The sequence below is a fragment of the Anser anser genome (assembly GCF_964211835.1).
Source record: "Anser anser genome assembly, chromosome: 2".
NCBI classification, from domain to species: Eukaryota; Metazoa; Chordata; class Aves; order Anseriformes; family Anatidae; genus Anser; species Anser anser.
In genome coordinates this window covers 48,385,186-48,529,364 of record NC_139721.1, presented here as the reverse complement: position 1 = coordinate 48,529,364, position 144,179 = coordinate 48,385,186, and the positions used below count along the sequence as shown (strand labels likewise).

Below are 144,179 nucleotides of genomic sequence, written 5' to 3'. Positions count from 1 at the left end.
ATACTATATGCAACTGTAGGATTTTATTTCAAGTGAGATTCAACCTGTTCCTCTGGACTGAACATGACTACTATGCGTGTGTTTCAAAAACATTCAAAATGCCAGTCAATTATTTGTATCTTTATGATTTCATCTGTATTTTGAGTGCATCTAACACAAACTAAGAGGAGAGTTTCTTATACAGTATCTTCTCAAAGAAATCTTATTCGTATGCACCAAACCACTCTGTGAACCACAGCAATACACTCTAAAAGTGGACAAGTGGACATTCTTGTAAAAATATGTTTATTGCTTTGAATCAAAACCCTTGTATACAGACAAACTCATCTCATCTGACATTCTTTCTTCTGACTTTGTAGGAAGCCATCTGGACACTACGCATCCAACTAACTGGACCACCAAAACAGAGTGTAAAAGTATATCCCAGTGCAAAAGTCATTTGATTCTTTCCCAATCTCTTCTACTGTTTCTCCAAGCACCTTCTGTATGGCTTTGTCTGCCATAAGCTACTGGACTAGGCAGACATTCACCCTGAGCCTGTCAGAATGATCTTATACAGTATTCTGATACCTCCAGCAGCATAAAGAGTAGTCAAATATTAATACATACCTACACATTGAAGACAATTCCAGCAATCTACTTCTTTACTACTGGATATTGTACGCAATGCTAACTAGTAGTATCCACAGGAAATTGTGATTGACATCAGCAAGAACTGGATAAACCTGGGTGGAAAATTGGAGCCCTAAATTTGACACAGTGTCCTGGGAATTATATTTCATATTGAGAATCCACCATAAGAAACACTTTAAATCTCCTAAAATCTGATCATGATGGAGGTGAAAAGCAGCTGAATTATGTATTATTAATGTATACTAACTCATCATTAGTTTAATTAGTGAACTAGATAAGATTGTCTGGTTTTGTAATCAATCCTATGAAAGTAAGCAAAAGTACTTTGTGTAAGACTAGATGGTCGTAAGACTAGGTGGTTATCATAAGCACTGTATCTTTCACCTTTGAAGTTTCTGAGAGTGAATAACTTAATTTTTGATCTTTTTTTTTTTCCCCATTTAGTACTCAACCACTGGACAGCATCTAGAGAAATGCAAAACAAAAATATAAAATGTTTTTGTGCCAGGGTAAAAATCAATCACAGTGATTTTTTGCTTTATTTCAGATGAGAAGATACATGAACACAGTCCTTGAAAAACCTGCTGAGCTTTAAGGCATGTCCTAAGCAATTTCTTTTCTTGGTTTGCCCCTGCCCATGGAGAGGATGTTTATAAGCCGATACCATCACTTTGCAAAACCCTTCCCCTCATCAAAATCTATGATACTGATCTTTGTAAGTTTCTCTCAACAATGTCAGCACTGTCAGTACATCTCTATTGCAATTTTCTTGAACTTTGCGAATAATATCCATTTATGAACCTTCAAGGTCAGAAAAAGCCAGGCGAGTTATACACACATTTTTTACTTTGTTCTTTTTTGCAAATCAATGTATGAATATCTGAAGTATTTCTTGGAAGATAAACAAGCTAACTTTGTCACACAGTCCAGGATGTTTTAAAACAAATCTAGTTTTTGTTTTATTCCTACTCAGAAAAAGCTTTTGTTTTCCCTCTTTGGAAAGAAAAGAAGTATGATAAGGAAGAAACTGAGTATATATTTTTAGACAATATGGTACAAGTTTTAAATGTTGGGGTTTTGTATATGGGAGATACACAGAGTTTCTTCACAAAAGATAAAAACTTAGTAGTGACACTTCTGCAAAGACTTTAACAGGAAAGTAACAGGTGCCTGAATGCATAAGAAGACAATATTGCTGAAGGGTGATACTAGAAAAATAACAATCTAGAAATGAGAAATACATTTTAAATTATGATTAGTTACATAATGAGAAAGATTGTCATGAAGTAGGGAAACTTACATTACAGGGACTGACAATGTCCAGCAAAGTCTGAAATGTTTCTTTAACACTACCCACCTCAATTATTGGTTCTTGCTTTTCATAATGTGTCTTGCAATGTGGTAATTTCTGAAAGTCATCCATGCCAAGGCCAAGTGATTACAGTAAGGTCTCAGTTTTCATTAAAAAGAAAGATTTAATTTACAGTTACAGAGGAAGCCTTGATGTGCACACCACGCATTTTCTAAGTTTAATATTAAATACATGCAAGAATCAGGTTTTTATTATGATTATTATTGTATTATTTACATATTTCAAGATTTAAAGACTCATTGCATCTCTAGAGAGAGGACTCTTTGATGGTTTCTGAACACTCATGTAGACAACTGCCATTTTCCACTGAAAACAAAAATATAGCTACCCAAGCCTCTTAGAAGATCCTGATTTTGTCAATCTTTGCAGTTTTCTGGCATATACAGCATCTACTGGCAGGACTAAACTGCCTCTCACATCTTACTGCAGTGCTTGTCTAGGAAAAAAACAATCCTTTTTTTTTTCCACAATGACCTTGTTGTGAACACAAGCAAAAATATATCTGTATTTAGTATTGTGTGAATTTGACATCTTATAACTCCTGTCCTTTATGTCATGTGCAGCAACCACTGTGCAGTGGGCAGGGTCGTGGACCTGGAAGCAGGATACTTGGTAAGTACCGATGGAGTGATCCTGGGCAAATTTATTTATCTCTCTGCATGTTTTGTTTCTTTCTCAAAGCTGTGGGCTTGTCGGGGCAGGACCTGTCGCTGAGTGTGGTGTTGTTCCTTGCTTCCTGCAAAGGATCTCTGATCTTCCTCAAATATTTAAGTCAAGCTAGTAATGTGTATAATAAATATTAACAGGAACATATTCTCTTCTTCTCATCCATTTATGGCCCCCTTTACAATTTAATTATCAACGCCAAATGTTTAAAGTCATTAGAGACTTTTATTACTAATTTATGTCTGTAAATCAAAACTGGGCAATTTTAGAGTCTATTATCTCTAAATGAAAGTAAGTACTCAGCATAGTCTACCTTAAAAATGACAGTATCTCAATGGCTTTTTCCAGTGCAGAGCTGCCCTACTCTAACTGCAAACACTAAAAATACACCAAAACCAAACCAACCAACCAAACAAACATAGAAAAACGATTATTACGTAATTTATTCTTACTTATCCATACAAGAAAGCTGCCAGATTACATAGAGAGGGAAGAAACATGGAGATCTGTTAATGTGACTTTGACTTTGCCCTAGAGAGTGCCTGGTATGACGCTGGGGCTGTGTGCTCCACCCTGGTTCCTGTGTGTCCTTGCAGCGTGTGCACATGGTCTGGTGGCATGGATGGAGGCTTGAGTCCACATGGCATCTGCTCCTCATGCTCCTGCTGCACCCACTTCCAATGCCATAATAAGAGCACTTACAGATATCATGGGGAACGACATGAGAGATCATAACAAACGGGCTTTTCCAACTTGTGGAGCTCAGCACATTATGTGCCTGAGCATCTCCTGGAACAGCAAAATGCTCTGCAGGGTCTCACACACCACTGTCTATAAAAAGGATATATTCTCTTGCCCTTTGCATGGTGGCATCTTGACAACTGCTCTGGCAGCTACCCTTGAGACGCTGATGCTGACCAGCTATGGCAGCCATAAGGGCAAAATAATAAAGACCTGACTGACTTGTACACTCTTAACACAAATGAGACCTCCATGAATTAAACAGAAGTTTTGTTTGCAGAAGAACAGGGAAAGGGATTCTTTGCTCTCCAAGTCAAACAATGAAAACAAATTTGAAGAGAAGGAAATTGTATCATTCTAATATTACTTACTGAAGATGTAGGCTAGCTCAGGAACAAATAAAAGCTTCCCCAAAACAGTTGTTTTATATTTATAGTATACTTTTCATTCTAGAGAATGAGAGCACAATAACCTAATAAAGAAACCCTGCAAACAGTAATATCTTTTTTCCCAAAACTAAAGGAAGCCATCAGATGTACCCACCGATTAATAATTACAGCAACAGAGAATGATTTAGGACTAGAGGCTTTTTTTCCTTTTTTTTTTTTTTTGGGGGGGGTGGGGGAGGGTGGCACTGTAGGGTGAATTTAGGGTCAGGGAAAATGTAATTTCCCCAACTGGAACTTGGCCAGGGCACATCTCTTACCCTTTGCTTGTGCTGCACCAAGTAAAAAGGAAAAAACAAAGATGAAACTGATTAAATTCTTTGCAATAACTGGTATTCTAATACAATAAATCACTTCATAACAGACAGAACTGTGGTTTGTTTGCACCACATCACTTCTTATTTTCCACCTACAATCTGAGTACCTTAACACATCTCCTTTCTCTTACACAGGGTTTGGCCATGATAGGAATCCTAGTGAAATCCAGAAAAAAATCTCAGTGACCTAGTGGGCTTTGGATAGCAGAGTGATTCCATCTGATACCAATATTTCATAGATATTGAAAACATAGATCATTTATTTTGATGACTTTGCAGAGATTCCATTGTAAGGACCTAGCAGATAATAAACAATAATTCCTTTATGTTAGTTACAAAAGATGTTTCACAGTTGAACATACATCAAAGTCCGTTGCTGAGGGCATTATATATAATATGCTAAATCTTTAACAGATGGGCTATAGAAGAAGCTGAATAAGTCCATGATTAGTGTTGTGCCTCTATTGCTCTACAAAACTTCCAGATGCCATCATGTTGTTAATAATCTGGGGATCTCTCTTCACCATATTGGACCCACTTGTCAGCTCTCCCCAATTAGCAAGGATAGCTCCAAGGTAGGAGCACAATTCCTAGGGCAGTGGTTTTCAACATTTTTCAATTTGTGGACCCTTAAGGATTTGTCACTAGAGACATGGATCTCTGCACAGCAAATGAGAATCTACTGGCAGTGGGCACACTGCTTTTGCTTACCTTTTGTGGTCCCCATGGTCATAGTGTTGGAACCCACAGGAGTCTGCAAGCACACCAGATGGAAAAAGACTGTCTTAGGATAACGTGTTTCTCATAAAGAGGTTTATGTTTTTCTTGAGTCTTGGTAGCTGAAACTTGTGATTTTCTGCCACATATAAGCAGTCACCAGTCCTAAAAAATCAAATCCTGTGAATAAAGCAAAGCAAGCCCTCTCAAAATGTTTGGGAATAACATATTCAAGTAATAAGTTGTGCTTTTTTTCTTTTCGCTTGACCACAGGAAATGTATAGCTTCATTTAATATTTTGAAAACATCTTCAGAGCATTCATGAATTCAAAGTGGAATAAATACAAGTACCTCAGCAGAACTGCCATTTAAATCAAATTAACTTTACTAATTAGGGGAAAAAAAGAACGCATCTCAGTATCAGGCATAATTTGTGCTTATAGAACTTCACACTTCAGGTGATATACTCTGCCTGAGAGATAGCTAAGAGAGCAATGTACCCATCAAAATGGGAAATCAACCATGGCTACTAAATTTTTCAATTCGCAAAGATTAAGAAAAAAATCTGATTTGCCTAGAGGAATTTTAAGTCTTTAGAAGAAACCAAAGTCATTATATTCAAATGAGTGAGTATATAGTTAGCCATTGATATCAAAATGATTTCTTGTTGGGTAGCTGGAAATAATGGATGGAAATGTGCTTGTCATCACACAGTACCTGAGCACGCACGTTTATTTCACATTTGGCTAGACTCTCAGGTTTCTTATTTTTTGACAGTTGAGACCACACAGTGGCTTATCCGATGACAGGAGCAAACTTCCAAGCATCAGATCATGTGGGAAGAGCCACACTGCTCAGACACAACCAGAGGCCCCTGCCACCTGGCCGTGTCTCAAGTACATCCACATCTGCAGGGGGCTTTCCAGCCCTCCTCTCGCTCAGGGGCATCATGTGCAAAGTGCAATCAGTTGGCATCTCACGGCAACCTCCCAAGGCATTGCATTGTGTCACAGAGGCAGAGAGAGGCTGTTGGTGCTGCGTGTATACAAGAGATATAGGAGTAGGCATAGGAAAGCATGTGTGAGACTTGCTTTCAGTACTTGGGACTTTATGGGTTTTATGGCTGTGTGATAGCATAATGATGCTGTAAATCATGCATAAAGGGCCTCTAGGGAATTTACCTTATGTACAGGATTTTGCAGGCAGGGTAAAGACATTTCCACCACTCTCTGGCATATGCAACAAGAGAAAACAGAAGAGGAAGCATAGCTGGTAAGCCATTGCCTGTGGCTGTCATTGTTCAAACGAGTTCTCAAGACGAAAATTTGCCAAGGAACTCCAGTAGCCTGAGAATATGGTGCAAAGACAGCTTAAAGTCATCATTAGCTTCCCTTCTCATTCTGTCCTTGGTTGCTGTACTGAGTCCAGGAAAGGAGAATTAAGGAATCTCTTCCTCCATAAATGTGAGCTGATAATGATTTGTCCATGAGGTTAAACAGCACAGAAAATAGTGGTCAATATTGGATGGTCGTACCTTAAAAGTGCAAAGGCCATTTGTACATTCTGGTCCGCCATGGAGGGAGTTACAGCACCATCAATAATTGATTCATAAACTGGGCCTACTTATTCCCAAATGCTACAATAATACGTAGTGAGGCTGAACTCTGGATACTCAAAATCCTTTCTTTAGCTTGCAGTTGTTTCGCTCTGAAATGCAGCTGATTTTTATTTTTAATTCTGATGTTCTGCCCCTATATTACCCAAAATCAAATTGTGACCTTTGATATTAATACATCATGCTGATAAAATTTAAGTTTTTTTTTAACAGACGTGACACTTGAGCTTGGCACAGAATTTTAGCTAACGATGCCTTTTTGGGGGAGAGCAAAAGAGCTGAGAGTTGGTTACTTACCCAGCCATCCATCATTTTGATAGTGAGACCTGGCCTAAGTCTTTCTTCTTCAAGACATTAATTTTCCACCTCCTCTTCCTTGCTTGGAGCAGGACTGATCCTGCTCTTGTGGAAGTCGATGGCAAAAATCCCACTAATTTCAGTGGATTAGTTCCAGTATCTCAATTTACATGTGATTAACAGTAATTTTGTCTACTCAGTGCCTAAAAAATTCATAATCAAATTTACAATAAGCTGTGCACTGATTTTGTAGGGATCCCAGCTTATTTTATAGGCTTCTAATTTCAACATTTATCACTTTTGGTTCTAGCCCAATACGCAATCATCTGACCACGGAATGTGTTCTTAAAAGCTTCCCACAAAGTTGCTGGATTTGTAGCTGATGGAATGTTAATTTGCAGAATTTCTTTAATACTGAAGTGCAGGCAGAATTGTTCTGCTCAACAGACAGACATTCATCCTCCAAGCATTTACCATATTGAAAGCCTTTTTGTACTTTATCTGCATTAGCTGAAGTGAACGCAGAGCAATTCACAGCGATGGGATGAGTTCTAGGAACAGGGGGGCAGGTGTGGAGCCCGGTTTTAAAGGACATGAAGTTGTCCTTGCAAAAAACATGCATGCTTAAAATGTGAGGAGATCTCTGTGGGTTAATCTAAAACCACCCACGAGGTGTCTGTGTGGAATGGCCACGTGGCCATTTTGAGCCAGCCTAGGCCAAGCGGTCCATCGGCCATGTTACGGTTGTCACCTACCCCACTGGCAGATGGGGGATGCTCTCCGTGGGAGGTTCCTGTTTGTAGCTGAAGTAGACCCTGAAAATGTTCAACCAGAAGCCATATAGACCAGGCCTGATCTTGCAAGGTGCCCGGCACACATGGGTGCTGCTGTGAGCCACTTCCTCACTGATCCTGCCAGTAGTGGACGATTAACAGCACTTCAAAGGATAAAATCACAAGGGGGTGATTTATAAAATATGACTGACTCCGTTACTCATTAAAATGAGGGACTAATTGCAGTGGTTCTACTCCAGTCAGATAGTGCCTGAGCAGGTGTTGCATGTGCTTCCCCAGAGAGCTCAGGCATTGCACCTGTAAAAGGACTGCCGTCCCAGTGTTGCATCCCTCTGGATTTATTCACTGGGAAAGATCACTAACAAGTGTTCAGCATCCTTTAGGGTATGGCTCTTCAGAGTGGTTTGTCTTTTCAGAAAGCCGACTTCCATCATGCTATGACAGACTGCTTTCTTTTATTGCTCCATACATGATTTAGGCATAAGTTTCCACAAGTGAAAGGCCACCGTGTAAGGATCAGTGCTCAACTATTTTATTAAAGCCCTATCATGTTAACACATCAAGGGGATTCATTTGTAACCTGGACCTCCACCTCAAGTTAGGAATTTTGGCTTTTCCAAGCCTGCCCTCTTCCTTCTTCCCAAGCACTATTCTCTGCCAGCAGCCCTCTGAGCTACTGTTCCCAAGATGCACCATGGAAACAGCGAGAAACTTTCCAAATGGCATTTTTTTGCATATGCTTGCCTGGCTAAATACATTATTTGATACTTATTCTTTAATTTATGGTCGTGAAAAAAATATACCAAGCCCTGCACAGCCGAGCTCATTGCTGTGACTCTTTCTGATCGCTTTATCAAATGGAACCCTTTCTTTAAGCTGTTAGCTAAATGTCGCGTGAAGTTCTGAGAACAAATTGTGCTGCTTTGGGACATTAACTTCACATTAATTTGGCTAATCACTTCTACTTGATAGAAGTTTGTTTGAAAAACAGGATACTTGGGCTGCAGTGAAACCTGTGCAAAGTCACTTAATAACAGCCATCATCTCTGGTAGTGGGCAGTGAAATCTCAGGATGGGCAAATGTGGAGTTAAGTGTGAAAACACCCAGGGAGCATGTTTTTCTGGGTGGTTGTGTGTAACAGAATGGAGATAGGGATCAGAAGGAATTAGGAAAAAAAAAAAAAAAAAAACAGATTCAACAGAAAGAAATTAAAGCTTCAGTTAGGCTTAACCCTCACTTGCCTGTTTAATTCTGCCCATAGACAAAAACATGTGGTATTGCCAAATTTTATCATCAGCTCCACGACACTTGTCTGCTTTCTTGCAGCCCCAGCCCCTGAAGTCAGAAGACTCATGTGAGGCTGCTCCCTTATTCTCTGCCTTCCTCCTCTCCAGCAAATCCTAATACTTGCAGGAAATACCTTAGAAGTTCTGACTCCTGGTGGCTCCAGAACCAGAAGGCATAAAGTACGTTCTACTTTTTATATGCTGTGATTTTAATGCCAATTGATGACTAATAAGTACCTGATGCATGATTTCTGAGCACCAAGGATTATCAGTGTTGAATGTGGTTTTCCTCTTCACCCAAGAGGGCAGCTGAGCAGGGGCACCAGCAGCTGGGAAGATTTATGTATGCAACCAGGCACCTTCCGTGCATCTTACCTGGAAGGATATAATGACAGTAAAGCCTATCAGTGGAAGAGGACTATGAGCATGAAGAAGGAGAAATCTGCCTGCAGAAGGGAACGGATCTCCAGGAAGCGTGAGAATGGCAGGCAACACCACCTTGCTCTGCTCCCCTGGCAAAGTATGGGCAGCATGAACAGGAAAGGAAACGCCAGCAAGGTTTCTGCTGAGGTGAAGGCATCCGCCCTGCTCCTGTTCTTAGCTCTGAAGCTTGCTAAACCATATTTCCTAATAGGAAAGATGCTATGTGGCATGGTGGATGTACCCCAGGGTACAACAATGAAGGGCTCTGGACAAACCCAACTAAGTAAATGATCTGCTCAGGAGCACCACCAACTGGGACAGCCTGTAAAAGAAAAGAGACAGCCACAGGGAAAAACAAAATCAAGGGACTATGAGTGACTCTGTCCTCCTGGCAGAAGGCAGCCAAGACAGTCCAGCAGGCTGGAGGCAAAAGAATCCTCTTCCCTGCCCTTCCTCTGGACATGAAAAGCAGCCAGGGCACCCAGTGCTCTTCTCCGTGGTGACAGGCAGGAGGTAAGCCAGGGAGGAGCTGTGTCCTTCCCGCATTGGATGTTAGATGAAACTGTAGAGACTGAACTCCAAGGCAAGTGAGCCAAGTTCAAAGCATTTTTAGAAGTGTGAGGCAATAGAGAAATTCAGCTTCAGCTTGTTTTGTTCTTACCGATCGCACTTTCAAGGCCTGCGATGAAGATCCTCAACCACTGTGCCAGGGGTTTGGCACTTTTTGTCCCCAGAAACCTCCTTTGCCCACCCTTACATGTTTTGCCCCGAAAAGCCTCTACTTGTGGTTGCTTTGGATTTGTCCTGACTCAGCAGTCCTCCCCACAGAGAAAAAGGCAGATGTCTGGTACCCAGTTTGGAGTGAGCCAGGCCAGGCCACTGCATGAAGCAGGAGCTGGCATCCAGAGCACAGCCAAGACTAGTCAGCATCTATGGAGTGCCATCGAGCATCTACGGAGTGTCATCCAGCATCTTTTAGAAGTGCCAGGGCTAGGCTCAGGCATGTGATTAACATATGCTAATGGCTCATTATAATATGCAAATGACACACTAGGTCAGAACTGCATGCCCATTCAAACTAATGAACTGTGCACTTTTTTTTTTAAGTGGCACTAGTAATTGGGTGCATCATTTTTCTGTCGCTGCTAGGCAGAGAATAAGGAAGCCATCTGTAATGACAGGCCGATGTGTGTAGCAATCCCGTTGAGAAGTAAAGGAAAGGACTGCTAATTTCCAAGTGTCCAGCAGGGAACCAGTATACATGCCTCCAGTCACCACCATCACAATTCTTAGTATCTGAGCATGTAATTATATGGTCATATTTTTAGAAGGGATCAGCATTTAAGATAACTGTTGAAAACTCCTAGCCAGAGCAGCATGCAGAGATCTGCCTGAGCACCTACTGCCTGAAATGCAGAACACCTGGGTTTCGAAAATGCAGCTGCATGTGACCTTGCCACAATGAAGAAAATATTAATACCTCATTTGTGGGGTCTACTCTTCCTTTTTAAAGACAAATTCTCCTGTAGAGTTATGCCACTCTCTCTTGAAGCAGACTGGCACCCAGCTCAGTATCATCCACTAAAAATGGATAGACTATGAAGACTTACTAAAACTGATTTATTTCAGCCCTCACAATCGGATTATTTATTTATTCTCTCTGGTAATTAAAGTCCTTGCTTGGAACCTGTATCAAGAATTAATTAATAATCAAAGAATGATTCAAATACCAATTCATATAGTTTAAAAAAAAAAAACTCAGATACATATTGCAAAGGGATATGATTATTCTTTTATTCCAATTTTAGATATGAAGACAAAGGACGGAAACAATCTGTGCTAAATGTCACATTGTAGACAGTCACCAGAGCTCAGAACAGAATCGAAATCGCCTGAGTCTCTGTCTCTCCAGCAGATTTTACCCACAATAGCACTAGAAGTATGGTAGAGCAACGTGCTTGGACTCCAAAGCGGACTGTACAAGGCAGATCTTTACACAACTCAGGTTCAGTGCAGTATCAATGTAGGATATCCCAGACTCAAGCCTAAGCAGGTAACTCACCACAACATTGCACCACACCACATTGACTTGCTTATTCAGGCTTTTGATAGCTTACAAATCTCTGCAGCAGGTTATGTTTTCTGGTATAGGCATACCTCAACCTTATTAAAGCATCCAATCCCATAGTATTGTCACTTTGGAGATTAGCTCTTTGATGCAGTGATTTTCAGATTCTTCTAGTTTGTAATCTCTCTTGTGCAAATTACCTATTTACATAAAGTCACTTGTGTCCAATCTTTGTTCTTTTCCATCTTTCCTGTGCTGGGATGGCGTTGTGGGGACACAGCCACGCTATAATGCCTTCTCTAATATAACCAATTCAGAAAACTCATTAAAAATGTCTATTAATCCTAATTCATCCACTCACATTGCTATTCTGACAGTGAAGGTATTTCCCTTCCGGCAATTTTATGAAGTGCGAGTAAGATAGCAGCTCTGAGCTTCAGTGCGCATAAGGAGCCCTAGAACTTAAGAAGTGCTCACCGTCATCACTAACTTCAGTAGCTTGATTGCTTAGAGTCCCCTCATGGGTGGATAGGTCAATAATGAGGCATGATGACAAGACAAAAATATATATATATATATATATATTTTTTGACAAAACTGACTCAATGTTTAAAGCCTGGAGTAGCATTCAAGCATTCCCAGACAACTCCATCAGAGGATGTCCAGCAGACAGCAGTGAGTAGAAAGGGCAACAACTTAACTGCTGTGATTTACTAAATGAAAACAGGGGCGTGTAACTGTGAGGAAACCCAGCAAATCTGATAGCAATCTGCAGATGGAAGTGTTAAACTCTTTGCATATGGCTCTTGCTTTTGATGTCAATAGATATATCAAAGAGATCAGGATATGGCCAGAGACTCTCTGTTCAATATCTCTGGACACAGAGTTCTGGTATTAGCGTTATAAAAAATGTCTCATGTTCCCAAAACCCAAATACATAATTTTTGAATGATATTATGTGTTTGCAGCTGGCAGTGAAGTGTGATATAGTGTTAATGTCTTCCTGCAAATGTTAGATGAATAGCTATCAAAACTCTATTGTCTGTATTGGCATTCATATAGCATAGTCTAAAAACACTTCAATCTCTCTCACTAAACTAGAGGTTTTACTATTTTTCACATCATTTGAATTTTTATTACATCTAAATAATAAAATCCATTATTAGGATCAATCTAAATCCACAGTATTTGCAATTTTAGGATTTTCTCCACAGTTTTGGCTCCACTTTCTAGAATCTAAGCCTTCACTATACAGAAGTGAACTTTCTCCTGCCCTTCTGGTTGCAAAGGTATCTTGGCAACATTTAAATGCTGTACCTCTCCAATATATGGCTTAGTGCTGAGCACAGAAGGATTGAATTCAAACTTGTAAGCCACATTCCATTTATAAAATGGGGTCTAATAAAAAACGCTTGTTTGGCTGCAGATAAGGTAGTCATGCTAGCAATTATGTTTCAAACTCTTTAGAACATTTGTAGGGCTTATTTAAGAGAAAATGAATAGAAAATGAATGTGATAGATGCATTATTTTCCAGTTGCAATGAATTTGAATAATATGTGATAATGTATATAAAAATAATTGCCGCTCTTAATCACAGGTTTTGCTTCAGCAATGTCTGCTTAAATGACCCTAAGTCGTAGAGTGCTTTTTAGTGTCTCTTCCCATTTCTTAAAAATTGAATTGCTCTTGCTAAATGAGTGGTGGCTGTCTCTATTCCCTCCCCACAGACCACAGAGGATGAGAAAGGAAATATTATCTTGTTTCTATTTCAGAGCCATCAGCTAGCTTTAGAAATCTTTTTTGCTATCTACCTACGAGATGCCCTTTTCAGAGAGACTGTGCTGCACCTGTCTGGGTGTAAGAGCCAGGCTGAGGTATGATAAACCTTTAAATTGTGTCCCACTCACACAATTCACCAAGAACGGCTTGGGAGATGCAAGGGAACATTCTGCCCCGGGGTGAAAACTACCCTGCCACCTCACCAGCAGGGATCAGAGGGGCAAAGTCAATTATCCACAGTGGTGCCAAGTGGAAACTCTTCATGGCCACAAGGCCTTTGACATTCAGACCCAAATCTTGTATGACTTCAGCAGCTTCCAGTGCGAGCAGAAGCAGCTGGAGAAAAAGACATGAGATACAGAAGCTGAGGTTTTGTGGGATCTTTTAAGGAATGAAGGGGGCTGCAGGGCAAGTGGAAGCTCCCTCTCACTGAAGATGCTACATGACAGAGGCATCCCCATCTCCGCAAGGATGCAGCTGAGCTAAGTGACTTGGGGCTGGACACCATGCCAGGCTGGGTTTGTGCAGCAGGAGAAAGAGGCCAAAAGCTCCCATGGACCTCCTGAGAACCCACACCTGACAAGAGCCCTGGAACCAAAAGGGATGGTTTCTCCAAAGACAATACAGTCCAAAATTATAGACAGCACCGTGCAAAGATATTTAAACTCATGAGGCTGGATACTGGCAGCAGTTTGGCCACACTGGTAGCTGACAAATTTAGTTGTGGCTTACCTGGGTTAAATTTTGCTTTGCTGCAGGACTATAAGCACATTAATCACTGTAGTCCAGGGTCTTTGTGTAGCCACCATGGTCCTGAGTGGAAAAGACCTCCTCCCAAACACCCATCAGTGCTCACCCACCCTTCAAAGTCCCAAGTCCAGTGGCACTCAGGGGCTTTCAAGTTGCCTTATGGTCTTTTGAAAAGCTTTGTCTTGCACTCTCACAAAAACATTCAGTTTTCACTTAAGTACGGTAAGTAAAGATTAAATCAGATTTTGGGTCCTCCATGTGGGCAGAGAGGAAAGCCAGAGGTCCGGTCTCCATGTGCCAGAGCTGCAGGGCTTGCCGTGCAACAAGCTACACTTGGGGCCTTCACAAAGGCAGTCCCAGAAGGTCTGCGGAAAGCCTGGAGGCCTGGCAGACCCTGTTCATCCATAGTGTTGGCTTCATCCCAGACTATTACTCTTGGCAGTAAAGTGTGCTGTGTATTTTAATGGGGAGCTTTATTTGTTGAAAGGATTAAACTTCTGTAAAATATTTGAAAAATCAAATCTTAATTCAAATAGTCAGGATTCAATGGCAGCAATACTGCATATATTCAATGCCGTGAACTTTGAAAGGCCTTTTAGGTCCACAAAGACTGCAGACCTGCAGTTTACTATTTTTATTTGCAGAGGTTTCTAAGGACTGTTAAGTCAGTATAAGATGCCACAACAAAATAATACAAAGAGAACCAGTAACCCACAGAGCTTGCAAGTTGGAGCATCGGCAACATTTAATAACCAAATAAACACACAAATGGTTAGGGAGACAACTGATCAAAGACAGGAGAGTCCCATAAATCAATAATTACGGAGGTATCAAAGTTCGCAGCAGGCTGCTACTCCCGCCAATCCAGGCTTGTCATGATTCATTCCAGAGAAGCAGGGTCAATTTTACATGCCATGTTTATCACTGATTTAGCATGACTTACGTATTAAAAGGGTTTTTGTATCATCTGCTGTGGCTGCAGTTAACTGAGAGGTGGCATGCAACCTTCAGACCTACAAAATAGAAAAAATACAGGTTTCCACTAGATATAAAGTGCAAATTATCCTTTCTGTGTATTAAGGGAAACTAAGTTACTCTTAGCTGCATTTTCTAAAGTTATGTTGCATGGGCCAAAATCCGAGAATATGTTAGAATACTGATATATCAGAGGTGGCTGGATACATCAATGTCACTGACATTTTTAATATTTATGGCAGAATGTTGGGGCACACACTTAAACTGGGGGAATTACACAGACCGTTTGTTTTCTGGGAAAAGCTGTGACGGTATCCATTTGCCTTTTCCTGTTACGGGGTTTGCAGTGTGTGCGAATTCTGAGCAAATACGGTTTGGACAGGTTAGATGCTTCTTTGTTTTACTCTATGACTCTGGGAAAAAGCCAGGTGATAAATACATGGACTAATCATGGTTCTTACCATCCGTACGAAGTTTGTTTCATTTTTCCCTCTTTACTGATTAAATCCCATCAGATTATCCCTGTCAGTCAAGGCTTATGTGAACTAGTGATCCAGTCAGCCTCAGGCTATGTAAAGTAGCCTTTTGGCCCAGCCTGACTTTGGTTGTATTGTGTTACCTGGGATATTCTCCAACCAAGAGAGAATTGCAGAGCTATTGAGAAGTGGCACATTGGCTCATCCCACCACGGCAGACTGCTTCCTGAGAAGCTAGCAGTTCTAGCCACGCTGAAAGTGAAATTTTAATACGGCCTTGGCAGCGCTCCCTTGGCATGTCCCCAGATTTACACTAGTATAACCAAGATCAGCGCCTGTGCCAGCGTCTGTATTGTATTAAAGATAAATTGGACAAGATGTGTTCGTATCTGAACCAAACCCAGCAAATCAAAAACGAACTTAACAAAGCACCATCAGATGGTCTGACTCATCCTCTTTTGATAGATCCTCACAAAATATGGCTGTTCCAGAAGTGCTAATGTGAACTTTTATTAAAAGATGACACTGTGAAATAGGTTGGTGGGGGGAAGGAGGTACGGGATGAACAGGATGGGACTTGACAAAAAGGAGTTTTCCTTGTGACTGGATCAGCCTCGTGAATCCCATCCCATCTAAATGGAAATAGATGAGCTATCTCACCTTCCTTCATTGCCATACACAGAACAAAACCACTGCGCAGGCAGAACACCATAAGCATGCACAGTAGGTAGATACCAGACTATTATTTCTTGTTCAAAATACCAAAGTGCACCAGTTTAACTGAAAGAACTAGGACATGATATGAAACAGGCATGAGCTAAAGCACAGAACAGGAGGAATGGCTGGAGCCTACCCCCTCCTACTTCCAAAAAAGCTGCCTAATCATTAGCCTGGGGAGTCATGCTTTCACTCTCCCTCTCTCCTTCTCTCAGTGAATTCAAACCATTTTTCTGCACAGTGGTGCAGCTTCATGAGGAGTGGTAAAGTGTTCCCAGAAAAAAAAAAAAACCTATAGTCTAATGACTAGAAGTGTGTTTGAATTCTTTCCAGCAAGGATAGGAACGGAATGTGGATTTCCTACTTGCTAACCCCTTTGGCTGATGCAAGATAGAAATGTTGGTGGTTGCTTTTCCAGAAGAGTTTTAAAAGAAAGTGAATCCTTCTGAGAGTTTTCTGAGGAACTTAGTCTAGTCAGGCTATGCTGGGCATGCTCTGAGAGCATCTCCAGAGCCCCTCAAGGGGCTGCCATACCCTGCTGTTTGTTCATTACTGTGGAGGAAGGGGTCCAGCAGCCAAACTATTTTCAAGCCCTGTTGGGCTGCAGAGATGGTAGTTAATAGGAAGAAGATGTGAGCATAACATTAGAGGGGGAGTTCATTTTCTGTCTTCAGAACTGCACAAAATCTGGTAAAGAGGAAGTCACAGCTCTGCTGCCATACGCCACAATGGCTTATTTACTTGCATACTTACCAAGTATTCAGCCAAGTCACTTGAACAGCAGTATTCGTCACCTGTCTTATTTGTATACCTGTATGTCTTCTGTACAGGCCGTGACCTGACTCCTGGGAACACACCATCCCTGTAGGACGTAGCCTCTCCCATGGCATGCCCTAGCTCTCACAGACTTGAAGCCCAGGAGTAGCAGCCAGAGTCGGACCGTGCCGTGCTTCAAACCATTCCCATACGGAGGCTGACGGGTGCACGAGACCCACAGTGGAGGTGGGCACAATGTATATGAGCCACAGGTTAGATCAAATGCAGCCAAGAGAAGTCGAAGGATCAATCTCGCATGGTCTCATATAGGATAACCTACTTCTCAAATGCTGTGACAGCCATGCCAGTAAAGCCAATGTCCATTTAGGGCTTGAACTCAGGATGCTGAATGTGAGACTGTTCCCAGGTGAACTCTGTCAGCTCTTTATCAGTAAAGTCAAGGAAAGCAAGACCATATGTAACACAATAACGCATGAGAAGACCTTTGTAATGGGGTCATTAAGATCAACCTGAGAGCGCATTCACAAATATCATGACAACATTGTGGATGCTAAGTGCTATCTAAAAAACGCACTCCTGTCTAAGTGCTAGTATTAGACATGGTGCATTCTTGTCAAATACTGTTTGGTCCAGTAATTGAAAAGGATCATTAAACATTTACTGAAAGTCAAACTGGAAACACATGGATGAACGGAGTTGTACTTGAACACCCTGTAGCTGTCACTGATACTACAAATTAAGTGGCAGCATGTCACAGGTTTCCAAGAGGAGAGGCAGCCTCCACCCGATGGCTCCCCACACAGAACTAAGGAAGGCTACAACAGAGGGGGACACGTACATGCGTGATCAATCTCCGTGCACCTGCCTCAGAGTGCCAGCCATCAAGTTGGAGCAAAACATTGGCATTTGCACTTGCACTCCATTGACGAGATACACCTACAGATTTATTGTGCATGAATATTTGATATGACAACAGATTTGATACCAAGTAGGCAGAGTTTGAATTATTTAATTGTTTTCCTAGCGTATTTTATTTTTATTATTCAATGAGTGCTGACTTTATGATTGGAGCTGGACGGCCATGAAGTAAACCTTAACTCCAACATGCTCTTGGGCTGAACTAGTAAAGTCCTTCACTGCTTTGAAGAATTTCAGCATCCACTAAATTCTGACCCTCTGCATGATACTCTCCCAACACAGTCTTTGGGATTAACCTGACCACCACCAAAACTACATCCTTGCATTGTGATGGCCTTCTGGCAAAACAAGGCCGTGGGTCAGCCTCAAACCCAGGACCATGGTCAAATTCTACAAAGTCCTTTCTCCCCATTTCTCTCCAACACTTTCTCTGCAGCAGACAGAACTTTTATCAAGATCTGATGTCACAAATTTAAGACATGAAAACAACACAAAGACAAAATTAAAATGTTTGTGATCCATTATGCAGAAGGAGCATATTCTACATGAAAATATTATTTACATGAGTTTTCTATTCTAAAACTTGATTTTATATTCAAGGTCTAAGGTCTCTATGGACGTCGAAAAACACTTTGAGACTCTGAGGCTTTGAAATGCTGAATTGCCTTGTATAAGATAAAATCGATATTTTGAAAAAAAGAAAAAAAAAAGTAAAGTGGAAATTAATGTTCTTGTAATAGGTGAGTAGCTTTTACACAATTATTTCATGGTGACAGACTTGGTTTTGATGTAGCTTAATTAGCAGAATATAAATTATATATGTTTTTTTAAAGATGTGCATATGTATATTACAAGATTTTTTTTTTATTTCATTGTGGAGCAAACCATTTGATGTGGCTCTGCAAAAAGCTCTAATACACATCAAAAAGCAATCAACAAACTCTTTGAGTACATCAAGCAGGATAATTTAGATGGTTTTTAATCATGATTATGAAAATATAATTAGGTGGTTTCATGTTGGTTGGTGAGTGCGTAGGGAAAAGTGATTCTCCAAACAGAAAAAATATGGATAATATTACCCAGGAGCCATGAAACAACCACACACACATGCATACACAAACCAAACAACAACAACAACAAAAAACTGCTGGCCTGCTTCTCTAGTAGATCAGCAGGTAACACGTTTAAATAGAATGTCATTTCCTTTAGGATGCCAGGAAGATTCTTATTTAACACCCAGAACTACACAGAAGTAGCTTTGGAAAAATGCCCCTTTTGAACGTGCTAGAAATCATTAGTCTGCGATTTAATAAAATAAAATCCTCTTTTCAGAATTTAGGCAACGAGCAGAAGATGCACTTTGGGTATAATCAAACAAGACTTTTATTGAAGGAAATGGAGGTATTGCTGAGAATGCTTTAACTCTGTCTGGGCCTCAAGTACTAGAGCCAATGCCTTGTGCATGTGTGCAGTCCTCAGAGGAAGACAGCTCTAGATGGTTTCAACCACCTTAAGTGTCCTGCTGTTGTCCTATCCCAAGGAAGGCTGCCTAAAGAACCCTCACTTATGAGGACTTTCAGTCTTTTTTTGTGCTGATCATGACTGCTGTTTCCAAATAACTTACTTTTCTGAAACACAATGCTGTATGCCATGACGCTTCACATCTTTGTATGACAATTACTTAAATATTTGAAGTGTCATTATCGAGTCCTTTCCTTTTACGTACTAACACCATATTTTGGTTGTCTGTGAACACCGATCCAATGTTTTCACTAACCAGAGGTCTGTCTCCTGGCTGGGTGTATGTAATTTATAAGCCCATAGTGCATGCCTACCTGCCTGTAATACTCATGCTGATGCTCCTGTGTTGTGGTCTTCACTCACCTGTCTGGTTCTAACAAATCAAGGTCACTACAATTAACTTGCCAATATATTAAAGAACAGGCCTTTTTCAGAAAGTAGATTTTTTTTTTTTTTTGCTATAGTGAAAACTGCTTGTTTTGTCCTTTCTCTTTTCCCTTTCTCCTCACTGGGTCCTATTTCATGGAGGGCTTTATCTCTTGCTCTGAGGGAGTGATTATCACTGCAGTGATAACTGGAGATATCTCAATAATCTCCTCCAATCTCATGTGGATCCCTAGCAAATAATCTCTCTCCACTTCATACCAAAGGCTAGATCTGTTTTCAGTGACTTAGTGGAATTGCATTTCATATAGTTTTAAGGATAAAAGAATTACTTAAAGTTCTTTTTAAGCATTTTGATCACTTTATTTTTTTAATGTAGGTAAATAGTTTTGATACAAACCTTATAGAGTTACGTGCTGAGGAGGTGAGAAGAAAAAAAAATGCAAGTTGGTGGAAAATGCCTGGAAGTGTTTTATTGTGGTTTTGGTTGGTTGAGTGGGTGGGTTTTGTTTGTTTGTTTTGTCAGCTAAGCAAAAATCACCTGTGTGCCCTCAGATACTGAGGAAAGAGAGGCAGGAGCAGGAGAGGCAGGTACTGACACCAGACCCAACAGTTTTTCTCGGCGCAGATTGTGAACAAAACAGCTGGGGGGTTATATACTTGTAGGTGTATGTGTGAGGGAATGAAAAATAATGAGCAAAGAAACAACACAGAGAAAGCCACCTGCTAGAGTAATAAGCAGGTGTGGCACACCTATAGCATGTGGCACAGAGGCTGATGAAGAAAATATCTAAAGTGCCTGTTGAAAAAACGTTAGGATTGTTTGTACGTAGCAACGATGAGATAAAAGCTTTCCCCAAATTTGTAGGCTTAATGTCTAATGGTTAAATCTGTGATAAATTATTTGGCTGACTAATAAATATTTGTCTTCTCTGTAGTTAGCCGCACAATTTTTAGTTGGCACTGTTAATGTAGAGAACATACCCTTCATACTGAATTTAGATACTTGAATGGCTACTAAGCGTTTTAGGCTTAAAAATTTTACACAGTTGGGACTTTTTAGATTATAAACTGATACTGTTAGAGATCAGATTTTTTTAATCTTTCACGTTTGCCTTTTCAATAAACTTTGCCTGATTGTATGTTCAGTTTTTATGAAATTTCTGGTGCCTAAATTTACTGTTTGGACAGCTTCTTAGATGATGGTACAGTTTTTAAAACATGACACTGTGATCTGATTTTTTCAGTTCTTATGTACTATTTATACATTGCTCAAGGGTGAAACCAAAATATAGTTCTTCTTAGCCAAATGCTCACTAAACAGAGATACATTTCCAAACAAGAAAACACTTTGTTTGCTCCTGCCTTGCCATAATTTGGCTTCACATGCATCCTCTAAACAAATAATCAAGACCATTCCAAAAGAAATTCTGGGTTCTCATCATCCTCTTCCCTTCTTAACTCAACTAAGCCAGCAAGGCACAGATTTTGGCTAACTATTCAGACCTTGGGGAGAAAAATATTAGCTGGCATCAAAGCCTGGACTGCACAAAATAGGCCTTCTTATCAAGAGTTAGAGAGAAGAACTATTGCTCTCTACCCGGGAGGCTGGGTTCCATGCATTCCCACGTGCTGGCACAGGTAGTGATGCCTCCTTTCCTTTGGAGGACTGCTACAAACTCTGGCCTGATCCTGTTACTGCTGAAGCAAAAGGGAGTTCTGTTGTTGACTTCAAGGAGACCAGAAGCAGGCCCTCTGCTAGCAAATCTCTTCTTTATAGTCCTTTCCAGATACTAAATAAAACTGTGTTTAGCAGTAATTTGGATGCCAGCAAGCTGGCCCGGTTTGTCATGAAATTCAAAGATACCCAACCACGTGATGTTTATTAGGATACGATTAAACTATCTTCTTCACAGTCCAATGTGCAATTTCCTTTCCAATAAAAATATAAGCTTGCCGTATGTGCAAACAATTTTAGCATTTCTGTTTTTATGCTATCTTACTGACAAGAAACTCCCAGCTGTTATAATTTGTCTCATCCTTCTCTCTCTTGTAGAACCAGCCTTTGTTCCTTTTTGCAGTGCCAGGGACTTGCTGAGCTCCACCTGATGTGATTTGTCCAGGCATTAATAATGCATCTTCAAGATGCAAGATGCATGAATTCCTCCAGTAACAGATCCGCCGGCAGGCTGCTGCACTGCATTGTGCTGCTTTCTGGAGATGGGGGAGGCAAGAGGGCCGCGCGGGCATGCACACGTGTGCACGCAAAGGTCACAAGGCTTGGGAACGAGTGATGTCCTGTTATTATAAGGGGGTCACTGCATCCTCACGCTGAGGTCAGGCTGAGGATAATGAATATTACAGGAACCGTACCTCCAGCAGGAAGGCCCTTACACGCCACCCAACAAATCCCAGTGGAAAGGCCTAAGATGACAGCCACTTTAGGCAATCCAGCAAGCAGAGCCTGAGCTGGTGCGTGCCCCACCGCCTTCCCTAAACATCACAAAACCAAATTAACTTTGCTCCCAGACTCCCCCCACCACCCGTCTGCGAGCATCTGAGGCTCGACCGCACTCTTGGAGGATGTAAGGTGCTCGCCAAGCGTGCTGTGGAGGGGAGAGCTCACCCCGGAGATCACCACCATAAACAAGGCCGCCGCCGATGGTGGTGGTGAGCCCTGAGAGCTGCCCTTGATGCCAGCCCCCACCTCTCCACGTTTCCTTCCCTGCACGGCTTGTGACGGGTTCTCCCGCCCTCCTAGCCCCCCAATCCTTAAAAAAAAAAAAAAAAAAAAAAGAAATCAGAATAAAATTATTATATTTTTTTCAAATCTCCTTTAATCGATACGATCGCTCGCAGGGCCGCGGCTCGGCTCTGCCGGCGTCGCCATGGCAACGGCTGTCGGCTCTCGGTGCGAGGACGCCCCGCGGCCCCGGCCCCGGCCCCGGCGGCCTCCCCCGCTGCCCGGGCCGGGCTGGGACCTCCGAGGCGACGGCCCCGGCCCGGCCCCGTGGTGCCGGTGTCCCCCCGCGGCTTCACCCCGCCGCCATCGGGGCTGGGGCCGGCAGGGCGGTGCGGGGAGCAGGGCGTGAAGCACCGCCTGTAATTATCGGCGAGGCTCCCGGGACGGGCAGTTGCTGCTGTTAATGATCCGCCAGGCTGCAGGCCCGAGGCAAAGCCCTGGGTCCTCAGCAGCTTTTGCTGGTCCTTTACTGCCCACAACCATGTGCTGGCGGCCGTTACAGCCCAGGCCCTTTCCTAGAGGAAAGCACGTCAGCGGGAAAAGGAAAAGCCTATACGAAATGCTTTTTTTGATATATATTTCTGTACTCGGGAGTGTACATGCACCAGTATGAGTACACCAGTGCAGGGTTTTCCAAACAACGTGTCCCCAAGCAATGTTTCCAATCCCCAATGTTGGGATCCGGACCGAGAGGCTGTCCCCTTCTGCAGGCCTTGGCAGTCAGCCAGAGGATCACCAAGCAGCTCAGAATGGATGCACTTAGTACCAGTACCCAGCCCACGCTGACATTTTAAAAATGCACAGTGTTTGCCATTAAAAGTAGCTGATGCCCATGCAGGCAAGCCGGGCAGACCTATTTAAGCGCTGTTTGCAATCAGCGGTGACCTCAGATTAATGGTCTTCAGTCTGGTCTGCTGAGAATGACAGAGTTTCTTGTTGGAATTAAGCTTCCCTGTCTTAGAAAGTCTTTTAAACGCCTCAGGAAAAATATACGGCGTCTTTTCGCATTCATCTGGCCATACAGCGTTTCTCAAATAACATTACTCTGTGGTTTGTTTGTTTTTTAAAGCTTAGCATAGCGTTCCCCCATGCTGTCATTTGGGAAGAACAGAGAAAATTATTAAGATGTGTCTAAGACCAGAGAGAGATTGACAGATCGGTAAATAATAGGAGGGAGAGGAGGAAAGTAGCTCTGAGGATCAGTTTTAAGAATTCAGTGAAGACAAAAATTAAACAAAAACCCACACACATTTAATTGTACAATAATTTCACTCATTTAATCCACGCCGAACTTTATAGAATTCTTTCTTGTTTCACTGAGAATATTTCTGTTCATTTCAACAGGTATTCTTGTTTATTTATGTATTTATTTATTTATTTTGCATACACATGTAGAAGAAAATACACTGAAATTAAATTCACATATCTGTGAACTTTGTTTACAGCAAGCCTTCAGACTGTCTACAGAAGTCATCTTGAAATCACTTTATATTTTTGAATACTATTCACCTACAGATCAGAAAGAATAGACTGGGATTCAAATGATCCATTGCACATAAACTAAACAGTGAATTACAACTCACAAAAACTGATACACCATCTAGTCTGTAAGCAATACATAGGCTGAAATATATTCACATGAACAAGTCACAGAAGAATTTATACAGTGAATAAAATTAACAGAAATTAAAATGTGGTCGTTGATCAACCACAATCAGGAAAGAGAGCTAAATTCAACAAATCAGCTGTTTGCAACTAATAGTTTCCCTAGGTCTCATGATAGATGTGGGTAAATGTTGACTTTCTAATTATGACAACAGAACCAAAGAGAGTGTTGAGAAATCAAAATTAACTAGTGCCTTTCCTGAATTAGTGTCAGAATCTATCAGTACACGTCTAGATCATGGCTGTGAAACATCCTGAGTTCAGAGGAAGGGCTTTCTTCGATGCGTGGTTTATTACAGGGGAAGAGAGTTAAACTTTCTTTCGTGATATAGAGGAAAAAAACTGTTCTTATTTGATGGCTGAGTTTTGATAAATTGAAAAAGGGTCTCTTACACCTTGGGAGATTTCAGGTGATCTTACGACCTGTGTAACTTACTGTGTCTTGAAGAGACAAATGCACATTGCTCCTGTGAGTGGAGTGGTGAGGCAGCCTTGTAGGTCCTCCGACCTGCTGTGGGAAGGGAAACCTTCCACCAGGCTTTTTAGTTTGAAGAGAATTTCTATGGATGCCAAGGAGTGTTTCATTCATCTGCTGTGCACTGGCTTGCCCACAAGGAAGTTTTACGTATGGAAATCTAGATATACTAAGAGCAAAATGTGGTTTGGCAATCTGTCCTGTTCAACATGATTTTGTTGTTGTTGCTCTGAGAAGCTAGGAAGGAGGCGGCTGTTTTCCTCATGGTAATTCTGGCAATATTTGCTTTGAAAATATTCCAGCATCAGCATGCTTTGAAAAAGGGCTTTAACAGTTGGTGAAAGGATGATGGAAAGTGCTTTGTGATGTTACTATGCCACATACAGTACTATTTAAGAACAAATTTCTATTGTATATAAATAGGACATTATGAGATAATGTCATTTTACAATCTCAAATCTCAAAAATTTTGCACAAATCACTAAACAAAGTACAACCTAAGATGGAAAAGGCTGAATATTTTAATTTGGTGTTTTTGTAAAATATTCATTTTGACTTCAGTTCTCATAAAACTTCAGTAGCCCAGATTTACTGGCAGTTCATTTATGCAGAATGGTTTGACAGTTGTGTCACTTTCTTTCCAAAAGCAGCTTCCATAGTGATAATTCAATAAAGTTCTTCCATTGTCAACAGTTCTGACTTTAACAAATTAGCATTTTCCAGAGCAGGGAGGAAGTGTTTAGCATTTCTTTTACACACTGGTCATGTACATACAAACTGGAGGTCCAGCTTACACCCGGAGGTGGACAGGATTCCTGTAACTTGCATCATAGGAGACCTTGGGCCAGCTCCAGTGAGTCCTTTCTGGTCCACTCCAGGATGCTTCTTAGAGTTGCCAAAAGTGTGTTGCCTCCCATGGACTTTTGTGGTCCTTGTTTCACTGAGTGGTGGTCTCAGTTATCATTGTGACCTACAAATTGTTTCTCAGCTCTTTCTTGTGCTAAATAAACCTCATGCTCTCTTATTTAGGAGGTGTGATTAAAAATCCTCAGCCAACAACACTGCAGAATCTATTCTTTGGGAGAGGTGAGCTCCAGGGGAAGGACTCTGCAGAGCACTAGAAAGGGGCAGCCCGACAGCGGCCCCACTGAAGTGGCAACATAGCACTGACCTAGACTCGTAGCAGGTCCTTTGACCAGAGGGTCTGGAGTATTAATGGGCAATTTCAAGGCTGTAAATGCTGCCTTTCCTTGCATACTTCTCAAAGAGTTAGACATAGCCGCAACTAAAATCAGCAATCTATAACGCTGCCGTGGCGGCCCCAGCCTACAAGCCATTGTTCAAGCGTAACCCCATGAAAGCCGAGACGAGAGGAGGCACAGCGCCTTGCCTCCGGATGCTGTGGTATTGATAGTCCCGGGAGCGAGCGGGAGGGTAAGCAGCGATAAACTCAAAAACATCAGGAGCTGAGCAGAACACCTGATTACAACAGCCCGCGCCAGGTCCCGGCGGTAGCGAAGTCGATGCACTCAGGCAAGGTGATGCAGGTCACCATTGCCGGGGAAGCGAGGGGAAGATAAGAAAGTGAGAAGAGAAGAGCAGCTCTGCTTGCTACCCGGGCCCGTCGGGCAGATAAACCGCATGCACGCATGCGGCTGGGAGAGCCCGGCTGGCCCCGGCAGAGGTGGTCCCTCACCATCCCTGAGGCAGCCCTGGCCACAGAGGAGTGTCTGACCAGCGAGGAAGCAGCTGGCCTTAGCAGGCAAAAAATAAAAATTAAAAAAAAAAAAAAAACAAAAAACAGAGCCTGAGGCGGCAGCAGCAGAAGAGATAGGAAAGAAGTGGTCTGAGAGCTGTTTACGCAGAGACACCACTTCCGACCCTTTCCCCAAGCCGAAAATGCAATCTATTTGTGTAGGTGTATGCGTATTTAGCAAACTTGACATTTTATCATCAGAAGTTATGGAGCTTTAGTGTTTGCTTAACTGTTCTCTTTTATAAATATTAATAGGCATGCTGTCTTTTATATATACAGAGTTTCATAACAACGGAGTCGATCCCGGCTTTGCAAACTCCTAGTCATCTATTTGCCTCAGGTAAGTAATTTATTTGATAGGCAAGAATATTCAGGCTTGCTTTCTCAACATTTATGGAAAAAATGGGGAGAATTGGGGGCTTGCCCAGGTAAACCTGCAGTATTTCAAGCAACTTGCAATATTTCAGTATTCCAATAAACTCCTGAAGGTTTCTCAGTTATATTTTTTACCTAGTAGTGTAGCTTGATATGGTATTGTACATAATTTAGACTATTTGCTCGATAACATAGAATATCATACTACAATATGTACAAAGGAAGCAATGGCAACAGCTTATGCTAACTATTCAGTACTTTACTCAGTTGTGCCATGTGCTGTGTGAGTTTTTTAATCACTTAACTATTAGATGGAAGGATAGTAGGGTTAATTCCTCGTTTCTCCCTTCCTTCTAATCTTCATTGCAGGTATATACAGCAGTGTTCTACTTAGAGACTGAGAAAACCCTTTGTTTGTGGATCCAAACAGAATATACTGACACAGAAGCCAAACACTGCCAAGGATGATAAAAGAGTTTCTGGCGACACAGAGAAGTAGAACTTTAGAAATCCACTATAAGGTAGTTTTTTATATCAATATCTTTAGCGCCTCCAGAATTATCCAGGATTTTTAGATCACAAGTCTGGACTTGGGCGCCTGCAGGTAGGTAGCATCAGGCCAGTACTAAGTATGTGAACTTTTTTGTCTATCTAACCACAAAATACTTTTGAAAGGGGCATCGATACAACTCCATGGCTTTGGCCATGAAGCTGACTTAATAGCTTCTTCCATGCCAGAGGCCATTTGTTTCTAGGCCAAAATTCATCATCTCTGAAGTCATGACAGTACCACTGCCATGCTTTGAACTGGTTCACTAGAATTAAGTCTCTACTTAAAAGAAGAAAAAAAAAAAAAAAAGAGTTTTAATCTGGTTTTGCTGCCAAAGCCAATTTATTGCATAACTGAATCCTTGGTCCCTTCAATCATTAAGCTGCTAGTGAAAAAGTTATTCGTTATCCCTGAAATAATGTTTGCCGGCAGCCTTTTCGGAAATGTGTACCACATCATCCTACTGTCTGTAGCCTCGGATCAGCAAGGCAGTCAAGCGTGTGCTTACCTTTAGGTATGTACTTAGTCCCCTTAACTTGCTGCTTTCACAGCAGGTTAGAAAGGCTAAGCACATACTTAAAGATAGGCATACACTTACCTTTCCCCTTCTTTATTATAGCACTTGTAACCTGTAAAGAACTCTAACAGTAGCCAAATTCCTGTTTCTATTAATTCTGAAAAGAAGCACAAATATTTACCTAAAATATTAATTTGTTTGTCATATCTTATCTTTGGAATAATTACTTTAATTAAAGGAATTTATAAAAACTAACATTACACCTACATGCCTTAGAAGTTAACATGTGAGAATAATGGCATGTAGAGTGGCTGATTTATTAGCCTTAAAATATGTACTTGGAACTAAACAGGTGAAATTTTAAGTTGGGAAACAATTCATTTGAATATTACGTTTTATAAATTAGACTTGGATGAGTTGTGTTTACACATAGAAAGGGAATACACAATCTGATTATCATTAAATATATTTTTCAAGTTTATATTCTGTAAAATAAAATAAAATGTATAAAGAATGCCATTTTACTGCTTCTTGATGGCCATTTTTAGATCGCATTGACCTTTGATAAGGACAAAATTAACAAAACATAACCATGATCTTTAATACCATATGTATACTAATACTAATTCTATATACTATACATTTTCATGCCTGACCCCAGTTGCCACTAGTGCTACTACCCTGTTTCTACACGCATCAAATGAGTCAATCTCCGGTGTTTCCCTCCTCCCCTCTCCCCCCAGAAAACTTTTTCAATCTGTCTCCAGTGCCTTGCAGTCAGGTGAAGTCTTCATTGACCTCTTCATAGCCGGCTCTACCCTCCTTAACCTGTGAACAACTTCAGACATTGCTCCCTTAACTATTTCTTGAAATCTTATTTTCCTTTAGCTTCTCTGACACTTTCTGCCTGTCCTCCTACCTCTGTGATTTCTTTTTTGGTATATCATAGTGCTTTGTGATCACTACTGACCATTTTATCCAATACTGCCTCACTGGTTACTTTGACTCCCTGCCAGCATCTATCAGTTCACTCCTGGCTGGTAAGTATATTGCAAACACCTGGAAAGAACCATCTTTATTTTCCACGTTGATAGAACACTGAGTACTGCTCTTAATACTCAGAAATCCAGGTTAATGTCTGGCTGCTGGGACACAGGAAATACCTGAAACTAAGAATATGTTTTACTCTTTGATTTGTTTAAACAATTGGTAAGAGAATGGCAACGTATTTTTTACATATTGTGGGAACAAAAATGTTTTGTTTTTTTTCTGCACCAGAATTGGTAACATAAGCACAGGAAGTACCAGGCATGCTGCTTCCTGGGATTGCACAGCGTATGGGGGGGAAGACAAGTACTAGATTGATATTCAATGGAAAAACATTGACTGGATGTATGTGACCAGATGGCTAAAAAGCCATTAAAAACAGTAAGAAGGTAGCAAAAGATAAGATGAACAAAGGGGGGAATTAAAGATTGATAACATTTGTAAGAAACTAGTAAACAAGCATCAGGTAGTTTGTGAACCTGTAGTATTCATCCAATGAGGAACCAGGGAAGAGAGTGTCAGGAAACAGAGCATAAAAGGCGTGAAAATTGTATCCACAATCGCTCTCCTGTTTGTGAGATGCCCGCCATTGCAATTGCAAATAAAATGTTACATCAGTGAGACCCTTGCCTGAGTCTGCATTATTGGTTAACGAGTGTTTCTCACAATATGGTTATTTCATGTCAACTTCACGACATTGTCTTATCTAATGTGATTACACAGCAAAATAAACAATGCCAAATCATGACTTCTATGTGGGGAAGTCTAGTCTTTTAGACTAGAAATCTGGCATGCCAGCCAAAAGCATACATAATTTAAAAAGCACTTTGAATGCTGCCAGAAAAATTGTGTGAAATATGTGTGAGCTTGAAGAGCAGAAACTACGCAAAGGTTAAGTTGCATAAGAAAATCTTTCTCTCAACTGTGATCCTATTAGAAAATAAAGGCCTTTTTTTTCTCTCCTACATACATGCATGTCAGTGATGTGTACAGCGCACAGACCAGAAACACGTATTTATTTGTGTCCCTGCCTGTTTGGAAAAGCACACAATTTCATACTGAAGGAAATACAATTATGTACTCTCGATGTGAATGCTTTCTTATATCAGGTTCAAAGTTAGTAAAGAATATTGCATAGTCATTAGTGTTTGATTCTAATACACTCAGCCAAACACCTTCAGTCCTTTCTGCCCTGGTCATTAATTCTAATAGCAATGGGAAAGCAGGAAAAAGATACACGTCACGGCATGAAACAAAAATCCTAAGATGAAGAATGATTTAATGTTTAAATCAAACCTCCTTTATATTATGTTAGGGAGTTTGAGATGTGCTTTTTTAATCTTATCTTCCAGGATATTTTTTTTTCCACAGGAAAACTTCCCCATAAATTCACAAAATGTTCTGGCGCTTGGTATGGTTTTACACCCTGAGAATTTATTATTCATGAAATAGGTCTTTTGAAGTACAATTTCTAAGTATTGATGTTTTATCTTTAAACAGCGAACATGAGCATTGGCTTAAAGGCCCACTGACAATCGCTCAGGAATAGCTCAACTGCTCCTGTCTAGGCAAGGTCTTCCCCACACAGAGAACCTTTTGTAAATATTAGTTACTAGAATTACAGCACTAATACATGTGGTTAATAATTATCACAATGTGCCAAAACTGCACAGTTTGCTCCCTGATTACAATATTAAATTGCTATTGAGCTGTGGTATTTGCTTCAGGCAATACTACTGAGAAGCCTCCAAAGACTTTGGTTGGCCTCCCTGCACAAGAATGGGAAATGTGTGCCTGCACAGAAAGCAGAGGCAGCACTGGGGTTTGCCAGAAAACAAACAAAACTCAGACAATAGAAGGAAAGTTTTATCAGAGCTGAAGTGTCCTTCCACTTGGGAACTGTCATCTCGTGAAAAGAAAACACACACACACGGTCAATTACAGCTTCTGTGGCAGACCATTACCATGGGCCTAGTGATTCAAGCTGTTCATGGAGGCTCTGAGAGCTTTGTTTTAGCTGCTTTTGATGACATCTAAAAAGGAGCTAAGCCACTTCAGAAGAGTTCAGAGGTTCCTCCTGACATGTTTGCACATCTCTGTCGATGAATGGTATTTTCTCCTGTTACTTTTGCCCATTGCCCTGCAGACTGAATAGCCACTACCTGAGAGCAGAGTTGTGGATAACGGAGATGAGCCACTATTGCTGGTACCATTTTTCATCTTGGTAGTGCCTTACAAATTCATGGTGAGCCTAAACCCAAACCCCAATCCTCAGCTTCAGATCTGAATTCTTTATCTTTCTAAGCTAATGAACCAAACTTCCCAGTTGAAGAGTCTCCATTTAACAGTGTGAAAACTAGAAATGACTCCGGTTGTCTCCTTAGACTTCAGGCGTTTGGCCTGATACCAGCATTCAGACAAGCTCAAGGAAGGGTCTGAGAGGTGCAGTGATGTCTGAGCCCAGAACAAGTCCTAGATTAGGGTTTCTGCTTGAGGATGAAAGCTGGAAAATGAGTCTGCAATGCATGGTAATTAATGCTCAGTAATCTGGTACGCAGATGTAACCCCATTTGATGGGAGGAGGTGTGACAGATCTACTGGGAGCAGAGTTTCAGTTTCAGGGTTTGTTCCTTCTTTCCCTGTGATCAAATCCAACTTCTCTGATTTTTCTAAAGTGAATGCCTTTAATGTTTGGTGAAGCACTGAGGAGTACCATAGTCAGAAGAGGGATTGCAGGTACTAGGATATTAGTAAGAGTAGCTAACGAATGTGGTTTGCAGATACGGATTCCAGTCATTGCACATACAAAAGCTGTTGAAAGAGAGCATGCAGGCTTTCGGCTCTTATTCTAAAGCAAAGCCAGGTGTTTGCACTTGGAAAGTGCAGGTGTGAGTTTATGTACTGGAGTTTATCAGGCCGAGGCAGAAACCATATCCCTTATGAGATCATGTGCCATTGTCCTGCTTCTGCATCATTAAGGCATGCTGTTCATATAGGCTCTGGGAGTTACTCTTGCGATCAGTACGCTGGGTTTTCTAACTCATTTTGTTTGTGAGCTTTATGGTCTCCTTAACAGAGCTATGTGAGTTACATGGGGCAAGGCTTCCATCTTCTTTCAGAAAACATATGTTGAATTGAAATAGTAATAATACTGTAACCCCTAGAATAGGAACCAAAGAAGAGGGGGCATGCGTTTGCTGGCTGCTTGACTAAAGATGTGTGTAGGTACCTCAGCTGAATTGAGTATTTCATTTCAGTGTTTGCAACTTACCTCAGACACTTCCTCAGAGAAGATACTAGTGCTAACTTGTGCTTTTTATTTATGAACTTGCCGAACTGCACAGTGTGTGCATCAGGTCTCAGCCGTCAGGCTTATACTGTGAGCCTCTTGTCCAGAATGAAATGTCATTCTTAAATTAAATCACAAAGGTGTTAAAAAGAAAAAGGGAATGAAAAATTTGTCTCCAGACTGTTCTCAGGATTCTTCTGAAACCAAGAACATAAAATCAAATAGAAAGAAACTGTTGTGCCATTAAATCTATCCTGCTTGTTTCCTAGTACGTATTTTATGGGACATTGTAGCGCCTGATTTTAAATGTCCCTAGCAAAGACTGTACCTATGGGTTCTTTTGGATCATGCACCAACCTCAGATTAAGGTAGCCAGACGCTGCTTTTCCTGCCGGTTCTGTTCTGCCAGGCATTGCTGAGATATTTTATATCCTGTCAACAACCCCTCTTCAAGAATAACCCGAGAAAGCAAGTAGGCTATTACACAAGTAGCAAGGGTCTGCTCTCTTTCTTCCAGTTTCTTCTGTATGACAGCTAACACAGAAAAAGATCAAGGCTTGTCGTAGAAAACAAAAAGCAAAGAACTACCCGGTGCTATGTGTTACATTGGCAGGTACGATTAATTATTTATGCAGTACCGTTGGTACAGCAGCAGACAGGTCAGGTTCCCGATTACGCTGTCTGTGGGCATTTTGCTGATGCATGTCAGCACCGTTCCTGGTCGAGTATTATGGCCACATTCTGCCGCTGAGTCCGTCTGTCTTTTATTTGTGAATTACCACTTAAAGAAAAGGCATACAGCTGGCAGGAGAGTGTCATCTCATGCAGTATAAATGTCTTGTTAATTCCTGATAGTGCAATAATTTTGATCCGATCGCGCTGCAGCCTTTATTCTGGATAAAACTGACTGGATTTGAAAATGTAATATAAGACCTGGAATAACGTGTATTAGTGCATATTATTCACATGGCAAAAACAGAAGTCTAGAATCTGTAAAAGGCTAAAATTAAGAGAAAGAGTGAAGCTAGGTTGATATTATTTTGAGGCTCGTATAAAAGTTGTACTAATTTTCTTCTCAGCATTTCTAATAAATCTCCCTGTCCCACTGACTTCCAGAGAGGTTTAGAGAAGAGTTTCTCATCTGCGCAGGGCTGTACCTTTGAAATTCACCTCCTGTACTTCACAGGCAACCCGCTATCACTGCCAGCCTGGGCTGAGGTGAGCTATGACTTCCCTATCTGCTCCTCCTAGCGAAGATTTGCCATCGGTGCTGACAAGCCAGTAGCAGCCTCGCTAGTTGTAAGTAACATTTCTCCTCGCTGACAAAATATCCCATCAGCCCGTATCAGTCTGGAGAGCGCGTCTCTGCCAAAAAGCCCCGCGTCATAGCCACGAGTCACAGTGTGAAAACCCTACCATCAGGGCACCAGTCAAAATTTATTCGCAGGCTGGCCTCACATGTTAACTCATCACCAAACTAAACTCCGCTGAAAGGCTGGAGCGTGTATTCACAGAGGGTGGAAATTGGTTCCTCTGGGAAAGCTTCAAAGTCATTTCAGCCATTAAACTGTGGCTGGATGTATCATAAGTACAGGAGAGGTCGAGGCACTGCCTGCGAACCACGGGGACTTGGTGAAGAAGTTCCTGTGAAATTGGCAGCGCGATTGTGTATTCTGTTTCAGTCCGGCTCTGCAGCAGGAGCGAGTCGCGTCTGTACATGAGACTCATTATGCTCCCTCTGTTTAACATACCAATTACTTTCTGTATTTACCATGTTTAGAGCGACTTCATGTCAAAAATTAATAACGCTAAAATAAAGAGCAGCGCTGCTGTGTGCTGAAGGGGAAGCAAAGCAGGCTAATAGAATGGGTAATAGAGAAGGAAGGTGGATTTGCAGCTGTGGGGATTGCATCCAGATGAATTTCACGGCGTGCTGTGGCGGGGGTCCCACCGAGGCCCATGTGCTCTTTAAGGCGTACTTCAGACAGCGATAAGTGTATCTTGAGAGGTCGCAGCGCCTAAGTAATTTCACCCTGTAAGCAGTGTAAACAAGCAGCGGTGTCAGTCATCCCCTCCATGAGCTTCGCTCCAAATTTCTTGCTTGTGTGTTGGTATTGTACAGAAATGTTTCGGGGGAAAAGTGATTAAGCTTGGAGGACAAGAAGACAGGTAAACATTTTTGTCTTTTTTAACAGACCTTTGTAGAACCTTGGGCAAGTGAGGAAACCTTAATTCATCCCTGCTGGTCGTAGGCATACCTCTACAACAGCAGCAGGTCTCTGATCCTCCTTTTCAAGTCTCAAGTCCACAAAGGATTTTACCCAGATTCCCCAGGGAGTCTGACAACTCCAGTGCATTAACCCTTTCTTTAAAATTTTGAGTGCAGCACCTGCCTGGTAATTGGGCTTGATATGCTCAGTCTCTAGTGGACAGTGTGCCATCACGCGCTGAGGAGTGCTTCCTTACTCACGTTAATCATGATATACAACAGACTGTGCAGCCTCCTGATGGGAGGTGACAGGAAAAGGACCATACTGATCAATGGCATTGCAAGAGTTGTCATTAGTGGAGATCATGAAAACAGCTATGATATTTATAAACAAAACAGATGGAAAAAAAATGTTTTCATTAAGAGAAAGCCTCTTTATGGCTCAACCTCAACAAGCCATGCAAGACCTCAACAAGCAACTAGTATTCAGCTTGTATACAGGCATACACCGTTACTTTATTTCAGTATGTCTCCAGTTTCAGCAGGATACCTTCTCTAGGCTGGCATGAGAAAGATCCTGGTTTCTTCATCACTTCACTCGCAATCATCATTGATTCATTATGGGACACTGTGTGGGAGAGGAAGGGGGAAAGCTCTGAATCTATTTGTTTTGCTAGGCTGAAGGAGTATTAAAAATGGGATTTTCACAGTGTCTTTCAATAAGCAACTGGTTGGTTATAGTGTACACCTTCATGCACATCCTTCAGGTTGGAGAGATTCAAATTCTTCTAAAAGACAGCTGGGTACACACTTCTTAGTCTGCCTTCTTTCCACTTAGTGTTTTTTCAGTACAGACCCAGTACTGCCAAAAGGAAGAAGGAGTCCAGCAGCATGATGGCAAAGGACAGGGTGAGTGCGATTCTCTCTGCTTGCTGACCTTGCTCAGACATTCAGGCTCCCTCAGGCAGCAAGTCCGGGTACAGATAGACAAAACTAATTCTGCCTCTTGGCACAAGTGGCGTGATCCTCGATGCAGGGCCTCTTTGTGCAAAGCCTGACCAAGGATCTCTAAGTTTGCCTCAGACTACCCCTACTGTCTTATACCTTGCGTGTTCCTGGGGGAGCAGACTCGCAGGCTGGATATAGCCCTTCTCGCACCAGCAGTAATGGATGGTGTTTTAACATTTTCCTGTTTTTCTTGCTTTGGAAAGCTAATCCATACCTAAGCAAACAAGCTGTTCTTACAGTAAAAACACACTCAGTGCTGAGAGTTTGCCTTGCATGTTTGCCTTCTTGTAAAAGATGGTCTCCATTAAGAAATCCATATCTGATAGTCCATTCTATAAAGGCTTATGAGATGCTTCATGTGAATAGACTTTCTTAGGGCCAAATCCTGAGCTCTTTGCTTGCTTCTTTTCCATTTAATCTCCTGCTCCCTTTAGTGGAAGTTTGCTTTTCACTGATTTCTGCTATTAATCCGTCATTTCTTTTCCAAACTCAGCCATGCTCTGAAGGCAAGGCGAGGTTCATTCCTTCTAATGCATCACTCACAGGTAATGAAATCTCTGCCTGCAAAAATATGCAAGAATTATTACCGTGCAAACACTCCTCTTCTCTTGTACAAGAAGAAATTCCACTCATGCCAACACTAAAGGGTAAAACAGGAGAGATCCAGGAACACTTGTTAACAATCAGCATGTGCACTGACTGGCCTGGTAACTGATAAGGAGTACAGAGTTTTATTAATAATACAATAAAGAGGAACCGGCTTACTTGTCTTGAAGCCAGTTAGTTTTTCAGGACTAGAAACCATAAACTTTTTAGTTTTGAACGCAGGCAGCAATGATTCTCAATACACAACAGGAGCAGATCTGCTGAGTAAGAAGGTACCATTTTTATAACACTGCTTTCGGAACGAGACAGACATCAATCTTTTACTCTTAAACAAGCTCAGTGTTATTCTTCCAACAGAAAGGTCAAAAATACATGGTATGAAATCTAAATCACTCTGCTGCACTCTGCTTGGACTGGATGTAGTGCTATTTGCCTCTCACTGACTGTGTGAAAGGAATATGTCAGGTTTAAATGCCCTCCCGAAAGCCTCCTTCTCAAGTTACAGTGAGCGATGGGGTCCTGGAACTAGCAAACAGAGACTGGAGTCATTCTTACTGTGGCTAGGAAGCACTAACGTGCACACCAGACTCATGCCCAGCTGCTGTGTGCAGCAGCCATGGAAGACACTTTGCAATACTTTGTGTGCTGACCTCCACCATGAAGAATTGGAGGAATAAATCCAATAACTTGAATATCTGTTGGTTTTTTTTTGTTACAATTAAAGTACCACGATTTTTCTTAAGTGTTTTGTAAGCTCAAGACACATCAAAACACATTCAACAGAAAGGGAGCCAGAGGTGCCAGCACTAATGCCCAGGTGAAAGGAGCAGTCAGTCTGTATTTGTGCTTGGTGGCAACACGGGGCTATTGGAGGTTTGTGCTGAGGCACTGCAGGTCTTTTCTTGCTCTTGGATATGATCCCCGAGGCCAGTCCTTCCAGGGTTTGCCTCGCAGGGGTTCTCTAGAGTCAGTCAGAAATTTCTTGATGTTACAGGCCAATTGTCAAAGCAAACTTTCTGATTAAAGGGGGATCTTTTTTGTGTCATGGTGAAAAATAGTCCAGCCAGTGAGAGCATCACTTGGGCCAGAAGACACCATTCCTGCACTCTTTTAATCAGAGTCGGAATTGTCATTCATCCCAAGTGAATGTTTCAGTTGTTTGTGGTGTACAGCAGGTCAGTTAAGGAAACATCAAACGTTTTTACAGGATCATAACAGCCATTTCTCTGTGTGCTCTTAATTTCTGCTCTCCAAGACACGCACTAAAACTATCCACACCAGAAATTACGCCACAAAACCTAGCTTCTTGCTGTAATTACAGGATTCGGTTAATAGCAGTAATTTGTAACTGCTCAAAGTTATGAATAACTCAATAATTTCAGGGCAGCTCATTGCCTGGACCTGTAGAAACCTCCTTCTTTGAATTCTAATAGATATTTTAAAGCAATCTCATCACTTGCCAGCGGCTTAGCAAAATTTATATACCACTGAATGGAAGAGTAGAGAGTTCAGAGCATCACATAAGAAAACCAAGGATGTGACTATTTGGGATTCAAGAAAAAAGACAAATCTCACACCGAAGGTCTGGTAAATTACTCAGGGACAAATAACATCCTACTGATTAGCAGTGTCCCGTAATTTGCATAGGTCATATCAGGAATGTACAACCGACTTCATGTAACTCAAGGTAATCAAAGAGTCTGAATCTGGAATCTGTCTCCAGCAAGTAATGTGCACCTTCCTATGTGATAATTGTACAACTCGAGGCCATCTACAAAATACAAACAGAATAATTAATATCTCCCTCATAACATAAAACGGTGGGATGGACTAATGTTGTTTGATCTCCTTGAGTCTTCTCCTTGTAATAAGCTCTTATTTTGTATTGCATTATGCATAGTATATTCACTCACGTCTCACCATTGTACTGTTTTCCACCAACACAATGAAAATCTTGGCCCCCTTTTACATGAACCCACACCACATATTGCCAGAAGTAGCTTACATCTAACCTGAGGCCAATAGCTGCTGGGAAGTAATTAGTTGTAGTGCTGCTATAATCCCTTAGTAAATGTAAGCGTAACTCCTATTTGTGCTGAAGGTGAAATGTTTGTGGTAACAAATGCCCTTTTCTCTGAATAAAAATGTATTTACTTTTAATCAATCAGGGACTCATTATCAGTGTTGTCTTCATCTCCCTAAACCTTGGCCTTTTGTGTATGATTCCAGCATCGGAGGAGAGTGTCTGCAGGTTATTAAGAGAATGTTGCAAAATAACTCTAATGACCTGAATCAGCTAGGGACACATGGTCAGAAATTACGAGGCAGTCTTCTTATCTCCTGGCACCTCCAGGCTCTCACCAGACCCTTGCAGTCCTCGAAGCAGGAGGAGGAGGCCAACGTTGCCCCTACGATTTAATCAGTGGGTACGTTCCTACACTGCATGAAGGGCAGCCTCCAAAGGGGGAGAGGGATCACAAGGGAAGTGCTGTGCTTTGCAGCTGAGGACTGGGAGATGTAGACTCTCAAGGGGGAAATGGAGAAGTGGCTGCTTAATTTAGGGAGTGGAGCTGGATGAGGAGGAGGGGGATGGCTAGGTGAGCTCTGTGGGAGCTCGTGAGAGCCCAAGCCATGCGGCGCAGGGGTCTGGGCTGGCCAGGGGCTGCACAGCACTTGTAGGGCTGCATTCCTCAGCCGTGCTGAGTCCATAGCTTATCACCACCATGCAGGGGGACGGGGAGCCACCGGCTGGCCTCTCCCCACAAGGCAACCTTCATCCTGTCCCTCACAAAGGCAAAGCATCCAGAGCAGGGTTGAAGGTCTTGGCCGTAAAGATTTGTTGCTTTTAAAGGCTGAGGAGGGAACTCCGGGAGTCTGTTGCCATGACCTAGGGCAGTTACTTTGTTATTTCCAGCTTCCCCAGTACACTCCTCTTGGCCAGCCCTAGAAATGAAGGTTCCAGGTCTCAGTAAGTAACTTCCCAGTGGGAGCCCTGCAGCGTGGTCAGGTAGAGGGGTTTTCCAATAGGTTTTCCAGGACATGCATGGGGAAGGAGGAGGGTCCTGCGCAGGAAAGAGCATGAGCAATGCTCTGCCTCACTCACCTTTACAGTCCCCATGGTCAGCCCCAAAATGGGGCAAAACAAAAGCGCATACTCCAACAGGTACGTCATCAGGGATGTGCGAGTATTGCAAGAAATGAGAGGGAAATCATTGTGGCAATCTACCAGGAAAAAAAAAATTAAAGGGTTCTCAGACTATGTGGCTTCTTCAGCCCAGTGCAGAATAGCCCATTCTCCTGCATGTTTAGTTGGCTTGGTCATTTCTCCCTCCTTGTTCTTTGGTGTCCTACCCACAGCAGCAAGGGAGTGACTAATGTTGCTGGAAGTGGCGCTGACTTCAGGTATGGCTGCAGTACCTGAAATTACTTTAGTAATTTGGTTTTAATTTTTTAATATGTTGAGATGTTGACATCGATTTTGAAACATTAAAGCCAATGAGAAAGAGAAAATCTTAATAGAAAGCTCAACCTAAAGAGGAACTACTCAGAATTGGTGTCCTATCCCTACAGAGTTAATCTGTTATCACTTGACCTCCAAGTAAGGCTTTCATAGACAGATGAAATGGCAGCACACCTCATCTGTTTGGTGGGGAAGGAGCATGGTTGTGGTAAAAAGTACATGTATTGCGGGAGGAAATTCTGATTCTGAACACATGCAGTTAGCTTTTGATACAAAAATCCACCAGTACAGACTGTGATCTGGACTCCATTATTACCTGCTTTAAAGATCTCTTTCTATAACATCAGCAACGCTGAATCAAGCCAGCATATTTGACTTACAAGAACAGCGTTTGCAAAGGGTGAATTGTGACAAAAATTGTCTTCTTCCTTGTTTCTTTGTACAGTGCAGATCAAGTGATACACTCTCAGCAGTAATGCAGCCTGATCATTACTGAGCACTCTCCCTGGCATGCCTATGAGCAAACTTTCTATTGTTTCAATTAGATGATCTTGGGCATTCAGGGAATTTAATACTGATGGAGCTCAGCTCCTAAAATCCTAGAAATTAGAGCCTGAGAGAACCTAGGGAATCATCTTTTCCATCCCCTGACAATGCAGATTATTTTCTACAGTATTTTTACTGTGTTTTTTTCCAGTCTATTTTTAATGATTCTAGCAACGGGGTTTCCATCGTTTTTCCTGGGGGACTATTCCACATTCTAATAGATCTCACTGTTAGGAAAATTTTCCTGATATTCAGTCTAAATTTTCCTTTGCTCAATTTCATCCCATTACTCCTAGATATGCCCAGTAGAGGCGGGTGAAAACTGAAAGTGAGTAGGCAAACCTGACACATTATGTGTGCTCAGAGCCAATTTACAGCAGCGGGTAAAGTGATAGAGTCAATTTGCAGCATTCTGTAAGTGACAGAGAGGGTCTTAGGGCATGCACTCTCTGAAAATGGTTCTGAATCTTGATGAAAACCCCAAAGTATAGAAAAATATCCAGAAGCTGTAATGACTTTATATTTTTTACAACATTCAAGCTGAACACAACAAGAATCCTCTATGAAGAGATAACAGGTAGGGCACCTTGTTTATGGTATTGCTGCCAATAAAACTTAAATTTATACAGGCATCTGAACAGCACACTTTTCACCAAATGCTGCAAATTGTCATTTACTTTTACATGCTAGTCAGAATTAAAATACAGTTTACATTTCTTGAGCTATTACCCACTAGATAATGGATAATGAAACCCATAGCTGAAAATTGTATTTATATTGTAAATGTTCTTGTGTAGGTAACTATATTTCTGTTTAATTTTCTGATATCTTACTAATAAACTTCCTAAATCCCCTTAAGTCCCCTCTGTATACACACACATTGCTCTTTCTTCATTTCTTCCTTTTTTCCTTTCCATCTTTTTATGCACTGTTATGGGCATACCTCTGTTTCCTTTCTTACTACTAATTCCTTTTCCTGCCAGACAGCCAATCCTGCCACCACATTGCTAATCTCTTCAGACCATTTACTTATTTTCTTTCCTTATTCTGTATGACGATCATATTTCTCATCCTTCTGTTCACTGCCATGTATCTCTTTATTCTTGGACATACACGTACCATTTCTATCCCATCACCTTATAGTACCAAAAAATTGTTTTACATCCTACTCCTTGTTTATATTCTTCCTTATACTCACCTCTTCCCCAGTGCCTTGTACTGACACTCCCCCAAGACCTATCTGCATCAGCTTTCAGCCGGTATTTGTGTCTGATGGAAACTGTAATGTTCTCAGGTATGGACGGTGCCTCCCTTTATATTGGTTGTGGAAGACGACAGCCAGCCAGTGAAGTAATTCACAGTGGCAAGTGATACAGTCACTGCAGTAGGAAAGGGCTATGATTTTAACAGCAATCCAACCTCCCTTAAAACTGTAAAAAGTTTAGCAGACAAAAGAAAACTCAAATATTATGTTAATCTTATAGTGATATGAGAAATTCCACAAGGAGGTGACCAGAATTGTATCCAGATGCCTAGGTAGGGATTGAACCTGGCAAATTACAAAAAGCAGGAACATGATCTACACACAACAAAGTGAGTACATCTGGAAGAAACGAAGTCACAGACACTGGAATTGCTGGCTGAGCCACAGTGCATTACTGCAAATTCTGCACAGGGGGAGGAATTCAGCAATTGGGACAGGCAAGGAAAAAAGGGGGTTGTGAGACATTACAAGGAGATGCCGGTTCCTATAAGGAGCCACAGTGTGACAGGGCAAGGAGCCAAAGGTATTTCTGGGGCTGGTGGGAAGTGACTCCACATGTCACTTTTTCCCCACCTGCATTTAATCACATAAACTACCTTATCTCCAACCCAGACTGTTTCACAGTTTTTTAGCATTTTTGTTAGCTGGAACTCAAGAAATGTGTTTTGAGCAAAACCCAAACCCTGTACATCACTGAAGATCTGTTAAATTAAGGTGTTGTCTCTTCCTGTAACAAACTGCCATAGTTAGTGGCTGAGCCAGGTATCAACTCCTGTAGGGGACATCTGCTCTTAAAATTTGCTTCTCACCGCAGTCCTCTAAAGCTCTCTGTGTGCCCTACCAGTACTGCCCTTTGGGTTTTCCTCGCCCAGGGGCGAGGAGTTTAGCAGCACTTACAATTAGCGGTACACTTCTTCTGCAGCTGTCGACGTACAGGACAGGCACCAATCTTTAACTGCGTTTAGGAATCAGAAGAAAGTGTTGTACCAACATCAGCTGTCTTCATTGTTCCCTAGGGGCCATGCACAACCTTATCTCTGCACTCCTTTCATCTTATTTCCCTCATTGATCCCATATTTCTCCTACTCTGCTGACTGCAGTACTCCCCGTGACCCCTTCCTCCACTCCGCTTTCTGCCTCCTTTCATGCCGTTTTGAGTTAGCTTTTCCCCTCTCCTTCATGCGCGTCTTGCCCTAAAGCCCACGGGAGTGCTATCCTGATCTTCTCACCACTTGTGTTCCCAAGCCCTCTTTCTTCTCGACATTGATTGTAATTTGCTTTGTTCTGTTAACTCATAAGCTCTTTTGGCCAACAATCTTGACTCCTTGTTTCTTTTGCCAGCTGTCAGATATCTTGCTGGCTAGTTGATGAAACGGTGTGTCTACGCGGTGTTAGGTACTGAGCTTAAGTTTGTTTGTTGTCCTTCATTTAAGATATCTATTAGATAAGGTTACCGCATCTCTCCTTGGAAATACAGGACATATAGGAGGGTTAACCCCCTAGATAAAGAGGATTTGTTGAGGTAGAGCTCTGTGCTGAAGAGACAGAGTGCAAGGAGAAAGACAAAGCAGCAATCTGAACAGAGCTCATGTGTAGTCCTCACAGCTTTGCTGTGGCTCTGCTTTAAAAAAAAAGGCCTCTCCCCTGGTCGCTGTTTTATGTGGGGACCCAAAACATGCTGACATTTGGGAAAGATTTTGAAACAGTTGTGAAAAACAAAATGCACTTCCCCAATAAACCTGCCATATACTTGCCTACTTCGTTCTTTCTCTGCCAGCCACTACTTCCTGAGCATTTCCCATTTGCTGTGTCTGTAACTCTCTGGCATGGCATACCTACCTCTATATGGGAGCAGAGCAACTGTCTTAAGGTATTTTTGCCTTCAGTGTGAAGATCTGCAACCTTCTCACAAGCCCTAAGGGAAGGCTTATACGGGAATTTTTTGGACAGGTTGCTAGCAGGAAGAGCTGTGGGCAAGAAATCTGTGCATGATAACACTTCTCCTAAGAAAGCAGAAATTCACATGCTGTTTTAAATTAGCAGAATTGTATCAGAAGTATTTCCTCATCAATTTCTCTTTCTAATTGGGCTAACCTGATAAGGTCACAAACAAAACCCTGGTGTCAACTCTGGGACCTCGTTCAAGCAGGGAAATTTGAGCTGGTATTCTTGAACCAGCAACAAATCTGCTCTCAGAAAACAAAGCTAGCTAAGAGAAATTAAAACAAGGCCAGAAGGCACTAAAACAGGAGTTGGAAACTTTACAAAAGGAATTACAACAGCATCTGGAGGTTTCCCAGGAATGGCTGAAGTGATTTGCAGGCAGAGGTGAACTCTCTGTTGGAGTAATGACTGCAAAATGTCCTAACGGACTGAGAAGGCCAGCTGCAAAACTGAGTTGGTAAGCCCCCAGAAATGGCAGCCATACTGCCATAGATCCTTCAGGGTTGGGAGACACCAGCTGGGAACCCACTAGCAGGGATGAAGAGGAGCAAGGACTCACTGGCTACATTTCAGCCGCAGGAAGAAATCTTTGGTTACAGACCCATTGTGGTAGCCAGCCACCTGGACATTCAGTTGGGCCAAGCAAAGAACTTAGGAAAAACATTTACTGCAGTTGATTTGCTTGACTGGCAAGTCACAGAGTCCTGTGGAAGAGGCTGAGCTTTCACAGGTCAGATAGAATCATAGAATCACAGAATGGTTTGGGTTGGAAGGGACCTTAAAGACCACCCAGTTCCAACCCCCTGCCATGGGCAGGGACACCTCCCACCAGACCAGGTTGGCCAAAGCCCCATCCAGCCTGGCCTTGAGCACCTCCAGGGATGGGGCATCCACAGCTTCTCTGGGCAGCCTGTGCCAGTGCCTCACTGCCCTCATAGTAAAGAATTTCTTCCTTATATGTAATCTAAACCTACCCTCATTTAGTTTAAGGCCATTACCTTGTCCTATCACTACACTCCCTAACAAAGAGATCTTCTCCTGCTTTCTTGTAGGCCCCCTTTAGGTACTGGAAATAACACAAATACCTAATATCTTTTAGCAGAAACTCAACTGGAGATTTACTTTACTAAATATAAATTCATGGATTGAATGAAAGTTGGTGAAGATGGAAAAGTTCTAGCAACAAGCTTGAATAGCCATGCCCTGAGTGTCATGGATTAGATTTACCAAAAAGAGATTTCATGCAAACTATTGCCTCTTGACTAGAACCATCTATAAATCTGAATCAATCCAGACACAACTAACAGCCAGAATAGAAAGAGGAAAAATGAAAAGAGAAAATCCCATCTGAACTACAAGAAAATCTAGAGAAACTTGTTTCTGGCATGTGTAGATGTGAGTGAGGGTTTAAAGGATAAACTGGCGATGGATCAATTCAAGGGTGCTCAACTTGACCTAAGCTTTCACACTGAGGTCAGTGAATAGCAGCCAGAGATACCCCAAGAGGTCTCTGGAGTTTGCAAAGAAAACTGTGAATCCCCCATTGCATCCAAGGACCAAAGGAGAAAGTAGTTTCTGGTGACAGGGATGAAAGACAGTTGCCACAAGTTCTCTACGAGCAGTTCTGTATCAGGGAAGTAGGATACAAATCTGCACCACAATGTTATTGGAAAATAATAGTGAAAAATTTGGCCCAGTAAAATAAAATTGAGAATAATGTCAACTTAATTTGAAAACTTGCACTGTGAAAAGAAGGGTTATTATGAATATAAGGCTGCCCTGGGCAGACCATCATTATCTCCCAGATAACTCCTCTTTCTGCTCAGGGAATGGAAGGACACCAAATTGAACAGTCAAAACTCAGGGACGTATAACAGGACCAGCACTCCATTTTTATTTCAGTCTGGACAGCTAACAACAAGAACAGGGATTTTGGCGACTGAACATGTAATAGAGTCAGTGAAATGTGAAGGAATTGTAGATGTTGCTTCAAACCTTATATTTATTAAACTAGACAAGTAAGAAAGACTAGGGATTTGGAAGATCCAAAATGAACTTCCTAATTGATTTCAAATATAGAGAATGTCTGGGGAATGTGAACACATCTGCAAACTGGGAAAATAGGTTCTGCAACAGGAGGACTTCTGTAATGTGAACAAGACTATGAGTAACTGAGGTAACAGATGAGTTAATAAGTGAGTTAGAGTTTATCATACCTAGTAACAACAGGAAGGGTATATTGAAAATGTTGTCTTTGGAAATAAGCTGTCCTGTTTCTGAGCACAGAAACCATTACAATAGCAATGCATTCTGCTGTCTTTCCTACAACGGCAAAGTGAGGAGACCGGCAGAAATCTGTTTTATGACCCAAAATCTTGGTGAAACTTTACCTAGCAAAGTTCTTGTAAATTTGTTCTGGGACCAAGTCCCTGTTTTATGTTGTTGAGCAGAAGACACTGTAAGTAAAAAAAGAATAAGAAGGCAAGCTTGCAAAATTTGAATTAGTGGATTGAATAAGTCATAAGACACAAGAAATTTGAGACAGTGTGGAAGTTACCTATGCATCATGTTCTCATAGAGGCAGAAGTTTTATATGACTCCTCTTGTACAGCTGTGGACTTGCGAATAGCACCAAAACCACTCCATAAACTTGATGAGAACAGAAATCTGAATAAAAATATACCCTTCACCTGGAAGGATCATTTAATACCTTCTGATATTAAGATCAGAGACATATGGTCTTAATTCCCACTGGTATGTCTCTGCTGGGTGGTGACCATTCCTTCAGTTCCTGCAGCACACTGCTCCTCAACATCTCCAGTGTTGCTTTCAGGCCAACAGTATGTCAAGTGAGTCTCCGTGGAGTCACTCGAATCTCTGGCTGTGACAAAAATCAAATGGTGGAGGACTTCTGAAGTTTTCACTGCCAACTTGTACTGGGACTTAGCCTTGCCTCAACTGTTGTCATCTCCTGTAAGACAGCTCTGGAAGTTCCCCATCTACTGATTACACATGCAGCCGTAGGAAGGTGTGATTCATGGTTTGTGGCCTACTGTGCTAGTCACTGCTTCTTTTGTAGGCTACCACTACTGAGAATTTCTTTATACTGGGAAAAGGAGAGTGGCTTCATCTGGGGGAGAGTATACACCCAAAAGGAAAATAAAGCATCATTCAGGGAAAATATGGGGATACTGGAAATTCAGTGATTCATTACAGATAACCTTCTATTGGCAGCTGGCCAAAACAAATCAGACAGTTAGAATGGCTGGCAATGTGAAATTAGTTTAATAGGAAGAGTTTAAAAATGCAGGAAGACTGAAGTTTGCTTTAATTTTGCTCTGTTAAAATGTGAATAAACTGTATCTTGACTTTGACTGAAATAAAGTAGCACTGTTTCAGTGGACTGAGCTGAGGGAAAGAACATACCTCAGGTTAAACCTATTTAAGGCCAGTATGACTAACTATCAACCTTTAAGATAACTGTAGGGGGTAGGTACGTACCTCTACATGGTAGAAACCATATGTTTTCACCAACTGCAAAAAGAAAAGGTGACACGGAAAAGAAGTATTTTGGTGTTTTGCAAAAAACATGGGTGTGGGTGTGAAATACACAAATCAATGTGAAAGGAAAACAGAGGCATCAGCCACTTTGGAAGAACTCACTTATGACCTGAGAGCAGCAGAAACTACACAAAGGTGCAAAGGACCTTCAAGCAATGAAACTACCTGTCTCTGGATCCTTCCTGCATCAAGCAAGCAGGATTTGGTACGTTTCTGTAAATAAACAAAATTTTATTACATACATCATCTCCATCAGCAGCTACCCCTCCTAGATGGAATAATGCAGACTTTTGGCTACATGCTCACATTAAAAGTGGTTAGACAGCTGTCCACCTTCATGGTGAGATGCAGTACAGTAAAGAGATGGGACTTAGGATCCATGGTAACAGGTCCATGTTTTCTAGCAGAGAACTTAAATACAAAGATACAGATTCAACAGAATCTTTTGCCACAGTTCTGAAAATTTTCTTCCATGAGTTAATTAAAAGTTTGGCTCACAGGAGATTAATCCAGATTTAAACACATTTTTTTCTAGTTGCAGAATCTAGAGAGCAATATGTTAGAGAAAAGTCCCAGACATTACAAGTGAGCTAGGAGAACAGGGCGAATATTCTTTATCTATAAAGAGAGAGAGGTTTGTGATAAGAAAAACATTATGATCAGACACACTTCACACTGAGTGGCTGAGGCAAATTGAACAACTGGAGCAGCACCTGATGCGGCTTGTTTTCTTTGCTGTTAGGTTGCTGGGTTTGTTCTTTGTGTTAAAGTTTTGGATGATATCTACATAGTTTTAAAAAGGCTTCCCTGATGTCACACCTATTTATTCCTTTATTTTGCAGGCAGTCTACTGAGAGCAAGATCTGATCCACAACAGAGGATCCTTTGAGTTGTAGTGTTTACCATGCTATCTCAAGCCCTAACCACTTCATTCTTTGTAATTTGATTATTTGGTCACACCCTGGAATGCAAAGTATTACTCTGATGTATTTGTATAAACCGAGCCTCTTCAAATACAGTAAGTAGCTGAATGATGTATGTTAATGACATGCTCTCAATAATTTTTATAATGCGAGATCTCAGCCCAGATTTAATGTTTAATATCCCTGGGATTCACATTGAAATTATTACACACATTATGTATTCCATTCCTTGGACTTAGAATTAATTTCAAAACAGAACAAAAGTGCATCCTATTTGTTTTCTTGAGGGAGTTTGCATCAGTAACAGTCTATTTATTCTGGAGTTTCTGAAGTTAGAAATACCTTTTCCCTTTGCTATCTTTGATCTATCCTGACAAACTGTGCAGAACATTTCATTTCTGTGTCTTGCCTCAGTTATGTCATTTCCTCATTCACTTAAAAAATATTTATTCTATCAAAATTTACCTCCCTAAATAAAGGACACAAGTTGTTACAAAACAGTCTCATAGAATCTTTGACATAAAGCTGCCTGCCAAAAATAAACAGAAAAGAAAAATAGCTGCTTCTCTAGATCCTCTTTATGGAAGACTGCAAAGAAGAATTCATAATCTGCATTGCTTTGATCGATCATTCAATCTTTGTATTGGTGATGTTTCTAATACAGGGGCTTAGCCTCTGGAATGACTCCAAACAGGATGGAACAAAGCAGCTAAACCTGTGTTAGGTTGTGATCTGAGTACTCTCAGGCAATAAATCTTTAATTTGCAAGACTGCCAACTATCTCAAAATTAGAATTAAAGGAACATTTAGCATTAGTGATGTTCTCAGTGTTGCCAGCAATTGCTTTCCTAGACATTTTTTTGAAAGTCTAGGTCTTACTTGGAAGCATGCTTCCAAGATACCCACTAAACCCACCCTTTCTTTCACCTCTCTCTCAAAAATCAAGCCTAAAAGGTGGCAGGAAGATGTAGAAGAGGAAAAGGAGTTAAAGCTCCCATGTATTTTAGTCCCATCAGACAGGAGGATTTGTTCTCTCTGGGCTCATATCCATCCTTCTGTCCCTCAGCAGGTCTTTAATTTTACCAGTGCAGAAAGAAAACCCCGGTGTCAGCGAGTCTGCTTAGGAAAAGGGAGCTTCCCGTCCAGCACGAGGACAGCATAGTGGTGATGCTATTGGGCTGTGTGAGGGCAGAACGATCCCCTGCTGTGGCTGGGGGAGGATTACTAGCTTAAGCCCCAGGTGTGTACAGTTGCTTGGCCGCACAGTCCTCCTAGGCTGGCGCCACAGAAGGTTTCCCACCTTATTTCTCCCTTGGGCATGCTAAAGCCTTCGTGCACATAGCCCACAGGTACATGATTCCCAGATTTCCCCTTTCTGCACAGCGTGTCCCTGTGCCCAGGTGGGCTTGGCTCAGCTGGGACGTTGACCCAGTCCCACGTATTTGACGGCAAGTGCCTCAGAGCAGCTTATTCTCCCCACCTCCGACGGATGCTCCAGTAGGTACAGCTCCGGCGTCACACCAAGCAGTGTGAGCAGAGGAAATAACGCCTCCTCTCATCTAATGGCTCCATGAAGTTTTCGTATTAAGCAGAGCAGGAACTGAAACATCCCAACTGAGTGCCCTAATCCCCCTGCCATGCCTCCGTACTTACTCTCCCTGGCTACTTAATTCTCTCTTATAAAATGGAGCTGCTTCACTGGAGAGAAATTGGGAACAATCCCCCACAGTCCCTGCCCTGTTAGTTATGGCATTCCCCCATGAGATGTAAGCTTCAAGCTTTTTCCAGTACAGAAGTGAACCAAGGTCTCCTACAGCCTGACTGAATGATACAGCCGCTGAGATGCTTCTCCTTACCATGAAATGAAGCACATCTCCAAAGGACTGTGTTCCTGCCAATGTGCCTTTCCATATGCAATTACCTTCTCCCCCCTCCTCTGCTTTGGGATGGGTAAGAGGTGGGAATTTGGCCCTGAATGAAAGATTATTAGCTTCTCTCTCAGCAAGGGAAAAGACAGGGACATACAATAAGAATATTAATTTTAATGAGAAACTCAGACTGGCAAGAGAACTTTATTGGCAGAAGTGAAATTAGCTTTTCTACATAAACAGTTAGTGGTGTCAAGGGACTAGTCATTCATTGCCCAGAAGGAAAAAAACAAAACAAAACACAAGAGTCTTTAAGGGTCCTTACTCTCAAGAATGCTCTTCGCTGTTAAATGCAGAGAGGATTTGCTTTGTACTTCAGCAAAAATCAAGTATGAAAGATATCATCCCTTTCCAGTGTTCTGAAGCAGTAAATATCCAGCAGGAAACAAGTACTTCAAGCTTCTCTCTTGACCCCTTCCCCTTCTTCCACACAGACATGTGCTCACACTCTCCACATATTTATTTTTTTTAAAGCTGTTTCCAAAGTTGGAAGGCATGTTAAGTGAAAAAATCCTTGTGTTCATAATCTCACCCAGAACTGTTTCTGCTTTGGGCCATCCTTGCAGGAGTCACCTTCCCTGATCCTGCCTTTCCTCGTTCCCCCTCCCTCTTGCCCCCTGATCTGGGTTACTGGACTGCTAGGGTTAGACTGGCCAGTTCTGTTGGACGTGTGACACCCATCCTTTTTTCCCCATTTCCGCCCTTCTCATTCCCCTGAGCTATCCCAGAAGGGGCCACCAGGTGACAAAGGTCCCCACTAGGTGACATCCTGTCGTTAATTCACTGGAAGTCCAAATAAAATAAATAAACTGTCTTTGTTTTTGGACTTCCAGTGAATTCCATTCACTTCCGTTCACTGGAAGTCCAAAAACAAAGTTTAATGCCATTTTACCATTCATGCTAGGACAGTCTCAGTCTACTAGGGCGGAAGCTAGCCAAGGAGCCTACCCTGCAGCTTTCCTCTCTGTGTCTGGTAGTCGGATGGGATTTAACCCACAGGGTAAGAAACCATGGAAGAACTGTGTTACACAGATTATACAGACTCCCAGAAGGAATCTTTTGTCTTGCTCACACCTGATATTGTACAGAAAAATAACATTTTATGTTGGAGAACTAGGATGCAGCCAGTCTGCCACAAAAGGTGTTATTTAGTGGCAGTGATCCTATTTTACACTTGAGAGTAGGGCCAAAAAGAAAATACCCACTAGGGCATACTTCTTCACAGAAACTGGCGGCACCTGATAATGTCTTTTTTCCTCCCATAGCACAATGAGAAGCAAATGTGTGCAGATCCTCTGTTTCTGCCTCCTCACTGGCCAGAAATGATTGTGTGGAAAGAGCATGACACTGCCATAGCTGGCATCCCTCTACTTCCCCGCTCATGGCAAACTGCTTTCCTTAACTGAGCGATTTCTGCAGGTTTTATTTAGAAACACCATTGTATCTCACTGGACAGGGGCTTAAGTAACCCAAGCTATGAAGAGAAATAAGACATTCAAAATCTGTGTTTTAGTGGTAGATGAGGAAACACACGTCCAGAGTGAGAGAGAAAACACATTTGGCCTTCGTGACCCATTGCATTATGCAGCCAGGAGTCAGCACACAATAAAATTTCTTTCATTGTAATTATGAACAGCCACCCAGTCTAAACACTATTGCCTTGCCATAGTCCTTCCGTGCAGCCAGACTTTGCTTTTCGCTCAGCTGCCGCGAGTATTTTGCGGGACTCACTCTGCGTAGTGACTCTGAAGCAAGTACTGACTCTAAAAGCAGCACTGGAGGCACTGAAACAGACCCTGTCACCCTGCCACATGCCCACTCAGCCTCTGCCAGCAGCCAGCAAAGCCGTGTTGGTGAGAGCACACAGGTTGAAGCTACTGCTGGTAGGAGGCAAAAGATAAAAAGGGCAAAATAACCCCTCCTAGACCCTGTAGCTGTAGCTCCAAGTAGCAGCAAGTCCAATGGACCCCACTGCTGAGGAGTTTCCCCTTCCTTCACCCCAAACCCTCACTGGTTTCTCCCTCCAGGCCCAAGCAGCAGGGCAGGTATATCTGGGAGGCTAGGGTCTGCCTCGGTGGTGTCAATACGCATGGAGAAACATTTATACTGACTAAAAATGGCCTTAGCACATCCATTGGCTCATTAGAACATGCTTTGTCAATGGAAGGGGATTGCATATGATTAAACATTCACATTGGTGTTTTTTTTGTTTGTTTGTTTTTTTTCCTGAGGATAAAGAGCAAATTGAGCCCACTCACGCTTTGCCGCCATGTCCTGATAATTCTGAACACGCTCCGTTTACATATAACTTTGCTCATCCTTTTTCACATCTTGAATTCAGGATACAAATCTGTCTTGGAATATACTCTGCTTTAATTAAAAAAATACAGACAAGAGTCAGAGCCATCTGTATTTCATACCATACTTTGTAATGTCTCAATATCACAAACTCCAAGGAGTAACACTATACATTAATGGGAACATGTGTCATATCTTCTTGCTCTTTATGACTTACGGGCTATCTATATTATCCCCATGTCTCCAAATCTCTGAAAACAAGTGTAAATAGTAATTCTTATTAACTGCAGAGACACCTGCACTGATATGGACAAATCTGGTCAACAGCAGGTTCCCCTGCTGTTTTACTAAGCCAGCAACATGCTCCTGTCTCTGGCAGATGCTCCTGTTTCGTATCAGTTCTAAGCAGATACCAACTTTATGCACTTTTTGAAATTCCTTTCAGGAACCAGTGTCCTTCTGGCTACCAAGGGCCTTTTGCTGCAACAAAGCAATGAAGAGATCAGGAAGGTACCAGGAGACTGAATTTTGGTCCTCAAAATTACTGGCAGCTTTTGTAATCTTTCCGTATCCCTTCTGCCAGGGATTAGCAGCAGCGAGAAGGATAGGTTTACTGGGGAAGTCTTGTAAAATAAACAAACATTACCAGTCGAAGCATCCACCCATTAAACACCAGTGAAATTACCAGTTTAAGCACCTAGGATTGTTAAACACCTTTCCTGGGCGCACTAATAGGTAATATTTCTTCTTGAAAACTCTGGATATTTATGTGAAGCAGGAACAGTGTTAGGAAGACGAGTAACATAGCATCAACTTGGGAAAACACAGCAATAAACAAATCCAAATGAATGATAAGTGGAGCGCGTGCCCCAGTGGTTTTTGACTATCCCTGTAGTCCACGGAAACATGGGTCTGAAGGGACCCCATGGGCTCTGCAGTGCAAACCCAGGTGATGGCAGGCAACAACTTTATGTAATTCCCTTCTTAAAATGAGGAAACTCCATCTTAAAACTTCCCAGGGTTCTGCCCCATTATTTTTTTCTACCAGACGCCTGTCCCTAACCATGGTGCTGGCGGTTTGCCCCATGCGTGTCCTGGAAGGAGCTATCTCCCTTGCAGAGAGAGGGTGCTGCTGTCCCCACATCCTTCCCAGGAACCAGCCATTTTCAAAATCCTGCAGTTATTAGGAGAGAAACAGAGGTGAGGATCCAGCATCCTATCATATAAGCATCATATGAGGGCAAGTCCTCAAAAATTTAGAAATTTCTGTCTTTGATTCAGTGGGACATTTTCCTTCCTGTAGCAATTGCTGGAAGAAGAGGCAACTGGGTTTATGAGCGATTTTAAACCTTTTTTTCCCAGAGATGCTGAAGGGGACAGCCAAGAGCTGCACGCCACGTACTGAAATACCTGAGCAGCTTTGTGCAGGCAGGCACAGCTCTGCATGTGTGGCCCAGCTGGGGGCTGGGGGCCCGTTGACACCGAATCCTGCAGCCAGGGGGGTTCTGCCTCTAAACCACCGTGATTAAATTGCAGCATGGCATTGCAAGTAAATGCAGTGGATGAAGGGGAAGTGTAGCTTGTGGAGCTATGTAGAGCTTTCCTTTGTTCAGAAGGAAGAAAGGATCCTATATAGATATATAGACTGGCTACCTCTGCACCTTAAATAGAAGTACAGTCTGATATACTAAACTGGAGTATATAAGAGGCAGGATAGCAAATTCAGAGTGCACATAAAAATGAATACGAGCAGTGAAATTAAAAGGCAGCATTTTTAGAATTGTTAATTGTATGGTAATTGGAAGTCAAAGCAAGGTCTATTTAAAAATCCAGGATGTCTATTAGGAGTCTGCAGACCAACAGCACGTCAACAAAAATTAGAAAAGGAGGCCAGATTTTAATTGTAAATGGGATACTAATCATCAGCAGCTCAGTTTCCCAAGTGTCAGTCAGAGATGGTTGCTTGACATTTTACATTTTACTCTTCCCCTTAACAAAAGCTCACCAATTGCTGGTATATTGGCAGGTTCCTAATAACTGCTAACTACTACACATTTAACCAGCTAGCAGAAGTACCCATTTGGATAAAAGCCCAAAGCCTCACCTATAAGTGCCTACATCCTGATTTTGTAACTAGAGATGTGAATACAGCAATCAGTTGTTCCGTGGTAAAGGAGTCAGCACTACATGTGATTATTACTATTCATTTTTCCTGCACTCCAGCTTTGCTGAAACACAGGCCAAAGGACTGTCTTTGTAGTATTTCTCAGGAAACATTGCAGTTAAACACTGAGGCTAATGTGTGCAGTTATCTGAGAGGCAGATATTAACAGTTTCCTGATACCTTTCTTGCGTACACAGGTAATGTACAGCACATCGTGCTGGGGTCACTTGTAGGGGTTTTCACTTGTTCCTTGGGACAATGCTTGGGGCACACCAAGCATATCTCCCTGGAGAATTAGCCTGAAGTATCTAGTACACTCTCAACGTGAGTACACACATTTCTAGCTGAGAAATTTAGCTCTGAGTAGAATTTTCAACCAGATGAAGATTATCTACAAATGGAGGTAATTTCACAAGGCAAGCTCCCTGCTGGAGCCGAGATAAATTTGTCGAGTCCCACCATCAGAGCTTAGTGCACAAGTAACTCTTTGCCTCCTGGAGGAGGTAGGATGGCATCAAGTACTTCTTTGTGCAGAGAAGCATAGACAGAAATGTCATTTACAGGAGCCTTGTCCTTTTAAAGTCACTTACCGTTATTTGGCCCACTAGCAATGGGAGGAAACCTTCCCAGTGCTGAGTGCCAGGTAGGCAATTAATGCAGTCATTTCTTCTTCATTGCTGCTCTTCAGCACTGGAGAAGCTGAAGACTTCAGCTCTCCTCAGAGGATGAGGGCTGGTACAGCAACCCCACTCATTATGACTGACTCTCAAAAAAACCTGTGTGTCAGCTAAGCTTGGGCATCCATCCTGCAGGCACTCCAGCCACCGTCAGCCTGCATTTTAGAGGCAATACGGATAATGATAATGCCTTACAGTGCAAAGTTTCACACAGCTCCCAGGGTCTCCAAACCAGCACGATAAATCTCTGCTAAGGATTTTACCAAAAATATTTAAATAGCTAGTGTTTTGTTTTGTTTTTTTCTAAGATGACCTTACAGGTATCTCATGTACAGCCTGGGGTAAGCACTCTGGGAGGGTTTGTCGGGAAACATTCATTCATTTCAATTCCAATTGGCTCTGTAAAGCCATCTGGCTATGTATATACCATTATCCTATACCCATCACCATGGTATCTAAGTGCCCTCTTCATGTCCCTGTTTATATTCATTATTCACGAACCTTTGTGCAAACAGGATTTTGTTCCCCGTGAAGGTTTGGAGAACGACTGCTCTTCATACAAATGGCCACATTCATATGTTAACGCGGGCGTCTGTGCACAACAAAATATTCATTATAAGGCCGTCTGCTATGTATCATTCATTATTCTTCCATTTCAAATGTTTCCCCATATCTAGTCAAGAGACTTCAGTGACCGCTCACTCAGCACAAATAGGAGGAGTGATCAACTCGCGGAGACCCCCTGCAATCACAAGCACTCTCTTATGATAACACCTAACACATCTAAGTCCTGGTCCTTCGTGGCCATTTCCAAATACCATCCTAGTGCTGCCACAGCAGATATCTGAGTTGTCTTATGAATAAGCAGAAAACTGAGAAAAAAAGTTCACATTCCCCAAGGAAGTGGTTCAAAATATGAGAGAGAACCAATTTTGCTTCTAACTGGGGCTTTTCTGTATGCTTGAGGTGCTTCTGGTTTGTCATTCCATGTCCATCTTCTTCATCAAGGGAAGCCCAAGGAAGAGAATACATCTTTGGATAAAGGTCATGAAGCACATACTTTGGATTCAAGGAATTTAGATGCTATTTTCCAAACAGAAGGACTGGAGCCAAGTCTTTACCTGGGCACTAAAATAGGAGATTTTGTCTGCATAATTGCAAGTATCCTGCATCTTCTAAATCAAATGTATGGGATCTTCTCTGCCATCAGAACATTTGTGGATAAAGCACCTATTTAGGAATGCAAATATTGGCTTTGAACATTATTTTTTTTCTCCCATTTGCAAATCCTGTCTGAAGTAAAATCCTAGAAATTGACTACACGATCAAGGCATACAATCTAACGTGTAAACAGTACAAAATCTTCAACTAAACACCCAGGAATGAATGAGTGCCAATGTAAAAAAAGTAATAAAGAACAAAAGAGCCCTCATGAACACTTAAGCTTAAGATAAGACCTGTGGCATCCTACTCAGTCATACTCCACCTCAATCCATATCATTGCAAAAAATTAGGTGCAATGAAAGTTTGCAGTCACATTTGTCAAACGTGCAATAGGATTTGACGTCACTCAGGGAACCTGATGCACTTAAATACAGGAGAAAACAGTTTATCACTATGAATAGCCTGCATAAAGTCAGATCAGAGAGGAGGAACAGCAAGATGCAGTAAGAGACAGCTGAAAATTGGTTTGGACACTTTTCCTTACAGTATATAAACTTACTGCCACCTGTTTGCTTAGTAGTAAGCAGAATCTATGAATTAGTTTAAAAGGTGACTTTCAAATAATATTTAGCAGGAGCAGATGTTGTGGAGAGAACGCTTAAATCTTTCAGAGTTATTATCTTTCCTGAGCGAGGATGTTGCATGGCCTCCACAGCCATCCAGAGTGGCAAGTGCTTCCCAGCATGCTCAGAGAGAGCTGACACACTGAACTAATCTTTAATTTATTGATGTACTACTTCACTGAGAGATGTAGTATATCAATAAATGGCTTTAGTTAAGAAGCGAAGGTCTAAGAAGCAGTGGTAGGAGCTTGCAAAAGTACATCAAAGCTTACAGAAAATAAAATCAAGAGCTTCTGGGAGAAAATTGATGTCTAGGAAGGACAGAAAGAACAAACAAACAGCACAAACTTTTAAGTAAGAGTTTTGTACAAGACAACATTGCTGGACATCTTAAACATGTATTTTGCAGGCTTTCACATGCTTCTCAGTTGTCCAGCGGCTTATAAAAAAATTATTATGGAATAAATAACAGCAGTCAACAGTAGAAAAAAAAAAAAAAGTAGCCCAAAGATGAAATTGGAAATCACCGTCCTATTTGGGGCAATACAGTCTGGTAAGAGATGGCTTTTTTGAGATGTTATACTCCAAATCACTTAACCTGCTACTGCAGTTGGCAGCACTTGGAGACTTGTTTGGCTTGACAATAAGCTCAGCAGACGGGGAAGGGAATAAAAGCAAATCTGAGTTCACACAACGTAGGGGACAGTATTTGTGGTCTTTTTTTTTTTTTTAGCTCCTATCATTTCTTTTCTCCACAAACAATTGAAAATACAAGATGTGTATATTCACAACAGCTGCAGAAGGCAGTACCTACCTGCATACAGCCGATGCATTCTGATCTTCCACATGGGTGAGCATTGCAGCTCCCTTCCCATGCCTGGTCCGTGGAGGAGGTGTGTTGCCACATGCCCCATCCCCAGTCCCACTCCGTCGGTAGGTGTTAGCTGGCTCAGCAGAGCTCCTGGGACCAGGTCCCTCCATCCACTGTTCTGCATTACCCTGAAGGACATGGAGAACCAGGGAAGTCCGGTGGCACTGGGCAGCAGGAGGAGGACCTGGAGCCATGGCAGGTCCCTCACACAGCACAGTGTAAGTGGAGGTGTGAATCAGGCAGTACATCCTCTGTGACACAGCATGAAGGATCTCCCTCCTCTAATGGTTTTTATAACATTGTTCCTTAAATCAACATCTGCAGGTGACATTCCTTGAATAACCCCTCACCCAGGTTGGATAACACATGTGGCACTGAGCGGTGGCTAGTTCAGCATGACAACTTTCTCCCCATTGCCACCACAAGGTCCCAAGTGCTCTCTCCAAAAGATCCCTTCCCACCCTGGGGAGAGGAGCTGTTGCAAGAAGGTGATTCAGGGAGATTCCCTAGCCAGAGACAGTAAAGACATGATAAAAGCTAAAGCATTAACTGTCTCGGGATTAACCAGAGCTGCTGCTAATAACATTGCATGGAGAGCCACTGGAGATCAAGGGAAAAGTTGTCACAGCTGAGGAGATGATCCAGGCCTCTTGAGAAGGCAGGACCTACTCCTTGCTCCTGGGTAAAAAAATATAGAATAGAAATGTGGGGGAAGAGCTCTCACCCCATGGGAAACTGCTACTTCTACAACCTTGACACATTCCTGCAGAACACAAAGGTTTTGTCAGATTTCCCTGCTGAAAGAAGGCATGTCTCCCAAAAGCTTTTGGGTGTCATCCCATCTCCCTGCCGGTCTTCACCTGCACAACCCTGAAACTTGTGGGAGACTCAGACAGGACAGAGAAGCTGTGGGCATCCGTCGCTGGCACCCTGCAGCAGGGAGCCAAGTGTGCCATGGGAGATGGGACACCCATCACCAGAGGAGTGGCCAGCAGGTGGAGGGAGGTGACTGTCCCCCTCTGCTCTGCCCTTGTGAGCCCCCACCTGGAGTGCTCCATCCAGGTCTGGGGCCCCCAGCACAAGAAGCATGTGGGGCTGTTAGAGAGGGTCCAGAGGAGGGCCACAAAGTTGATTAGAGTTGACTAGAGCACCTCTCCTGTGAAGAAAGGCAGAGAGAGCTGGTGATGTTTGGCCTAGAGAAGAGAAGGCTTGGAGAGCAACTTTTTGCTCAGTCAGATAATGACAGGACAAGGGGAAATGGTTTTAAACTACAAGAGAGGAGTTTTAGCTTAGAAGTTAGGAGGAAATTCATTACTATGAGGGTGGTGAGGCACTGGCACAGGCTGCCCAGAGAAGCTGTGCATGCCCCATCCCTGGAGGCGTTCAAGGCCAGGCTGGATGGGGCTTTGGGCAACCTGGCCTGGTGGGAGGTGTCTCTGCCCATGGCAGGGGGTGCAGAACTAGATGATCTTTGAGGGCCCTTCCATCCCAAGTTGTTCTATTCAATGTTTGTAGATATCCTCAACCTTCAGGGACCACAGTGGAGGATACCAAATGTACAGAACATGTGCCCCCATGCCACACATGTCTGTGCTTTCCATTAGCCCCGGTTCAGTGTGTCGAGACACTGAGATGGTTTCCAGAGGCAATCCAAACTCCCCATACAGCCAGATAGCAGAGACACACTTCACAGTTTCATGCATAATGCTAATCAGTGATGAGATGTTTAATTTAGCCAAAAGAAAAATAAAAAATAGTGGTACCTCTTATCCTGTTATAGCTTCCCTTCCCTACTTCAGTGTCCTCTAAATGTTCTTCCAATTTCCCTTCCTTCCCTTGAGCTCTTCCCCTGACGTGGCACTTTTCCCCCAGCCCATGCCAGCTGGAGGATGCTCAGTGGGTTCTTCTGGACTCCCTGGAGCTCCGGCTCTCTCTCTCCATCTTCTTCTTCCTCTTCTTCTTCCTCTTCTTCTTCTTCTTCTTCCTCTTCTTCTTCCTCTTCTTCTTCTTCTTCTTCTTCTTCTTCTTCTTCTTCTTCTTCTTTTTCTTCTTCTTCTTCTTCTTCTTCCTCTTTCTTCTTCTTCTTCTTCTTCTTCTTCTTCTTCTTCTTCTTCCTCTTTCTTCTTCTTCTTCTTCTTCTTCTTCTTCTTCTTCTTCTTCTTCTTCTTCTTCTTCTTCTTCTTCCTCTTTCTTCTTCTTCTTCTTCTTCTTCTTCTTCTTCTTCTTCTTCTTCTTCTTCTTCTTCTTCTTCTTCTTCCTCTTTCTTCTTCTTCTTCTTCCTCTTTCTTCTTCTTCTTCTTCTTCTTCTTCTTCTTCTTCTTCTTCTTTCTTCTTCTTCTTCTTCTTCTTCTTCCTTTTTTTTTTTTTTTTCCTTCAAAAGAGCTAACGCGACTGTCAGCTAAGGAAGTGAGACGTATCCCTGTTAACAGCTGCTCCTTAAAAACTTGCAAAATTGGCAAGTCCTGCAAAAGTTGGTGTAGGTTGTTCGCCCAGGGGTTGCAGCTCTGGAGGAAGCCCTAGCCCTGTCTTTTCTCACTCTGATGATTTCTTGAACTGGAGTGAAAAATCCTTTGCTACATTCATTTTTTATGCCAGACGCATCTTCGCTGATGCAAATCACTTATGCCCCAACGCATTGTTTTACATTCAAAAACGCAAAGGCACTCATTTACTGCAGGTTTCACCTGTGCACTGCCTGTGTTAATGTTGCAAATTCATTTAACACGTAGCTCTTAATGTCACAGGCACTCCCTAGCATTTTAGGTAGGACATCCAGATCAGACCTGAGGATGCTCAGTCATGCACTCGCCTGACTACAGAGGTCTTTGCTGTCTCAGGCTTTCAGACACGTTTTGGTATTGCTGCCCAGGCTTTCACTTTAAATCAGTCCAACAGTTACAGATTTCTACAATGTCTTTGCAGTTTCAAAGCTTCCTCTTGAATTTCATACTCAGGTGAAGCTGCCAGTGAAAACAATGAGCCGTTTGCTGGAGTAATGAGCATAAAATTGGAGCCGAGGTCAGTAAAAATTATTGCAGGAGAAAGGCTGCGATAGCTGAGTATACGCAGCACCCCTGTTAGCTCCCTGTCAAAAGACTAAACCTTTCATTCCATAGATCTTTTTATAAACCCCCCTAGCTTACAATTTTCTCTATAAAACAACCGTGGATTTAATTTGGCTTTTAAAGAACAGAAGGAAAGGAAACACCCAGTACCTGATCCATGTCTGAAAGGTAAAGAGGGAATTTTATATAAAACAGAGCAAGTCAGAACTTTTTCTATTTCAGGTTTTATTGGGGCTCTGATTTCAAGTCGGAGAGTATTTCAGAGAATCTCATATTCTGCTGTTTTTTTTTTTTTTTTCTAATGATATATTTTTAATCCTAGATTTCACCAGTAGTCAGTCACTCCTTCTCTCCCTTGCTGCCCACCCCTGACTTACTGTCAGTATTTCTGGCTGACTCTATTCACAGCCCTCCCTTGCTACGCTCCACGTCTGCGCTGAGATTTCTCCCTACAGCCACAAAGCCAAAAGCCTTAATATAACCTGGAAGCCAAGCAAAGTCGGCTGCGAGAGGCTGAATGAGAGAGAAAAAAAGCACGGACTGTGCGCACTGAGCACTTCTCAGGTATTTATAGTTGGAGTGCTAGCCATAGGAAGAGTAAAAATTCACTTGAAAATAATGTACTTTTTAAAATTTTTGTAATCTATATATATATACATATTTAATTATGCTAGATCTGTTGTTCCTATGAACCATTATGAAGGTGGGCTGAGCAAAAGGTTCTTATTTTTTGTTCTGAAGACTAAGCCTGGTCTAGATGGGCTTTTCAGGAGTGTTGGTAGCTGACTGGAGACCCAGCATGGCTGTCAGAAACACCACAGAAATTAAACCTGAAAAAACAAAAGTAACATGCTTCTAGTCAGGGGGTTTAAAGTTTTTCATTACTATCTCCTTACCATAATTGAAGTACCCAAAATTGGTTTGGAGAAAAGATCTCTTTGTTATTCAGCATCTAAATTCAAATCTGATAAATCTGATTGTTCCAAAGCATATACCTTTAGTCAGCCGAGATGATTTCCAGTGAAAATGGGGAAGATATTTATTCGTGCCCTTACAAATCAAGTGGAATAAAAGACAAATATTAAGAAAAAGTAGAATTTCACGTGTTATTTCATTATGCCTATAGTTCATGCAACCCCTTTTTTCCCCATACTCTAGGGCACTCTCTAGGATGCCGTTTGCCGCACTTTTAGGAGAGGACACATAAAAATTAGTCAATTTTATTTTTTTTGCAAAAGGCCTAGAGGCAAATAATGCAGTCTTCCCCTCATCAGTAGTAATAATGATAACAATTAATATTAATAATGATTCAGAACAACTGTCTAGCAGAAATGTCTACTGTAAGAAACAGAGGAAGCCATGCTCACTTTAAGGATCTATGAAAGACCTCTGCTAAAAGCTGGTGGAAATCTGACTTATGAGTCTCAAAAAAAAAAAAAAAGGAACTTTTTTATCACTGATAATGTTTTCCCAGTAGCTGGAAGACAGGCTGAATAGGCTGCAGATTTATGTACAGCTAATCTAACCAAGTAATAAATGTCCATACTCGAAAGGTGTATACTAAATAGGGCAGGGATCCAAACGACATACAAAAGGTCCGTATCAGAGAAGGTGGTAGGAGCTTTCCCACAAGTTCTTTGCTTTCAGCTGAGTTTTGGGAGGAAATGAGGCTCCCACAATCACGCTGTCTGTCAGTCAGTCCTCCCGTAATAATTCTCCAACCCATTAGCGAGTTTCAGACAAATTTGAAAAGAGCAATAGAAGTCTCAAAGATATTAAGTTCCTACAAGTTTCATAAAAAAATGAACAGATGGATAGAGGAGAAAAACCATGATTAGTGCTTCTGTGGAGGGGAAGGGTCTCTGCTGCCTGTCCGCAGCCTCCTGGCTGGGCACCTCGGTCTGGCCTCAGCCCCCAGCTGCCCCCCAGCTGGCCAGAAGCAATGCAGGGCAGCAAGCAGAGGTAGGTGCGAAGCAGTTGGAAGGCAGCTTTCAGCCACTGTGCTGCCCATGGAGCTCCTTGTTCCTGCCCTGATTCAGCTGCTCGGAGAAGTTGCTCTTCCTGCAACAGCAGGGTTCGCTCATCTTCCCTGGGGGTGAAGGAGGAGAGGTACGGATGCCAGTCTGCTTGCCTTTGGAAATTTTGCTTGCCATGTCCAAGACTTGTCTTTTTTCTTCCAGTCTTGTTCAGCTAAATTCATTCATTCAGTCTTGGCTTTGGTCAAACTGCAATAGCATTTTTCAGTGAATGAAGTGGATTCCACCAAAAATCTCTCTGACTGTTCTTGTGATTCTCAATATTTCAATTGGAATTCTATAAAACAATGTTTTTTTCCCTAAACTTTTCAAAGCCACCAGGAAAAACAGCCAGGATGTCCAAAGCAGACATGCAAGAGGGAGCTAGGGAAATCCCATTAAAGAATTCATTAATAATTTATACGTAGAATATTTTCTTGCGGAGGCAGATTAATCTTCAATTCCTTGCAGGAGGAGCACAATTCTGCAGAACGATGAGAACGTTTAGGTGTCTTCATTGAAAAATGCAAAGGGCAGAATGCAAGTGCCTCACCCTAGTGGGTTTGATTAAGAAGTGGAAGGGAATTGGAACTGTTTTTCAGAAGACAGCTATTCAATATGTCTTAGGCTAACAGTTTGCCGTTCCAAAGGAAGTCTTGGGAGAAAGGAGGGGAGGCAGAAAGACCAACAGCAGAGGTACCGGCAGCAACAGGCTCCTTCCGTCTCGCTGACAGTTTTGGCAAAGCAGAAGACCTACTGGGGTTAGGATGTCATCAGCTATTTAAGCGGTTTTTGCTTATTTATTTATCCATTTATTTATTTATTTATTTATTTATTTATTTATGCATTCTGAAGGGGGCAAACCACACTGCTTCACTGTTGACAGCAGGATCCACTTTTCTAAAAAGAGTCTAGGCAAATTTTCATGTCCCCACAGCCCAAGCTGACAATTAATGGGATCTGCATGCATAAATTCTTTTCCTCATTCCCCGTTCAGATTCTTATCCCTTCCCTCGAGAAATACAATTGCTGAGAGGTAAGTATTATGTAGTGTTTTCTTTCCAGGGAAGAGAAAAGAAATATTCTGACATCCCAGCTGACTGGCATTGCCTGGCCTCTCACTGACCTCACTGCAATTGCATACCCACTGTTTAGACAAACAAAGCCACCTTTCGAAATAGGACTGCTTAAACACTGTGCTTGGGGAAGATGATGGGGAAGGGAAGCACTACCTCTTAGGCTTTAACATTTTAACAACTCGACAAAATGGAGAGGAGAGACAAAGTTCTTCGAATGTCTTAGTCTGAGTTTTCTCTCCATTGCCAACATCCTTTCTACTATTCTTTCACAAATTTCTCATTGTGCTGCTCCAGGACTGAGATCAAAACCAGGGAAACAGGGGACTTCTTTAGCTGTTGCCCATTTGATCACTTCAAGAAAGTACAGGGGAAACTCTCAAGATTAGTAGATAATATTTTCCATAATGAAGTTTGAAAAATCACATGCCTTTAGAAAACCTCTGGGCAGGTAGAGCACGTGGACCAAGCTGTTCAGACAGCAAAAGACAAATACCTTTGGAGCTCCTTTGTTCACCGCGACTCCGTCAGAACGAATTTAGTTCTCCGGGTCTTGATGCTGTTTTTGCTCTCTTCCATTAGTGACAGACTGGCATTCCCCAACTGTCTATTTCTGAAGTCCTTTTCCAGAGAAGGCAATACGAATACCTCCAGGTTTGTCATACCTTTGACACGTTCCCAACCTTCCCTTTTCGCACACCCCCAGGCCCCCTCTTGGGTAGCCAGGGACAAAGTGAGACACAAGCACTGGGTCTGCAGATGCCCAGGAAATAGTTTCTATAGCAACAGTAACTACATTAAAGCATTCTCAACTTTTTTTCCTACTCATCACAATTGAAGATTTCATATAGATACCAAACAGGCAAATGCTATTTCCTTTACAGAGAATTCGGACCTGCTCTCATCAAAACCAGCTTTGTGGTGAGAAGTCTGCTTTTCCGTGCGGCTGTAGGTGTGGGGTTTGCCTACTGATGCCAGCCACCAGCACAGCAGAACAGCTGGCCCCGCGTCTGACTACTGCTAGGACCAGGCTCCTCTGCGATGGTGGATGCCGAGGGTGGCACCACGTTGAGGCCCCACTGCAAGCAGTGCTGCCAAATAGGCTGGAGCAGCTGTGAGAGGGCTTGGTATGCTGCTGCCTGCTCTGTCGTCTCTCCCCTTCTCTGAAAACCTAAATCCCCGTGTATCTCAGGAGGTGGGACAGCTATTTTTGTCACACGCAAATGTTCTCCGGTAATGCTAAAGGGTGTGTGAAGAAATATTAAAGGTAATAAAAAGGATATAACCGTGAGTAAAGGGAATAAAACTACAAAAAGGAAAAGTAACACTGAAAAGAAAAAAAAAAAGTCAGGGGAAAAGCTTCCCAAAAGTGAGATCTAATAGGCCATGAAAGTCTCCCAAAGGGAAAGGGTAGAAGCCGTATCACTTGGGACATTCAGAAGAAGACGTGATAAAAGAGCAATAAATATGCAGCTGAGAACAAAGCGGTGCAGCTAAGGGAGAGAGAGGCTAGGATGACCCAGGAGATCTATTCCACCTTTAGGAGCTCTGGCTCACCTGCATTTGGCTTTTAAAGAACTCACCTGACGTGCAAGTGTCCCCTACTGTAGCCTGAGACTTTGTCGGGGAGAGGGTTTGTGTAACTTAACACCTTGTATTTCCTTGCCATTGGTTCTGATTTAAATGCTGCATTGTTCCAACTGCTTAGTAGCTGTGTGATGTATGACAGACTAATAAGCACAAAATAATACAAAAATGAGTATTTTATGTGGCATCTTCCTCCCTCAAAGTCTTGCAGATGTTTGGGTCCCAGTGATATTTCTTAGAGGATGGCGCTTGCAACTGCTATAATTAAGCAATACTGTGCCATTAAGTCACTCGAGAGGAAATTAGGAACTAAACTAGCGCTGTGTGCCCAAGAAGCCAAAATTGTGAGCTGAGATCTTTATTCAGTGCATGAAAGTCTGCCTTTTTCTAGTTTACTTTAAAAGAGGTGTTATTCCTATTACACACCGTCAGAGGATGTAAAAAGTGAGTTAAATCTGTATTCAATGTTTATTTTACATGTAAATTGGGATCTTAAATTGTGGAAAAAATATGTTTTTGTCAACAGTGTTTTCTGTTTTGGTATTACTGTATTAGTTTTTAATGGGCAGCAGAAATGTGCTGATTTGGAGGCTTTCCAGGGGTTTGGCAGTATTCCACTGCGTCAGCACTGAGTAAAAAAGATGTTATTCCTCCTTCTTGTTACAATAAGAACCAGATAAAGGTAATGTCACTTCTCTGAGTCGCCCTGGCAAAAATCCATCTACAGAGAGGCAGTTTGACCAAAACAACCACGGTATAGATGTGGAAATGATACGTGATAGGACATGAACTCCCAGTAACCTGTTTGGGACAATGATACTGGCACTGCTTATACAAATCGGCTTCAGCAGCAAATAACCCAGCGGGGTCAGGAGTGTCGTATCTAATGGAGAAAACGACTGTCTCCCAGACAACACCGAATGATTAGATCTTGGATAATCCACGGTCACAAGAGCCTGACATCAGAGGACCTGCTAGCCCGTATGGAGATTTACAAAGCAGAGGAAAGCTTTTCTGATTGTTTTCTTCAAGGCTTATTTTAAGACGCACAAGGTAGCCCTTCTTCATAAAGCTCTGTTTGGGCACTCTCTTCTGCTTGCTACCAGCAGTTCCACATCTCTGGTAGAGGAACATCATCTCAGTTATTCACTACCTGTATTCGGCAGCCTCCATACAACTTCTCAGTTGGGTCTTTGACTTTGCATCTGTGACCGTCCCCCAAAGAACCGCAGCATTTACCTTAAGCACCAGAAAGTCTTTGTAGACCGCAACATGTCAAAAGTCCTTTCCAGGTGATGTGCTTTTACTCAGCTGCATATAGGAGCACCAGCAAGATACTGATGTACGTTTTCCATTTAGTTCTTGGACTGATCTTTCTGCACTTAAATTGCCACTTCAACAAATTGCTCTTCTCACTGGTCTTGACATATGTCTCCCCGATCTTCCGCTGGGCTACAGTTTGGCAGCTTCTGTAGATGCAGCTATCTATTCTTCTGGTTTCCAGGTCCACAGACACTCTTCTTTCCTCTCTAACTACCTGCCTTGACCGAACAGGATTTACATAAAGGGGAAGCTATCCATTTGTCAGTGTATACAAGTAAATAAATATGTCTACCTTTTAGTCACAATGCCTTTCTTCATGCTCACAAGGTCACTCATGAATAAGCCAAAAGAAGTCATCAATGTGCCACCTCCCTGCCACACCACTCTTGAGGTAAGATTTCAAGATTGGCCTTTCTAGAGTGATCTACCTCACTCTGCAGTGGTTGAACCCACAAACATTCAGAGTAACCAGTCTCTCTATGCTTATTCTGCCCTGTTTTTCCTCACTGGGAAGTGGCACTATAATTTTGATGTGTTACACTGGCATATCAGCACACTCAGTCATACAATCGTGTCCCTTTTGTAGTTGGAAAAGTAAGGCAAAGCATCAGAGGTGGAAGGCGAAGGCCTGAGCCTATCTCCAACTGGTAGTCCTATGGGCTGTCCAGCCCTCTCCTCCTAGAAGGATCATTCATTTCTCCAGAAGGAAACACGTCTTTGTGGGTTATACATAGTGTACAGCGGGACACAAAATACTCCGTTATTTGGCAAAGTCAAATTAATCACACCAGTTATGGGGATGCCAGGCACTGCTCAAAGAGTTTTGAAAGGCGAGAATCTGCTTTGTCTCATACAAAGTCTCCACATAATGGGGGAAAAAAAATCCTGTTTGTCAGCTGCTTCCTTGATTATGTTCAATAAGAGTACACAGGGCTGGTTTTATTTTCACTTGGCAATTTCAGTGTTGCTATGACTTCACTAATCTCCAGTCCATAAATCATTTGAGTAAACAATACACTAGCAAGCTCAAATCCAGAGGAAATTTCTCCAAGGCAAGTTTTTCATCTTTCTGCTTTTCAAGAGAGAACTCAGGAGACTCCTCCTACATGGGATGTCACCATGAGGAAAAACTCCTGACATTCCTGAGGTTTAGCTTTAAATCATATCATTAGGCACAGGTATTAAAGTGAATAGAGAATAGGACAGTATGGTCAGCTGAATTTTTTTTTCTCTCAGAGTTCTTCTCCCTCTTGACCCTTACATGAGGATCCTTCCGTTGACTAGAGGGTCTCTGTTTCTCTTCCCACTTCAAAACCCTTCCTCCTAGCAACAGAAAAATTATCGACGAGTGGAGACTTTCAAGGCAGCCCATAGCCGTGCTCCCTTGAATGTCAAAAGGGGTTGGTCTCACAGCTACAAATCAAATGTCATTTTACTTAATAATGTATTTCGTAGCAGTCTATATCTCGTCCGAGTTGTTTAGTTGCACATCTATCCTTTGAGTTTTCTCTACAGCTGCAATCCAGTGCAAATAACCCTGGGATAGGGGAAATGTGCATCAGCTTTATAACACAACCTAAAAAATAATCCCACTGGGAAAAACACTTTATAGGAATCAGAGGCAGAAAAAGCAACATGCAGAGATGCACGTACATGAGCAGGTACTCAGTTGGTCTAAGTCTCTATTGCCTTGTATTCTGCCTGTAACACAGTGCAGAATGCATGCAAAACACACAGAAAACCATGAAAGATCCAGAAAGGAGCATTCACACCATTGCCCACTTTGTGCAAATGTCAGTAACTACACCATGTGAAAAGCAGAAACAAACGGTGAAACCAACTATTTTGTTCATGAGGGGGCTACAAAACAAGGTAACTCTGGGATATAATCAGAATTTTTTAAATCTCTTTTGCAGGCTGGGAATGCAGCTTTTATGTGCCAGCCTTTGGGAACTCCTCACCTGGATGCACCAATGGTGCAATGGGCTGATTAAAGAAGCCTGACGTGGGAGCCTTGCAATCGTCTTCTGCTGGATTGTGTATTTTTCTTTACAATCAAAGTACTTTCTTAATAGCTGACATGCAAATTGACAAGGGAAAGACCTGATGTGTAGGGATCCGTGCTTAGGTATGACTTGGGTGTATTGTGTGATGACAGCCAGAAACTTAATTCCCTTAGCATTTAGTTTACCCATCTGTAAAATGGTGCTCTTATTTTCCTCATAGTCAGTAGTGAAGAAGCCTAAGGAGCTCTTGACACATTTCCTTTCTGCTAACAGAGACTAAATAGCTTTTATTTCTAGAGTAAGCACTTTGTCCTTCACTTTTTTTACTCAGTCCTTTCAGTGGAAAAAATATCTCAGGGTTATCATCATGCCAGGATCAGTGTTTTCTTTCAGACTACTGGCTTTCCTAATTCTCTTCCATTAAAGGGTCTACCCTGATTTTTCCTGGCTGCGTGTTGCCTTGTCAGTGCAGCAGGAGACAGATGCTGAGGCAGTATATGAGAGGTTTTGTTTTCTCCTCATCTACCTGCATGCATGGCTCAATTTCCTTCATTCTCGGCTCTTGGCTCTCTTCATCATTGCTCCAGGCTCACCACTCACAGGAGCCAGAGAGGCTTTCTGGCCTGTCAGTTTTTGAGAGAGTTTGCTCAGACGTATCCTTGGGAGAGTCTTCACTTCCTTCTAATAACAGTAAGAAATCCCCAGTACAGAGCAATTTAAAGGATGGTAAGAGGGTGGAGACCCGCAACACAGAAGTCCTCGTGCAGAAAAGGAAGCCCCAAGACACAAATCTCTGTTAGGCGTATTTCCCTTTTGCTTCTACTTTCCTTCTGTCACATGAGATGATCTGCCAGAAAATATTTCTTCAACTATCTTCAAATGTTCATCTTCTTTTTGACTACCCCAAGGGCAAAGTCAGTCCTTGTTTTATTATCACCTTTTTTTCGCAGAGGCAATGTAGAGCAATCTCCAAATAAAAGCCCCATTGTTTCATCCCCAGTTGCCAAAGAAGCGTTTTACAAAGGTGAACGGGCCACGAGGGTCCCATCGTGGAGCTAGGCTAAGTGACCTGCCTGAGGCCATGCAACAGGTTGTAGCAGAGCTCACACTCACCCTGTGACTCCTCATCTGCCACGCTGGGAAGTGCTATTCAGTCTGTACATTCAGCAAGCACAAACAAGCAGGAAGGTGGCACTCACCAGGCCACCTTCAGTAATTCCCCTACAAAAGTACCCAATGGATCTTCAGGAGAAATTCTCTTTAACAAATGTGAAACTGTCCAGAATGAGCTGCTTGTTCTGATTTTTAGAAAGAGATTATACTGATATTTTTGTCCCTTGATGCCATCATCTCGTTTCTCTGAAGACATCACCTGTTTTCCATATGGGATGGTTTTTGTTGTGGAAACCTGATGCAGCTAGGCTTAAACAGGTGTTGTGCACAGCCTCTCTCAGGGAGTCAAAGGATGTTTGCAGGATGGTGATACTTGGACCTTATGAGCACCAGACAAGCTAAAGGAGAAATGACGTTTTCAATAAAAATGCTGAATGTTATCATTTCCTTCTGGTATTATCTCCCCTTCTCTTTGAAATGGTTCCCTGCAGACTCCTAGTCTTCTTTTCACCTGCTTCCCTCAATCCTCTGGCTCCCTCCCTTCAAAACAAACTATCAAAAAACAGTTTAAAAGCAAATGAAAATTTATCGAGTACCAAAAAAACAAAAAGTCAGACATATGAAAATATTTATTTCTATAATTAAAGTAGGATGTGATTCTTCTTCCCTAAAAGCCTTCTACTGGATGGAATTTTATTGCTTGAATATTTGGGGGGCATCACAAGAACCGTTCATTCATAAAACATACCCACCTGTTGGGGTGACATATTTTTAAGTTAAAATATGGAGGAGAGGGTGTCTTAAAAAACAAACAAACAAAACCAACCAAACAAAAAAACACATTATTTTTAATATTTACTTTCTAATTGGAAACTATGGTAAACTGAAACTTGTTTAAAGATGATTTTAAAGAAAAAGTTTGCAAAATTTGAAACAAAACAAAACAAAACAAAACACTTGTAAAGATCTTCCTTAAAAATAAATCTTTCTGGTTAATCAGTATGACTGACAACAGTGTGTACAAGTGAAAGGGTTGTTACATGTTTGGTACAATTGAGTCTTAGACATATTGCTGCTCACCATTTATAATGCCACTTGTAGTTTGTGTTCCTCTTGTCTACAACTGTTTGGAGCATGCAAGGATTTATTACACTCAAGATGTTCTCAAGAAGACGCCTGGTCTGAGCAGCTCAAGAACTAAGACCCTGAACCTTCCACTACCAAAAAGCTACACCTACTAGCAGCTGTACTCGCTCCTACAATGATGAGTACTTGCATGGAAATCAGCAAAGCTGCACAGAATAATCAGCTGTGGAGGGAGCGGTGGCCTCCTACAAGGGCGGTGGAGGTGGTCACCCCAGAGTGACCGACAGCCACCACCCCTGCTGTTTGCCAGGGCCAAGGATCCCATCCCATCCCATCCCATCCCATCCCATCCCATCCCATCCCATCCCATCCCATCCCATCCCATCCCGTACCAGTGAGCAGGTCCCAGGGCAGCAAGGGAAGAAAATAACAGAAACTAAGGAAGGAAATGTTGTATTGGACAATTAAGCACCAGTTTTTAAAGCAAAGCAAATGTCGTATAATCACCACCTAATTTAGATATTTGTGCAGTTGATTGAAAATATGCAAAGAAAGCAGCATTATTTAAAATTATTTTTAAATGTTTGGAATTTATTAGTTGTCTATGGAAAAAAGATAATTAAGGATTCTAAATATAATTAATGTGCTGAGTTATAAAAAGCCCTGCTTAGGTTAGGGGTTTTCCAGCAGTTAGCAAGATGGTTGACACTGTAATGACAATTTTACATTTAAAGATGTTTGCAGATCACATAAATATGTATTGAAAAATAATTTCACAGTGGGTGCATAAGGAATATACCTCAGTCTTCATTTTAGAACTGTTGTACATGAACAAGTAAGTACAGGGAAGAAATGAGGCCATGGCAGAGAAGAAAGCACAGAATGTAACGTGACGTGGACTTCCCTTGTCTTTGGCACGTGCAGAATACCTGCTGGAGCAAGCAAGGTGAGATGTCTATTTCTGGATGTCTTAAATGTTGATTTTTCAGCTAAAAGTTGGCATACAAACAGTGCAAATGAAGGAGAGAAGGGTTTAAAACAACGGGGGGGGGGAAACGTTTGTTTTTTTTAAAAAAATAAATAAATAAATACAATTTCAATTATTTTTTTTTAAGTATAATATAATGGCTACTGGGATAGTCTTTTCACTTTGATTCTCTGGAGAGAATCTAACTCTGGATTTTTGATCACTCAGGGTTTACAGCCCTAGAGGCAGGGAAGCATCTTCTAACAACGGGGTGTCCAATTTAGCAGCAGGTCCAAGCAAAATGGCAGAAGACTTCCTGCAAAATGTGACTTCTGTTTGGTCCCACATATATCCTGTACTATCCATCACAATAAATGTGTGGTTTGCAGACTCTCTGCAAAGTTTACCTGTGTGTTCAAACCCAAGAGGAAACATGATGGGGAGGAGGTGGTGCTCTGTGAAGGTCCCAGCACCCAGGGAATCTGCCCGAGGAGTGGTCTTGGCACCCAGACACGGTCTGTTAAATGTTCAGAGGGGAAAGTCAGCCCAGACTCCATAATGGACAGCATCAAAACACCACACCATCCAGGCACCAGGCATCATGGACCTTCTGGAAGGCTCTGAAGCTCAGCTGAAGGACCACTATGATCTAAAAGGCTTTAGGTAGGTCTTCTAAATCATCTGCTGGCAAAAAATAACACTTAGAAGACAATCTTTAAAAAGCCAAATGAATCAGAAGCCTGAAAACTGAATGGAAGGGTCAAACTTCTCTGGCTAGGAGCCTAAGATTAAGCATAAAGAGACTTCAGCGCTCACTGATTTCCAGCAGGTTATAGCCATCTTAGTCTGTGCCACATTGTAAACTGACATTTAACATTTAAACTATCAAAACATAGAGTTTGCAATCAGGTACAGTGATACACAATACTTCACCCATCAGGAGGACTAGGCTTGCCAGATTCTCCCTGCACTGTGTTACTTGGTCTTTGTTTGAATAGGATGATCAGTGGTCCTCAGGAAAAATAAATTCAGACTGTACAAGAGAAAGCAAAGTGCAGATAGCAAACTGAAGTCTGTAGAAGGAAATTCATTCTTCTCTAAAGGTATAAATGATAGTATTGTAAATAATGCTTCTGTATATCAGGTCAGGTAGATTTTAAAAAAAAATAAAAAATTCTGTGTGGATCAGAACTGTTGCATTTTGTTTTAGTTTTTGTCATTTTTGTCTTAGGATCCTTACTGTATCCTTGCAGCTGCCTGGCTGGATGCTGTACCTGGAGAGACTCCCTTACACTTAAGATAACCACTTAGCCTCCTGGAGAACAAGAGCAGTCAGGGCGAGACTTGTGTAACCCCAACAAACTGAAATCAATCCCTCCAGTAATGGCTTTCCCAACTCTTTGCTTTTGATTTTCTCCAAGCCAAGGAGCTTGTCTGAAGCCAAAGAAACAGGATATGATCCACAGTTCCACTCCATTTCATTGCTCTCTCTGAAACTAAAAATTTGTCTAGAATTCACAGTTGCTTTTTGAAAGTCAGCTTTCCTTTCCTTTTTTTTTTTTTTTTTTTTTTTTTGTGCTTTAAAAATGAATTTGAAGCTGTGACTTTACTTAGGCTTTAAACAAACTTTAGACTCCTTGATGCTCTGTGTTCAGTTTGAATGAACACACTCTAAAGTAATGAGGACAGAAAGTTCTTTGATGTTTTCCACAGACCTCTGAGACTTAAACAATGCCACAGACTGTTTATAGCACAGACCTCCATTGATTATGGCAGCGTTCAGTGCCTACGATCTGCTGTCAAGTACTGTTACTCCACTCCCTGTTGTAGGGTATCTTGACCTTGCATGGGATAAGGACAGAAGAACATCTGACCTCCCAAAATGAGGTGAATGTTGCGGGCATTTATCACTCAGCCTATGCAAATGGCCTCACGATCCCAGAGGGAAAAACAGGCTGAGGTGTAAGCAAACACAGAGCTGATGCTGGAGAGCTCACTGCCACCTTCCTTCTCAAGGAGCCATTTTCCCTTCATTACAAGCAGGCTCTTTCATGAAGACCATGCTTACCTGCCTCTCTGAATATTAGGATACTCACAACATGACAGCACATCCCTGGAATATTACTACTTGTAGCGGAAGATCACTCTGTGGAAAGAAGGAAGATAAAACTCCCAGACATATGTTGCCAGGTTTTAGGGTATTAATGGGAAAGAAGAGACCTGCTGAGGGATTTGTGTTACTCAGCCTATCCTCCAGCTGAAGTCTTACTTTAATGTAGGGTCTCTGCATTTGGCAGAGAATATTATTTTTCCAGAGAGCTTCTCTCCCACTAGAATCTCCTAAGATTCTGGTTTGGGGAGATTCAAGAGATGGCCACATATCTCAGGGGGCCAGCACTGCCGTGCCCCTGAGGAAGGCCTCAGCTGCCCAGGGGAGCATGAGGCAGACAAACAGCCAGGGCACAGCAAGCAGCTGCTGGCTCTGACAAGGGTCTCCTCTCCCCTGGCATGTCCCCATCACCTAGGAAGGCCCAAACGTTGTTCCACGAGCAGAAGATGGCTGTCTTGCCTTGCTCTTCAGGCGGGGATTATGTGGTGAGATGCCGTCACCAGCAGAGCAAGCCCAGCCGCCCTGCTCAGGGGAGGGACAGGAGCTGTGAATGCATTCCTCAATCTGGATGTGCCTTCTTTCCCACAAGAGCCAGAGGAGCGTGTGTGCCAAGGAGAGCGCAAATGGGCACAGACAGGACCCTGCCAGTCCCCCTCCCACATATGTACACACTTGGCTGCTTTGCTTTTCCTGAGCTGGTGTTGCCACAAATTTTCTTACTGCAAGGGAGATCTGAGCGTACTCAGTTTTTCCATACTCCTCTGGCTTGGCTCTCCCTCTTATCTCAGCTACAGCGCTGTTTCCTCTCCTAGGTCTGATCAGACTAAAAATAACTCATAGAAAAATCACAACTCCAATCAGAAACAAAACAAATTATTGTAACTTTTCAGAGCAGCTGTTCTGCTCTGCCTGTAAACCCAAACGATAGGAGAAACATGATGCACTGAGCTGAAACAAAAACCTTGGGAAATGGGGAGGGAAACTCTGTACTGCCAAGGAAAGGATGGCAGACACACCTCCACCATGGCTGGGGCTGGGACACCTGTGTTTTGACACCGTACTGTATTGGGTTTACGTGGCAAGGGTTTGGTAGCAGAGGGGCTGCGGGGGTGGCCTCTGGGAGCAGAGCCCAGCAGCTGCCCCATGTCAGATCAGAGATAGCTCCAAAAAGGACCTGCTGCTGGTCGGGGCCAAGACAGTGAGTGAGGCTGGTTGGGCCTCTGGGAGAGCAGATTGAAAAAAAAAAAAAAAAGCTGGACAACAGCAGCTGGGAGAGAGGAGTGAGAACCAGCTCTGTAGTGCAGCAGGAGGGCAGGAGGTGCTCCAGGCAGGCAGCAGCAGTTCCCCTGCGGCCTGTGGAGAGGCCCCTGGTGGAGCAGGCTGTCCCCCTGCAGCCCATGGGTCCCACACGGAGCAGATCTCCACGCTGCAGCCCGTGGAGGAGCCCCCGGTGGAGCAGGTGGATGTGGCCTGGAGGAGGCTGCGGCCCATGGAGAGCCCCCGCAGGAGCAGGCCCCGGGCCGGAGCTGCAGCCCGTGGAGAGGAGCCCACGCAGGAGCAGGGGGTCTGGGGGGAGCTGCCGCCCGTGGGGGACCCGTGCTGGAGCAGTTTGCTCCTGGGGGATGGACCCCGTGGTACGGAGCCGTGTGGGAGCAGTTCTTGAAGAGCTGCTGCCTGTGGGCAGCCCCCGCAGGCTCAGTTCGGGAAGGACGGCATCCCGTGGGAGGGACCCCACGGGGAGCAGGGGCAGAGGAGGGAGCGGTGGAGACGAAGTGTTAGAGGCTGACCGCAGCCCCCATTCCCTGTTTCCCTGTGCCGCTTGGGGGGAGGAGGTGGAAGAAGGTGGATGGGGGAAGGTGTTTTTAGTTTGCTTGTAGTTTCTCACTGCTCTAGTGTGCTCATGACAGGCAATAAAGTATATTAATCTCTCTATGCTGAGTCTGTTTTGCCCGTAACAATAATATCTCAACCCTTGAGCCCTTTCCATCGTATATTCTCCCCCATGTCCTTTGGGGAGGGGGAGTGAGAGATAGTTGTGGTGGAGTTCAGCTGCCCAGCTGGGTAAAACCACCACAGGTACATAAGTCCTGGGCTTCGAAACCTGTCTAGATCCACCCCAGGCAGGGGTCAGACGCCTCCAGATGGAGAGGGAAGCCATGAATAAGGCAGAGGCCAACTCCTGGAAGGAGCTTCCCTCTTCTGTGCTTGTTTCTGTCAAAAGGGAATGATTAAGATGACTATAAATGATATTAATGTTGTCCTCAAGAAGTCACAAGGAACTCTGCTCCGAGCCAGACTGCTGTTCCCCTGGAATGCAGAAACGTGCCTGTTTGTTTCCCAAACAGTAATTTACCACAGACAAACACAGAGCAAAAGGAAACATGCGGTGCTGGATGGTGTTCGAGGGAGCACAAGAGCTGGGATGTGTGACCAAAGCAGAAAGCCCTCAGACAGCCTCACTTCCCGAGCTGCGTTCGCTAGGCGGCAGTGTGCAACCCGGGGCGTTTGTCATCATTACAGGGGTGGTGAGGTTCAGGAGAGTCACAACAAAATACTCAGTTTAGAAACAATTTTGTTCCCATATCAGATTAGCCGTATTTCCCTTCTGTCATTGCCGTTTACAAGGATATTGACATATAAACCAATGTTTGTTTGGTTGAGCTCATTTTCTTTTCCTACCTATTTCCCCTCTGAAATCACGAGGTGAACTATTTGCAGAAACAATATTGTTTGATAAATATTCTCCTTTTTCCTTTTCACAAATTATCTGAGAACAGACATTGATTTTTTATTACTTCGTTCATTATCTAAAGTATTTGTCAAATTGTTTACAATAATATTCCAAACCATGCATTGCTACCAAGTGGCCTGTCACAGCTATCGTTAACAATTTTGACATAGTGATTTACTTTCTGGAGCTGAATCTTGAATAATTCTTCGTGTCATTTCTAAATCCCTAAGACACTGTTAATTTACTTTGCAGAAGCATCTTCGGTTCCCTGCCATGCATCAGGATGTCACTGTGCTAGGTGCTGCACAAACGCAGCTCAGAAAAAATCTTATTCCAATACACAGTCTAAGTCTAGGAACCAAGAGGTATCACCAGAAATGCCCGAGTACAGAAAGAGGCATATGGGTACGACAGACACCAGTTTAGCAGGCAAGCAGTCAAAAAGTTGTCAAGTATTTTGTAGGCAGCACAGCAAAGAAGAGTTCTAAGCAGAGACCAGAAAAACAATGAGGTATTTTCCATAAAAAAATTAACTTTTGGTTTCTCCATTTATCTGATAATAAAGGTCCCCTATATTACTTAGTATTGCTTGTGTTCTTTCCAGACCTCTCAGGTTAGCTGCATGAACAACTTTGGTATTAAAACATCTAGAAGAACAGTACTGGGACAGGTATTTATGACCTCCACTACCACTTTTTCTAATTACATTTTCAGAGTAAAAGAGATCCCAAGAAGAATCACAGCAAATATGAGAAAATCTACTTTATCAACCTTTACTTTAAAAGAGAGTTTTTTAAGTTCAGACAGGAAACATTCCCATTTTTAAGACTGTAATATCAAGGCACTTCCTGTCCAAAGAGGAAACAGTCTGAATAAAGGAACAGGGAAAGTCTACACGTATGAAGAATTTTCCCCATAATTTTCCACAAGGAGCTCACATCTCTTTAAAACCCATAATCACTATTTCAATATATAAAATTGACCTTCAGCAGAACCAGGCCAGGGCATACCATATGCGACTGCTGGGATTATATAATGGGAAAATTCTCATTGATTTTTATAAAGCATCAGATCCCAGAGATTTTAAAATTAGGCACTGAGGTTGACCCAGTTTGGGTGGAAAAAGCTCGCCGAATCCCAGGGAAGAACACAGCCCAGGGAGAAGTCTCAGGAGGTACAGTTATTTTTAACCTTTCAGACCTGCATGACAAAGAATGAATTCTGAAAACTCTGAGTAGAAAAGAGGTATTTAGTCTCAAAATTTTAGAATTCTCTCCCCTCCTCCCCCAGATCTTGACCCCAGCAGAAAACTTGCATGACAAACTTTTTTTTTGGATTAAGAACAAATTTTGGAGTAGACTAAAGCTGCCATTTCACTCTTCCCTCCACAGGTGTGCAAGATGAAAATAAAATAAATTTTCAGGACATGATTCAACCAAAAATTAGAATTTTGAAGGCCAGAATACCAAGACTGAAAGGATTTTCATTTTGGCTGGAATCAAGAAAGTTAAACTTGTAACCAACCTAAAGCATGGCATACATGAAGTGTTTAAATGAAGTGGTGCATTATGCTCACAGCTAGCGTTTGAAAACTGGTCTAAGAAACGCTGCAGTTTTCCAGTGATTAAGTATGCCTCATTAGATGATTCAAACAAAATTTGATCTGGACAAGTATTCTGTTGAAATTGTAATTGAATTTTCTTTCAACCTAGTGCAGGTTTCAACCCTTCTTATAAATGTGACAGGACCATTAGCTGAATACATTTTATTGTATGTGCTGGACAGCATTTCAGATACAAATTTGTTTATTTCTAGTGGAGTAATATTAAACAGGCATTTGTTTCAAATCAGGTGGGGATGAGATGCTTGTATTGGTATCTGATCTTATCATACAAGTGCGTATATTTTTAGCTGCTCTGAAATAGGAAGAGGGCCGAGCACACATTAGGTAGACAATCTAGTTACACAGTTCTTGCCATTTATGGATTACAATCCTCACTGCTGCTCCAGCTTCATTACACCATGTAAAAGGGCTAGACTAGGGCTCCAGCATTCTCCCTCCTTTCCTTCATCGGTAAGAACGGAAAGATGGGAAAAGCAAGGAATAGGAGAGGTGGAACATCTTGAAGCTTGTTTCTGAAGACCCCTCTAAGACCCCAGGGACACACAGGATGGGTCCTTGCTTAAAAGAAAAATGAAATAAAATCCAAACCAAATTTTATTTTCCTGTTAAAGCCAGGTTAAATTCCTGATTGTGTTCAAGTCTTGGCACAAACAAGAAGGCAGCGTGCACTGTGGTACTGGCAGGAGGTGGTAATGCCTTAAGCTGGCATCGCCAGTGAGGACACGGGCAGTTTCTCAGATGAAAATCATCAGCCTCACAGCCATATTTTGTTAACAGAGTTGAACATTTCTCATTCATTGCAAGCTGGTTCCATTTGAGTCCTCCTTCCCTTTTGTAGGGGAAGAAAAATTATTCTTAAATCAGTGCCATAGATTTTTTTTCATAACCTTCCCTAGCTCTTACAAATGTTTCCATTTTTACCTACAAATTTTAGTGATGCCACCTTTGCCCAAAAGTGCGAGGTGGAAACCTCTCCTGTTGATCCTCAGTCATCTGCCATTAGAGAGAGGAAACAAAGCACACGACTGCAGAGAGGAGCTTGGGCAAACTTCATTCTAAGGCAAGAAAGAATCAGGTTTCATTGATCTACAACTTGACATTCAGTTCCTGCAACTGAATAGAAAAAAGGCATTTATAACCTATTAAAAACCCAAGGATGATTTTAGTCTTTTTTTTTTCCCTCATGTTGGAGAAATCCAGCTTTCAGAATAGCCTGGGAGTTGTGAATAAAGAAGAACTTTGCTATGTTTATTTAGAGAACCTAACCCCTCGGAGCCAGCATTTTCACTAATGCATTTTACATTAGCGGGCTGCATCAGGAAATCCTGACTTTTGGTGCCAGGGGGGTAATTAATATCAGATCATGTTTGCAAAATGGTTGTGTTTATGTGGGAATGAGGACTGAGCTCTAACTGTCAGGGTTTGAAGTGCTCAACTTTCCTATGGAGCTTCAACTACTTTCTGGAGAGTGGGATGCTGAAATTAAAGTACGAGGTCTCGCTGGCATAGTAGAGCTGCCGCTGCTGAAAGGAATCACGGGCTTTAGGTTTAGGAACAGAATCCTACAAGGAGTGTCTGAAATGGTCTTCTTAAAAACTTCAGGAGGGTGTAGATAATGTAGAAATGGTTCTTTTGATCTTGGCTTTGGATGTTTGAGGGAGTTCCAAAATACGTGTAATGTAGTCAAGCCAGGGACCATTTCCAAGTCCCTGCGCTTAGGCAAGATTCACCTGTGGTGCAAAGTTACTTTTTCAGCACACCTCGGAAGATGTGCTCGCTTTTGTGTATGCACTGGTTAGCAAGGTCAAGGACAGGTAAGTAACTCTGAAAGCCAGCTCCTGCTCAGGTGCCGTGGAGGGACTGCTCTGCCTCCCCCAGCACGGGCACTGCCTGCAGCTCCAGCCTAGAGGGCTCCTGCTCAGCTGAAGGTGGTGCATGGATATCCTGAACATTCAGTCATCTTCACTGGGGTCTCAGCACCAAAAAGAGAAACAAGCCTTAGGAGATGGTGGTGCTTAAGAACAGCCCATTAAGTAGAGAATTTGGATTCTCATCTCCCCCGAAGCTACAGTTTCTCAACACCAATTGGGAACTTTACACTGGTGCTTCGTGAGGTCAAAAAACACTCAGAAGTATGGGCCCCATGGAATCATAAAATCCTAAATTTGTGTAGGCAAAGTTTGAAAACAAAACAATGTTTTCTGAAGTTAAAAATAGATAATAGTAAAGCTGAATAGCAGCAGCTACTAATGTTCCAAATGAGCTTCACCTACAGGTTTCCCAGGCTCTAAAAGCATCCATTTCAGTGGGCTGTGGCAGCTGGCAGGTCCTCTCTAAGACCTTGTATTTACTCCCTTCCCATCAGACCCTTTGCTGGAAGTTCGTGGCTCCCTTGGTGGTAGTGGGGATTAAAAGTAAAGGTGTAATCTGTGTTAGAGCTGATATATGTTTGGTACTGTAATGAGCCAATATACTATTATGGATCTTGTGGTCAGCTCACTGCATTTGATAAATATAATCGATGAAAGTTATTCCCCACTGACATCCACCCATCATCATCTCTTCCCCCTCACCCCTTGCCAGTGGGCTTTCGGGAATAATTATCCCCACCAAGAGCCTACTTCTAATGTGCCCACTGCCTTTCCTCCTGCCATGAATTGGTCTGGTACAGGCACTAAGATAACAAATCTGGACTGTATCGTTATTATCGCTGTTATTTTACTAGTTCTTTGATCCTAAAATAGGGTTAGCAATCTAATCGTGTGCCGTAACTATGGGAAAATGTATGTACCTAATGCATTGTTCCTTGTCAGATATTTGCATAACTGATTATACCGAAGTCTGGGAGTAATGTCCTAAGCTTGAATACTCCTCAGCAACATAACTTACAGCTTTTGTTTTCTGTGAAGTAACGGACCACCTCTTCCTTTTCTTCTTCTACCAATATCTCTGGATACTTATATTTCTTTTTGTTTGTTACCTTGAGTTTATTTCAATGTTTTAGCATCCTTTTAAGCTTAATCCTAATAATTAAACCTTTCAGTTCACTTCCTCTTTTGTTTGGAGGCACTGATAAACATTTGAACCTCCACACTGATAACTTGTACTTCTACCTGTAGTAGAATTGCTTTAAGGACTTGCAAATTCTCCTGAACTCTCTTTTTCTGCAGACCTTTTTTTCCCCATGCCATGTCTCCTCTTCATCCTCTGAGACCACCGAATTTGTCTTTGTGTAAATTTGCTGTTTGTTAGGCTTCCTGAGGAAAAGTGAACTTCCATAAATTTCAACCTAATTTGACAAATTTCACCAAATTCTGAGAGGGTCATTTCAAGATATTACATTTCTACACAGATCATGAAACAACCCTACTATGACAATATACTTCAATCCAGGAAAGGATGAATTGAAACTGAATTCCATTTTGAAATGGGAAAAAAGTTAGAGCTCAACACTTGTTAGGCATCAGAGAATCCAAACATAAATTTACTGACACTACTATGCAAAAAAAGAGCAACATTGGCTCTGCTGTTCAAAAAATTACTTGCTTCTCTCTTTCCTTTTCTAAGAGTGGACTCTTATCACCTCATGATCTCTTACTCAAGAGATGATTCCTCTTCACTTGTGAGAATGAACACAGAAGACCTTCTCCATTTGGCTGCTTTCCCCATACCTCCCATATCAAAACTCTCCTAAGAACCCACCTGCACGTTGCTGCATTCACTTCCCAAGAGACGCTTGCATAGATACAATTCCTCATTACCATCAACACCTGCATTTCAGATTATTCAGCCTGGTTAGTCGCAGAATGCCCCAGTGCACCTCAAGCAGATCTAATCTGAAGTCTAGAGCAAACTCTCGCCACAATGACAGCATTTGCTCTCTTCCCATTTATTACTGCCACAGATTCACAATTGGTCTATTTTCTGCATACCTCAGGGAAGATGTACTGGCTAATTCACTGACATGCTTGTCCTTCCTGAAGAAGTTCTGCATATATTAATACTCAAGCCTTGTAAATAAATGTAAGCATCTTTCTGTAAAAACAGTTGTAATTTTGATCATATGCTAAGCATCTTTCTGTATATCCCTCTATTTATTGCATGTACACACAGACATCTGGAATTTTAAGCAGAGCCTTCCCATACCAATAGAGAAGGTGGTCTCAAACACATACCAAAGGAGGAACTACAGATGATCTTAACGGGGGCAGCTCCGCAAAGAACTGCTATCATCACAGGCATCTTCCAGCAACTCCACCAGCAATTATACCTTTGCATCCATACCAAGTTTCAAGGTGAGTCTTGCCTGCTGCTCTTCAAGAAGATGAGCATGGCCGAAAATTGAGACATCATGGCTTACAAAAAAAACAACAAAAAAAAACAGGAAAGATGACCGATGTGGTTCCATGATGAGAAAGAGCAACAGCAACAAAGGAAAGAGCTTCTTATTGTTCACCTAAATATACAATTTGTATGCACGACTAACAACATAATATTGGGTAGTCTACATTTACTGTTATTTGACCCACATGCTGCAAAGATGCCAATACATGGCCAGCTTGACACATACAGCAGCATTCAGCAACAACTCAGTGGAAACACAGGCAGCCCAACAAAAGGTGCTTCACCCCACCAGCTCACTTCAAAAACTGCTACAAAGTGGTAGTGCAGATGTACTGCCAATTGCTCATTCAATGGTGACCAGCTGCCAATGTCATTAAAATAATTATAATAGGGGAGACTATCAAGAAAACTTAGTTGCCAGGTCACTATCATCATGCTTGGCCCATGGACCTCAGGTCTACCATGTCCTAAACTGATAAAGCAGCTGAATTCATTCACCTCCGTGTTCCTTACTCGCTCCTCAGCAGAGTGGGTCTCTCATACCATCCCGGCTTTCTGCCTTCCTGCCCGGAGAGCAGGAAAACACAAAATAATGCAGAATAGAAGGGCAAAGAATGCAAGCAGAACCAAGTTTCTGCAGTAATAAAATATCAGTGCTGCCTTTATAGCAACAGCATAGCAACAATCATAACAAGCACCAGTGAACACCAGGCTCCATTAGAGATGTTAGCCTGCACGCAAGGTATTTGTAGTGGTTACGGATTTCCTAGTACCCACCAGGCATCTATTCATTTGCAGTCCTAAAACCAACCACTTGCCATCAGCAAGAACTTTTGGGGATACAACAGAAACCCACACAGTTACCTCCGTTTTGCTATGTTCTTCTCTTCACTGTCTATATGAATACCAAAGCAAATGCTACTACGTATGAAACCAGCATCAAGCCAGTGAAAAATTTGGCATATTCAGATGTGTACTCTCATTGGGCTTAAGAAATTAAAAACTCTGGCATTTATTAGCAGAGCTGTTTCCCCAACAGTATGTTTTAAGTAAGATGTTTCATGGTAGAAGGCAAACATTGTATTGTATCCAAGCTGGAAACAGCCTTGGGAGCAACCGTACAGATGTAGTTATGTAGGTGCTCATATAAAAAAAGCTAGCTCTTGAACGATCTCTACCATTGCTGGGGAAACAAAGATAAAAAAAGGATACACAGATCATTAACCTTTGAGACTGACACCAGATCAGCTTGACAAGAAGCTACCTTAACAAGTAAGGCCATTAACAAGTATTTAGACAGAAACTCTAAGAAGGATGGCACTTGTTTATATTGTAGCCCTGTGGAGAACAAGTCTAAAGGCTCCGGGGTGAGAAGCGCTGTTACTAGAGACTAAAAATTCTTCACTTGACCTGAAGTTTGCTGAAAAAGTTAGGAAATAGAACTGATGTAACAATTTCATGAAAACAAAATGTGTATTTCTACCAAACCTGCCCTAGCAAATGGCATTTTTCTAAAAATGCATCTGTAATGGAGCTGTATGGAGCTGTGTCAAGATGCCAGCACACTTCTGGCAACACCAACTGCAGTAGGTGATTAGAATTTATGCTGTGTAAAATTAACTTTTAGACGCAATGAAAATTATGAACCAAAATGCAAAAGCATTTATATGGCAATTCACCTACACCATTTGTTTAAAAAGTGTCAAGTGAATATAATGCTGTGTTCTGAACAATCAGACTAATAGTACTGGTGTTCTAGCAGCTTTCTTTCCATCCCCAGCTTTCCCACCTGAAACCTGATGTGGGAACATGCAAAGCCACCTACATACTGAACTGCCTTCATTTCTTAAGACCAAGTGAAGAATGGTAAAGGAAAATTAGAAAATGTTATCTATAGAAAAATGAAGACATCTCCTGTAAAATAATCAGGTCTAGGCATGGAAAATCATACATTCTGCTAAATTAAGTCAAGAACTTGAAAAACTGTCATAGAAAGCTTATGAGAATTGAGTGAAAGCATCCAGCAAGTTTGAAATGTATGTCAGTGATCGCGTCAGTTTTGTGATATATTCCACCATACCGTGGTTTAACCTGGCCAGCAGCTAAGCACCACACAGCCTTTCACTCACTCCCCATCCCATTGGAAATGGAGAACAGAAAAAGGTAAAACGTGAGAAAACACAGCAGTTAATATAAGGACAGTTGAAAAAATTAAATGAAAAAAAAAAAGGAAAACAAAAAAACCCACAAGTGATGCACAATGCGATTGCTCGCCAGCAGCTAACTGCTGCCCAGCCAGTCCCCGAGCAGCAGCCACCCCCCGACCATCTCCCCCCATTTTATTGTTCACACAGCACCATATGGTATGGGATATCCCTTTGGCCAGTTGGGGTCAGCTCCCCTCCCAGCTCCTTGTGCACCCCCCAGCCTCCTCCTGGCAGGGCAGTGAGGAGCTGAAAAGTCCTTGACTTAGTGTAAGCACCACTCTGCAGCAACTAAAACAATGCTGTGTTATCAGCATTATTCTCATCCTCAATCCAAAACACAGAGCCTTTCCAGCTACTAGGAAGAAAATTAACTGTATCCCAGCAGTTACACATTGGAACTGGAAAAAAAATCATTTTCTGAACAGAACAATGCACCTCCAGTTCAGATACACAGTTCACTTTAGCTCTGCAACCTAATCCAACAGCCTGGTGCTTGGTGCTAATGATGCCCATTACCTGCTTTTGCAGAGTATTCTGAGAGTATTTTGCAGAGAATTCTGAAAATTCAGACTAAACAAAATCTCAGTATACACCCAATACTGACTGTCAAGAAGGAACCAGCGGAAATTTCTTCCAAACTCTAGCGTGCTGCTTGTTGCATAAAGCTGCGAAGCACAAGTTTTTATATTATTTCAAAAGAAACCATTTAATCTGATCTAATGCAACTGTACATATTATATACATAATTTCCTTTTTATAAATCCTACACCCCTAACCTTAATAATACACTGTGGATTGAGTTTGCAGTTGTGCATGTTGTAAAAAGTGTTTCTTATTATGGATTTAAAGGTGTTGCCTTCCATTTTCATCATATTGCCTGCACCCTTGCAAAACCTACTGTTTATTACATACAATTGTTTTACACATACTGATTTCTGAAATAAAGAAACCCAACACCTACTGAACAGAAGTTTACTGAACTAGCCACAGAACTTCTCCTGACACTTAATTAACTCTGTATGATTAAGTTGGTATTATCCCACCCAGTACCTACTATGTTGTATTTGTACACGTAGCCATTTAGTAAGTTCTGCTGTGGTCAGCTGCATTTCCTCAAAGTTTTAAGTGCTGAACAATCTAAGTAGTACTATTTCCACCTCACTGTAATACCTGAACATATATTCTTTTCTCCACTTCATTTAGGAAGTGTTAATCAGTGGTCCCACCAGAGCTCTGGCATAATTTGTTATCAATCTTCATCATTTTTGATATTTAACATTTATTCCTACTCTCCTCCCCTCTCGCTTCATCTGGTTTCCAGTGCTTCAGAGTCCACCTTGCTGGATATTCCATCTTGACGGAAGCTTCTCAGAGAATTTCAAGATTTGTGAATGTAAAAATGAAGCGCAATTCCACTGGATTTTATTACAAATCTTTTAAAGTAATTCTAATCAATTAAGATAGTTTTGTTATACTGTTTTTATTTATCATCTCATATACTATTTAATATAGTACTATATATACTTTCATATAAGTACTATAATAGTTGACAGATGTTTAAATCTATACTTTTCTTTTTTTAAACTTACTACTTTATCCAGTTATCTTTTCACTTTAGAAGGTGCATTTGGGTTCATTTCACAGGATTTCACAGTTATTTTATAGTACAGCAACTTTACCTCCTATTTTATGGCACAGGAACTGTTGCCTGCATAGAAATATCAGGTACTTTTAAAATTTCTTCAGGGCTTCTGGCTGAATTGCACCTGGACTTGCTGATGTAACAACTTCTCTTCATTTTTATAAATTTAAGTATTGCCACCTTTTTGGAATCTGAGATACTTTTTATTTTTCAAAATAATATGAAAGTATGTTCCAGCATTCTCTGTGGTAAGAACTGCAGAAGTACAATATTTTTACCCTGAAGTCTCTGCCCTTCTTAATCAGGAGTATTTTCTTAAAAATGCTATTACTTTAAACATTTAAAACTAATTTTAGGAAAATAAAAGAGGGTCTATTTGCAGAAAGATACACTTGTTCTGCTTTATAAAACAGCATTTTTGCTTACAGATGTTAGAACATGGTGAAGTCAATTTAATTCCAAACAAACAGCTCACCATTTTTTGCCTATTCTGACTCCTTACTAGAGCAGAAAGGAAGACAAAACTATCTGGAAAGAAAGAGCAAAATGTGATGGCAAAAGTCACAGCACTTCAATAATTAAAAATCATTTAATTCGTTAACTACTCCTCTTTACTCTTTGGACATTTGTACCATTTCTGTTCACATACTTTATATGCTTTCTCAATTTCTCACTTAGCTCTTATTTTTTACACTCTGTAAAATATAACACCTTTTTCACAAGTTTGCTATTGGTCGGTCTTTACTTAATAAATAATAATTACTAAAATCAACCTTGTATCTTGCTGTTTCATCATCATGCTCCTGTTGTGCATACATGCTTCTTTTTGTTTAGGGAAAACTGGTTCTTTTTTACTACATAATTTTGGTAGGAATACTCACTTTTGAGTGGAGCTGTTTCCTCTTGAGTTGTTCTGCTGGCATAGTATCAGAGGAATAAGGTAATTTTTGTCACCACCAATTAAAAAGTTTTACGAAACAGGACCGTTATAAAACAATTAAACCTTGAAAATGCAGTAGTCTCTAGGAGGGAAACCCTGGAGGAAATTCTGCTTATTAAAATTGCAATTTTAGTTTCCATTAAAAAGGAGAATAAGACAACAGAAGATGGGCTGGCAAGACAAATTATTTCTTAATGTCAGTTGAGCTTATTTCAAATGAGATAACATATCTACACCAGGTTGGGTTCAACACATTGTTGCCTCCTCAACTCATTTATCTAATTCAGTCATCTTGATTATAGCCTCATGGACCTTCATTTTCAGAGGAAGAATTTCGTAACAAACAACCTACACAACATGCTGATTACTGAACAGTTAATTCTAATTAACTTGGCTATGGCAAGAGAATTTTGATAAAGTCCTAGAATGCAAATACAGTTTGGTTATCCTGGCCAAACTTCTCTAAAATAAAAACCCACAGCAGAGTCTCCACATGAGACATCAGAGTGATAGGGATCTAATTTAAAGAAACAAATGAGAAAATTAAAATCACAAATAATTTATTCTTCCGTTAGAATTGATGGAGTACAGTTTTAAATAGCAATGAAGTACACAGTGGTGGAAAATTGGCACAGAACCTACAAGCATTTCATTCATAATAATGTTCCTCATGCCGTATCTGTTCAAATCTTGATGTGTATTTTCTATGAAACAACTTTAAGAAAAAATTGTTTTCCCTTTAAAAACGACTAAATTGAAAATCTTGTCTTCCATATATATTGCCATACATAATATGGACACCTTTTTTTTTCCCCCTAACATCATCACCAACTGAAAAAATAAGATTTTACTCCTGGGCTAGTCTTAAATTTTGTCCTTTATAAACATCGCCAGGAATTCTTGAATACACATTCCTGCACAAAAGAATATTCATTTATCTGATACACAGTTGCAGGACAGCCTCAAACCCAATTTTTTTTTGTGTACTATGCTACTGATCAAGGTGCTGCCTCTATCTCACATGCAACACTATAAGCATTAATGCAGTTCAAAACAAAATTTGGCATTTACCTCACCAACAGGTTTTATATTTGATGTTGTAAAACGTCCCTTGGTCTCATGTTAACCAATAAGAAAAATGGACACACACACAAAATGCCCCCTTTCTAAAGATATTAACTCCCACTCAGGAAAGTTTAGATAGGTTTTACAAAGTCTTCTAGGCTATTTTGATACATACAAATTATTCAACTAAAGGTTAAAATACTTATACAATACAGTCCTGTTCTCCATATTCTTTTTCAAATTCTTTGCATATTCAAGCCAAGTAAAGTTAACACTTCTCATTTTCTTTGTTATTGCAATTATTAAGAGGGATTACAGCTTGCTTATGTGAAGCTGTGACAAAACACTTGAGAAATACAACCCAAATGTTTATCTTGTTACCCAAAAAATGTCGCAGAAAATTGTCAAACTATGTTAGAAACCATTTTTACAAAAATGTTTCACTCAGAAAAATTGAAAAGCTTAAAAAATTAATCTTTGCACAAGACTATACTGTCCTTAATTATGTTCCCATTTAGATAACTGGGATTCTTATTTTTTGTACGTGAACCTATCAGTGATGTGTGATGCTCTTCATCTTTTTTCACTGTTATCTTTATTGTACACCATTTCGAGACTTACACAATCAAGCACTTATCATGCCCCTACCCATTTTTAACTGTAGATTTCTTATCCTGCCCAGCGAGTAGTGTACTGTCTTGCATATTCACCACATGAAAAACATAATATACAAAATATTGCTGCTGTAAAAAGTGTGCATTTCCCCTTTTCCCCTACAAAAAAAATCTGGAAAAAATATTAAATTCCCATAACCTTCATAAACATACAAAGCTGTTCGCACCTTTCAGTCTGTAACAGTCTATTTGATATACAGTTCTCAACTCACTGCAAATCGTTATGTCACATATTTTCTGTCCAATATTGCCATCTAGAGTAGAGATGTGAAATCAGTTTCTGAGAATCTACAGTCTTTAACAATTAACCCATGAAGACTGTATACCATAAAACAGCCACAAGATTTTTCCAAAAACTAGATGGAATGGGAGGTTCTCATCTCAGGAAGGTGTCCACAGTGCTGAGAAGACAATATGGCTGCTAATAGATATTGCCTACCGGAATGTGAATACTTTTCACTGTTGGTAATTTCCATACTGACCCTAAAAAGAAAATTCAAAACATATTATTAGACCACAAGGTATATTATCCTGTATTAAAAGCTCAAATCAGAAGGTCTTCCAAACAAACTATGATGTTAAGAGGTGAACACAAATGACAACAAACGGTAAACTGAGTTGACTAAGTATAGAGATTCACTTCAGTAAAAATCCTTTGTTTTAATGCAAGATGAAATGAATTTAAAGCCAGGAATCTAATTTGATCAGAATGGTATGCCTTTAAACTCAATACACCGCTGTGAAATTTGCAGAACACCACCAAAACTGAAAGACAGTAATTCTTTCCCACCTAAACTTCAACACTTATTTTAAAATAAGACAAGGTCACCTAAATTCAACAAATTTAGGAAACTAACCTGCTTCCAGAGATACGTAAAATATTCATCTATCAAGCATCATGGAATAGACCGATATGTAGCTCAAAAACCAAGGTACACAAAGAATTAGTAAGCTTATCCTACTAGGATCAATTATTCCATAATTCCATTTCACAGAATTATTACCATCATCGATAACATCACATACTGCAGAGGAGAGCAGAGGTGAAAGCATCAGTGCTACAAGCTTATCATGATCCTTCACCACAAGGTTCAAGGTCTGTAGAAACAAGTAGCATGCTATGAAGCAAACATTCTCCAAAGCGCAGCCTCAGCACTATTCCATGTTAAGTACCATCACACCAGTACACTTTAAATTTCATTTTCATGTTAGTGTCAGTTTTTTCCATTGTATTATGCCAATCAGGAAGAAAAAATTCAGACCAGATGAGAATTTAAACAGTGTAATTCCTCTGGGAATGGCTAGCACAGAAGTGTGGAGAGGTCTTTTATAATCGTGCTTCCCTGTAGAACTTAGATTGCACAAACTGAAGGACTAGAGCATACCTACAGAGGGTTATCAACTTCTATTGCAAAGAAAGCTGGAAAAAACTCAGCAAACTGAAGTTGTTTCCTTAACTCTACATGTGCCACAACCTGAGCACTTTCATGTAGCTCATTCTTTATATGAGGAAGCTAGTAGTTCAGTGCATGAGCATCTCGTTTTCGTTTCAGTAATTAGAAATGCATCTCTGAATTACCACACTGAAAGAGTTTTGTCTGTTTCTTCTTCCTTGTCTTTTCTAATTTCTGTAGAAAGGGAGCCAGCTGCTCTCCTTTACAAAAGCAGGTAATTGTTGCTACTCTCACTTTTAAAAGAAAATTCTTAAATTCAACTGATCTTCTACTGGCATATCAGGATTTTATTTTTATATTTTTTAAAACACTAAAATCTCAACTGTATCTTAAAATGGAGATAACTAAATATATGTTATTTATGGCAGGGAAAATAATACTGTGTGTTTCAACGACATTGCTGAATTTTTTATGCTGCAAGGATTAGATTTTTTTAGAGTTCAGTACATCCTATAGGAATAACATCTATATTTTATACTTTAAGTAAGACGACAGACTGTGTTTCTTGTTTTTCTACCCACCCCAGGAGTCCTCCAGTAAAACTCCAGCCTATTGTTTTGGTGGGGTATTTTTATTTGTTTTAAACTTATCTTAAAAGCAATGGGAAAGAAACAGTTGATTTTCTGGTCACTTCTTTCCCATGTTCAGTGTCCCTTTAATACTGCTCAGAGGAAACCTGTGCAAAGAAGGCTTGCTATCTCCTCACACAGCTCTACAGTAAGAAGTTGTACACCTGAGGTGCTTCTGCAACTGGAAACAAGGATTACTGGATTTCTGTTTGTGGAAAAAATCAATTAAATCATTTTTATTGCAAAGCAGTAACGATGCAGCATGAGATTTAGGAACCTCAATTTTCATATTTATCATTCCACATTAGGCTATGAAACAGATCAACTTAATTTTTACAGCCCGCAAGTATCGTCTGGAGGGTCTCACTTTGCCAAATTGCATTAAACTTTGCAAACTCAGAGAAGAATGACTAAACACTCCTCTAGACAAATGCTTCTGGGTATCTCACCTGGAAACAACACCCACAAGAACTATATATACACACCAGAGAGACCATGTCCTCAGATTCATCAGTTTAAATGTCACAGGAAACTGAAGTTATCAAATGAACGTGTAAGAATCGTAACTTTCTGACTGAATGGAAGAATACCTGGTCATATCCATAAGGCCTCTGCTGTGGTGGCTGTGGTGGCCCAGGCTGTGTGGGTCTGTATCCCCCATACTGCTGGCCTTGTCCTTGTGGGTAATTGGGATACTGAGGTCCGGGACCACTCTGGGAAGGACCTGGAGAAGAGCAACATGGAAATGAAAAAAGAAAAAGATGGCTTAAGGAGTTAGGAAACAAACAGGAAAAGCATTGGATTTTTACAGCTGAGCAGGACTAAGTATCACAACCATGCAACTAGGTCTTCTATCTAAGAAGACATTAGGGATCAGTGGTCTTTCTCTCATCCTTAAAAAAGCACTTTACCTGACATGGCCTGTGCTCTAACCATTGCATTTTTTTATTTTTTATTTTTAATTACCAGTGCACATAGTTCCACACATAAGGTCACAGAATAGAGAAGAACAAGGCAAGAAGTGAAACTATAAACACGGGCACTCTCCATTTCGGGGGGCACACTCTCCTCCTGCTGCGTGCTACTCCAGTTCAGAACTTCCTAATGCCAGGAACAGCCATATGATCAACTGCATTTAGTATTTGGACTCTCTGAAGAGATCAGCAGTGCTGCACCGCCAAAAAGTCAGTTCTCACACCACAGCAGGAAATCATAAATGGGATGTCAGGCAAGCAAGTTACATGCATAAAATGTGAGATGTGACAACCGGTAAATGCTATTGTAGGATGAAAAAAGGGCACCGTCTACTCCCTACTCTTCTAGTCATCTTAACTTTCCAGGAATAGGATAGAAAAGAACTTTGGGTCCAGCCTTTTTTGGCTGTAAAAGGAAGCAGCTCTTTTGTCAGGACAAACTCTGTCACTATTCACAGGGACTCGGCCTGTCTACCATGGGAAGCTGCACATTGCTACCATCACGTAGTGCAGACACGTTCCAAACAAAATTAACCTCATCCCCTCCTGCCTTGGGAGATACGAAGTACTGAGTATTTCGGTGACACTAGCTATTTCAACACCGTGCCTTAAAAACCGGCGTAGTAAGGAAGAGTTGAGACTCCACAGAATTGCCTTCTTTAAAATCAAAACCACATCAGCTGGTAACTCTTTTAGTAATTCTGGATCCATGAGATGGACAGAAAGATGACCTAGCAAAGAAAAGCTCCATAGCCTATTACCGTTCTCCTCAGGCCTCAAATCTCTTTGAACTATGCAGATTCAGCTTTGAACAGTGGGATAAAAATCTTAAAGATTTATAATGATGACTGGGATGCTGATTTATTTTTGCAAATTAGAAAGCAATTAAATATTAAATCGAGCAAGGGTACTATATCCTAAAAAGTGCTGTGTTCACCTGACAAATGAAACTTAGCTTTTATTTATTCATGGTAATTCTTTATGGTTGAATTCTAAATATTCGGCAATAGATTTTATAAAATAAAAATGGAATCTATTAATTTGGGACTTCAATATCTATTTTTGCTTTTAAAAATAAATTGAAAAATATTTTTTTGTGTTTAAAAATGCTGTAAGTAGCTCCAATGGATATCTTCATCCCTTTCCTCTACTATTTCTTAACCTAAATTTTCAGAATAAAATTTTTCTTTTCAGACAACATTCAGAATAGAAAGCTAGATAGATCTTCAGTCTGTTCTTATGTTAAGCTTAGCAGAATTTAAGTATACAAACATCTTACAACTATTAATTTACCCATAACATCCAAAAGGAGGAATTTTTCTCAATCTCAGTGGATCCCCTTAAAACTTAACTCTGTCTCAACATAACTGGATTTAATGCAAACCTGGGATTTTATCTCCATGGCAAAGAAGTCAGCTATGGAATTCCATGTATACCCATAATGCTGGAAGTCTTAGCATATAAACCTACCACAAACCTAGAAGTCAGAATATGTGGAACTGGATTTCAGAGGTTCCTTCTCACAGGCTGGATCTTTTAAGATAAATATGTACAGCTTTACAATATGCAATCAAGCAAAAGCTTAAGATCAGTATTTTCAGTATGATTTTCTCACTTACAGCTTTCAAAAAACAATGCACAAAAATTCCATACTACTATTCTAAGTTTCCTGTTTGGGAGGTTCTCCTTGAATCCAAAGAATACATCATCTCACTTGTGGCAGAGGGTTTCTCATTCCTGACATACATTGCAAGGTTTGCACTACCAGTGCAAACATTTCTAAGACAAATTCTTAGAAAGCATCATAGGTAATGCTCCTATTCATTTCTCTACTGATGTGTACAAGAAATTTAATAGAACGATTCTTAACAGAACGATTCATTTGTGTTTTATGAAATTTTAAATAGTTTTTTTTTTTTTAAATCTTGTTTTAAATGCCAAATCCAGAGGTGAAGGGGTATACATGGCTCTGTGCCATCCTTGTGCCCTCTGGATTCTGTACTCACCTACTGAGGACAGAAAAGAGCAAACCCTTTATAAGTTACAAACACTTGTGAAAATGTTATCTGAGCACTGTTCAGCTTTCTGCGCAACCACATCACCCAAGCTTGCCAACAGACCTACTTCCCAACAGATACTGTCTTCTACACTTCGTTTTGGTCCATTGAAACAGGTTTCTCGTACAAGCTTAGCTTTTCAACCCAGTAAAACAAGGAGAGAATAACATATGAGGATCAGTTACTCTTTCCTGCGATTACTGTCTGCATCCTCAGGCTCTTACCATAACCCTGCTGTTGTCCAGGATAGCCTTGCTGGCCTGGGTATTGCTGCTGCTGTGGTGGATAACCCTGCTGTTGGGGTGGTCCTTGATATGCATCTTGCTGCTGACCATATTGTGAGTTTCCTGTAAGATGATTGCAAGAAAGAAAAGAACAACTGAAGATATTTACTTTCATTAAATATTTTTCCTTCTAAGATGCACAGCCAACAACACAAGAACAAAATGAAAATGCAATATTGATTTCAAAAACTGAACGAAACAAAGAAAACTCAAACCAAACAGAAGGAATTCGGCCAAACAAACTGCAGTTAAAGCCAATTTTGCAAAGTTGAACTGCAGCATTTTCAGCATCTCTGCCAAACGAGCATTACATTTACTGGAACATCACAGTCATAAGATCATGACTATGCTAAATAAAATAAAAAAAGACAAAATTAAGGACAGCTACAAGAGCACAGACTAGCTACACAAGATCAGCAAGCTGTTTCCTAACGGCACTATAATTATACAAAATATATACACACACAAAAAGATATACAACTGAACCAACAAATTTATGTTTAAATAAAAATTTTCATTGAGATTAAAAAAATCTCTAACGTGTTTTAGTCATTTTACTGTTGTTAGAAATGGCAAATTGTGGTTATATATTTTAGGTGTTTGCAAGAAATTATTCTGAATGCTTCAAGTTCCCTGCAATTTTCAAGACAGCCAGCGACTAGTATTCTACAAGAGCTTTGCATGGGTATAAGTTGTGTTGTGCAGGAATTTTTGTTCCCGTTGCGGGTGGGGGAGGAAAGGGAATGTATGTGCGTATGTGTGTGAAGGTATATAGATACCTCCTTCGTAGTAATGTTGTGAGGAATCCTCATAAGGCCTATCGTAGCCTTGTTCAGGATACGACGGTTGCTGATAACCGTAATCATTATGACCTACATCAATTCGACAAGAGACAGGAAGAAACGTTAATGGCCTCTGAGTGAAAACCCTAAGAATATTTCATTTCTCAGAAAAAGGAAAAAAGTTTTCAACTGGATATACATGAAAAATAATTTTCAATTGTATTAGCCAAAGATTTATTAATATGATTTCCTTTCATATTGAATTAACATGTGACAGGAAAAAAAAGGCTTAAAGCACTAGTTTTAGCAACATCACAGCAAGGGATGGTCTTAACCTTCTGATAATCCTTGTTGGGGGAAAAAAAGTACTTTATCTTTCACTCAAAAAAAATGAAAGCATTTAGGCCTTTCACATGTAAATAACCTGAATTAAATTAGAATGAACAAAGAAAGCAATTATCATACTTTGTCTAACACCTGTTCTGCTGATCTCCAATTCAAAAGCATATGCTAAAAGCAGTGTGAAATATAACAAATAAAGCTCAATGAAGTTATGAACCACAGTCTACATTAAATTTTGAAGTGACAGAAAAATAACATTCTCAAGGTCAACTTTTCCCTACGAACAGAATTCCTACAAGGCTTAAAAGTAAACTTTTCCTCTTACATTCCAGTCCTGAGTGGAATCATTACAAACGAGCCTTCCTCTTCAGATACTACAGGCATCTCTGATTACAAAACCAATACGTTCAGTAAGCACCCTCCCTCTTTGTTGCCTTAAGAACAAACGTGTCTTACAGATGACAAAAATATATTGCATTGCTACCCTGGTCAAGAAAACGAGCCAAAATTGTGTTTAAATCTGGAATAAAATTATATCAAGAAGGTAGTCTAGGAGAAAACAGTTTTAAAACTAATTAGTAATTAGTTCTGGAACTCTACAATACTTCATTGACTGAATCTAATATAAATACATAACCATTAACACAAGTCTTAAAATATATGCTCTTTACATTCTATTGAAGAGGAATAATGAGGTAGTGATTAGAAATGAATCTTTAAAGGAATAGGTCTTTGAATTCATCAGTGCTGCCACAGAGCCGTCAATGGTAACATCCAATTGCCCTTACTACAGTAAATTGATCATAACCATTTCAAGTTCTTGTCTAACGCAGAAGTTCCAAAAGAGAAGGTTAATAATTACAAGCTATGCAACTTGCAAAATAACTGCACATTTAGCTCCAAAACCACCCATAAACATCTATGCATATAGCTTGATGCATCTTAAAGTCAATTTAATAGAATTTAAAATTCAGACAACTAACTTGTATCCTTCTATTTGCAATGAGTAGTTGCTCTGGCAATTAGGTATCTTTGCTTCGTATGTTTCTTTTTTTTTTCCCTTAAACATCAACATCTACCACATTCCTTGAACTTTGTAAGATACCATTAAGTTGCACACACAGTTCTCACAGTAGTCATGAGTCAACCAACATCTTTGTTCTCCCAGCCTCTGCTCAGCCTAAGAACAGGTTATTCACAACTTTTCTAACTTATAACACAATCCAATAGCTTTCAGAACTCTAAATTCCATGAGGTAGAAGGAGAGATTTATGCAATTCAAAGTTAGGGTCTTGTCTTGAAAGCACTGGGGGGAGTTCTAAAGAGGATTCAGAATTACAAGATCCTCAGGGCAGGGACCATTTTATTCCTTTGTAAAAATTACGCTAAAGGCCCATACCAATAGCTGCAATAATACATTCGTGCAGCATTAGAACTAAGCACTAAGTTAAAAAATAGAACATTTAGAGAAAAAACTTCTTTTAAGCAAGTTTTTCCATTTCAATAGACTCCTTAATAAAAGGATATCACCCCTTTTCTTATTTATAATAAAGTTATGATAACTGTTCTAATTAATCTCCATTATACTAGATATGCTAAAAGCATAGAGGGTTCCTTAGATACACCAAATACAGAACTTTCATTTCGAAATACTAAAACTGTTGTTACAGTTTCAAATAGGATTATTACAAGTTAATTTTACAACTTCCTCAGAGTATTTAACTAGTCACAGTAACTTAAACTGCAGTAACAATTCTGAATTTGGAAGCTTTCCTAAACGTGAGGTATGATATTCAATTGCTATTGCTGTCCCATTCCCTAACTTTGGGCATTTGTCTACATTAATATTGGGCAGGTATAGAAAACGGGAAAGTTAATATTTATGAGAGATTACCATCAGGGTAATATTGCTGGTTCATGCCTTCTGGAGGACCTTGTCCACCATGACTGTATTGGTCCCCATAATAGTCTTCCTGGCCTGAGTACTGCTGTGGTGGGCCTGAAAAACCACAACCAGTCAATACGTAAATAACTTGTTTTCTCTATTATAAAGCCTGCTATTTTCTGATTTTACTATGAGAAATATTTCTCAAACGTACTCCCCACCCATATATTGTTGCATTTCAGACATGTAATCCAATTGACTTTTTTTCTTAAAAATACATCTATATACACACACACACAGTTGTTTGGCTGCGCGAGATTAAGCACATATATACGTATCAAACGTCAGTTCTGAGCTCATTTTAGGAACATGCATATAACAGCCCCAAGGTGTTAAAAATGAAGTTACTCCTTTTCTAAAAGGACTGGGAAAAACAAAAAAACAATATTGCACAACACTGTTCCTTTTCTTTTTGTAATTGAGCAAATTCAGAACCAAACAGGTACTCTGTTTCTCTTCTACACCTATCACTTTAATATCAAAACAGAATTCTGCATCAGCATACGAGATGCGTATTTTTAGATTTTTTTGTTAGAAAGAACTCAAAAGAAAAGAAACTCGCCTTCATGTTTCATGTTGATACCAGTAACCTATTGCTTCAAGAATCATCCTTACGAAGATAAAAAAAAAGAGTATGTACAGGCTGTAACTTGGTCACCCAATGATTTGACTGAAATCTGGTGTATGCAAGAATGTGATTCAAAAAAACATATATTTTTTAATGGTTATTTAAAATCCATGTAAGAACACTGAAGTGAAGTCCTACCTTGCTGTGGTGGTCTGTATGGAGGAATCTGTCTCTGACCCATCATGTGATTTCCTTGGTTAACTTGGCCCATCATTCCCATAGGTGGCTGCTGTCCCTGGTAATGCTGGCCACCTGCTTGTGGCATGTTGTATTGCTGGGAAGGAGGCTGCTGGTGCATCATTGGACCTACAAGACAAAAACAACAAATGCTTTCTGTAACGCCCAATTTGTGATTAAATCTTAAAAAAAAAATCTATCAGGGAAAACTCAAAAACAGATCAAAAAATTTTCTGCGTTTCTAATGCTCTCAGGGTTGGTTGTTTCTGGACAGACAGGTATGCGGTGAATGTAAGCAATCAATTCAGTAACCAAGTTACAAAATAGAACTGAGCCTAAGCAAAACTGCTTTCAGCTAAAGTTCTGCTTTCAATCTTCTTCTGTTTTTGTTTGTTTTAAAAATTATCTTCAAAGAAAGCATAGATGAATACCTGGTGGTGAAAACTTGACAAGCTATAGAAACATTATTTAACATTACAAATTCCTCAGGGCATAGTTTTAATACACATATAGTTGTTATAGTCCATAAACAAACCACCTAGCTGTTATCGCAAACAATTTTATCTAGCCTATAAAGACAAACCACTTGTACCAAGTCAGACAATCACACAAAATGCATTATGAAGAAAGACCCACAAGAACTGTTAGAAAATTCTTCCATACTAAGCTGCAGAAAGTTTCTACGAGCCACAGGAAGAGACCAGCAGAGATGAAGCACTGTCCATGTCTTACCAACCAAGAAAATCTGGCTAAGACTTGGAGAAACGCAAACCAGTAATGAAAGCAGACAGTAAAAGAGTGCCCTGCTGACACCACATAGCAATGAAAATGTGGATTAAGACATTTTATTATGTGATTGCAGGTTATGCTGAGATAACTTTTAAAAAGTATAGCCTCCTCACTTCCTCTGAAGCACCACTTCACAAGAGTTATCTCAGTATTAAAAATATGAAAAAGGAAGAGTTTTAACAGTGAGCTATACTTTTTAAACAACATTTTTATAATATGCTAATTCAAACAAATTAATGCACATTACACATTTTATAATGGTGAAACCCTCAGCACTTTTTAAAATACACCACAAAGAAGCAAATTAAGTAGTCTCACTAAAAAAACAGAACAAATCAAAATATTAAACTAGTTCAGCCACTCCTCGTCTCTCCATATCAGAACAAAAAGGAAGATAGCAAAAAGTAAAACTAGATAAGTTCCGCCACTGCATTTTTTATTTTTATTTTTTAATAACTAGGTGCTGGAGCACAAACAGAAAGTCCTATATAGAAACTGCAGCACTAGCAAATTGGCTAGGTATAGTCAATAGCGACAATGGATTTACATAAGGAATGGAATACAGTCACTTAGGCCCTCTCTGTGTGGGGTTACAAGAGAAAGTTAAGCCAAATTAATTAATGGTATGAATTCAAAGTGTGTTAGTTAAATCCCATTAAACCCCTGTGTGGAATCTCTCAGTGAGAAGTGAAGTGGCCTTAGTTACGTTAAGCTTAATTTTCCTCTGAAGATAAATATTGGCCGCTCTTAAGATGATCTAGTTCTGCTTCTATTCGTCAGCATGACAGTTTCCGTGTGCCAATATTAACGTTAAAAAAAACGGTTTAAATTGAGACACTGTAATTATTTTTCACTTAAAATATATTTCGTTTTTTGATCTTCTGAACAAGTAGGTAATTTAGATCATTCCATTTCACTGATTTCCTGTTTAGAGGTACTGAGAAAGATTAGGCAGCCTTGAAAAAAAATAAGAACTTGTTGCCATAATATTCCTAGATCTCAAGAAAGCTTGTTAATTAACAATATTAATATTAGTCACAATACAATGTGATAAAATGTGTTGGGTCCCCACGGTGCAATGTAGAGGTTTTCTGTTTGCTTTTTAAATTAGAACTTCATTAACGCTTTGTAGAGCCACAATGAGAATTCACTACCCTGTATCAGACTGTGCGTTGTGTTAATAACTGCATGCCTGGCCTCCTTCCAGTTTGGTTCAACAGCCCTCTCCTACTATGAAGATACCTAGCAGAAAAACATGGTCTACATCAGCTCATGCAACAGAACCCCTTTATGCACAGACTTTTGAGGGGTGAGGGAACTTGGAATTTGCTTTTTCTTTTGAAAAAGCCTACAATAAAACTACCTATATTCAGTATTTAATGCTTACATGACAGAACTGTAACCAAGAAAACCCCTTCACAAAGCTTAGGTCAAAGTCTTAAGATCATTAGTTCGTAATCTAAGAGTTACTAATATTTATAGCACACATTTTTACATCCCACTTAAATCATAGCTCTTGAAATTCCAATCAGGTCAAAACAAGCTATATTCAGCAGGAGTCATCTCCAAGTCTGGAAGAAATCATAAGACAACACACAGAGAAGTTCAAAAAAAACATTCGCTGATCTCAAAAATTCCTTTCAGAAACCATTATTCTCCAGCAAATTTCTAGAACTGTTTATTCCAGGGGGAATAAATAGCTGATTTGCATGGCATCCAAAATGAGTTTAAGAAAATACTGTGTAGGGCTGTCATGGTGAATATGCAGGTACAGAGGCAGAGTGTTGTACTTCCGATGAACAGCTGTAACTTTGTAGTACAAACCCAGATATGCCCTACAAATGATTCTGTAGATTGAGGAGGCTGCCTTCGCATGTCAATATATTGGAATCATTCTTGGGATAAAAGTCTGAAGAAAAAGATACCATGAATTTATTCAGTATGGTCTGTGAAGAGTGCAAGTATTTTTGGTAGACATTAATCAGGCACTTGAAAAACAATGTAAACCCAAGTCATGCTTGCAAAGTAAGTGAACGTATAAAGAAAGTCAGGCAACAGGTGAAAAACGAACTGTTCAATGTTAAGTTTTAAATTTAAAGTCTGTATTAAGAATGCACAATATTCTCCTCAACTGCTCAATTCAAAAAGTCTCCTACACCTAGTAAATAAGAAAACCCTGTCCTTGCTCCAGCCAAGTGTCAAGTATACACGTGTATAGGGAAGAAAAGGTATGAGGATTTAAGTAACGATAGGCTGGGTACTGGATCTTCTTATCATTCCAGCAAATTTAGGAAGTGCCGAATTTGGGAAGTTTTGACAAATTTGGGAAGTGCACTAAGGACAAACAAGCCTGTTCAGTATAAACAGGAGGGATTTCCATATAAGTTTCAGGTTCCAGAAAATTAGGCTTCCACCTCCCATCTGAAAAGTCAAATATTGGCAAGAATTAAAATATTTCATGCAACTAAACCTAAGTAGCTTACCATACAAAAGAAGAAATGCACCCATAAAAAAAAAGAGCTTCTTCCACATTCAATCAGCTCCTGCTGCTTCCTATCTTTTCCAGGCTGCTACGGTAGCTTTTTCGTTGAGGGTCGCCCACAAAATCTTCCACTTAAAACATTCTGCTTCTTAATTCCAAAATGACTGAAATTCTTCTTGTAAGCAAGCTGACTATATACAAACAATACTGTGAAAACTTTGCTTCTCATTTAAGACACTTCTCTGGCTAGAATTTTATAGACTAGTACAAATCAATAATGACTATGGAGTAGACCAAAAGTAAATTCAACAATGGGTTTTGTTCCTATGCATTATAATCCTTAATTAGCACTTTCTAGTTTTTCCTACCAATAGCATCTACCTCAAGAAGTGTATATACAATAAGATGTTTTGCTAGACGCTGAACATAAAATGTTATGTTAAAAACACTCAGCAGTTAGATCAAACCTTTTTGCATGTTATGGTGTCTTCTGTTATATAATAACACTTTTTTTCTACAAGTCCTGGCCTCATTCAGCAACAGTACATATTATTCACTGAAAATCTATTCAACTTTTTTTTTTCCTAACTGTTCAACGTGAGATGCCATGCCTATTCAAACACTGCTATAAGGACAGAATTATTAATTTACTCATGGGCTTTCATATGGCACTTGTAAGTATAATGCCCAAATCTTCACAATGAATACGCTTTCACAACACTCCCGTGAAATCAGATGGCATTATAACCTTGCCATCCAACTCACTCCTTTACAGACGGGGAACCCACGCAGGGAAAGATCAAGGTGAAAAACATCTAACAGCCAACTTGAGATGCTAAGACCTTATCTTTCAGAATACGTAACATTATATTAAGCTGGTGCTGTTATTAACTGACAGAAATAGTAGAATCTCTCATTCTCAATACAGATCACCTCTTCACAAGGCAAAGAAACAAAGCATGCTTAGGGGTTCACAAATGTTTCCTGACAGAAATACCAAAGTTCAGAAAACTGTTTCATTCTGAATGGCAGCACACACTACTGATTAAGAATTCTTGGCCACCTACTTGTATCTATCATGGTCTCAGACAGACTTACCACAGACTTAACAGCCATTCAGAGTCACAGGAGAGGGAAGATACACAAACATTTCCACTAATTTGCTAAGGAATCTCAAAACAAATGAAACGAGCAAGGAGTAGAAAATGGCAGAACGGTATTAGGTAAACCTGTCTTGCAATACTCCTAGGTCAAAAATCTTCACTACCAATACCTAACAACCATGCACATCTTTAGAAGGACATCCCCTACCCCAACAGACAGTTGAAAGTTGACTAATTTCGGACAATATTTTCATTGAAACAGCAAAAGCAAACAGCACCTTACTGGCATAATGGACCAACTTCAAAGCCTTGCTCTAATGCAATGGGGCTGGATTAGCTGATCTTTAAAGGTCCCTTCTAACCCAAACCATTCTATGATTTACTTATCAAGTGCTCTATTTACTAATGTTTTTGTGCCACACTAAAATATCTTAAAGAATGTAATTTTTCACCCCACTGTCAAAAATGATTCTCCATTTCTGTGAAGCTTCCACAAAATATTCAACCTTGAAGCAGACATTTGAGATGAAGAAAATACGAACCTAAAAGGTCAAAATTTGGCAAAATTAGGACAATGTGAAAGCTTACTATGACCTTATGTGCAGACAATGGTACTAGCTCTTGCTCTTACAAAAGATTTTACTCTTGTTCTTGAATCTATAAATTGGTTAGATACCAGTTCATTCTTTATTCCCCAAGGCCACTTCAGGAACTATTATTTGTTCAGAACAGAAATCTTCCAAGCATCTTTCTAATTCTAATTTCTAATGAACAATTTTCAAGTTTGACAGAGCAGTGAAAATACAGCAGGGGAATATTATGAGGAAGAGTAAAGAACACTATTTCGAGATGGAATAATCACGAGTCCTAAATTGTAAGCCAGTCATACAAAGTAAGTTGTTTTCAGTGGAGCAACTTCATTGATGGCTCCCTCACACATACTGCTACCTATTTATTGCTCTCTACAACCAAGAAGTTTCAACTGAACATGCACAGGGCTTTTCTAAAGCATCCTACAATGCCTACAAAATTACTCTGTTGTGGATTGCCTGGAATACATAGATAACTTGTGAGTTCAGAGAGTCAAAAATATTTATATTTGTAATGGTTTCCTCTGCTACGTACCTATCTTTTGTTTCCTATTACATTTTAAGAAAAATGCCATTAACTATGTGGACAACAGAAGACTTATCAAGACTATGCCACTAGAGGTTCCCCCCCATGACCAGAAAGATAGCCTTGAAAAAAGAGAAACACCATGTTCTACAGCATCAGAAAAAAAAGACTAAAACCTTGACTCAAGACATACCCTTCAGCTAATAAGTATGCATAAGTTCATACAGACTGAAAAACAAAAACAAAACTTTGCCATAAGCAGAAGCCTTGCATAAAAATTCTACACTGTGTGTTCTAGTGAGTGGTCTGTCCAGATTCAACATAGAAACAGATTTAACAGTTAAGCAGAAAATACTGCTTGCTGACTTGTAAAGGACACTTATAAGAATAGACAGTATAGACGCAATTTAATAATTTGGTCTGTTGTGACTAATACAATATTTTCATTCTGTGATGTCCTTGCACTTCAATAAGGACCAGACTGCCGACAGGATACATCATCTGTTTGTTCTATGTAAATATCCTAGATACAAAATTAGTTTTGAATTTTACTATATACACAAGGACATCTACTGAAAACAGTAGGGAGTAGCAGATTTGGTCCTGGAACTGAATTTTATTTCTTAAGATTAACAGACATTCCAAGCTAAAACAGCATGCAGCAAAGAACAAAGATTAATTAGGTACAAAAATCTGAGGGCTACCTGACTAATTTCTCAATTCACCCAAGAGACTGAGGAGTACAGAGATGTATTTTATCAGCTTGAGCAATAATCACACTTAGAAGCGTAAAGTCTGAGGAAGATAAACAGTAGTTCAAATTTACAACTCCTGAAAGCAGATGCAATCGCAGATTCTCACACAACACCTGAAAACAGTTAAATGTCTGCAAACAAATAAAAAGTCACTGGCACAGTGGAGAACAGAAATGTAGAGTCCAACAAACACAGGGCAAGTGCATTTAGAGAAGGAAATCTACAAGAAAGACCAATTAATAAAATTCTGACTGAGACATTTTTTTTGTGGAAGCAAACCAGCACCTCATTTACCTTGGTTTGGTTGCATGTTCATGTTTGGTCTGGGACCGTAGTTGCCCATCGGCTGCCCCTGGCTCATAGTCATCTGATTCTGCACGGGCACACTCTGCGAGGATGGCACCGAGTGATTATAGCCGCCCATCGACCCATGGCTACTTGAAGGCATGTTCATGGAACTGTTTGTCATATTGAGTTGGTTAGGTCCAGGTCCTTGCATAGGCATGTGGTTAGGTCCTTCAGAAAGAAAAGTGGGGAGAGGGGGAAAGTTTCTACATTAAGCATTATACAACAAGCAAATATAGTCACACTGAATCACAAAACTAAACAGAAGTTATTCAAGACAATTATTTTAAAATAGAGCTAAGAAGTGTTTGCTCACAATGTCCCCAGCTTTTTAACTTTTACAAAATAATTAACAACAAAGTGCAGTTCTACCATGCAATACGCTTTCTTTTGCAGAGCAGCTGAAGCTACTAAAACAAAGGTATAAATTATCATACAGCTCATCTTACATTCATATCATATGCAAAACTAGTCCTTTTAGTACTCACACAAGACACCCAGAATTTCAATCTGAACAGCACAAGATCAGTTTAATAGCCAGCTCAGTAGCTCTATTGCAGCTTAGCTGTTACAACTACTGTAACATTTCTGTTTAAATGAAGTGTACTAGACACTTCTGAAAGTTAACATTTTTTCTAAAGTCAGTGTTAACATTGATATGGTACAAATATATGTAGAACAAGAAGGGTCATAGTCACATTTAACACTGAACATAAAAACTACAGTCAATATTCTGCAATTGTATGTACAGATTATTAGGGTTGAAGATGATGACTGGAAGGACAGCCTACAAATTATCAGCTCACTTCTCGTGCTCACAAAGAAGAACAACCTGTTTGTATACCCCCAAGGCCAACCACAATGCTTTTACCGTTTATTCCCCCTCTTCCTGAAACCCAGGTTGGAACTGGACTGTTTTCTGAATTAAATCTACTCTTAATGGATATTTCAAAAAGTACAAACATTACATTGTGCTACAATACCATCTGAGCCGCTTTCTCATTACTTCACCTGGGAGAAGTGAACAGCTATTGGGAGTAAAATTAGTAAGAGGTATGACTAGATATAAATACAAGAAGTGAGAGAAGTAAATGAAAGGCAAGGATTATGCGTATGACAAGCATCACATCAAGAGTTTATGAAGACACACAACTAGAGTATGTGACAGAGGAGGTCAACTGTAAACAAGGCGAGTGTTGACACATACAGAGTTCACCAAGAAGACACCATTGTTGCCAAACATGCCACAGGCTTTTCTCATTAATAAAGAGTTAAGGAATACAGGAAATTTAAAAGAACATAAAATAAACTATTCCAGTAGAGCTGCAGGAGGATAGTGATCTGGTTATGCAACTCCACACGCAAAAAAAGCATCTGCCTTCACATGTAAACAGCTCCTGTGTTCTGCCCTGGCTAAGGAAATAACTGGGCTAATCTAGGACAGAATGAAGGCAAAAATAAGGACTTAGACTAAAAGTTGTACACAAGGTCACAGAGGCAATACCAACTGTTCTGTAAACAGAAAAAAACACGGAATAAGAAGGTAACATTGACAGAAGGTAACAAATTAAGGAGCACAGCTACTAAAAGCCAACATGAAGAAAGAAAATACATTTACGAATATGTTTAGCCACTTGACCTTTTCAAGACACTTCACTGAAATGAATAGATAAGCTTATTATATTGAGGAAAGTGAAAAGGACAATAAAGGTATCATACGTGCAGTTCACTGTTCCTGCAAAACAAGGTAAGCAGAGATTGCTGAATTGTACAGAGGCGGATCCTTCACAAATACAGGAAGAAAAAAGACAGTGAATAGGACTATGACCATGACAGAGAAGTATAGTTGCCAGTACTGTCCCTGCTTCAATTTAACACTGTCTAAACCTGTAATAGAAAGAATAGGAAGACAGTTCAATTAGAAAAAAATGAGCTCATCTCTAACGATGTGATCATTAACGTGCTGAAGCAAAACTAAGGTGAAGAAGTCTCCAGACTGTGGTGCCAAGCAACTATATTACCAGGACTGTGAGAAGACTACTCGCTCAGTTTCTTTCTTAAGAAAAGGAAAGAAGACATGGGATTTAGTACCAGAAAGCTGGGGTCTGGAAGTGGGATTTTCTGGTTGTTTTTTGTTTTTTAAAGTTGTCTATAACAGGTATTAAGAGAGCTCACCAATCATACAGTAGAATAAGTTTTTGAAAACCAGTAATATGTGAAGCAAAATGGGGAAGATACAAAGCACCACAAGAAAGAAGTTGCTGAACACACAAACTAGTTTCCCTAATGGGCTGGTTTACACTTCATGGTTAGGGTAGCACCAAAACAGGAGAAAGCACTCATAAGAACAAGCAGGCAGAGGTAATATCAGACTTCTGTATGTTCTGGCATCTAAAGCAGGAAGCCTGTTAGTGGTTAGCTAGAGACAAGGACAGAGGTAAAGCTAATACCATAGTATGGAAAAAAAAACACTTGCAAATGAAAAATAGTATGAACATATCTGACAAATAACTTTTGAATACGGTTTGCCAACATATTTCAGGAGGTTCTTCTGCATAAGGACACAATAATTACTCTTTTTATATAAATGAAGAATGGAATATGAATGACACATGAAGTGCAGAACTGTCATTAAAGTAACTGCTTTAAATGCTGTATTAATTAGATTCTGTGTTATCCTCAAGTTAGTGGAGTAAGAATCTTACCTAACTGTAACAGGAAGTCCTTTTTCCTCTCAACCACTAATGGCCAGTATATTAGCCCTGAGACTAAGTTGTAAGTCAGCCTACGTGCACTTGAAACAACGTTTGTATCTGCGACATTGTGACAAAATTTGCATTTGTGACATTATTCATCATCTCCTTCCAAATCCAGACCGCCCTTACACTTGACATCATACAGATTCAGTGAATGCAACTCTTCAAACAAGATTTGTTTGTTTGTTTTTTAAAGGTAAAACCCATCATCTGTCACAGGTACAGATAACACTGAATTCCACTACAGCTTGAAAAACGCTCTTCATGACTGTCTTCCCCAGCGTGAGGACACAGACACTCACCTGTCATGGGGTGCAATTAAGGGCCCCAACAGTAGTACAGGCATTCTATTAACCAGAACACAAACTTGAGAAAAATCACTCTTTGCCCTTCATGTAAAGGGAGAGGTCTATGGCAGAACTTTCTAGCAACTCATGCACTGAGTGTTACTGGACAGCTCTTCTGATCAGCTGAAGAGAAGCTGTCTAGTTACAGCCCTTCTGTAGCCCTTCCACCAATACTCAGGCCTGTGGAAGCCCCTACTTGGATAAAGCCTTCCAGAAATCCCTAGCTAGCATTTTTAAGAGCACCCATTTTACTTCTTCCAGGCTAGTCAACTTGTGGTTGTTGACCCTGGATTCTCTTCACTCACACACTAGAGACTTCTTTTGGACAGATCATCTTTTCAGATATTTAAAGTTTTGTATCTGGCTTCTATGACAAAGTGTCTATGCGATTTTACACTAAGTGCCCTATAAAGAGAAAGCAAACGCACAGATTGAATAAATAATTGCAAATGTGTGTCCATGAAATAAAGCCAGCCTCACACAGAAGCAAGCTAACAAACACTTAAAAATTATTCAGCTATCCACTTAACAAGATGATTCTCTTTCCCCTTCTCCAGAGTGTAACTATAAAATGATTTTAGCATGCCTTCCCGATATTAAAGATGCCCTCATCCTAAGCTGTTTATCTTCACATCCTCAGAGACAACCTTAAACAGAGAAGGGAAGGAACAGATATTCGAAAAAAGTATATGTTGGAAGAAAGGCTAAATTAAAGCTTAGTTGGAAACCCTATTTAAGTATCTGTCTAGGTGAATACCCAAACAAACCTATTTACCTTTCACATATCTTCATAAGCACTCTCTTCTTATTCTACCTAATTACAAAATATGTATGTTTAAGGAGTGACTTTTTCTCCCCTGTGGCTCTGCAGTGAAGTCATTATGCTCACATTGTGACTTAGTAATCCTTCTCCTTGGAAAAGATCATTATAATAACAATAATATGATTACACTAGAGGGTCAAAGAGACTGATTTGTGAGAAGCAATGCTATTCTCCATGGGAGCTGATGGATCTTTGATGGATAGAGGACTCCTCAACCAGAGTATCTCTGCCCTACTTAGGGAGTTGTATATATTGCTCTTTCTTACAAATGCAGACCATGACCAACACGTATGATGAAACTAACATCTTCTCTAGATCTTTTACTATGCTTCTTACACAAGACCTGTGGACTGTATTAAGCTACTCTTCTTAGAAAAGCTGTCATTATCAGGTTCATTTTTATCAAGATTTGAACACAAATTAGAGACTACAGCAATCACTACAATTTTAGCTTCAGTTTTGCATAGTTGTTTACTGTGTTTATTATTGTGGGGCTTATCCTTGTGACCACTGTGAGGTGAATTTTCGAAGATCCTTTGTCCACAGATTCCTTCCCTGGAAGGACCAATACCCTGAAGAGCTTTTGTATGAAAAGTTCCTCCACACAGAAAAATGAAGGAGTCCTGAACAAAAGGAATCCTGTGAATGCAATTTTAAGTTGAAAGCCAATTCACACGAAATAGGCAGTTTGACTTTATGAGTGGAAATTCTGGAAAACAGCCTCTCTATAAAGAAGCGTGCTTTTCCAGGGCTCCCTTCTTTCTGATCTGATTGCTGGAGGGAGTAGTTACTCCAAAGCCAGTACCAGTAGGCACGATGTGGAATTTTACCATCTTGTTTCACTGCTTTGTTTTTGACTTCTCAAGCACTTTTCTTTTTATTGCAAAATAGGATGGTATAAAAACCAACAAAATTTATACCTAGAACAATAAACTGGAGGCCATTTCTCCACAAATCCCTTACCATTCAACGTGTCTTCAATAATAAAGAACACAGAGGATTAGCGGCAACTGTATGACTTGCTGCAAAGAAGCGATCTAATCTTTTTTACTTTTTATTTTTAAATATTTACCCACGTCCAAAATTCACGCTTTAAGATGTATTTTATTATCTAATTATTTAGCCGTGACAATTTCACATCACCTTTTTATGGAAGGATTTGCATTCGCTCAGCCACAGGCCAATACCTTTCCCCAATAAGCCTTCTAAAGCCAGCTGTACTGCATGGTTTCAAACAGACTAAATTTAGCCAGTTCTGTTCATCAGAGGAATGCTGTGTGTCAGCTACATCAAAGCCCAAGGGCAGCCTGATAAACACTGAATACAGGTCACGTAGCTCTGTAGCTAACAAACTCTAAGAGAGCTCGTACTCGGGGGCATTCAAAGCAGTTTTGTCATCAACAATCTAGTATCCCCTGAGCCCCCATGTCGTTCCCGTTGCTAAGCGACGCTGGTGTTAATGTCTTGGAGGAGAAAAACTTACCAGGCATCTGGCCGTTCATCTGGTTCTGCATGTGTGGTGCAGGAGGGCCCCCACCTACCAGCCCGTCTGAAGACATGTTGTGAGAGCGCGGCGGCGGGGGAGGGCCGCTCTGACTCATCCCTCCTGGACCCATAGGCATATTCTGTGTGGGTGGCTGAAAGGAGACAGTTTAGTCAAACATGGGAAGCAGTTAGTCTGACAAATATATTATACGTACATATGGCACGGTGCTTGGTTGCCTATATTGTTAGGCAGCGGACGAAAAGGAGGCACGGGAAAGCGGTTCTGGCTTTCTCCCGACACGCTTAACTCGGTATTAATTTTCGCCAAACATTTAATATTTCTATCAATTTTACATGAGGTATTACAGGCAGACAGCGCTACAGCACCTTCGAGCATTGCTTCAGAATTAAAAAAACACAGATCAATGCCTCATTAAAAAATTATACCTGAACAGTTCAAGATCGCCAGAATTACTCCCTCCCACACAAAAGCTTTCCTTCAAGGCAACGTTTGTTCAACAGAAAAATAACTCCTCTGTCACAATCCTCTCCTATCACCGATTTGTTGCTGTTAACAGACCTTGCACCAGGACAAAACAGGTACAACAAGAGATGAAAGCCTCTAAATGCTCGTAGACCAGCAGAAATTTGCACCTGGGTGTGGTAAAATGTTTGAGATCTCTCCTCTCTCCCCTGAAGCACCGAAGGCCTAGTTCATAATTTTGTGCCAAACACCCCCTACAGACTGGAAGCACATTAGTGCTGGCCTCCAAAGGTCCAGAGACAGCTGCCTAGAAAGGATGTTTTTGGCAAATTTCCTAATGAAATTGTGAGGAAAATAACTGAATAACCTTGAGAGTTCAAAGAGGGAGAGCAAGAAAAACAACAAATACAAGGGGGAATTCGCTATTAGGTTCTATGCTCGGCAATAGAAGGAGGCAAAGGAACGGCCAGTAGCCAGCTTCATTTTCCTATTAAAAACTCCTGCGAGAGCACGGTAGTCTCCTCACGAATCTTAGCCAAACGCTTTCAGGGGAATAAAAACAATCTCTGTAAAAGAGAAAGCATGGGTTTCTGGCTTTTGAGGACCCTGTCTAAAAAGCCGTAACTATTCATGCAAAAGCCCTTCCTATGAGACAGGGATGGGTGTATTTTTCAGAAATTCTCTTAACAGAAAGAACAGAGGGGGTGAACTACATTCCTGTCTAGAGGAGCTCCCCTTACCACTACCCCTCCTCATTACGAGGCTCTTAACAGCAACGTGTAACATGGGTGCAGCAGGAGTACTAAGCAGGAGGGGCAGGCGCCGAGCTCTGCTCCCTGGGGACAGCGACAGGACCCGAGGGAACGGCATGGGGCTGGGACAGGGGAGGGTCAGGCTGGGTGTTAGGGAAAGGTTCGGCACCCAGAGGGTGGTCAGGCACTGGGACAGGCTCCCCAGGGAAGGAAGCAGTCATGGCACTGAGCCTGCTGGAGCTCAAGTGTTCAGACAATGCTCAGACACATGGTCTGATTTTTGGGTGGTCCTGTGTGGAGCCAGGAGTTGGACTCGATGGTCCTTGGGGTCCCTCCCGACTCAGGATATTTGATGGTTCTAAGACACATGTGCAGTAGAGACATGTATTCACTTCTTGGCGAGAGGGGAGGAGGGAGCAGTACTGGTTTATTCTCTCAACATTCCTCCAGACACCTCGAGCAGGTATTATTTTCCCAGCACTAGTCTTAAAAATACCTCAAGAAATTAGTAAAAGGCTTTTTCTCAGAAGGAGGAAGGAAGGAGATGAAGAAAAATGCAAGTAGATGACTTCTCTTATTAAATTCCTTCCACTCCTCCACAATGAGGAGAATGACCTTTCATAAGCAAGCTTCTTCCTCAACCTATAATAGAAGCAGCAGAAGGTGAAGAAGGTAGAAGTGAAAGGCAGCTGTGAACAGTGTAAGTGAAATGCAGCTCCATTTTGCTTCATCTTCCTCCACTAGTGAGCAGCAGAAGGGATGAGTAAGGCCACATCAGCTAAGTTTTCCCTTCCTTCACCTTTAGAAGTCCACTATCATCCTACCTTTGCATCTAACAAATATGTAAAACCAACATACAGAGAAACAAATGGAAACAAAAACTTCTTAGATTTTATTTAGAAAGTATTGTTTGGCATACCAGTAAAACCAATACTTGGTGTTGCTGCATGAGGAGCTGGAGCTCAGGGAGTAACAACAGCCCAGTACTAGCAAACAGATCAAAGCCAAAAAAGCATCCAAGCTGAACGCTAGCATGTCCTGTTAGCACTTGTCAAAAATAAGATGAACTTCTTAAGATTCCAATTATAAATCGTAACTAAATCTAATGTTCATACAACATGTTGATAATGAAAAATAAAGTACTGAAAAAAATTAGCTCATAGCTAGGTTTTAGTTATTCTGCAAGTGCTACTGCATAGACACATGCATGCCCTTACGCATAGAAAGATGCACTAAAAACCTCCAAAGGTTATTTGAGACAAAAACGATACAATCCTACTCTGAAATCTATTCTAACTTGAGGTCAACTATTGTTAAAATACTAAGATGGATGCTGCAGGGATCAAGAAGTGTTCAAAGAACAAACGCTCAAGGACAAGGAAAAAAACAAGCGACAACCATTAAGGATTTTTAAAATCCCAATAGGTGCAAAAACCTGTAAAAGACTTCAAACCACAGGGAACTGAGAGCAGAGAGAGTAATAAAAGCACCCAAAAAGGTACTACCAGATAATTTAGCAAAAGAAGTTTCTGGATATGGAAAGGGCCAAAAAACCTGTGCAAATCCATTTGAGAGCCTTGAGAATAATGTTAAAAAAAAGGTCCAAGCTGCTAATAAATGTGATCTTTAATTAATATAAACTATCTCATAAGAAAACTAGAAGGTAGCAAACACTGTACCCTTTTTTTAAGCAGCAGGATTGATTCCGGGAATCACAAGGCTCTCAGACTGTGAACCCTGTTCTCCAAGCTACAAGTCTGCAGCGCTTGATATAACAGTGAGGCACACAACACAAGAAATAAAATGCCGTGGTATTATGTTTGGTTTGGGGAAAGCAATCACAAAAAGATACTATAAAAGCAGAAGGACTCCAAAGACAGGCAACCAGTGATTAAAGACTCTGAATGCCTTTTACGCAAAACAAGTCAAAAAGGACAATTTTTTTTTAAACATAGAAAGGAAATGAACGTAAAAGGATATGACAGAAATACAATTTAATGTATGATCCACACAAAAAGTAGATCATCCAATTTATGCTTTAACAACAAAGAAAACCCCAGGAGAACAGTCAATAAATTGAGGAATAACATTAAACATATAAGACACCATATAAATCACATAAACCTGAGGAATTCATCAACACAAGACATGAGAGCAAGGTTTAAATAGGATTTGGAGATAATTACACATACATATATGCAATAGAAACAGAGTTACATTATATAGAATATTTTTAAGCATGTTATAAGCCTTTATGTCGGGGTCATAAACCAATCATTACCCAATAGTAATTAAAAAGAAGTGTCTGCTGCTGATATAATTGTTCCCCAGTGAAATTCCACCAGAGCATTTTTCTACTGGCTACACCCAGAAGAAAACAAGGGAAAATATTTTAAAATGGCAATTTCCCTGTTTCTCTCATAGTTATTCCATGCTTCTAGAGGTAATAAACGTCTTTGAAATCACCTTTAATTAAAAGAGTATAAACTTGGGTCATTTAGCCTTTTTTTTGTTCTTTACCTGGGACAATCAATTTCCTTAACTTTTGTAATATGCACTAGGCACAATGAAGACCTTTTAAAGTACAAAACGACCACATAATATTCAAAAGCCAAATATTTTTTAAAAAGTTAAAAAGGAAGAAAGAAAACCCACACAGTTTGTGAAAGCAAAGTGACCCAACATGAATCCTATAGACTCAGTCATTCGGATGAGATTACGTCCACATGTAGGTGGGTTGACAGAACCAAAGGAAAGGCAACTTCCCTTATTTTGCTGGCTAAGTGACGGAAAGGAATCGAAGTTAAAATCTCTACTAATTTTATTCCAGTTATTAAGTACAAAATTTGAAATATTTTACTATGAGTAAAAAGTAAATTAAAGAATTAGAAGTAAGGTAGCGTTAGACATGGCTTCACTTGCTAAACACTACTTTTTGGCTCACCTCCCCAAACACACAGATTACAATTTATTGCTGCTACAAGCATTTAAAATTTATCAGCTTGAAAAAATAAACTATTTTGCTTAATTCTGGTAAGCCAAACTAGATAAAGAATGAAATTTGCCTGCAATTATAAATTAATAAAAAAACTGAGACAAGAAAAATAAACATTAGATTTTAACTGACAATTTTCAGCAAAATCCTACAAATCCCAAAAGTTATTTGAAATCATAAACTTGTAAGAATAACCTATAAAATAGATCAAATGCAAGACAGCAAACAATAAAAATCTATTATAGCGGAACTGTACATCTGGAACTTTTATCTATCATCTCTTCCCTGCCCTCTGTCAAATTATCAGATTCTTCTTACCATCGATAGCAGGTTGAAAGATTTGTTTATGGAAAATTTATTGTTATAGAAACTGAGGCGGAATACCAACTCAGTAGTCAACATTCTTAAAGCAGTAAAAATGTAAAATACAAGAAATATTGTTCAGCACACTAAAACAAAGTACCGCTAATCAATACATATAATAAAAGATACTTAAAGTAGACTACCACAAATACAATTTTCTTGAAATTGTCTTAGCATAACAATTAAAAACTACATGCAGTGCAAGCATAAAAGCCTTCTAATCTTTCTAAGAGAAGCCCTAACTCAGAATTTATTTGGTCATTTTTACTTTCAGTTCTCAAATACCTTGTTCTACAAAGCAAAATATCCCATCCCAGGAGGTATCTTGCCCTGCGAATATCACATTGCTAATATCACAGCACCTGTCCCAGTCTCAGAGAACAGCACCCTGTCGATAGATGGTGACGGCACCTGCAGAGCACTTACTGAGGTGTCAGAGTGGGAAATAAGATCATAAAGGGATACATTTCTGAGATTTGAAAGCACCAAGATATACGTAATTGGGTTGTGACTCTTCTTTACCAGGTGCGGGGTACCTTGTACTGAGAGCATCTTAAATGAAAAAAAATGAACCACCTATATAAATTCTCAGTAATACTCAGGGAGAAGGGATTTCTGTGTGAAAACATTTACAATGGTGTCTACCAATTAATGTGCCTATGTTAATTACAAATGTAATTTATGCTATCATTATCGGAAGTATCAGTTGTGACACCGGCAGTAAAAAATTCTGATTTTACAGTGACAACCAGTTCCTAGGTCTTGATTTACATCGCTATCTTCAATAATCAGAAAAAAATCTTGACTTGATATCTGAACAAAATGTTACAGTATTTTGTGACATAGTAATTAAGCATTTTACTCAAAGAGCAAACTGGAACCCTTAGTTGTTTCAAACTGTACAAATGACTTCACAAAAGTATCTCACTGTAAAAATATTCCTTAACACCATTTTAAGAAATAGAAAAATTTAACCCTAAATTACTTATTGTCTCCATAGCAATAGCTCTTCTCTTACTTAAAGTAATCACACAATTCTTAACTCTCAACACAACTAGGAATTATTTAAATCAAGTTAAATGATCTGGTACACATTCAGATTTCGTTGTGAGAGACTAGGAATAAGTTAACTGTGGGCATTAGGTCGGGAAACCCTCAGCTATAGGAACTAGACAAATTAAAGATCCTCTATAGCTCCATAAAACACAGTTTGTATCAGCCTTCAAAAGCAGGAGCTTTCTATTCCACAGCCATTTATATCCTGCCTCTTTGGCTTTTAAGATGCTTTAATATCTGGTCCAATATTTACAGGTTTTGCTTGCATTCAATAACCTCGGAGAAGAATCCCACCTCTATTCCAGCCAGAAGGCCTTAAGCAAACTCAATTAAGGCACAAAGAATCCTGCAGAAGCTGAGGTACATTTCATTGGGGAAACAGCAACATGGTACAGTCAAAAGGACTGGTATCTGTACAAACGGCACTGATGCCACCAGAGTGCCTGGTACCGCTCTCGGCAAACTGTCTAAGGCTGAAACAGACACATACTGTACAGACACTGTACTGGAGAGAGGCAAATCACATCTTCAAGCACAGAAGAATTACATTTTGGAGCATAATCCTTAATCAAATTGGCTGTTTGCTTTTAGTGATTTCTAAAACAGCTTCAGAAGTTAGCAGGCAACATAAATAGTTCCTTGCGTACAGTGCACTAGCTCCCCATGTGGACACACTTGATTAGCAATATAGGCAAAGTAGCTTACAGAAGTTGGAGTTATCCTCCTGTTTCACGTGCGGTACACTAGCGGTCTATGAATTCACCCCTTACATGGTAACATCTCAAAATCCCATGTTCTGGTAAGAATTTCTTTTAGTCGAAGTGCTGGCTTAAGCAGCTCCCTGCAGCTGCTCACCGTTTCCCTTTCAGTCTTACCAACAGAGCCATTTAAATAGCCCTGCAGTTAACCTGAACCAACCCAGACTGAGAATATCCACCTTTCCCCCAATCAACCTGGGCTGATTCTCCAGATTGGTTCGTTGTACAGCAATAGTGAAACATCAAACAGCAGAACTGCAGCTGATGAGAGAACAGCACTGGTTATGTCAGCTTAACCAGGGGAAGGCAATGGGAAAATCTGTCAAACAGCCAAACTTCTTTCCAACATTTAAAAGCCTCTCTGGAGCAAAACAATCAACCTGGAAAAGCAATTTTTATTACAAGATTACAACACACATGGGTAACCTGAGGGTCCGCAATCTGAAAATTCTTTTTAAAATGCATCATATCTAATTCACTTTCGCTAAAGCAGGATGACTCTACTAGCCCCAAAAGACACAAAGCAACGTACGTACTAGTGCTGTGACAAAGACTCAGCAAAAGACTAGGTAAGTAGCAACTCGCAAACCCTATATTAAAAGGAAATTTAGTTGTTTTGCCTTTAAGTTTTCTAAAAAACTCGTATTATTGACAGTTTTACAAGATCTCCTTCTAGTAAAGGGAAGTTTCTCCATTTCGTGGTGACAGATGCCTTTTTCCATGCTCTGCTTAAAATAAGTAAATAAATAAAATCTGACTAGTTATTTGTAAAACTAGTTCATTTGGTTAATATGCCATAACCACATTTTTACATAAGATGAACGTGGAAGCAATCAGTGCTCATTCAGAGGTCAATTCAAATAGCACCCGAAGCCTCAAGCAAAGGAAACAGATACAGCAGATCATGTGCTGCGCATAGAGCAAAGAATTAATTGATACAGACACACTATACCTCTCTGTAAGGACTTAAACAGCTCCACCATGATGTACTGCTTTTAGGATTGGTGATTAGTCATACCTAAGAACTAGTCTACTGACAGAAATAATTACATCTCATCTCTAACAGAACCATACAACTTCAGTAAAAATCTTCTTTACCATTTCATTAGAAGTGTTTAGACTCTGAGATCACTCAAAAACAGTGTTAATGTTAAATTATTAGAATTGTGGTACTGCAAAATGAACATAGATGTCCTACGTTTCTCAGGCTCTTTGTTGCTAAGGAATAACTGTGTACTAGAGACAGTGTTACTGATGGAGCCTTACCCCTTATGACTCTCATGCACAAAACATAGCAAACAAAAAAAGAGTGAAAAAAGAATTGAAGGAAGATCTAATGTAAGAAATAATATTCTTTGGAGAGACTGCAGACAAACAGGTTACCTTTTATCATTTAAGGATTTGCATTAGCTTGGTAAGTTCTATTAACAGTACAGGAACACAAAGCTTAATTTCTTTTACCTATCCCAGAGCTGCTCCACTTGCCTCTCATTCAAAGAACAGCTGGAAAATTGCTCTTTTGTCGAAGTTACTCTAACATGAAGCTCCACATTAAAATGAAGTATCCAAATTTCTTGTTTTAAAGAGCACAATTGCTGACAGTGACAGAAATCCTCCTTGGAGTATACCTGCATAACATGGTGGATATGAATGCCAACACCATTCCTCCTCTTCTCAGGAACATTAGCTTGTTTTGTGCTCCTGTCATCACCTCCTATTGAGTGTTTGCCTTTCATAAAGTGTTCTAGAAATTAATAGGTTTTGAAAACTGTTTATCTAACCTTTAATCAGAGCAATTATTCTTCAAAATTCACATTCCACTTCTGACTAAGAGCTCACTTGCCTTATGGCAGGAAACATTCAAACTTTCTTTTACGCCATTCTTTAGCAGTTAGTTTACATTTGAACTTGACTTTGGCATGGACTTGTATCCTGAAAGGCTAATCCAGAACAGTATACCATACTGCTTTCTCCATCTGTTTTAAAAATAATGTTATCAACACTTACCCTACTCTTCACTATATAAAGAATTAAGCCAGAGGTTCAAAGACTGATGCCAACTGTGATCATAAGGAAAGAAGATACCACTAACGGATTTTCCACTGTAGTATCACAGAGACCTGACTTTATCAAGCATTTACTATGTAATAGTATGCAATCAGACATGCACTTCATTAATTTAGGATTCCTCATTCTGGGTAAGAATGAGGTATTTGCAAATTTTATTTTACGTTATTGGAACTGAGTCATAGTCGGATTTGCTGGGTGCTGTCTTTTTTTCCCAATTAGCATATTTTAAACAATTTTATATTCAGAATGAAGGACTAAAAAAAGTAAAGCACATTCTTCAGTTCCTAAGACACAAAATTGTTTCTATAAGCTAATCATGTCACAAGTACATTAGAAGCACAGACTGAACAGTGCCCATTTGAAAAGTACTAAAGTACTTTTAAGATGATGTAATGATTTTTACCTCTTGAATCAGGTTCTTTGGAAGTAACCAATATTTCATTTTTTGTAGACATTTGGTTTTTATAAACACCCATCACCATTGTATATTATAAGTGTTTTGTAACTATAATGACATGGACTCTGTGACAAGACGGAGACTAGACTGTGAGGAATATAGATGAAGGGATGACACAAGTCCTATAAAAAGTTGTACTTAAAGAAAATTCTCAAGAAAAGCCACTTCAGTAACTTTAGTTTCATAATATTGGAAAGGTTATTAAAAAGAAAAATAATTTAATTAATGCATACATCTTTCTGAAACTCAATGAGTTTTCTTACAAGTCACTTCACATACAGAATTTAGCTTGCTGGTGGAATAAATTGGCACTTTTTATGAGATCGTTAGTATGTTATAGAAGTGAATAATAATCATAACCCTTTAATCTTCATCATTCTTGAAATACACACTGAAATCAAGTGCCCCACATACTGGCAGAAGGCAAGCGGCATTGCATGAGAAAGTCTGAAGAGTAAGTTTTTCTGTGTTTAAGAAGAAAAAACCTTCCCCATCATGTAATTCCTGCTAGCTTCCGTATTTGCCCATTGTAAAAATGCCAAAAAGAACACATTCATGTGCAGTACAAAAATTTCCCTCTGTTTGTTCCAGTAACCTGACAGCCATGAGTTCTTTTCTTATAAATACTTGGTAAAAAGAAGCTGCATGGGGAAGATAGAAGGCCTGAGGAAATAAGGTTGTTTTCATTCAATAGTTGGCAATAAGTTTTTAACATCAGTAAAGCTTTCTCTCAGGAAAGCTTAAGAATTAAAAGTTGGGGAGGACAAGATGCCTACTTTGCAGTTTGAGATCCCACATAGTTAGGAACACACATGTGCTATGCGTGCATACTGCTTCTACGCACACTACTTTTTTGGGGGTTGGTCTTGGAAGTCCCAGTAACCACCTTTAACTGCATCTTTGTTCTCTACAATTCAAGGAGACTGGTATTTTGCTGTTGCCTCCCTTAAAACCAGACAAATGCAAATCAAACCCATGTGTTGAGTTCCTCAATTATACAAACCCTTTTCAGGAAGCTGACCCTATATGGTGACAGTAAATAGACTTTCCACTGCTGTCCAAGAAAACATGTCATAACTCATTAAGAGGTACCAAAAGTTGCATCAACTGCAGACTTTGCCACTGCTCCCGTCCTGTTCAGAAGACAGGCCAAAACAGCCCTACCCTTAGCAACGGTGCTGTTCACACTGCTGAGACTGGTCAGCTCAAGGAGATGAACTTCACATTTCCTTTGTCTTCTGATGTCAAGGCCTCTTATCACGAGTCTAAATATAATATTCAACATTTACAGTGCATACAAAGACAACAAGAACTTTGTTGTGACATTGGAGCTGCGAGCCTTTCTAGATCTGTTCACCCACAGCCTGCAACGCTTACTTCAGTTTCACCTCTTCCTCACCTCCAAGCCCTTCACCAAAGCATTTCTCTGCACAACACAGTTGGTTCACTACACTTTTGATTAGTTTAAGACTTATCTTGTTTCCCACAGGCAATATCAAACTCACTTTGGAAAGGATGTACAGTCGCCTGATTACAATACTGCATTCTGACACACATGGACCAGGGGCACAGAAGCTGCCTTTTTAAAATTTTTAAGATCCAACATGTGTCCAACACAAAAGACAGGAAGGAAGCAACATCTACCTTGAATAACAGACAAAAAGTGTGAAAAAGAGCATAGTACAAACATCTTCCCCCAAAAATATGAACTGTTAAGTCTAAGGACTACTGTGAGAGGATAAAATTAAGTTATAAGCCAAAATGACTCGGACCCAATTATTAAAAATCTCCATGAACCTGACCATTTAGGTATTTTGCTCAGTGAAAATGCTATCTTAACGGCAGCATCCTGTTTTCAATTTAGTTTTGTCACACAAAATATTTTACAGAAAGCAATATTTAAGTTTTGTAAATTCCTGAGAGTGTTTTATTTATTGTGTATTTATTTGTGTATTTATTTGATTAAAATGAAAATGAGATAAAATCTAAACAACAAGAAGTATATTTTACTGGAGAACAATCTTCCAGGTATGAATAGACTGGATACTGTCAACTTTAGAAGTTATCCAGACTCCAGCCCTCTTGTTACTACCATTGCAGTAGCTTCCCACGTAAAGTTTATGTATTCTACTATTAAAAAAATAGGTGTTTCCACACCCAGCATCTTGCTCCACATTTCACTGTTGCCAGCCACAACCCTTGAATTTAGTAAGACTGTTCAACTGCTGGCACAGAAGCATGTGCCAAGTGACTTCAGAGTCAGCTTAACCTTCCTCAGGTCTGAAGTGGATAACGAATGAAGCAAGTCTGAAGAAGTTTCCTATATTGAGAAAAGCAGTAGCTTGCGTTATCCCAAATTTCTCTGGCTAAAATTCATTGGGAAGATAACAACTGTAAAGAATGATTTTCCAAATACCTCAGCTAGAAGTCACACTTAACTGATTAAGTTACTACATCTCAGGCAGATTTTCAAAGATTTGACTTGGTAGGTCAGTGCCTTTACACTTCAGTGAGACTGAACATCTAAATTTCATTTTGCATTTTATCTTAGAAGGAAAACTAGGAAGCTGCATTTGTATCGCCCACCCAGTAATCCGAAGAAGAAAAAAACTATTTTGTCGCTAGTATAGAATATACCTCACATTCAAGATCAGAAATGTATTTCAGTCCTGATCTGCAAGAGTCTTTCCTGGCCCTATCTTCATTTTTTTCTTAAGAGAATGTCACCACATTCAACTGTGAGAACAGGGCTGTGCACCAGGGACTACAATAAGGTCAAATTCATTTCCAGTTGTCATCAGAACCAGGATATGAATTAAGCCTCCAAAAAACATATTAGCTGAGTAATGCACAACCCTCTTAAAGGCTTCTTTCCCTTCCCCCACAGCTACAAGCTTGGATTTATAAAAAGAGAAGCCTCTGCAGGCACAACAGGTTGGACGTAATGAAGCACTGGTTTCTATAGTCCTCTAGGTACCAACTTGAAAAGATGCTTCGCTAGTAGCAATGATTGGAGAACACTCCTCCAGAGACCAAAGAAAAAGTAATTCAATTTCAGTTGGTGAGAACTAGTATCTAGGAATGGCTGTTTTATAGACATTCTTTTTAGCTTCATATTACAGAAATGAATCAAGACTATATTAATTCAAGAAAAGTCTTATTACCAAAAAAACAAAGAACTTCCTCATGTTACTCACAATGAACTCCCCAAGCTTTCTGATTAACACACACACACACAAAAAGATAGCAAGCTATTTTCATGTTTGTTGTTATCTTTCCTCACCATTCCATAAACAATGGAAAGGAGGGGAAAATTGGTGGTATGTTATGAAATACAAGTTCAGAAATACAGATTCAGAGAAATTGTAGATTAAACAAAAGGCAAATCCAGCAAACGTTTTGTTTGTAAAGCTATGCAGGTTCTCAAGGTAAGTCTGCATGACCTTATTTCTTACATATTATCACTACCTACCATAAAAAGGTCACTTTCAGATAAAGGAGAGAAACAAAGAATTTAAGAAAAAGAATTTAAGAGACTTCCCTAAAATTCTGCAAACAGACATTCACCCAACCACCTCGCTCCATGGAAGCTGAAGAATGCATGATACTTCAGCAAAAAACAAGAGTGAAAAATCCCCCAAACTCCCAACCTTTCCCTGAAGTAGCAGGGGGGAAAAACAGTACTGTTATGTGAGGTGACAAAGAGACACACAAGGAAAACTCCCAGGTGAGAAAGTGCAGTACACACAGGTTGTCTGGCTTGCCTTATTAGCTAGTCTTCGCATGTTTAATCCCAGACCATCAGTCTTCAGCTAAACCAGTCAGATTGTGAGCTCGACCAAAGCAGTGAGAACATCAGACTCCAAACATGGCACGAAGAGACATTGCAGCTTGTATTCACTGTACAGTCAACTGCAGGCTAAATGTTTGATCAGTACCTCAAATTCCTTTTCTTACCCACCCCAGTATCCCAAGTAAAATCTCTTCACTCAGTTTTACAGCATTTTGTACTTACTGCTGGTAGTAGAGACTGCATGTTCTGGTTGGAGTCAGCTATAGTGGCTAGGTAAACCAAGTTCGTATGCAGCATCTGCTGGTACCTACCAAAAAAAAACCAAAGCAAAAAAGGCATTAAGTCAGGAAGACAACGTTACTTCATTTACTTCAACTCTACGCATGTCAAGAAAGCTACTTATGTAAAGCAAAATTAAAGAGATTTATAAGGGTACCATTATCAGGAATCTACACCCTTGCCCTGCACTTCCCTGTTGCCCCACCTTTCCCAGATTTTCTGCCAAATCTGTGCTTGTTCTCTACAGCTCCTGTCTTGCTAGTGCAAGTCTAAAACATGGCGATACTGTTCTCAACTGTTTCACTTCCTGCCTCAAACTAAGTCTCCAGGAGACAGCTAGAGTATAAGTGTGGCTGTTTGGTGTAATCTCAATCAGAAACACTGGGGAAAGGGACCTTCTTTTACTCTGTCCCCACATGCAAGGTATCACATTAATATGAATCACGACCAAGAACAGTGCAAACACTTCATCAGGACCCTGAGCTTTGGAAGTTTGCTGTGGAATTTTTATTTTTTTTGCTACCAAACCACATTCCAGAGAATCAACATCTAGCCCACAGTCACAAGAATAGCTTTGAAAGCACGAACAGAGTACAAATATGTAGCTACACGCTTGCATGCGGCTTAATATAGTAACTGTGCTACATCCTACTCATATCAACAAAAGCATTCCCTTAAAGCCAAAATACCTACCACGTACGACCCCATCTTCCCCCCAGACTACCAGTTCTCTTACGAAGGGCCTCAAGAGCCATACTGTGATACTCTGCCTGTCATCACATGATGGAACATTTGTCCGAGTAATGGGAAAATAATTCCCTCCTTCCGCAGCTGTCTCCCTGATCACTCTACAGAAACCCCACTAGACAACAGATCTGCAGGGGATATTTTAGCAAGCCAGACTTTTAAGATAAGTCTTGTTTGTTCTTAGGCAAGAGTACCTCCTTCCCAAAGCTTAATTATGATACAGGAGATTATCTCAGTTATACAGCCCCTGTTTTCATAAGCATCATCATACTATCAACGTGCAGTAATCAGTTTGCAACATTTAATTGACAGAAGCGATAGTCATACAGCAAAAAAATAAAGTGCAGTATCTGCAGCAATACTCTTCTATTCCTCCCAGCACAGTTTTCCTTCAACATGAGCTAAACAAATCAACAACTGTGATCTAGATGCGAATTTATCCTGTCCACAGGATTTGGATTAATATCTTACTGAGAGCATTCAGATGTCTTTCCTTTGTTCTGATAGTCCATTATGCACTGAATAAGGTGGTTATTTTCATCCAACATCTGAAACGATAAAGAAGTGTGAATTAAGTTTAACATTCTTCATGGGAAACTGAAGATAAATTTGAGCCTTGCTCCTCTTCTCAGAGCTTTTTTTTTTTTTCAATTAAGAAAAAAAAGTTAGCATTCCAGAAAGCTCCACTTTAACCAATTACTTATACAACACACTGTTAACCTTCCCCCTTAGTTTTAGAGCTTACAGTTTAAGGGTTTTAAGTCACTGTTACATTTGTCAAGTTCCCCATTCAATTACCTGTGCTTGATCTACAAGAAGTTCATAGGAAGTTCTCAGTTTCTTCATTTAACCTCTACCAAGAAATTTTCTTAAAAGTGTATGCCCCACGTTGGGTTTCCCCCATCCAAAGCCCACAGCTGTCCATAAATTTAGTTATAAAAGGCATTGAAATGGTTATTGATAGGAACTGAGCTTGCCACAGAACTTGTTTCAAGGAAATGCACTGGAACATTACAAATCTCTTGTACAGAATCCTTATAAAACACAGCTTAACTGCCACAATAGACACATAAGACTACAGAAGTATCCAGGAACGTAAACATATGTGAATTACTTCTCTGGCCGAAAAAAAAGTCCTAAAACCATGGAAATTGCAGATCTCCTGGTTTCCTACAAAAATACAAGAGGCAGTAGAACCACGGCTAACCTGAGCTATCAGACAAGTTACCCATGTCTACTCAGCTAAAGGGGAAAAATTACTATGAAATGGAAAATTTTACATTGATTTTTTTTTCCTTTGCTTCCTCTCAGTGGAAAGATTGTTCACATCTCTTTCCCCTACCCAGCTAGTGAGTTTTACAAAACTAACAGGGTGTAATCATCTTCAAGACATTAGCCAAAAGGCTCATGACTCCATTACCTCCATTTCCCTTGGAATCCAACCCACACAAGTCCTATGAAAAAAAAAGAAGTAAGGCCTGACACTTTTTTTTTTCTTTCAGCTAATCCACCCTTACTATGAAGAAGGTCAGAAACCTTACGCAGCCCACTCAGGACTTACACCCAGGTAAGAATAAGCCAACCAGTCAAGACTTCCTAAATTCAAACCAGCGATTCACCACAGCAGACCGGAATAATCAGTGAGCAACTGTTCCTGCCTGAAATTGCTGGACCTGGAAACCATGTCCTCAAGCAGGAAAGGCAGACGGGACTGCAATATCCCGAGTTTCTGAACTCCAGCAGTTAGGCAGAGGTATACTTGCACGCTCTCGAGAGTATCACGAACACAGTCCTACACCAACACGCTTCGCAGATCCCTTCACACGTGCCAACATCGAGTTGTGTAAGAAAAACAGTACCCGTTTTCACTAGAAACAAATGGCGGTAAAGGGGGTAATATTTTTTACACCGCAGCCTGACACGGAGCGCACTCGTGAGGAAGAGCTCGAACCGAGGCTCTCCTCAGAAGGCCCCCGGAGCAGGGCGGCAGGCGCAGGCAGACCTTCCAGCTGCCAGCTTGGGGCTGGCACTCCGCGCGGCTGCCGAGCAAGCCGGACCTCTGCGCGGGAGGGAGAAGCAGAAAGAAGAGGGCCGGGAGCAGAGCAAAGGCGAAGGGACGCAGCTGCACCCCCGAGGGGGCTGCGAGGAGCGCTCCACCCAGCTGCGACCGAGCCGTCCCCTCCGCACCGACCGCTGCCGGGCGCAGGCCTCCCCCGGCGGGCGCCGCTCCCCGCACGCCCCTCGCTGACGCCCGCACGCCCCGCCGGGAGCCGTTACGGCCGCCTCGCGCGGAGCTCCCCGCCCCCCGCTCACCTTCTGGATGGCCGCCGGCGTGATCTCGCCCTTGCCCCGCTGCCGGGGGGCCGCGAAGGCCACCGACATGGCGGCGGCGCCGCTGGCAGGAGGGCCCCAGCCCGCCCCCGCCCCTCAGGGCGCCCCGCGCCCGCGGGACGGACCATCCCCGGCCCGACTTGGGGGGGCGGGAGAAAGGAGGGGGGCTGCCCCGCGCTTTGAGGCAGGGAGGAGGGGACGTGGAGCGGCCGCGGTCAGCTCAGACAGCTTTAATAAAGCAGCGGGAGTTTAGCCGGCGGTGTGCTGGTTGAATGCTACCCGCTCCGAGTCACGCCGCCTGCCCGGCTCCCCCTCCCCCGCCGCGCCGATGGTACGTTCCGTCCCAAGTCTCCCTAGCGCCGGACGGGCGGCGAAGTGGTAAGTCCGGTTGGGGGGGGGGGGGGGGAGGAGGGAGGATGGGAGCTCTGCGGCTCTCACGTTACAAGGGCCGCGCTCCTCCCCCCTCTGCCCCTCGCGGCACTTGGTCGCGCCCGGGCAGCCCGCTCGGGAGGAGGGGCGGGGCGATGAGGGGCGAGGGGAGGTGAGGGGCGGGGCGAGGGTGGAGGGGCGGGAAGGCGCGGTGCCCGCTCCGAACCGTTGCCCTAACTGACAGGTGGATAATAAAGTAAAATAAAGTAAAATATAGTAAAATAAAATAAAATAAAGTAAAATAAGGTGAAATAAGGTAAAATAAAATAGTAAAATGAAGTAAAATAAAACAGTAAAATAAAATAAAATAAGGTAAAATAAGGTGAAATAAGGTAAAATAAAATAGTAAAATAAAGTTAAATAAAATAGTAAAATAAAATAAAATAAGGTAAAATAAAATAAGGTAAAATAAGGTAAAATAAAGTAAAATAGAAGTTTTGGGGGAGCAGCAGCAGGCACCCCGTGCCCCCAGCTCCTCACTGTGGGGCTGGTTTCAGCACCGGCCTCTGCGGCTTCCCACTCGCCCAAGCGACGTGGGGCGAGGAGAAGCGGTCGCTGCTGAGGGTTGAAATAAATTTGCTGATAAAATTAAATTTGCTGAAATAAATTCGCCCCGCATCAGCCCAGCTTTCCCACTGCTGCCTTTGGAGGGGCTCTGGTTTCACCGCAGATCCTCCTGTGCAAAGTTGCCAAGTCTTAAGTTCTTGGCAGGGCAAGGAGTTGCAGAGGGTGGCAGCAAAGCAAGGCAGAAAATGCACAGCCAAAGTGTTTTGAAAATGCTTTTTTCCCCAGGCACGTCCGCTCTTCTATGTGCTGAGCTCTGGGCTACGAGTGCTGCCTCCTTCCCAAACCATGGCCTTCTGTAACATGGCTGCGGAGCGTGGGGTTGACAAGGCCCGCCCTGGTGGCTGGCAGGACACGGCTCCGTGACAGGACACCCCGCCACAAAATGGCGGACACGTTGCGCACTCTGCCCCTTGGCTGTCTCTGGCTGAGGTCCCCCCGGCTCGTCCCTCAGGCCCTAACCCTTTGGTTACAGCACAGGTTGCCAGCAGCATCGCTGGCCACCCTGTGGCTGTACAGCTGCTTCCCAACTGGCGTGCTCCGTCCTGGGGCTGCTCCGAGGCTGGCTCCTTTCCGCAGCCCTGTCCAGATTGCTCCTCCTGGCTCTGCTGTCCATTACCCTTTTGTCCCTGCGACTGCCCATTGCCCTTTTTTCCCCTGTGACAACCAGTTCCCAGTCTGCTGTCTCCAAGCTGCTGCACTCCCACTGCATCCCCCTCTCCAAGGTCCCTTTTTTAGGCCTGTTCCTCTCCATGCCCAGAATTGTGCTGTCCCTGATTACATGGCACCCTGAGTCGATGTGACGGTAATCTGGCTTGCTGTCCTCTCCAGAAAATGTCTCTGGCCCGGTCCTTTCCCTGTAGGTCATTCTAAGGAGGAGGAGTGATGCCAGCATATCCGTTAGGCTGTTTGCTTCTAACCATTTCACTCATCACCGTGGTATCTGGGCCCATTTTACTTTATTTGTACTAACAGGATTTTTTTTTTCTCTTGTCTCCCACACACTTTATCATCATCCTCACTATCATGCTTGTAGGAAACCAAATACAAAAGAGAAAGTGTCAAAGAAACTTGTTTTCCTAAAGTTGATAGGCTTCATGGTGATTTGTGGTTATCATTCAATGTTCTTCAAGTAAACTCATAGGATAATGGTTGCAATAGCTCTGTGCTCAAACGGATACTTTTTCTAGATATCACAGATGACAATAAGGAATCCTAGGAGTGAAGAAGGCAAGACAACTGTGACCAAATGAGGAGGTGCTATCTCCTAGCCAGTTGTAAATAGAAGAACGAGGGCTTAATTCTTCAGAAGAAGTTCACACCTGGCTCTTGAGAACTGGTGAGGTGTCTGAAAGTGTCATAAAGCTGCAGACACCTTCAGTAACCAGAAGGCAAACACTCTCATCAAGTAGTCTGGACACTCAGAATTCAGCAGAATGCTTCCCCACAAGTATAACTTAACTTCCTCTCTCGTTCTGGTTACCCAACCACTGTTTGCAAAATATTTTGCATTGGGGTAACTTGGTGATCACAGTATTGGGGACAATATTGGTTAGATGTCAGCCACATTAGTACTGCTTTTAAGACCTGAACGTTGCTTTATGTTCCCCCACGTTTCCTGGTTGATGATGAGCAGAGGAAAAAATAGACTTGTGGGATTCCACAGGTGAGGAACCTTAAAATGAAAGGAGTAATTGCCAGTTGTATTTCACAAAGGTGGTCCAAATTGAATGTTAGCAACTTTTTCATTCCTTCCTATTTCTATGCAAAATATGGGAGAATAGTGTTTGGAATTCCACTATATCTGATTTCAGAGGAAGACAGACACATAATTTCATTCATTTGTAATAACTAAAACCATCTCTTTTGCCTGGCTTTGTCTGACAATTAAATGAAATCCCTTTATTTCCCTTTCATTTGTGATGATTTTTCATTCATATGTTTAAAATGTTGGACTTACACATTCATAAATAGCAACAGTTCTAAAGAAATGTTGAAAAAAGACTCCACAGCTCCATTTTAAAACCAACATGTAAATAATGGCACAGATGCATACAAGCAGGGAAATAGATAGCTACAATGGAAATGTGCCACATGTCTCAGAACACATAACCACAACAGGGTGTCTCTTTTATGACTTTCTTAATGCACAGCAATATGCCTAGATATCAAAGGACATATGGTGTATTTTCTCTTTAATTGCACATTTCTTTGCTCTTGTGAGTTACTCGCAACCTTAACATTATTTAATTGTAATTTAGATGCATAAATCTAGGTCATCACCAAGAGCTTCAAACACAAATATGTTTCATCCTGATCTTTCTTTCACCTCTGTTCTAACTTTATCAGCATATTGTCTTTTTTGTTAATGTGCATTTGAGTATGTTGTATCTTCTGGAGAGATACAAACATGCGTAGGGAAGGATGGGCCCTTTTCTGAGAGATTGTTTCCCATGCTTCCAACTCACATTTTTTAATGACAAGTAGTAGGTAAAGATAGAGTGCCTGAGACTAGGGTCTAGAAAGCTTTAACAATTGGTTCCTTGATATAACTATCTAGCTGAAAGGAAGTGCATAAAAGTAGAGTGATTTTAGTCTTTTTGGGATTGTGTCAAAATTCCTCATTGCAGAGGTATATATTTCAGTTAGTTCCTGAGAAACCTGTAATATTTGGAATGATCCAGTCTCACAACAATCTGAAGAAAAAAAAATGTCTTTGGTTCTGCTTGTGTTTTCTGACACTATTTGAGTTTCCATAAATCCTCTGGAAGAGATGGTAACAAGAAGGAATTGGCAGCCATTCCCTTCCACAAGCAGACAAATACAGAATGCTGATTCATCATTATTTTCAAACTTAGATTTAAATTTCAAATGTCAGAATGCCAGAAGCTTTATACAGGAAAGATAATAATGTATAATGTTATGGTAGCCTTCTCTGTTTACAACTGCTTCACTAAAGGTCTCAGTTCAGAATGTTTCCTGAGAACAGCTCCTAAGAGTTAGATGTTTCTTGAATAAAGCCTTTAACATGCTGGTGACAGCACCTCATTTTCTGCATTCATTTCCAATTGACAAAAAAAATAAATAAATAAAAATCACTTTGCTTACTCTAGTAGGTATGATAGCTCAGGATCTTCTGCTAGTAGGATGCCAGGGTGAATTGCAGGCTCTTTTTTCCAGCGCGGACCATTTCATCTTGCAATTTAAAAAGAAGGGCATTTCTGCATATGTTTTGTAACATCAGCAATAAAACCAGGTAACAGTTACAGCAAATCTCAAGGAAGTAGCTTCTTTTGGTAGATGAAGAAGGAAGATAGCAAAAGGAAGAACTGCCATTTTTGGTTTAGTATGTCGTTACCAACTGGTCTTAATGTCATCTCGTAACTTCAGTGGGATTTCCTACACGCCCAGTCTCCATGGACGATATGCTGTTCCAAAAATCTGTGGGCAACATGCTCTAGGTTAGACCAGATCATCTCCAGAGGTCCCTTCCAACCTCTACCATTCTGTGATTGTGTGATTCTGTGAAAATGGAGCTAGCATCTGCCTGCATAAATGGTTGAGTCTCAAAAAATGATTCAGAGTCTATTTAATAAACAGTAATTCATTATCAAAATACATGACAATATCAACCTTTTATTAGGGTAAATTATGCTTGTGCTTCCTAAAAGGGATTGTACTAACAGGGTAAATTTGTCTTGAATTTATTCTGTCAGCTTCTTGTCTGGTTCTTTCATTTTTGCCATGTATATGTTGCACTGGCTATTCTATAGAATATTAATAAGAAGTAGCACCTAAAATGCAAGCCTATATGTTCTGATATAAAGTGAAGTACTCAAACAGCATTGCACACTACAAGGAAATTGGTGGCTCTGCCATGTTCCAAAGGGGCAATAACAAAACTAGAAAAAGTCAACATGATGCTAAATTTTTATTCTTGTATCTGTCATTTTAGTAAGAAAATACAAATATTTAGAATAAAGGCACTCACACCATGTTCAGCAGTTTGCACTAATGGGAGTAAGTGCAGCAGCTGCAGTGAGAAAATCTTTCTGTGTCCTGATTTTATTCTTCAAAGGGGAATCTCCAGCTAGAAGGAATGTATGCAATAAATAAAGAATAGCAGAAAATCTAATCTAAGCCTCCATGGAGCTGAAAATTCTTCGAGAATTCTTGGAGGTTAATATTTTTTTTAGGACACAGAAGCAAAGTACTGTAGTTCACTGATTTTTTTTGAATGTCAAAAGCAAAGCAGAAAAGATAAACCTGAGAAAGCACTGCCAAGCAGTGCTGAAGAAAAGGTATCAATGAACTTGAATATAACTTAATATTCTTGTCTGTTAAATGCAAGGAGTTAGGAGTTTGCAATGGAGACGTGTAGTATTCTGGAGATGCTTCTGGGGGCTCTCACTTCTGCATCATCCCTGGCCTTTTGAAGACTCATGGCCATATGAAGGACAGAGGAAATGACAGAGCAGCTACAGGGCAGTGCTTCTACCTCGTCATCAGAATTCTAATCAACAACTTGCTGAGGGAATACAGAAAGATAATTATATCAAGTGCAGTTTTCTTTCAGATGGCCTGATCCCGTGACCTGAAGAAGGCCTCCCTCATTCCTCTGGCAGTGCTATTTCCAGTGCTGCCCAGGACGCTGTTGTCCTTTGCCACGAGGGCACGTTGCTGACTCACACTCACCTTGTCCACCAAGAACCCCCACGTCCTTTTCTGCCAAGCTGCTTTCCAGGCAGCCTGCCCCCAGCATGTACTGGTGCATGAGGTTATTCTTATCCAGGTGCAGGACTTTGCACTGCCCTTTGCTGAACTTCATGAGGTTCATATCTGCCATTTCTCCAGCTGGACTCCATGCCACTGGTCACAACCCTATAAGCATGGCAGTTAAGTTCTGCTAGCTTTCAGTACACCCCAGTGTACTCTTACCTAGCCTGTATTTCAGCAGTTTGTCTATGAGGATGCTATGGGAAATACTGCCTGAAGTCTTATTAAGGGTGAGATTAAAAAAAAACATGGCACTACCCTTATCCACTGAAGTAGAAGGCTATCAAGTTGGTTAAGTGCAATTTCCCCTTCATGAATCCATGCAGACTACTCCCCATCACCTTCTTGTTCTTAATATGTTTAGAAAAGGTTTCAAGGATGATTTGCTCCATCACGGTCCTGGGGATCAAGGTGAGGCTGAATGGCCTGTAGTTCCCTGGGTTCTCCCTCTTGCTCTTCATGAAGATAGGAGTGACACTTGCTTTCTGCTAGTCCTCAGGAACCTCTCTTGAACTTTCAGAGATAATCAAGTGGCCTTACAATGACATCAACCAACTGCCTCAGCATTTGTGAGTACTTCAGATCCCATAGACCTGTGTAAATCCAGTTAGATTAAATATTCCCTGACCTGATCCTCCTCCACCATGTAGTTCTTGCTCCACAATTTCCTACATGTCTCAGGGAGTAGAAATTTCTGAAAGTTGATCTTACTGGTAAGGATTGAGGCACAAAAAGTATCCAGTACCTCAGCTTTTATAATGTTCTTTGTCACCAGGTCCCTGCCCCAATCAGGGCTGATAAACGTGTGGAAGCCTTTCTTGTGTTTCACATCTCTCACCAGATTCAACTCTAGATTGGCTTTGGCTTTCCTAACCCCATGCCTGCGGTGTCTCTGTATTCCTCCAGGACTCCTCCTCTGTCCTTACTTCCACCCTTTTTATGTTTGGGTTTTGTCAGGAGCTCCTTGTTCAACCAAGGAGGCTCCTTGTTCAGGTCTCCTTGCTCAGTTCCCCACATGTAGGACTGGACCATTATTGAGTTTGGAGGAGATGATCTTTGAAAACTGACCATCTCTCATGGATCCCTCTTCTTTCCAGGGCCATACCCCATGGTGCTCTGCCAAATTCTGCTCTCCTGAAATCTAGGGTTGTGATTGTGCTTTGTAGTTCCATCCTCTCAGGATCTTAGTTTCCAACATCTCATGGTCACTGCAGCCAAGGCTCTCCTGGACCTTCCCATCACTGACAAAACCTTCCTTGTTTGTAAGTGTGAGGTCCAGCTGAGCACCTCTCCTTGTTGGCTCATTGCTCACCTTTCTTAGGAATTTTCCATCTATGCACTCTCCTAGCCTTTTGCATTGCTTATGCCTTATTGTTTAGCTCCACCAGTAGATATCAGGATGGATGAAGTCTCCCATGAGGATCAGGGCCTGCAAACATGAGGCTTCTTCCAGCTGTCTAAAGAAGGCCTCATCTACTTCTTCTTGCTGATCAGAAGGAACAACTTCACCAATGTTGTTCTGCACCACCTGTTTTCACTGCGGTGGTGTGTAAGAGAAATGGCACTAGTGGTCATTGTCAGTGACAAGACTCTCTCTGTAATCTGTTTTTGGACAAATATAACTGAGTTGACTCCTTATCCATCCCAAGGCAGAGCCCCATGAACCATTTCTGCTCTTGTCACACATAAATGGCACTTGTTTTTGTTCTCTTCTGTCTGCTCATTGTTTATGTACTCAAAGTATTTCTTTTTAAATCACAGAAGAATAGCATTGCCATTTAACATTGTGTTCTTTAACTTTCTGTACGTAGGATATCTCAAAGTCACTGTATATTTTATCAGAAGGTCTTTGAAATTTATTCTCTTGGTAAATAAAAAATAATAAATTATAAAATGAAATATAAATCAGGGAATACAGTTATATTTGTTCAAAAATAGATTACAGAGAGAGTCTTGTCAGTGTTAATAACCAGTGGTGCCATTTCTCTTATACAGCACCTTAGTGACAACAAAACACAGCAAAGAAACAATATACTCAGATTCCTGTAAATAAGATCTGTGAGTATTACTGTGCTTGAAACCAATTTGGGAAAATATACGCTAACTGAAATCTTGTTGTATTGAATGTACATTTATTGTTTTCCACTTTCAACGTCTGTGGGATTTTTGCTTCTTGCTTGCTTTTTTTCTACTTCCCAAATGTTTTCAAGGATAAAATAATTATGACTGGAGATCCAGTTGCAGGGTGAGGCTCTTTTAACACTTCTCACACACACTATGTATACATTTCACTTTTAGCTTGGAATGAGCGTATTCCAATTTTACAATGTTTAAGAAGAAGTCTAGATAGATATGTTGAAGACACATATCACGTCATTGTACCATGGTATTCATCCTTCCAGAAGGGGCCCCATTTCTCTTTGTCCCCATTTCTGTATTTGATATGTGTGCAGTAATTTAGCCACCAGGACTGAATAAGGCACACAACTCACTGAAAGCCAAAACTCCTTTCCTGTGAAAGTTTATTTGTTTATACCTTTCTGTCCTGAGTAGTCCCAACATCAGTGGAAACAAAGTAGGTATGTATTTTCAAGAGCCGAAAAAATCACTAGGAAAAACGACTAAGGTATTTTGAAATGCTTCCTTTACTCCAAATTTCTAACATAGATTGTGCAGGTACAGGGAATTGTTGCTTGAAATGGTAGCGTCTCTAACCTGTGTTACACAGATATATATATAAAATACGTATCTATACAGGTGTGTTTCTTTTCAAGCAGAAGCAAAAGGGAGGAGAAGGAAGATGCTTTGTGTTGTGTGTGCAGTCTGTGAGAAGAGGGTCCCAGAGTACAGGAGGCCTGCTGCAAGCAGGAGATTGCATTCATGGGGTGAAGTCTGGACCATGGGGACAGTGGATACTGGAAAGCTGCCCTTTCCCTGTTAAGCAACTGAGGAAAGCAGATGTGCAACCAATCCCGGCATGTGCAATCATAGAGTCATTTAGGTTGGAAAAGGCCCATAAGATCACCAAGTCAACCATCACCTAACACTACCAAGCTGCTAACACTACTCCACTGCTTCCCTAGGCAACCCATTCCAGCGCCTCTCTTCAGTCTTTATTCTTTCCATGAAGAAAATCTCCCTGACATCTAATCTAAACCTCCCCTGGCACAACCTGGGGCCATTTCCTTGCATCCTAATGATGACAAACTGTTCGGATATTCCCCTGGCATGTGAGGTGTCCTCCTGCCTGCCCAGGAGAACTTCCCTGTGTGTTCACAGGAGCAGACACACCAAAAGGTGGTGGGAAGGTTGAGCTCTAGGAGAAGCAGGGGTCACACACAAATAGACTTTAATTGCAATGTCGATAGCTGATGCTTGCATCAAGGTGGAAAATTGCAAAGTAGTTATTATAGGCCTTGGTCTTCCCTTGTTTTAAAATAAGGGCAATAAGGAATGCATGCTAGAAAGAGGTAAATGCCCTTTGAACTACTATACAGACAGGAATTGACTGTAATTTTCTCTAAGCAACATACAAAAATGGAAAAAAAATATAGTAACTGTGTTGATTTCTAATATTTATTGTGCTTTAAGGATGTAGCAATGGTTTTTACCACTCCCCATCTTTTTCTTTTATTTTGCATGAAATTTTAAAGCATGACTCTAGTCTAAAAAGATACTCTAGAAAAGTATCATGGTGTTATTCCATAATGCTGTATATTCTTTTGCAAGTGAAATAGCAATTTATCTTACTATCGAATCAGTCGGAAAATCAAGTTGAGTTTGCTCTGAATATCAGTAAGAAAAATCGTAGATTAAAAGACTAATTAGAAGCCTTGCTGAGGGGAAAGAGGGCAATAATAACACCTGTGCCTCTCTTGTATTGATTCTATAGCATTAAAAAGGAGTCTTTTGTTCAATAACATAATTTAAACATTATTATTAAATCCTACTAGTCTTCTGATAATGATAAAATATGATTTTGCATAACTTTCTAAATACATTCACAGTTTGGCTATTATTATGCACATATTTTTGCAGGAATAAGGTACTGCAGCTCACATAAGTTCATTATGCAGTTTTCTAAACACCCCATTCTTTCTTACTCATTCCAAGTGGGTCTTCATTCTGCCATGTGTGATGCATAGTTTTACATTGGTGATTTAGCCACGGGGAACAATTCAGTTTGGAACGAGTCTGGTTTGTAGGATTCAGGGTTTATATATTTATTGAAAATTTTAAATACAGATTTTATTTTTGGTTGATGCTTGTCTTTCCCAGACTTTCTCGTAGTGTTTGGTCAATATCAACTTGAAAAATTAACTACACACTTACATGAGCAATAAATTATAACCCAAGAATCAAGGGTAAGGGTAATTTTGCTTTCTGAGAATAGGAAATAAAAGATGGAAATTCATCAGAAATTATGACCAGGAGAGCCAAGTGGAAGAGAAAGTGTTTGAATCTGGTGAAGAGAAGCAGATGAGTATTTACTGGCATTTATTGGTTAGTGAGCAAAGTAAAAGCATTATAGGGCTAGAACGGAGGAGAAATATTGTAATGGATTGGAAATGTAACAAGAAATTGCCTGTGGAAACTTTCGCTGGCCTATTTAAAGTGGAAGTTGTATGAGCTCTAAAACAAGTGGAATTGGTGGCTAGATTTTAGGTACCTGTTGGTTTGGATTTTTTTAAGAGCAAACATTTTATGGTATGAAAATACAGCCTGCATTTTCCCTAAATGTGAAAAGATACCAGCTTATATCTTTCAAAGTAATGTACAGTTTTCTGCACTCATTTACATAGTGTTTTACATTGTGTGTATTCTATATAAAATAGAAATGGTGAGAAGTTTAACAATGCAATTTAGCAAAGCTTTGGTCTTAGTCAAGTGATAGAGGTAATATTTATCACAAGGAAGCCGTGTGAAAAAGGGTTCAGTTTTGTATGTAGGGTACTCAAAGAGATTTTCTTTCTCGAATGCTGGACCAGAAGATAAATTTCTGCAAGGAAAGGGCTACTCGTGTTCTTGTAAGTCCTGTTTTTCATCAATTCATTAGTGTTGGTAGGAGACAATCTTTTAGGAAGACTTTGAGAAAGCAAAGGAAGGGATGCTTATGTGCTATTTCAGTCAAGCTTGAGAACTTCAGCTTAAAATCCTCGTTTAATTATCACTGTTCACTCACATCGTTCATTTATTTTCTTCTGCCCGTTGCTGGATCTGACAAAGCACTGAACAAAATTTTCTTTCTTTTTCAACGTTGATTGATTTATGTGTTCTAAGAAAAAGGTTTTATGAGGGGAAATACTGAAATTCATACCAACCACTAAAGAAACAAGGTTCTTATCAGCTCTTATGGTGTTGACTCTAGCATCCTCTCCATTAGTCTTTCTTAGAAGTTTTCCAAGCAGTGGTTTTCATGTTTCTTTCCTTCTACCAGTATATACGGAAGGAGCTTCTCATAAATGTCCACAGTACATCACTGTCACCTTTAAAACTTTTCCCCACTGAAATACCTATGAAACCAGTGACAGCGTTTAAGTCGCAGTCTGGCATTATCGTATAGCTAAGTAAAACCTCACAGCTAGCTGTTTTCAAAGGCCATGTTTTTCCCTTCAGCCCCCTCCACGCTCACTTGTGGCCACACGTTCCCACTTTGCCTCCTGTGCCATCACTGTTACTCATCTGATCTTGCAGTGAGATGGGTAAGTAAGCTAACTTAGCAGAAAAACAATTGCTTTTCTTTACAAGTAGTTTTCTACCCATTGAATTTCACAAATTGGGAGCAGATGAGTTTCGGTGTCAAAGCAAACGAAGGCAATTACTGGGGCAGAAAAGTGGAGCAGAATCACCCTTCTTTGTCAGAAGTTAGCTTTTAGATCAGCTTAGCCATGATTGAACCTACAAATAGCTAGTATACCGAGAATGCTGCTTATCACATTGATCTGCTATCTCCCTGGGCCCGTGTGCCTGTAACCACCCTATTTCCTTTGTCTTCTACTTTAGTTGTAAGCATTTTGTTCAGGGGTTGCCTCTCCGTAGTGTATGTATAAACCACAAATTTTGAAACTGTGAAACTTTTTGCTGTGATGTTTACCACACCGTGTCATCTTTCCTTCCTAACAGTTGTCAGACATTATTAGCTACTGTTTGGGGAGGATGACATGGCCTTCACAGAGCTGTTTGTCCACATCATTGTAAAAAGGCTTAGTATTATAACATCTCCTCTGCATAATACAAATAAAGTTAATACTGGAAATAAGAAGAATTTCTTCATTCTCACCTAGCAGTTTGGAATTTGAGGGCTGTATATACAGCTGTGTTGGGTACATAGAGAAAAATCTGTCACCTTCCTTCAGGAGGAAAGAACTGTAAGGAAAATTTATACACTTGATGATCATGTCTGTTTGGCCTGTGCGGGTATTGTTCCTAGTGTTACAGTTCCACAGTATGTTCTGTGAGGGTAGGGGGGAGCGAAGGAAGAAGGTGGGAACTCTTCTTTTTTTGGTGGTCAAAAGATTACTGTCACCCCCTGAGAGTGCAATTTGATGCTGCACCTAACATACTGTGCATGCGAGCTGCTGCTGAAGAAAATAGCCCTGAACTCACTGATTCATTAAAAAAGCGAATTATTTTTTGTGAGTTGCCACAGAGTTGTGTGATTGTTAAATCCAGTTCAAGAGAAGTTGCAGGAATGTATGTATGGAAGTGGCTGGGAAGAACAGAACTGCTGCTTTTTGTGGTGATCCCTCATTAGGATGTGCTGTCAGGATGTGAAACTGTCCTCTTAGCTCGCTTTCAAAAGGGATGAAAAATAAACTCAGCTTGTCAAAAAAAAATAAACAAATCAGTTTTGAGTTGGGTCAACACACTGGTCTGAGTTAGCAGCTGCAGAACAGCTCGTCCAGCACAAGAGAGGAGAAGATGCAGGGAGGGTCAGGAGATGGGGAATCTTCTCTTTGGAGACCACTCTCAGAAAGGTGGCCTTAGGTTGGCTGGTTCTGACCAAGCTGCTCCCCAGGAAGGGGATTCCAAGTGCTAGAAGAAATTTTCAGCAGTTTAACAACCGAGTCAACAAAATGAACCATCTTTTTAAAAACATATATTTTTTCCTTTCGGAAGCCGGGTGTTTTCACTGGCCTCACAATCAGGTGGATTTGCAGAAGAATGGGAGGACGAAGAACTATGCCATTGAGTGGATAACTGACTAGAAAATTGGGAAATCAGAAACCTGTTCAACTGGCCTTACTGTCAGGAAAGTTATAATCTGAAACTGTGTCTTGGATTTTCTACAGTACCTCGTAGTGAAGAACAAGGATGTACCTCAGCAACCTTCTCTCCTTCTCTCCTTACGCACCGTAAGGGTGCTGTCACCCTGATTTCCTGGTGCTGTGGGGTGGAGGGAGTGGTACAATGCCACAGCCACGACGTGTGGTATGGTAGGGAGCTGGCTATTTTTAACGTGGTTTTGTAGGCTCTAAATCCATACTTAATGCTCTAAGTTAACTTTCAGTAAACTTAAAATTCTTTTATGGCCTGAAATTTATTTAAAATTGCAGTTTTTCAGTTAGAATAGCAAAGTTACTTCTGTGCGCTGTTCTAAATTTGTGTTTGACTTCACCTACATTGCTGTTTCAGCTGTTTCTGACTTAAATAAATCCTTGCAATAGTTTGCTCCTTCGTGAATATTAATTTGTTGTTAGCTAACAAAAGAGTCGCTGTGATTTCTTTAGCATTATGCTTATGCAGACCTGACTGCTGATGCCAGAGTAGTGATTAACAGAACCATTAACGGGCTCTTGAGGGTCCAGAAACAGTCAAATACATCTTACACAGCGCTGCAACTGTAGCAGGTAAGCAGTTTGACATTTTTAGACTTTTGTGTAAAAGCCTCAGATGACCCTTTGCATCAAAAACAAACCAGTTGCTTCTATTTTTACCTGTAAAAAGAGGAAGTCAGGTTAAGTTCTCTTTGCATGACTTCTTTAAAAATGTGAATATCCCTTGAGAAAAACAACTGTTTTTCACAATAAAACACATTTTATTATTAGCAAACTTATCTGTTCCTTGTATATAGATCTGATGAATAACTTTCTTGTGTAATTTGGACATAATGCAGAGAGACATCAAACAATATTACTATATAAAAGAGTTGAGCTAAACTTAAAACAACGACACAATCTCTTTGAAAAGAGAGCAGTGTGAATGGCCAAACTGAAAGGAAAACTAGTAGATAACAGATTCTTAATTTCAAATGCTGAAGACTAGCATACCACCTGTAAGTTAGCGGATTGATCACAACCATTTGAGATGGTCCTTTGAATCTGTTCACAACTGTGCCTGAGGTCATGTTAAAGGATAATGTGACTAAGCCTTAATTCCTGAGGTCAGTCTGATTTTAACAGGGAATGCATAGTTCACTATGAAACCAGTTCTTCACTAGTTATTTCTGTGTGCCTTGAGTAGTAGGGCAAAACTGGAATGCTGCCCATGAACCAACCTATGAAGACCCCAAATAATTTGTTATCAGAAATGAGTAGCTCTGCGGTGAATACCTGTATCCAGCTTTTTCAGTTTTGTGTGTTTCCTGTGTAAAATTCTTAGTTTTCTGAGATGCCAATACTGGTTGGCCTCTTCACAATGCTGGACACAAAACAATGGCTGTAGACTTTCCTGTACCTCTGCCTTGATTGTGGGTTTTGATATCAGCGGGAGTCCTGGGCTGCACTGGGTAGATTTGTTGGGTAGCTAACAGTTTTGGAAGGTTAGTGTCAACTTAATGTATGTATATATAGTAAGTACATACTGCATGTATGGACCATATGAACAATCACTTCTATGCAACAAAAGTATTTGCATAGTCAGTGCATTTCTCAAAAGTTGGATGTTGAATTCTGAACCAAACACCAGCAGGATTAGAAAGAAAGTTCAAGTTGAGCGAGCTGTGGAAGCATACTAGGTTTTGGAAATACATTTATAATAACCTACAACAAAGATACATGAATAGATATAAAAGCTTTACAAAGCTTTTCTTGATACTTGCCTCAAGAAATGGTAGCCTGTTGATACAGCAAAAAATAAGTGGATTCCATCTGAAATTTGTCATGTGTTTCTTTATGATTCTTTTGCTCACTTACTGCTTTTTATAGAAACCTTTCTTTATAGATATTGAAAACTCACATTAACTGTACTTGAAGGGACACAAACAGCAACTAAGAGGACATTACAAGAAGGTTTGTGGTAGTGGACAACATTACAAGAAGTTTTGTGGTAGTGGATTTTGAGTCACATCTTGCTCTTGATCATGGGCTTTATAATTGACTCAGGATGGACTGGAACACATATGGTGTGGGTTCCCTTGTGTGTAGTGTTTGATTAAACTAAAAGATTTCCTTATTGGTGTTGCAGCTGTGCCACTGGAAGCAGCAGTGAGAGAACTCATCTGGATGATTATAGTTAGGTTTCCAGTCCAACTGCAGAGAAACTGTTGAATATGTTGGTTGATCATGGAAGCTATGACCAAGAGTATCAATTTTATTTATTGTTATTATTAAAGGAAGACACACTGAGGCAGGGCTGAGGAAGTACCCTGGCTGAAGAAGTGGTTTCACCTGTTTCAGTCTGTACTTTGTACTTGGCTATTCACCACCTTAACTTACTGGAGTAAATTCATTGCTGGCTTTGTGCCTAATGGTTGCTGAGGGCTCTTACAGTGCATGAGTTCATGGGGTACATCTTTAGTGAACAAGGCTGCCAAAGGCCAATTTATGTCCCCAAGACCGTGGTTGTACCTTGTCTCTGAAATGGACAAGCTATATCCTGGCTGACCATTCCCAACGTGTGCTGTTCCTGAATGCTGCTCAGCAATTGTCTGGGAGAGCACTGGTTAAGCTGAAACAAAGGATCATAGAATGGCTCGGGTTGGAAGGGACCTTAAAGATCATCTTGTTCCAACCCCCTCTTCCATTGGCAGGGACACCTCCCACCAGACCAGGTTGCCCAAGGCCCCATCCAGCCTGGCCTTGAACGCCTCCAGGGATGGGGCATCCACAGCTTCTCTGGGCAGCCTGTGCCAGGGCCTCACTACCCTCACAGTGAAGAATTTCCACCTAATGTCTAATCTAAATCTATCCTCTTTTAGTTTAAGACCATTCTCCCTTGTCCTATCATTATCTACCCGAGTAAGAGTCCTTCTCCACCTTTTTTTGTAAGACCTCTTTAAGTACGGAAAGGCTGCCACAGACCATTGTAGCAATAGAGATAATCCAGTCCCAGTGTCTGGGCCCATGCACTGACAACTTCTCTTTTCTGGCATAGGTACCGCTAAGGTGACTGCACCTTAGCTGCTGCAGTGGACTGATCTCTCCAGTGCAGACAGAAGCAGCGTCCACCTTTACTATTCAGAATGTCTTCATTTAATTTTCTGTGATAATAAGACACAGGTACCTTCTACACATAGTAGAAGAGGAGGGAGAAAGACAGTAAGCCAACACATTGTAATACCTTCCGTGCTTTGGTTACTTGTAAATTAGACCAATTTTTTTCAGAATGGATTAGAACCGTATATGCCTTAGTGAAGCGAAAATCAAAGATCACGTTTGCTTTGATGCAAAGGACTGAAAGGCATAATGATCCTTTAAAGTCTTATGCTAGTTGTATATATGCTTCTGTGTATTTTACGAATTTCTTGTTACCAATGGAATAAAAAATCAAAAGAGAAAGTTGAAATGTGAATATCACTTCTGTATTGGCCTATCTTTATTTACAAGTGGATAGTCTTAATGCTGTATTTTTTTCTCATTATTGTGTTGATACTGTAAATGCTAGTTTTATCAATTTGATATTTTTGTCCTCTCCTAACACATCTTAATGCCTTTGATGGCTTTAACGTATCTGCTAGTATTGGCAAATAAATAAACATTTTGTGTTGTCATTGTCATTGTTTAAGAAACATAGATATAAAAGCTAGATTCCCCCGCCCCCACACGCAATACTTTTAATATGTCAGGCATTAGCTATTCCTGCCATTACCATTATCTCCTTGGAGCTTACAGTCAAAAGGTAAGGAGAAGTCCAAATTCCTTCTTTCCGCCTTTCTTTCTTCTTGCATATTTTTTTTTAATTATTTTTCTGAAGGTGGGTGTAGAGTATCCAAGTTAACTTACTGATGCAAGTGGTAGTGTTTTTGCTTTGCAGTCATCTATTGTTCGGTACTGTGATATGCCCATCACGCTTTCTTTTGGTTCCCTGTCCTGCTGGGACCTGCCTGTAGTTGCTTCTTATTCCCTATTTTTTGCCTCAAGGGTGTAGTTAATTGGTTTACAGCTCATGTTCTCTGCTTGATTCCCAAGAGCCAGAAAGCAGGAAAGTTCTAGCCACCATCTGCTTTTCCCCTGTCCTGTGGATTTCTTTCATCTCTAATGAACTCAGACCAAAACACAGACCACTGTACTCATGAGCTACCATAATACTTCAAAGGAGCTTTTGAGCTAGCTGGGCAAGAATTCTGGGGCCTACAGATAGACATTAAATAGATCAAGCAACGAGCCCCTGAAAAGCTGAGGATTTACCGAATCTGACAACTGTTTTACTAATGACAGTGTTGTAAACATGAAAAAGATCCCTTCTGAATGTACTTGTTTCACTGTTAACAGTGCAAAGCCCAATTTTGTCCCTTTCTTTATCATTTGAGAAAATGTTGATGAAACCTTGACCACAGGATTGGCAGTGGTGCGTTAGCACTTGGGCCAACAGGGATATGGTTAGTTGACCATGTCATGGGCCAGGGTGGTTGTAATCAGCTCCTCAGTAAACCCAGATGAAACTTCTGCCCACTTTCTCCTTTTCACTTAAAAGACCAAGTGCTAGGGTTTTACTATTCTTATTATGGTGTATTTTTTTATTAAACTTCAGAGTGGGAAATATAACCTTTGAATCGCTACAAATATTTATTCCCTAGATATTGCAAGAAAAGACTATAGCTTCAGCCCTAGAAGCCAGTCTTGCACACCAAACCACGTGAGACTATCTATGATAGTAATTTAGATGTCCACACTATTATCCACTAGATGTCCACCAGAAGACTATGATAAAAATTTAGATGTCAGTCAGTTTTGAGTTCCATTTGAGGGAAACCCTGTTTATATATATATATAATATATATATATATAATCAGATGTAAAGAAATAGGTACCAAACTTTGG

The 144,179-nt window shown here is 40.8% G+C and overlaps 1 protein-coding gene and 1 long non-coding RNA gene across 4 annotated transcripts; one reads left to right on the top strand and one right to left on the bottom strand.

The window, feature by feature from the left end:
- The first annotated feature begins 845 nt into the window (after positions 1 to 845).
- LOC310895752 lies at positions 846 to 5,066 on the top strand. Its single transcript, XR_014580931.1, has 3 exons — positions 846 to 1,348; positions 2,569 to 2,617; positions 4,311 to 5,066. It is a non-coding gene; the product is annotated as an uncharacterized lncRNA (long non-coding RNA).
- An 82,650-nt stretch (positions 5,067 to 87,716) lies between these two features.
- Positions 87,717 to 126,674, bottom strand: SS18 (SS18 subunit of BAF chromatin remodeling complex). Of its 3 annotated transcripts, XM_083823491.1 has the most exons (11): positions 126,193 to 126,674; positions 124,351 to 124,427; positions 123,076 to 123,160; positions 110,124 to 110,277; positions 104,664 to 104,885; positions 98,086 to 98,253; positions 97,269 to 97,373; positions 95,030 to 95,122; positions 94,191 to 94,313; positions 91,526 to 91,659; positions 87,717 to 89,395 (listed from the first exon to the last, which is right to left on the bottom strand). In XM_083823491.1, the coding sequence occupies exons 1-11, from the start codon at positions 126,259 to 126,261 to the stop codon at positions 89,369 to 89,371; spliced, it is 1,257 nt and encodes a 418-aa protein (XP_083679617.1). In that variant the 5' UTR covers positions 126,262 to 126,674; the 3' UTR covers positions 87,717 to 89,368. The 3 variants fall into 3 exon arrangements, with proteins under 3 accessions (XP_083679617.1, XP_083679618.1, XP_083679619.1); XM_083823492.1 differs by lacking the exon at positions 95,030 to 95,122; XM_083823493.1 differs by lacking the exons at positions 95,030 to 95,122; positions 97,269 to 97,373.
- Between the last annotated feature and the right edge of the window lie 17,505 nt (positions 126,675 to 144,179).

What these genes read in the sequence shown, in the direction of transcription:
- SS18 (XM_083823491.1), bottom strand. Translation starts at nt 126,261, where the DNA reads ATGTCGGTGGCCTTCGCGGCCCCCCGGCAGCGGGGCAAGGGCGAGATC. An exon ending in AAGACATCTGAATGCTCTCA is followed by an intron (nt 123,161 to 124,350) that starts GTAAGATATTAA and finishes TTTTTTTGGTAG; the next exon opens with GTACCAGCAGATGCTGCATA. An exon ending in GAACATGCAACCAAACCAAG is followed by an intron (nt 98,254 to 104,663) that starts GTAAATGAGGTG and finishes TTTGTCTTGTAG; the next exon opens with GTCCAATGATGCACCAGCAG.